This window comes from Diadema antillarum, unplaced genomic scaffold, assembly GCF_040938485.1.
Source record: "Diadema antillarum isolate AM-2024a unplaced genomic scaffold, OU_Dant_1.0 seq00001017_RagTag, whole genome shotgun sequence".
Taxonomy (NCBI): Eukaryota; Metazoa; Echinodermata; class Echinoidea; order Diadematoida; family Diadematidae; genus Diadema; species Diadema antillarum.
This window is the reverse complement of record NW_027271852.1, coordinates 1-144,179: the sequence shown is the minus strand read 5'-3', so window position 1 is coordinate 144,179 and position 144,179 is coordinate 1. Positions and strand designations below refer to the sequence as shown.

The 144,179-nt window shown below is 38.5% G+C and overlaps 4 protein-coding genes across 4 annotated transcripts; all 4 read right to left on the bottom strand.

The window, feature by feature from the left end:
* Positions 1–13,716: 13,716 nt before the first annotated feature.
* Positions 13,717–14,451, bottom strand: LOC139742725 (uncharacterized). The gene has a single exon (XM_071653249.1). The coding sequence runs from the start codon at positions 14,449–14,451 to the stop codon at positions 13,717–13,719; it is 735 nt and encodes a 244-aa protein (XP_071509350.1).
* A 12,932-nt stretch (positions 14,452–27,383) lies between these two features.
* LOC139742724 (uncharacterized) lies at positions 27,384–29,243 on the bottom strand. Its single transcript, XM_071653248.1, has one exon. It carries the CDS (start codon positions 29,241–29,243, stop codon positions 27,384–27,386), a length of 1,860 nt encoding a protein of 619 aa, XP_071509349.1.
* A 17,867-nt stretch (positions 29,244–47,110) lies between these two features.
* Positions 47,111–48,955, bottom strand: LOC139742723 (uncharacterized). The gene is made up of 2 exons (XM_071653247.1): positions 48,688–48,955; positions 47,111–48,564 (listed from the first exon to the last, which is right to left on the bottom strand). Exons 1-2 carry the CDS (start codon positions 48,953–48,955, stop codon positions 47,111–47,113), a joined length of 1,722 nt encoding a protein of 573 aa, XP_071509348.1.
* A 29,517-nt stretch (positions 48,956–78,472) lies between these two features.
* LOC139742722 (RIMS-binding protein 2-like) lies at positions 78,473–127,147 on the bottom strand. The gene is made up of 21 exons (XM_071653245.1): positions 126,716–127,147; positions 121,288–121,475; positions 120,513–120,691; positions 118,202–118,266; positions 117,347–117,583; positions 116,283–116,358; positions 111,191–111,238; positions 108,716–108,856; positions 106,156–106,233; positions 105,117–105,281; positions 103,608–103,877; positions 101,750–101,911; positions 94,744–94,922; positions 91,549–91,785; positions 89,428–89,658; positions 88,156–88,345; positions 86,929–87,539; positions 85,847–86,057; positions 84,765–84,955; positions 83,432–83,581; positions 78,473–78,678 (listed from the first exon to the last, which is right to left on the bottom strand). Exons 1-21 carry the CDS (start codon positions 126,815–126,817, stop codon positions 78,478–78,480), a joined length of 3,912 nt encoding a protein of 1,303 aa, XP_071509346.1. The 5' UTR covers positions 126,818–127,147; the 3' UTR covers positions 78,473–78,477.
* Between the last annotated feature and the right edge of the window lie 17,032 nt (positions 127,148–144,179).

Genomic DNA, 144,179 nt, shown 5'->3' with positions numbered 1-144,179 from the left:
AAACTAAAATACAGCTAACTGAGACGCAACTTGGTATAAATATATTAAAATTAACCTAGGGATAAATACCAGTTGAACACCTCATAAAAGGTGAGCACCCTCTGAAAGGGTGAAACTTTGCAGCCCCATGTGCAAAAGATTGAACTGAGCAGCTTTGGATAGTAAGGCAACGACCAGCCAACCATAAATGAATAACAATGATGTGTTTTACGTAAGACTTCGTTGCCAAAAGATATACCGTATGAAATATGTTGGGCACGTTAACTCTCACTTTTCGAATAGATTTGTAAATGGCGAGAGTCATTGATTTGAGCTTTTCTATCGAATCCAGGATGTTACGTATATAATGCCCCAAACGAAAACTGGCCTGTTACACGTGATATGACAAAGATGATAAAATGTTTCGTGTCGACCACCGTGTGTTTGGAGTAGCAAAAGAACAATATAATATAACAGCTAAACCAGGGAGCTGGCCAAACAACCTGTTAGCTATCAAACAACAATGCTTTGTTACGTAATATTACGATGACACGTGTCCCCATTTTAGCACACAATAGTAATGTTACAATAAACGAAATTCACGTTTGAATCGCAAACGTTTCGCTCTTGGAGCCGGGGTAGCAAAACTCAAAAGATTGTTACGTAAAAGACTCTTCGTGGTGTTCAAGCCAGTTTTTACACGTTTCAGAACGAATAAACAGCATTGAAATTAACGAGGGAAGTGGAGCAATAACCCGTAAACTCTAAATTATTGAGTCTATTTTTACGTAAATTACAGTGAGCGTCTTTATAATGTTTGTGGAAGAATAGCCAACAGCTTTTACAGCTTAGAGGCTATTATTTGTGAGTGGCGGGAAATGAAAATAAAAGGATCAGATGAAAAAAAAAAACCCAAAACAAAACAAACCAACGACTTCAAGGAACGTGACTGTCGGAAGAAGCAATACAGTCTATGGAGGACGGTTGGGGCGAAGACCATTAACTTCTATAATAGCTATGCTATATATCGTGATTCATTGGCAAGTTTTAGAATAACCCACATAGAATTACTTAATAAAATGGCTGAAATAAAATGATTTTGAGTGGCTAATAAAAAATAATTGTTTCTTTTATAAAACAAACATTCAATTGTTTAACAGGAGTAACATTGGAAAAAAACTGTTCTACTGTAAAATTTCCTTATCATAATTCATTTCGCTACGTATATAAAAAAATTAGAATTCATTCACAAAATCAAAGACTTTATACTATGAGTAATAGTAGCTATATGGCAACGATCAACCTGACTGTGAGCGACGATGGTGTCTTACGTAAGACTTTATTGCCAAAAGATACTATGAGGTATTGTTGTACACATTGACTCTTTACTTTCCAAATAAATTTATAAATAACGAGAGTCCTTGATTTAAACTTTTCTATCGAGGCCAAGATATTGTGCGTACATTAAGCTGCGTTCACATAGAAGTATTCGGTATTCGGTATTCGGTATTCGGTATTCGGCATTCCGTATTCGAGCACCGAATACACCATCACCCGCACCGTCAACTCACCATCTCATGTAGTGAGGATTTCTTCCTCCTACATCGCAGCAAATCTTATTAACAATTTCTAAACTGCATCAGAATGTCAGTCTACATGCTTTTATTTGCTAACGGGCAAAGCCAGACCAATATTGTCATTATTTCATAAACGAGAGACGGTATACGCTGCAAGAAAATCGAGCAAGCTCGATTCCCACTTTGCTATACTTTTCGCAGGTATTCGGTACTTTCGAATAGTGCCCTCTTATGTGAACCGGTGTGAGGAAATCCTATCGTTCGAATTCAAGCTATTCGCGTGCCCTCGAAAAACGAGCCCGAATACCCGAATAGTATACTTCTATGTGAACGCAGCCTAATGCCCCAAAAGAAAACAGACCTGTAGCACGTGACATGACAAGATGATATAGAATGTTTCGTATCAACGACCAATAGTGTAACAGCAGAAGCCAGGGAGCAGGCAAAAGAACCTGTTAGCTATCAAACAACAATAATGCGTTACATAATATTACGATGACGCGTGTCCCCATTTCAACACACAACAGTAATGTTCCAAAGAACAAAATTCACCTTTGAATTACAAACTTTTCACTCTTGGAGCCGGGGTAGCAAAACTCAAAAGATTGTGACGTAAGGGATTCTTCATAGTGCTCACGCCAGTTGTTACTTCAGGTTTCAGAACAAATAAACAGCAATGAAATTAACGAGGGGAGTAGAGCAATGACCCGCGAGCTCTAAATCATTGAGTCTATTTTTACGTAAATTACGATGATCGTCTTTATAATGTTTCATTTTTCATTTTTTCATTTTATTTTCATACTTCTCATTTATGAACATTACAACAGAAACCAGACAAGTTCTTTTACCTTGTGAACAATGTGCAGAAAACAAACAATATACATGGTGATAATACAGTAATTACATGTAATGATAACTGGTCAAAATCGAAATCGAAATGGGGTTGATCAAAGAGAAGTATGACGGGACCTACATGAAAGCTAGCTTGTTTGGCTGTAAGCCCCGAGTAATCAGTGTTTGTGAAAAAGAAACGGAGAACGGATAGAAGATAAGACCAGAATGATAATGTAAGGTTGCCAAATTTTATGTGATAAAAAAGAAGAAGAAAAAGAAGAAGAAGAAAAACAAACAAACTATACATTAATATGAACTTACTGTGACCGAGCCATCATTATTATACAGCCTACTTTGGTATATATACTATAAACTATTGTGGCATTAAAACTTTCACCAGGATATGATCAGTAAGACACAAAAAGTAACATGTACAACTATTAAGCCATTTGGTGCCTGCCGTCAAGCTCTGCATAGAAGGTTAGAGAGGGGTAGAGGGAAAGAGGAAGAGAGGGAAACGAAGTAGAATGTGGAATTGCTAATGATGAATTCAGAGAGCCCGATGGCAAGACCCTAAATGGAATCTGCAACGTGTTGACAAAATGTTTGATTGGACAATAACATACCACAGTATTACATAAGACATTACGACTGTTCAGTGTCTGCAAAATATGCACTCAATAAAAACTCTTTTAATTTACGTTTAAAGGAATATAAAGACGAGCAGCTTGTTATTTCGGGGGAGAGGTCATTCCAGTATCTAGGGCCCGTATACATTATCGTTTTTTTAGCGAAAATTGTTCGAGTACGTGGAAGGTGAAATGCGTCACTTTGGCGGGTAGGATAATTATGAATCAAATAGTTTTTTCTGAACATGCTAGTAAAAACATCCGCTAACTCGTTGGCAGAAAATTTGTACATAAACATGCCGACGTTGTAACTGAACAGATCTGATATTTTCAGTATTTTATTTTTCAAACATAAATCATTCGTGTGGGACAAATATCCGACATGGTTGATATTTCTGATGGCACGTTTTTGAATACGGAACAGTATATCAAGAAGATTTCTAGTTGCATTCCCCCACACAAGAATACCATAATTAAGGTACAGAGTAATCAAAGTAGAATAAAGATTAAGCAGAATTTGACTTGGAAAAACACTCTTAAGTTTATTAAGAACACCCGTATTTTTAGAAAGAATATTACTTAAATAACTAACGTGGGATTTCCAAGATAAATCACTATCAATAAAAAGCCCTAAAAATTTTATACTACTGACTTGATTTAATTCAGTTTCATTAAACTTAATATGAAAAGGAAGGGTTTTAAGACTATTGCTAAAAAGCATACAATGAGTTTTATCAATATTAAGTGACAATTTGTTGGCGTATATCCAAGATTGCACAGATTTAAGTTCTTTATTCACTGTGTTAACAAGAGTATAAGGATCTCTGTGTGTAAAAAATAGATTGGAGTCGTCAGCAAAACATATAAAGGAAAGAATTGGCGAGGAACTAGGAAGATCGTTAATGTACAAAATGAACAATAGTGGGCCTAGTAAGGAGCCCTGTGGAACACCACATGAAATTAACTTTAACTGAGAATCACGGCCATTTATACTCACAAATTGTTTTCTGTTTGATAAATAATCTCGAAACCAGTCCAAAGCCTTCCCACGTATACCATAATGTCGTAGCTTGTAAATCAAAATATCGTGGTCAATTGTGTCGAAGGCCTTCGAAAAATCAAGAAAAACTTCAATAGTGTGGGAGACATCATCTATAGCATGAGCAACTTTATGGATAAAAGTGAGTAAGGCATGGGTCGTACTGTGGTTTTTCCTAAAACCAAACTGGGAGTTACAAAAGACTTCACACTTTTCGAGAAATTTGTGTGTGCGCGTATATACCAACCTTTCAAGAAGTTTTGAAAATGAAGTTAACAAAGATATAGGGCGATAATTTGTCACAAATTCTTTTTGTCCTTTTTTAAAAATTGGTACTACTTTAGCTATTTTCATTTTTTGTGGAACTATGCCAGTAGATAACGACAAATTAAAAATGTGAGTTAATGGTATAACTATTTCATTAATGATGTTTTTAAGGAGAAAATTGGTGATTCCATCACATCCAGAGCTTTTCTTAGTGTTCAAGTTTTGCACGATATCTTTGATTTCTTCTTCAATGACAGGTTCGAAAAAAAGAGACTGCTGATTCTGGTCTTTTAGAAAGTAATAAAAATCAGTATTTGAATGCGGAATACTGCTGGCAAGATTAGGTCCTATGCTTACAAAGTATTCATTGAATACTTCTGCCACATCAGCTTCATCTTCAATGTACTTATCATTATTAATTACATGCCTAGGTGGTTCGATGTTATTTTTAGTGTTCAGCGCTTCATTTATCACCTTCCTTGATGTCATTTTTATGCTTGATAAATTGCTTTGAAAAATACATTCGTTTGGATAAACGTATGGATGATGTAAGAACATTGCGATAATGCACATACCGAGACCGAGTTCGACTGTTAGGATCACTTCGGTATTTGTAGAAAAGAGCATTTTTACGGTTAATAGACCTCAGGAGAGATTTCGTAATCCATGGTTTCTTTGGAACCTTTTTACGGTTTGAACGAGTAAATGGCTTGACGGGTATAATGGAATTGAATGCGGATGATAATATTTGTGAAAAGTGTTCAAAAGCTAAATTTGCATCGCTTTGGTTATTAACAATTGACCAATTAACGGATCCAAGTCTCTCCCTAAGTCTATTAAGATTAGTTTCTGACATTTCTCGAAAACCAGAATTGGGCGAATAAAAAGAGGCATTACTTATGTTAACATTGGGCAGACCAGCGAAAATCGGAAAATGATCGGATACAGCAGACACTATTACACCAAACGTGATATTGGAAAGAGAACTATTAACAAAGATGTTGTCAATTAGAGTTGCTGTGACATCTGAAATTCGAGTGGGCTTCTTTATAAAAGGTGAAAAGGACTCGGATAACATCACATTGTGGAAATCTTGGCATGCGGAGTTGGTATGACAGTCTAAAAGGTTGTCATACCAATGTATGACAAGGTTGTCATACCAAAATGTGTGTCAAAATGTGTGTCATAAAAGGTTGTCATACCAAAATGTGTGTGGATGTGTAGCCAACAGTTTAAACGGCTTGGAGGCTATCGTTTGTGGGTGGCGGGAAAAGAAAAGAAAAGAAAATAAAGCAATTGAATGTACAAACAACAACAAAAAAAGAACTTCAGGGAATGTGACCGCCGGAAGATGCTATACAGTGTATGGAGGACGGTTGGGGCGAAAACCATTGACTTCTATTATAGCTAACGTAATTCACTGCCAAGTTTTAAAGTAGCCCTAAAACCCGCTTTTAATAACAATTGTTTAACAACAGTAACATAATTGTTCTATTGTTACATAGGATTTCCTTATCATGAGTCATGTCACTGTGTATGCAAACACAAGCACATTGGACCTACATCTTCAAAAATTAATATACCAAAATTTATGACTTGCAAGGCATTCAGTGTTCATGTGCAAAGTCGAGGACTTCATACTGTAAATAATATGTTAAAGGCATAATTTACCATTTGCAGATGAAACAAAAACCCAGCATTAGTGCTTCAAAATAGTTCTAAAATGTGAGTTAGGGATAGAAACAACCACTGTAAAATTTTGAATCCGTATAATCGATGTTAAGTGTTGTTAAATACACAAAATGTGAACAATAGTTATAATAAAAATGTTTCCGGATTAAACCGTCTACAGTTATGGTTTATTGAGAAGAACACTGATATCTCCCCATATTTTAGGCTTTATTGCAAAATTTTTATATGGTAGGATGTTTTGTGATACAACAAACCTACACATATGCATCAAATGTGATATCTTGAACATTTTTGAAATCACTACTCCCAAAGGTAAACTGGACCTTTAACAGTCTAATGATGCAGCTGGGGCAACGACCAGCCGACTGTGAATGACGATGGAGTGTTATACGTAAGGCTTCGTCGCCAAATGATACCGTATGAAACATTTAATACACGTTGACTCTCACTTTTCAAATTGACTTGTGAATGGCTGATAATCTTTCTCACTAAGGCCAGGATGGTACATACATTACGCCTCAAACGAAAGTGGCCTATAACACCTGACATGATAAAGGTGACAAATTGTTTCGTTTCAACGACATGTGTTTCAGAGTAGCAAATGAAAAAATAGAACAGCAAAAGACAAGGGGCAGGCCAAACAACCTGACTTGCAAGGCATCGAGAGTTCATGTGCAAAATCCAGGCTTTATACAATAATATGTAAAAGTTTAATCAGGCAGCTAGGGCAACGACCAACCGACTATATGGACGACGATGTTGCGTTACGCAAGACTTCGTTGCCAATAGATGTAAAAAGTACAAAAAACCCAAACAAACAAACAAATAGACAAGATGTTTGCTATCAACAACCATGTGTGTTTTAGACCAGACGGCGGACCAAAGACCCGTCATCTCTAAGAATAATATGCGTTATGTGGGACTTCATTTACCAGTTGTCGCCATATCTATAGAATATACAAATTAATTAAACCTGGTAACGGTTCATAACTGACAGGCTAACTGAAATTCAGGCTTGAATTCCAAAATTACATATCACTTTACAATCTTAAGAATTAAACAATTCCTTTCGTCTAAATATTTTCTCCGAAAGAAGAAGATTGCGTTCGATTCCCTTGTAACGATCGAGGGGGAAATTTCTCACATTTCTAATACAGACGTTGGAAAGGTAGAATACATATTCTCCATATGAACAAGGAGCACGTTCTCAGACAATATAACCTAGTTTTTGTACATTTCTTAAAGAAAAAAAAACAATGGTGAATTACCATAAAGCTTATATCCTCATACCCTCTGTTTTATCAACATTATTTTCATCAGTCGCGTAAAGTGTCATTAACACTTCTTCTGGTTTTTGTCTTATGAGGAACCTGAGTTCATATTCCAATTTAGAAACATTATTTATCATGCACTGTAGTGTTGTCAGTGTTGAAGTCAAAATGACGTAATTGCGTTCAGTGGATTGGGAAACTATGTGAGAGACTAGATAAAGTTTACGTATCAAAGGCCACGAGTTACAGAGCAGAATGAGGCAGTTAAAAAGAAATGAGCAGCAGTTGAGCCTGGCGGCATTACCCGTCGTACTAGGCGGCGAGCAAAAAACAAAACAAAACAAAACAAAACAAAACAACTATAATTATATAATACAATTTGTGTTGTAGGGCAAACAGCTTGTCTCACACTTCTCCTAACTGGAATATGATACTGTATAATCACAAGGTACCTTCTTTCAGGCTTTTCTATTTTCGACATTTTACTCTAACACTGTACAATCATAAAGTGCCTTCTCTATTGGCTGTTATACTTTCAATTTATATCACTCATATAATGGATTCATTATGAGAGAAAAAAAAAAAACACATTTCGGATGAACATCAGCTAATTCTTTACCGTAAAGAACGGAAATGTGCATTTTCCTTACTTTGAAATGAAGTTTAGCTTTCTTCAGCCCTTCCATGCCGTCCAGGCTGCTTGTGAAGAGAGATTTGTGTCGTTCTTTCTCGTCTGCAATGACACGGGTGCCCCTTACAATGATTCGCGTGGCTAGCTTGTCCTTGGTTCTCAGGCCGTACGCTATGTTGGCAAGTCGTCCACGCTCTCGCTTCATCGAAGCTGGAAGATCGGTCCGTACGGTGATTCTGCGGTAGGTAGTGCTGGCTGCGTCGGTGGTTGTTGCTGGTTGAAGGGATGCGCGTTGTCGAGTACGTGTAGATGCCTGCAGAATCTGGTCTCGGTCGCTCATGCGGCCGAATCGAACGATGATCGGGTCTGGGGCGACGGTGTGGCTGGTTGGTGAAGACGCGGCTGCGTCTACCTGTTGTGCCGGTAGTATGCGAGGAAGTCGATGGGCGTTCATGAGTGGAATTCTGGCCGATTCCTCAGGGGAAATGTTGAGGATCTCTGCGAATGTGTCGGTGCAAAGTTTTACTACATCTTCATTGGAAACCTTTGGGATATCGTATATCAATAAGTTCTGTTTACGTTCATGGATTTCGAAGAGCATTAGTTTTTCGTCCAGTTCAGATTTTGCTTTCTCTATTTTGTCGAGCAGGTCCGGTAGTTTGGTGGATTCGATATCATCAAGACGGCAAGACATGTCGGTTGCACTGGTTTCCAATGCTGTGACAGTTTGTTTTGTTGTTGTTAACTCCTGTCTCAGTGACGTTACGTCGGTGATGAGCCCGTCGATTTTACCGTTTAGCTGGCGGTTATTTGCCTCGGTTGGTTTTTAAAGGGTGTGTACAGTTCTGGTCGAGGTGAAGATTTAGCTTTTAACGTTTTGTGAGATTTTCAGAAACCACTCTATGAGCTGTCAAAGATTATGCAGCTCTAAGGGGTATCAAAAGTTTATTCGATGAAAATCGGTTTTGAAATGGCTGAGATATCCATAAACAAGGTGAAACAAAGAGATACTAATAAAGTTGGGGCATGTCGCCTTTTATTATTAGCACTTTTTTGGATATCTCAGCCATTTGAAAACCAATTTTCATCAAATAAACGTTGAATCCTTCTTAGAATTACATGCTCTTTCATATTTCATAAGAGGCTTTTCATTATCTCACTTAGGAATGTTCAAAACATGAATCCCTACCTCAACCAGTACTGTGCAGTCCCTTTAAGGTCCGATATCATGGATGCTATATCATTGATGGTCGACAGCGGGTCACGGCCCGGCGCTTGCTGGAGCGGTGCGGACTCCTGCGGTGCGGGACTGGCGTTAGAAGATGTGGAGCGGTCGTGGTCCGAGTCTGCGTTCGTTTCACTGACACTTTTTTGCGTTAAATTTGCAGTTCTTCGTGTAGCCATGCCACCAGTCCCTGTTGTTTTCGATGTCACTGTTTTTGACTTCGTACTCATGGTGAAGAAATGATATCAAACAATGGAGTTATTTCCTGCCAATATGTTGTGGAATGAGAGCTGATGCGTAGAGTTTGGGAGCTCTGCAGCAGACGCGTCCGTTCAGTACCGCATGTTCAGCATGTATATGTATATATATATATATATATATATATATATATATATATATATATTACCTACGTGTTACAATAGGATACTAGTACTACCTCTTGTATTTTACCTATCAGTCATCAATATCAAGGAAGGATGGACTAATGCATGAGGAGCATTACGATCTAAATAACCTCACCTGGTTTATTTTTCCTTTATACCGGGTATTTACAGAGAAACAGAATGAAAAAAATAATATACATATACATCCCGGGCCCTGTTTTATGAAGTTATAATTATTGATTATATGGTTGAATTCTATCATAAGTCTAGAGCAGCCTGTTTGGCAAGGGGATTTTCAATCGATTTCATCTTTTTATAAAACGGGCCCCTTGGGATACTAGTAAATGTCGGACCACCAAATGAATAATAATAATAATGATAAAAACTCTATACACGAAAGATTCTATAGCAACAGCATATGATGTCAAAAATATTTTTCAAAAAGGCGATACTTACTAATAACTTTCTCATTTAATTCAAGAAATCATTGAATTGACATTTGGATGTTTAAAAAGAATTTGCGATCCAATTATTAAAGATAAAAGCAAAATAAAAATGGCCATAGAAGCAAAAACAACACGCACTAAAACCCAAAACAGCAACAGCGCAACATAGAATAATAAAGAAGAATAGAGTAAAAAAAAAGATATCAAAAGAATGTGAACTTGATTGGATTCAATTTCATTTCTGCATTTATTTTCAGCAAACAAATGCACATGCTCTGGAACACGGGGCCCTGGTACATAAGTAAATGTGGAACCACCAAATTAAAAAAAAAACACTCTATACATGAAAGATTTATATCAACAGCATAAATGATGTCAAAACTATTTTTACTAAGGCGATACTGACAAATAAATTTCTCATTTAATTCAAGAAATCATTGCATTAACATTTCAATGTTAAAAAAGAATTTGTGATCCAGTAATCAAAAATTAATGGAAAATAAGAATTGCCTTAAGGACGAAAACAACAAGCACACCCTCCCCCAGAAAAAGTACAACAACGACAAAACATGCAAGAATAAAGAAGAATAGAATAAAGAAGATATCAAAAGAATGTTTACTAAATTGGTTACATTGATTACAACATACTGATAATCTAAAAATAAAAAAGAAATGAAGGATATCTTCTCGTTAATATGCTATAACACTTTCAGCTCTATTGAAATGATTTGAAGAATAATCCTTCGCAGAAATATTGCTCAATCATTCGTTTGAGGAAGACACTGTCACACTATTATAAAGACGCTATATATCACACAAATACAACGCTCTATGATATAGAAAAAGCAGGGTTTTTTTTGTACATAACGGAATAGAAGTTTGTATGTTAGCCAATATGTTACTTTTTATGAGCACTGTCCACTGATTGCCTCACAGAAAAGTAAAAACTTGACTAAAAGGAAGAATAAGAAGGAAGTTTTTTTCTTTTTCTGGTTACAATATGCTAGTATGCATGTGTTTGTGTTTGCTTCATAAGCCCCTATAGAATAGGTCAGATGAAAATGATAATATTCTACTATTTAATGCTGAAATTACACTATTTCTTCATTCATTTCTGTTTATTCGTTTGTTTGTTTCATTTCCATCTGAGAAGATGGCTGGATAGCCCATATTCAGCTGCACTACAAGAGCTGCCCTGGGGTCCAGTTGGGTGTGAGGCGGGAAAATTTCACCGGGTTTATAATTGTGCACCCTGCTATTTGATAATGTGATGAATAATAAAACGGGAACTTTTATATGCATAGATGATTTGTGACTCTCAAACAAGGAACTGAGTGTTTTGTCTCTTACTAGAAGGGACGGAATGATTACACATATACTGCTCAGTTACACTCCGGGAAGCGAACCCGGTTCATATGGATCTGGAGGCAGACACACTACCGTCCTTGCAGATTACTCAATGCATACATTTGATTAAACTATGAATACATGCATTGCTGCACAATGATTTTATAGGGAAAGATATGTGCCATGGGGTCAGGTCAATTGAAAATGTTGAATTGTCACAATATTTCCCAACATATATCTTTAAAATGGCTCAACGTTTTACATACACTTGATTATACTGTAAATACATGCATTGCTGCACAATGGTTCTACAAGGAAAGATTTGGACCAATGGGTCAGGTCAACTGAAAATGTTGAATTGTCACTATAATGCCCAAAATATATCTTTAAAATGGCCCAACGTATTGGCGTGACAAGTAGGTATTACCAGTTATTGACTATTATACTGTGGACCATGGGGTCATAGGGCGGAGGGTGGGAGGTCAAGTGAAAATGCCCAAATTCCCGAGTACAGTCCGACCTCTTTCATCTGGCCTCCGTTTATCCGGATCTCTCTATTATGTGGAAGCGATCTCGCGTCTAATAATTACGGGAAGAGGGGGGATTTCCATCTCAAACAAAATTTCTACTCAAACTAACATGGATTACATAATACCTCAACATAAGTAAAATAAATTCAATTCAAATTTTCATCTAAATAACATGCATTAAGACATTCACTACCCCAAAAATCACCGCAAGAATATGGACAGAAAACTTTTCATTAACTCAGGGCACGGTACAGGCGATTGTTCATCGAACAAATTATTAGAGAATTCTAAAAACAGACCAGCTGACGAGGATGTGACGTGTTCACGCAAAATTTAAACATGTCAGCCCTACTGTACATGATGAAGCTATCATTATTGGTCGACAGCTGCGTGTCTCGAACATTGAGGCTTCCATATCCGGCCTAAGCCCTTATCCGGATGAGCGCCGGTCGCGACAAGTTCGGATAGGAGAGGTCTGAATGTAATAATAACAAACCGTATTTGTATAGCGCATATCACGCACACACACACACACACACACACACACACACACACAAATAGATTGATGTCTCTATGCGCATGGAAAAGAAGGGAAAAAGATATAGAGGTAAAATGAACATGAGAGAGAAAGAGAGAGAGAAAAAAAGAGGGAGAGAGAAGTGGAGATTTAACGAGATGAAGAAGAGTGACAAAACAGCGACATACAGCGTAAAACCTATTCCATGCATTGACAAGTTAAAGAGATGTGTTTTCAAAAGAATCTTAAAATCATATCTTTAAATTGTATTGGCCTTCTTGAGATGCGTGGGTAGTTTTGCATCATAAAAATGTGTTGATATTGTGGGGGGTGTAGGCCTTAAAAATGAACTGAGATTGAAGATTGCTTGCTGGACGATACTAAGTTATTATTTGTCGTAGATTAGTAGGACCTAGTTCCTGCACACACAGAAATCGATGGTTAATTTCTTTAAGTCAATCCGTTTCTTTACTGGCAGCCAATGCGGCTGTCTTAAAAGTAGACTTACATGCTCATTAACTCAAGCACGAGTAACCAATCCAGCCGTAAAGTCTTGTATTTGTTTGCAACTTTTAAGATTTCATTGTTGGTATACCCATGGACTTTTGTTGTAGGTCCATGGTATACCATACAACATACCATTACAAATATCAAGACGAGATATTATGTGACATGTACAAGTCTCTCTGTTGACTTTTTAGAAAGGAATGGGGGAATCAAATTCAGTCTTGTGCAAGGCAAATGAGGCCGTTTTGCAAATTTGATTCACATGAGTTGACATTGTCTAATGCCTATCCAGTCTCACATCAAGGTTCCTAGTAGAGTCAACAGTCTGTATCAGATTGTTACCAAATGAGATGCTATCAATCCTACCACACTACCTAGAATTACTTGTAAAGAACCTCAGTCTTATCATAAAAGATCATTATGAACTGACCAAATTTTTATGTCTGCCATACAAGCCTGGGATTGCAATTTCGTCAGACTGATTACCCTTATGATATTATTAACTCTCTACCAAATGTAAACTTTTGTGTCGTCAGCATACATCATGCCATTCGACTCGTACTTGCTCTTGGCTGTAGTAAGTTAACCATCCAAATGAAAGCTGGTTCAAGGAATGTAAACACTCAACACATTTGTGGTTGTGCCAAACTTTCAAACATGTCATTTCATTTTTTTTTGGCCAATCATGTGAAACTGTCGTTTAACATTGGCAAGATGAAATAAATTATAGACCTAATGAGATAACCGTGCTATATGGCGGAGGCATACCAGTCGCCAGAGCGACATTCTAGTTGAACATACATGCTACTGCATGACAAAATCTAGGCCTATCACAATCTACGTTATATCACATCAAATATGTAGAGTCTATCTGGAGTGCAGAAAGCTATCTCACCACTCTCAAACTGTTGTAGATAGTACCAATGTCTGTTCGCTGGTTTTTGTATTTTGAACTCAGTGACGATAGTGTCCATGTGCTCCAAATCTCTCGTGTATCGATCGATACTGACGAGACCCTCCTCATCCTTCACCCAGGCTACAATGACCGAATCATCTCGACAAACAGCCGGCCAGGAAGACATACCCTCCTTCTTCAATACATTCTCCTTCTTCCCCTCACCATCAAGGCACACGACACCTGATGCATCTCTCATTATCAGCTTCCCCGTGGACTGAAAGGAGAATATTTGCTCAGGTATGATATTATATCCATGCCACATTACTTCCCTTACTGCCTTTCCACCCTGTGGGGTAAATACCTGGATCTTCTTGAGCTTCCTATAACCCACGTAGATATTATCATCTTTATCCAGAGTGAGACCACCATACCCTCCTTCATCAACACTCATCGTCTCGAACGTGACGTCGAACTTCTCCCACTGTGGAGTGCATAATGACATCGTGTTGTTTGTACCACGTACGACACTTCGACCATCAGACAGGAATCCTATTCTCCGGACACTGACATCCTTCAGCACAGTCTGCTGTAACTCGCCATCAGGGGAGTAGAGATGGATTCCGCCTTGACCCGATCCCACCGCCATCTTACCGTCTGGTGCACGAGTGATACAGTTCATGCTGATTTTGCGAGGGAGCTCTACGTCTGCTTTGACAGTCCACGTGAAACCTTCCAACTCTCCGAGAAAAAGTTCATTGACCTTCACGTATCTACGGAATGAAATCTTCTTAGCCCGTTCTGTCACACTTCTCGGTGATTGGTCGTCAGGATCATCTCGTCCCAGAAGGCTCTTCAAGTTCTCGCACAGCGTGTCGTGTGCAAACAAGGCGTCTTTCTCTAGCGGCACCTTCATACCGTTAGTTACCAGCTCTTCCATAGCGTTCATGTGACTGACTTTTTGGCGACTCTCTTCCTTCATAGTTTGTAATTCCTTCTCGAATTTTTCAGACAATCGTTGCACTTGACATTTCAGCGCCTCTCTTCTGTCTGTTAATAGTTGTATGTATTCCTCGTACGTCTTGTCGATGTCATCATTGAGCTTTCTCAGCATAGTTGTTATTTCATTGCGTTGTGTCTCTATGAAATCGATATGATTTTCAATGGTTGTTTTCTTTAATTTTGCCCATTCTTGTAACTCCTTGATATTTTTCTTTACATTATCCTCATGGACAGCTGCCTTTTCAAGCTGATGGCCTGCTTGCATGTGCTCTATCATCTCACCCGTACTGCAAATATTCTCCCGACAATGGGTACAGAAACAGTCTTCATCAACACTGGGATGTTTGTTATATTTCCGTCGCCTCCTAAGCGGAACTTTTCCCGAGAGCACCTCGCTCACGGGCACCACTTCGTGGTTGGAGAACGGTAGCCAGGCAAAGTGGACTCTCTCACATGATTTACACATATTTTTCGCACAGTCCTGGCAGTAGGACACAGCGGGCGGCTTTTCGTCCGTCTGACAAACTGTACATGTTGGATTCTTGGTTTTCACTTCGTCAACGAGAGAACTCAGTGGTACGTTTGTTTGTAACTTACTCACATCTCCACTGGGTACGAGAGTTCCTTTCCTGCATACAGGGCATGTTATTCTTTGTTGGCTTAGCTGAGTTTGGTAGACTCGTTCCAGGCATCCTTTGCAGAAAGTGTGTGAACATGTCAGTGATTTAGGTTCGTTGAACAGTGTCAGACAGATAGGACACTCCAGATTCAGGCTGCTGATTTGATGAAACGTTGCCATGGTATCTGTCTGTCTGAGTAGCAAAAGAAACACATAGCGGTAAACACACAGACAAGTATCGGCAGAAATATGTAATTAGCATTTACCAAATATTAGAAATGGGGAAGTTCATACGAAGCATGACGTTAGAATTGGCATTTTAAAACCGAACAAAGAGAGGCACAATTTAAGAGATGTGTGTTGATTAGTAATGTGTACCATGTTTTACTAAGTATGCTCAGTAAAACTGATTTATGGTGGTTCGTAGTTGTCTGTTGAGCCTGTTATAGGATTTTGCTAGTTGCTATAAAGAATATAATCAGATTTTACTTGTTAAGACTCCTAAAGGAGTACTAGTAAAATAAAGAGTTCCATTGCGATGCATTCACTAAAATACGATGGGGTGATTCGAGCAGATAATGGATAAATGACTCTTCTAATCGTGACCTTTAGTATCGGGAGAATATCCTCAAGCGATATCATATATAAACAGAAATTATGTGAAAAGAAAATATCAATGAAAATCTAAGCGAAATGTGAGAAACTATAGTATTTAGAAACACAATTATTAATGTGGCTGGTTGCATGTGAGTAATGTAACAGGATGTTCTTGAATTCATATCTACATTCTTGAGAGACAGTTTTGATGTGCGTGAAGATATTGGTTTCATTTGTCTTGGAAGTTATGTGAAAACTTTATTCATTTATCTCATATTACGTTAAGAGCAGAGTTAGGCACAAAGAATATATTTCTTTCTGGCATTAAATTATGTTACGGAAACTTCATGGACAAACATAACCGATAGGAGTATTTTTTAGGAATGTAAAAGGAATATCTGTTGATAATGTTGCAAGGAAGTTCTGTTAAAAAAGTATAGTAAAGGAATAAAAAAGAAGAATCATTCATTCCTTTTTTGATCGATGGCAGTCAGTGTTGTGGTGGATTATATTCCAAACTATGGGAAAGTTTTGACTACCATGATTTCGCTGATGTCTTTCTTTATACCAGCAATATTAACCAAAGTTTCGTTTTGTGACAACTGAATAGGAATGCTCACGTCCTGGGTACCATCCTTGCATTGTTGATTAGAATACTTATCCTGATTTTGGTGACACTCCCCCATCCCGAAAAAAAGAACAATACAAAAACAAGAAAAAGAATATAGTGGCAGAACATCTAGCTGTTCGGCTCCTTCTTCAAACGTCCCTCATTGCTCCTCTTTCTTGAGTGAAGGCCAATTCTGGATTTTTCGTTTTTAGGTCATTAATTCTCCACAATTAATACATTGAGGAATAAAATAATAACATCCTTGATACAAGGAGGACAGTAACGCGTGTCCCAAAAAGAAAGAGAACAAAGAAGATGGAATGGACATCGTCATAAAATTTGACGGATGTAAACATCCTGAGATGTTGTAACTCGATCAACATTTTGCCAGCTGCAAGCGTAAAGTGTATACGTTATCTTACTGTGGCTATCCTGACTATTCATTGCCAGCTTTGCTGATTACTATTTGTTTTTGTTCCCGAAACTTTGTTCTCATGTCAACAACTTTAGAGGGACTAAAATGCGTCGAAATACATTTGAGGCAAATGAACATGTCTAACAGAATTATCATTACTATTACAATGGACCAATGAGCTCCACAATAGAGCAAACACTCTTTGAGTAACTTTGTAACATGCAGACACACTGATCAAATTCCAGAAGTTCTATAAAAGAGAACTGATACCGTTCTCTTGTAGTAAGTTAGAGGAATAAACAAGGAATAATTATATCTAGTGATCATTCATTATTCGTACAACTACGTGTCAGGCACAACATAGAGGAACACACGAGTGTGGATATAGTTTCGTATGCTTACCAAATATACTGTACTTCCGGGTTCAATATTGCTGATGTATATTGGGCTCCAAAGTATATTTTAGGCATGAGATCACAACCTATTGTCTGTTTAGCCTGTAGGAGGGTACGACCATAAATTAGATTGACTGTGGTCTTACTGTTAAGACCCTATTCAAATATTAAGAGATAGTTTCACTAAGGACAAAGAGATGTATTACGTAGCACTCAGAACATGTTCCGTTGATTCAAGCCGCTTTCACTTGTTTCAGTGGAATGTTTGCATTTTTCATGACCTTTTCATTCTGACCCCTGATACACTTGTATTTATAGAAGCGGGTTTTCCCACACCTAATACTGTCTACATCCGAAAATCACACCGCATTATGAAATTTCGCCTTGTGTACACTGAGCTGTTCATGGGACATTAATTTTATCAGCGAGATTTTCTGATTTCTTTAGTTAATGACACTTATCAAATCGTAACAAAGAGCAAAGATTGTGTGCTGTGTTGAGATGTAATTTGGTTTCATCGTAAGCTTTCTCGTCGTCTTCCTCGTCTGAATTGAATCACAATTAGGCCTATATTCTTATTCCTATTATGTGATTTGGGATATTTCCAAGAATGAATTTTCGAAACAAAATTACAGCAAAAATGTGCTGAGTCGATCGCCAGCACAGTAACTTGTATGAAGTTATGAGATAGGCCTAGTATATAGTCCTAAAGGAAATATTTAGAGGAGATGACCTGAGCTCATCACATCGGTATATTCTCTAAAGTCTCCCTACAATCAGACATATAACATAAAGAGACTTACTTCCACCCAATCAGACTGCTGGCTTGAGTTAAATAATCAGTTTTATATATTGTATGTGGTCAAAGACAAAGGATGACAAAAAGGTTCACTTTTACCCAATCATTGTATTAAAAACAGTCATTCACACACACACACACACACACACACACACGAACGCATAAGGTCTACAATATGTGTATGTACAATATAGGAATGTGTATACGAATATATATATATATATATATATATATTTATATATATATAGGCCTATATATATATATATATATATATATATATATATATTACCTACGTGTTACAATAGGCTATACTAGTACGTTTTGTATTTTAACTTTCAGTCATTAACATCGACGAAGGATGGACTAATGCATGAGGGGCATTACGTTCTGACAAACTCGCCTGGTTCAGTTTTCCTTTATACGGAGTATTTACAAAGAAACAGAATGGAGATATATATATATATATATATATATATATATATATATACATCCCGGACCCTGTTTTACGAAGAGTTATAATTGATTATATAGTTGATTTCAATCATAAGTTTATGGCAGCCTGTGCGGTAAGGAAATTTACAATCGATTTCATCTCTTGATAAAACGGGGCCCCGGCACACTAGTAAATGTCGGGCCACCAAATAAAAACAAAAAAAAATCTATACATGAAAGATTTTAGGGCAAAAGCATATGATATCAAAACTATTTTTCAACAAGGCGATACTTACGAATAACTTTCTCATTTAATTGAAGAAATAATGGCATTGACATTTCAATGTTTCTGATCCAATAGTCAAAGATATATAAAAATAAGAATTGCCATAAGAGCAAAAACAAAACTTACAAAAACCCCCAAAACAAAACCAACAACAAAACATAGAATAATAAAGAAGAATAGAATAAAAAAGATATCAAAAGAATGTTAACTTGATTGGATTCAATTTTATTTCTGCATTTATTTTCAAACAAACAAATACATATGCTTTGGAATGATACAACGTGTATTCACACATAAAGTTGTAAGAACTAGATCACAAATGAATAACTTTGTAAAGCACATATACTTATGAGGAGCTTTATGCCATTTCATAATCTAGGAAAATTGTGGATTTATTATTACAACATTACTGATAACATTTAAAAAAAGAAATGAAGGATATCTCCCTATTAATATGCCATATAACACTTTCAGCTTTAATGAAATGCTTTGAAGAATAATCCTTCGCAGAAATATTGCTCAATCATTGATTTGTTTGAGAAATACACTGTTACACTTTTATAAAGACTCTACCTCAATCAAATGCAACGCGCCACAGCAGAGAAATAGCCGATTTTTTTTTTTTTTTGTATATAGCGGAATAGAAGTTCGCATGTTGGCCAACATGTTACTTTTTAAATGAAAGAAAGAAAGATATTATTCAGAGGGGTGAAGGTTCAGGTGCAGGTTTCTTCACTTTGTCTCCCTCTACATAATAAATTTGTTAAGATCGCAACTGCTGATCTGTAAATTAACAAACATGTCGGAAAAACAGAAACCAGTGGGACTCGAACCTGTCATCTACTGCTTTCCGAAAGAAATATGATCTTTCTTTCTTTCTTTCATTTAATATGCCTTGTCCGCCTTGGACTACTTAACATAACAATGTTGGAATTTCGGAGCTTGGGTATTTGTTCCATGTTCATCGTGTCACGACCGGCAACCAGGGACAGCCTGGTGGTAGTGTCGCTGCCCGGAAAGCAGTTATAGATGACAGGTTCGAGTCGCACTGGTTCCTTTTTTCAGACATGTTTGTTAATTTACAGATCAGCAGATGCGATCTTAACAAATTTAATATGTAGAGGGAGACAAAGTGAAAAAAAACTGCACATGTTACTTTTTATGAGCACTTTCCGATGATTGCCTCACAGAAAAGTAAAAACTTGACTGAAAGGAAGAATGAGAAGGAAGTCTTTTCTTTCTGGTTACAATATGCCAGTATGCATGTGTTTGTGTTTGCTTCATAAGCCCCTACAGAACAGGTCAGATGAAAATGATAATATTCTACTATTTAATGCTGAAATTACACAATTTCTTCATAAATTTCTGTTTATTCGTTTGTTTGTTTCATTTCCATCTGAGAAGATGGCTAGATAGCCCATATTCAGCTGCACTACAGAGCTGCACTGGGGTCCAGTTGGGTGTGAGGCGGGAAAACTTCAGTGGGTTTATAATTATGCACCCTGCTATTTGATAATGTGATGAAAAATGAAACGGAACTTTTATATGCATATATGAGTTGTGACTCTCACACTCAGAACTGAGTGTTTTACCTCTTGCTAGAAGGGACGGAATGATTACACACATAATTGCTCCGTTAGACTCAGGAATCGAATCCAGTTCCTTTGGATCTGGAGGCAGACGCACTACCGACGGAGCCAAAGCACCGTCCTTGCAGATTACTCAATGCATACACTTGATTAAACTATAAATACATGTATTGCTGCACAATGGTCCTATAGGGAAAGATTTGGACCAATGGGTCAGGTCAACTGAATCTGTTGAAATGTCCCAATATTTCCCCAAATATATCTTTAAAATGGCTCAAAATATTGGCTTGACAATTAGATATAACCAGTTAATGACTATTACAGATACTGTGGACCATGGGGTCAAAGGGCAGAGGGTCGAAGGTCAAGTTAGTGAAAATGCCCAAATTCCCGAGTACAGTCCGACCTCTCCTATCTGGCCTCCCTTTATCCGAATCTCTCTATTATCCGGACGCGATCTCGCGTCAAATAATTTCGGGAAAGAGGGGGATTTTGATCTCAGACAAAATTTCTGCTCAAACTAACATGAATTACATGTTATTCCCAACATAAGGAAAACACATTCAATTCAAATTTTCTTCAAAATAACAAGCATTCAGACAACCACTATCCCCAATTACCATATGAATGTGGACAGAAAACTTTTTATTCACATCAGATTTTCTTCTAGTTAACATCCATTCAGACATTCACTACCCTCCCCCCCCCCATTACCACATGAATATGGACAGAAAACTTTTCCGTCACATCAAATTTTCATCTAAATAACATGCAATCAGACATTAATTGTATCCCAAATCGCCGCAAGAATATGGACAAAAAATCTTTTCATTAACTCAGAGCACGGTACAGGCGATTGTTCATCGAACAAAATATCAGAGAATTCTAAGCACAGACCAGCTGACGAGAACGTGACTTGTTCACGCAAAATTGATACATGTGTATTATGTGGCTACCTTTGGTAGGGAGCTGCGTGTATTTAACATTGAGTTTCCTATATCCGGCCGAATCCCTTATCCGGATGAGCACTGGTCCCGATATGTGCGGACAGGAAAGGTCGGACTGTAATACATGTATTTGTATAGCGCGGAAATGAACATGAGAGAGAGAGAGAGAAAAAAAAAAAGGAGGGAGAGAGAAGAGGAGATTTCACGAGATGAAGAGTGACAAAACTGCAACACACAGCGAAAAGCCTGGTCCATTGACAAGTTTAACAGAAGTGTTTTAAAAAGACTCTTAAAATTATTTACCGTATTGGCCTCCTTGAGATACGTGGGTAATTTGTTCCATAGCTGCCAGATGGAAGGATTTTGCACCATAAACATGATACAAATTTGGTGATATCGTAAGGGTGTACAAAAGAAATTATTTTGAACTGAGAGCGAAGATCTCTTTACCGGACGATACTTTGTTATTGATTGCCGTAGATAAGTAGGACCTAGTTCTTGCACACACATAAATACCATAATTATTATTTTGAAGTCAATTTGTTGCTTTACTGGCATCCGATGCAGCTGTCTTAAAATTAGACTTACATGCTCATTAAGTAAAACACGAGTAACCAACCAGTCGCAGAGTTTTGTACTCTGTGCAACTTTTAGATTCCAGTGTTCGGTATAGACAATTTAAAATAACATTAAAGATAAAGACGAGACATCATGTGAGCACGTACAAGTCTCTCGGTTGACTTTGTAGAAAGGAATGGACGGATCAAAATCAGTCTTGTGAAAGGCAAATGAGGCCGTTTTGCAAATTTGATTCACATGAGCTGACATTGTCAAATGCCTATCCAGTCTCACACCAAAGTTCCTGGTAGAGCCAACAGTCTATATCAGTGTTACTTCTAATTAAATGCTATCTATACTACCACACTGCCTATAGAACTACCTGTGAGGTGCACAATCTCAATCTTATCAAATTTAAGACCATTATGAACTGACCATTTTTTATGTCGGCCATAAAATGCTGGGGTTGTAATTGTCGTGAAGTGGGTCGACTTCTCGGGGTATATGGAATGTTGAGGTCCACGGGGTTCACACCAATGAGGATGTCGGAACACTTCGGTTAAAGGAACTTGGGCCTTTAATGTTTCTGAATGACTCAAGAAACCAAAACAAAACAAAAAACCCTGCAAAGCAGAGAAACGAAAATAACAAAAGCGATTATCAACACATATACTGAACCACGCAGTGTAGCTACTAGCACTGTTATTATACACAATACTAATACGACAACAACAACGATATAAATCAAACTATAAACACATTTCTTCACTTTGAAAACTTAAAAGTAAATGACCAAAATTTAAATGTGGATTAGCTTTTGTCCTAAATAAAATTCTCTCGTTTCCTCTATTGTCAGAAATACGTAAACCAAACAAAATCTGCAATTATAACCCTTTGCATGTGTCTGCTCATCACGATGCAACAAACTGTTTTCATGATTAACATATCGATGTAATCTTTCAACTAATTTCTTTTGTCTAAACATGCGTCAAAAAGCAATTAAATCAATACCATAATTCTTTAACTGTTACGTCAATATCCCATATCATCTATCATTGTTGCATAAACTATTTAAAGCGCACGACTATGCAAATGAATCTTTTATACGACACAGGCTATTTACACATGTATCTCATATACCGATAACCACCTAACTCAATGTACGCTTCTCAACTGGCGATCCCAAATCCTATACGAGTATGATTTGCAAGCGGATTAATATCTATACTACACACAAGCACTGTAATACAGCATATATATACAGGGGGTGATCATACGATCAAATCAACCATCGACGGCGATGCTACCGTTTAACTATTGCCGAATTCCCCCCCCCCTTGGTTTCTTGTCACCTTAGTAACCATAAATCACCTAAATCAACTATTCTTTTTAAAAATCTGAACAACAATCATGCACAATGCATCGTTCTTCCGTCGTGCGAATTACCCAATCTGTAATTGATGATATACATTGTACTATTTAAACCAATCCAAAAACCCATGCATGACTCGTCAAAATGATGCAAAGGAAGAATCACATCTCCCACCCTTCAATTGCGTAAACAACTTATTTGATTTACTCTAATTTATAGTTTTCGTAATACAAAACATCTACAGTGTTACTCATACCTGAATCCGACACAGGAACCTCTGTTGTGTTACGAATTCCCGCTTTTCGGAATACGTCGTACAAACCCGCTGCAATATACAACGATAACACAAATCAATCATCTTTATACAGTACGATGCATCAAAATTATAACTTCTACATTAAATATAAATGTGAACAAGCCGTCAAAGCAGCGAAACAAACGTGCCCCTCACTGTACGTAGAGTGTCCTTTGTTTCTCTTTGTTCCTGTAAAACTCCTCAACTACGGCTCGCCGAGGCATCTTTATCGGCAAAGCGAACGAGGTACGATTTGTTGACTAAATACCAACCAAAATCTGTACTTTTGCTGTCTAAGGTCGCTCGCTTGAGCGAGGCAACTCCCTTGTGAGTAACTGGACATAAAACATGAATCAACTCTTGTGACCGTTGCCACGCGACCTAACTTTTTCGTGTCACACCATAACGCGGGCTTGTGGCGAGGAGGTAGTTTCCAGCACGTAGAAGATTTTCAGCGGGCGAACAAGAATGTTTGCAATTTTCATTCATGCCTTGTCATACCGTAAGGGGGAACTTCTGCGGCTTGACTTGCGGGGAAACAAATTTACTCCAAGGAGCTCTCCGCAGTTGGTCCGCACCTGGCAGTATCTAGCGCGTAGTTGCCCGGAGGTGCTCACGCAAGTCCGATTTAACCGCAGCCAAGTTTTGAGCATGACCAAAACTTTTTCCGGGTGAGTCGCGGGAATGCCCGAAGAGGTCCACGCAGAACGCCAGTAGGAGACCCTTAGCGGCAGTACTTCCCAGGCAATTTCCACGCAGGTACTTCGCAGTCCCGTATGCAGCCAAGATAATGAAATTCTGTGAGATTTCAGCCATTCCATTAAAGGAATTCCTTCACTAAGTTGTCAGCCCCCACGCAACTGGTGCAAAGGTCACACAGTATACTCGCAAGTATAACGCGTCCAGCAAGTAAGACACATGCGCTGACTCGCACAAATCCTTTTCCGCCCTCAGGAATGTCCGGTATGCTAGAAAATCCCTACACGTAACAAGCCCGAGTAGCTTGCCCGGAAAGGTGTGACAGAGCCTAAACACGGTTGCGGGTAAAAAAAGATATGCGTGCGCACCTCCGGGCGACTACTTTTGAGATACATGCTAGGTACTGTCATGTGCGGATATCTACGGGGACCTCCGGGTAGTCAAAATTGTTCTTTGCAAGTCGCACGCAAGACTGGTGTGACACGGCCTTTACTTCGACATACCACCTCCGATAAGGCTGATGCAAACTTCTCTTTCCCTTTCTCCCTCCATCTCTCTTCTCCTCTCGCTCGCTCCCTCCTTCTCTTCTTTCTTCCTCTCCCATTGACCGAAAGCGACTCGATTAAGTACACAGAGCACGAGTCGTAACCAAGATGGTAGTCGCTCACTCCTAGCGCCCATCATCGTTAACGGATACTTCTTAACACCGTTATTACCTCGTGATGCAAAATTACAAACACAATATCAACGCATACGGTCGACAACTTAAAACGACTTCATTCTAATTCATTTCTGTCTTCCCTACAGTATGTGGAATTCACACAAAGAAGGAAAGCGGTATTATATATGAGAGTAATGTACAGCGAAAATGCAACTACTGTAGCCCCTTTTACACTTTCACGGATCGCATCATGGATGAACACGGATCGTCGATCCGGGTTCATCCGTACTGTTTCCGGTATGACCTTGTTGACACCTTGAAGTCATCCGGCATTATCCTTGATCATTCGTAATGTCCGCGGAAAAAATTAAGCTTGCTTTATTTTTCATCCCGGACATCACGGATAAAAATCAAGACGAACTCTTCCTTGCTGGCGCCGTCTACTCCGTGTTGCTTCCGTATTCCTTCCTTGTAGGCACCGGCTATTCCGTGTTGCCTCCGTACTCATTCCGGGACAATCCGTGAAGACATCGGGACGTCCGTATTAGCATCGGCTCCATCCGGGATGAAAAATACGTGTATTTTGCCAATACAAGCTCATAAAGCCCATGAAATTTGCTCACATCTTACCCCATCAGTGCAGACAGCAACCTCTCATACTGTTTGTATAATGGTCGTCTGAGAAGCTTCAGTGGCCCACACACATTTCTTTTATGTTGTTTTGTTTTGTTGTGTTTTTTTTTGGGGGGGGGGGGTGTTTTGATTTATTCTGTTTTGTTTTGTTTTGTTTTGCTTTGTTTATGTCATGATGTGAATGAGACTTTGCAACAAGAGATTTGCCTGATGTCGACAAGCCGACGCGTATAGGCTGCTGTAGATGTTCTGGTGTGCTTGTTATTAGCTCTAGAGGCATTTTGCCCGAGAATGATAAAGTATCAAAAGCAAAAGTAAATGTCATCTGTCAACATTTTGGAGATATCCGTGTAGAGACCGAGAATGGACCCAGTTGCATGCGTGCTCTTCCGTAATATCCGTGTTAGCTCCGTATCGTTTCTGCTGTGGTCCGCGTTCGTTCCTTGTCTGTCCGTGTAGGCACCGTACATGTCCGTGTAGCCTCCGTACTTCTCCGTGTAGACACCCAGTTAGGATCGTATTCACACCGGCGTAGAGAGGAAAATCGATATTTTGCATGCCGGAACACCAGTGACCACGGATGACGATCCGTGGTCATCCGTGAAGCAATCCGTGAAAGTTTAAAAGGGGCTTATCAGTATTTCACGGAGGACCTCTATCACCTAAAAACGTCATAATTTTCCCTTATGAAAACTCTCTAAAACAACGTGCGAAGACACAATTCATTACTGGACGTTGCACTATCCATTCATAAATTGAAATGCTGAATTTACTTACAATTTTCTCCAAAGTCGGGATGATTGTCCAAAACTTTGACTTTTCCTCCGAAGCAAAAAGTGTCCTCTTCCTCTGGCCGTTCTTAGAGCGAATGAAACTAACGCGGTCTCTCCGAGCTGACCAGAGGAAGATTTCTGAACCGATCACTCTTTTCTTTCAAATTATTATTCTTACTCTAAAGTAATCTTGGTTTTCCCACAAATAAACATGATTATACCTTTCGGGAATCACAATACCAGAAACTACTTATGAATGTCTGAAAATATCATAGCCGATGTTTTTATTCTATAATTTTCTCCAGAATTACTTGTTTGCTCGCGGATGACCACATGATGTCATCGCAAGTCAAGCGGTTTTCTACGAAATACACCCCGATTAAAGCTATTCTCCGGCTTTTTTTAGGCAAAACAGCAATACGAATGAATTAAACTGTATTCAAATCCCTTTTTAATCCCATTTATACGCTGCAGGGAAGTATTCTATTCCATGCATCTTAATCAGCCATAACAACTACATTATTATCGAATTTATTTGCACGAACTAAAAAAAAATAATCTCGTCAATTTTCCATTTTCCGACACAATATTGCTTCAGACTGATTACCCTTCTCTACCAAATTTAAACTTGTGTATTGTCAGCATACATCACGCCATTCAACTCGTACTTGCTTTCGGCTGTAACAAGTTAACCATCAAAATGAAATGAAGGAATGTAAACACTAAACACGTTTGTCGTTGTGCTAAACTTTCAAACAGGTCATTTCAATTTTTTGCCGATCATTTGTAATTGTCATCTCACATTGTCAAGATAAAATATCGACCTAATAAGAGAATTATGCTGTATTTGAATGGCGGAGGCATGTCAGTCGCCATGTAACGACATTTCTTGTTCAACATACATTCTGCTGCATGACAAAAATCATCTAGGCCTAACACATTTCACATTTTATCGCATCAAACACGTAGAGTCTATCTGGAGTGCAGAAAGTCATCTCACCGCTATCAAATTCTTGTAGATAGTACCAATTTCTTTTCTCTGGTTTTTGTATTTGGAAATCAGTGAGGAGATTGCACACGTGCTCCAAATCTCTCGTGTATCGATCGATACTGACGAGACCCTCCTTGTGCTTTACGCAGGCTACAATGACCGATTCATCTCGACAAACAGCTGGGAAGGGATACATACCCTCCTTCTTCAAGACATTCTCAGTTTTCCCCTTACCATCAAGGCACACGACATCTGATTTACTTCCCATCATCAGCTTCCCCGTGGTCTGAAATGAGAATATTTGCTCGGGTACATATCCATCGCACATTATTTCCCTGATTGCCTTACCTCCCTGTGGTGTAAATACCTGGATCTTCTTTGGTTTTCTATAAGCCACATAGATATTATCATCTCTATCCACAGTGAGACCACCCGACCCTCCTTCATCAACACTCATCGTCTCGAACGTGACGTCGAGCTTTTCCCGTTGTGGAGTGTATAGCGACATCGTGTTCTTTGTATCATATACAACACTTGTTCCATCATACAAGAATCCGATTTTTCTGACATTGACATTCTTCAGCACGGTTTGCTGTAACTCGCCATCAGGGGAGTAGAGATGGATTCCACCTTGACCCGATCCCACCGCCATCTTCCCGTCTGGTGCACGAGTCATACAGTTCATTTTCTTGTCAGGGAGCTCTATGTCTGCTTTGATATTCCACGTGTAACCTTCCAACTCTCCAAGAAAAAGTTCATTGACCTCCACAGTTTTACGAAATAAAATCTTCTGAGCTCGTTTTGTCACAGCTCTTGGTGATTGGTCGGCAGGATCATCGCGTCCAAGAAAACTCTTCAAGTTCTCGCATAGCGTGTCGTGTGCACACAAGGCATCTTTCTCAAGCGGTACCTTCATACCGTTAGTTACCAGCTCTTCCATAGCGTTCATGTGACTGACTGTTTGGCGACTCTCTTCCTTCATAGTTTGTAATTCCTTCTCGAAGTTTTCAGACAATCGTTGCACTTGACATTTCAGCGCCTCTCTTCTGTCTGTTAATAGTTGTATGTATTCCTCGTACGTCTTGTCGATGTCATCATTGAGTCTTTTCATCATGTTTGCGATTTCACTGCGCTGTGTCTCTATGCAATCGATATGATTTTCAATGGTTGTTTTCTTTAATTTTGCCCATTCTTGTATCTCCTTGATATTTTTCATTACTCTCTCCTCATGGACAGCTGCCTTTTCAAGCTGATGGCCAGCTTGCATGTGCTCTACCATCCCACACGTACTGCAGATATTCTCCCGGCAATGTGTACAGAAACGGTCTTCATCAACACTGGAGTGTGTCCTACATTTCCGTCGCCTCCTCACCGGAACTTTTCCCGAGAGCACCTCGCTCACGGGTACCACTTCGTGGTTGGAGAATGGTTTCCAGAAAGAGTGGCCGATCTCACACGATTTACAAATATTTTTCGCACAGTCCTGACAGTAGGACACAGCTGGTGGCTTTTCGTCCGTATCACAAACTGTACATGTTGGATTCTTGGTTTTCACTTCGTTCACGAGAAAACTCAGGGGTACGTTTGTTTGTAACTTACTCACATCTCCACTGGGTACGGGAGTTCCTTTCCTGCATACAGGACATGTTATTGTTTGTTGGTTTGGCTGAGTTTGGGAGACTCGTTCCAGGCATCCTTTGCAGAAAGTGTGTGAACATGTCAGTGATTTAGGTTGGTTGAACAGTGTCAGACAGATAGGACACTCAAGATTCTGGCTGCTGATTTGATGAAACGTTGCCATGGTATCATTCCGTCTGAGTAGCAAAAGAAACACATAGCGGTATACACAGTGACAAGTATCAGCAGAAATATGAAATTAGCTTTTACCAAATATTACAAATGGGGAAGTTCATGCAGAGGATGACGTTAGAATTGGCATTTTTAAAACCGAACAAAGAAATGATGCACGATTCGACAGATATGTGTTGATTAGTATACAAATGATGCACAGGATAGAGTGCGTTAGTGGAGATGTAGCACACTCGAGGGTATTTACATTGTAAATACCCGAGAGTGTCATCATTTGTTCTATAAAATGGGTCGAAAACTAACAGCATTTTCACGTACCTTTGTGGGTCAATACCAGTCAGCTACATGTAGCACTCGCTCAAGAGTCCATGTCCGAAGATGTTCGTCTCAAACATTTACACACGTCGCACTCGGAAATCCCGCACATTTAAGTACTGTACGTATAAGAGTATACGTACGCCACACATGTTATGCACACAAGAAAGGCCGGCCGGCAGCCCGAACTAGAAGTTGTTTACAGGATTGACAGCGCGTATAGTAGCGCGCGACGCACTTGTAACAACTGATTGAGTGCGCACTGCTAGTGTAAACATTGTGACGTCAGGCCGTGCATGTTAGTGAGAAATTAATACACGCACACGTGACTCATTTCAGCGCTTCCAATTGGCTACATTCTTGAACCCATTTTATAATAGGACCTAATGTGTATCGTGTTTTACTATTAAGTATGCTTAATAAAACTGATTTATAGGGACTCATTTTGAGTGGAGGAATTCTAACGAGTTGTGTGGTGAGTCTGTAATGATGTTGCTAGTTGCTGTAATAAAATCGGATGTTTAAACTTGTAAATACTCTAAAGGGGTATTAGAAAAAACAAATAGTTACACATTATGCATTCAGGAAAATACGATGGGGTGATCCAAGCAGCTAATGGAGGGACAATTCTTTTAATCGTGACCCTGTATAATCAATAATAAGGCGAGAATATCCTCCAAAGATAGCGTAAACACAGAAATTGTGTAAAAAGAAAATGTCAGTGCAAATCTGAGGGAAATGTAAGAAACTATCATTTAATGTAAGTTTTTTTTCTTGTTTGTAAATAATGTAACAGGGTGTCCTTCCATTCATACTGATTATAATGTTCTTGATAGACAGTTTTAAAAACTTTATTAATTTAGCTCATATTATTACGTGAAGAGAATAATTAAGTACAGTACTCTCCGCATAATCGGGTAAGCTCGAGCAGAGCGTTTCTTGCCCGATTAAGCGGAGTACCCGATTAACAGAAGAACATGTCTCATTCACAATTGACACACACAATGTGTTTGTATATTGTACACTGCACCAAACACCTACACTGTATGCTTAACACGCGGGCTTGCTTGGCACATTATATATACATACAGTATACTTGCTCAGTCACGAGCAATAATTTACACTCTTTTAATGGACAAGTATGTCTTAGAAAACTTTGTCGTTTGACTATGGACTCCTCGCTAACACGCAGACGTTTTCCGAAATGAATACATACTGGTAGGCCTACATGTGTTTTCATGTTTAATCACTCCCCAAATGATCGGTCTTCTTTGCAAATTAAGCAGAGGATACACTAGCAGTGGAAATTGTTGACATTCATGATTTCTTAAAAGTGTTATATCTGCGATAAAATGTGGGTAGAAATTAGATTAGAAGAAAATTGTTTACCCATTTATGCGGAGAGGCAACCCGATTATCAGGTAATTTTAATGTGCATCGGAACTGATTTTGACATTACTACCCAATTAAACGGAGTACCCGTTTAAGCGATACCCGATTACGCGGAGAGTACTGTACAAAGAATATATTTCTTCCCGGCACTAAATCATGTTATGGAAACTTCATGCACACACATAACCGGTAGGAGTAATTAGGAATGTTAAAGAACTTTCTGTTAACAATGTTGCAAGGAAGTACTGAATAAAATGAATGAGGAAAAAATAGAATGACCATTCAGCCCTTGTCTGCCTGATGGCAGGCAGTCAGTTCTGATATGCAGTCACTGTAGATTCGATGTCTTTTAAGATCTATATACATGCCATGAATCTAGCCAGTGCTGAACCTAGCACTCAAAGAAATTATCTTCCAGACTTTGGGAAATTTTTGATTGCTATGATTGGATTCCTTTGACTTTTTCCAGCCATACTAACCCAATTTTTATATCGTGTGAGAACTAAAAAAGGAATGCTTATGTTTTGGGTATAGCATCCTTGCAATATTGATTCAAATACTTATCTTGATTTTGGTGACAGCCCCCCCCCCCCCCCCTTCCACCCATCCCGAAAGAAAGAACAACACACAAACAAAACAAAACAAAAATAAAGTGGTAGAACAGTTAGCTGTTCGACTCTTTCTTCCAACGTCCCTCCTTGCTCCCCTTTCTAAAGTGAAGGCCATTTTTTTCTTTTTGAGGTCATTAATTCTCTACAATTAATTCTTAGAGAAGTAAATTCTCTACAATTAATTCTTAGAGAAGTAAATTCTCTACAATTAATTCTTAGAGAAGTAAATTCTCTACAATTAATTCTTAGAGGAGGAAAAACAATCACACCCTTTGATATAAGGAGTAAAATGAGAGGAGACGGATATTGTCATAAAATTTTACGGATGTAAACATCCTGAGTTAAAACTCGATCAACAGTTTGCAAACTGCAAACATTTTAAAATATGCTATGACTATAGTGCCAGCTTTGCTGATGTTCCTGAAATTTTGTTGTCATGTTTAATAACTTTCGAAGGACTGAAATGCGGCGAAATACAAATGCGGCGAAATATGAGGGAAAGGAACATGTCCATCAGCATTATTATTGAATCAACCAATGAGCTCCACAATACAACAAGCCCTCTTTAAGCAATTTTGTCGTTTATTTGCAGACCCCGCGATCACGTTCCAAAAATCTATAAGCATGAATCGACACCTATCTCTTTCAGAAGAGACCACTGTTAATACAGTAAAAAGGCCAGTCCGAAAGAGATTTGACCTTTAATAAGTTTTACACATATTTCATGAGAACCTAACTATCTATCTACACCAAATCATGCTTAAGCCCTTGAGAAGTTGATTTACAATTGCTGTATTTTCAACGGAAACAATGATAAGTATCTTTACTGTAACAGCTTACGCTATTTTGTTTTTCTATTAACTATGTAAATTACAAGTATTAACATAGCTTGTGGGGTTAAAGATGTCCGGTAAAACAAAACCAGCAAGATTATAAAAGAAATGTTGAACGAACAAGGAATAATCACAGTGATCATTTATTATTTGTACAACTACGTGTTAGGTACAACATTTAGGAACACACGAATGTGAACATCGCTTCGTATGCTTACCAAGTGTGCTGTACTTCCGGATTCAATATTGCTGATTTCTATCGGGCTCCAAAGTACTTTTTTTTTTGGCAAGAGATCACATGCAACCTGTTGTCTGTCTAACTTGTAGGAAGGTACGAACACAAATTAGATCGACTGTGGTCTTACTGTTAAGACCATATCAAAGTATTAAGAGATATTTTGAGGACAGAGAGATGTATTGCGTAGCACTCAGAACATTGTCGGTCGATTTTAGTTGCTTTCAGAGGAACGTCTGCTATTTACATGACCTTTTCATTCTGACCCCTGAAACACTTGTATTCATACAGGGCGTATCAGAAAAAAACGTTACACTTTAAAAAAAATTCTAAATTACATTTCAAAATATGTGGAAGATCTTTTTCATATTTGATATTTTCATATGGATGCCCAATAGTCTCATCTATCAAGTGCAATCAACAAAACAATTTTTTTTCACGCTTGATGGCTGAATACTGACGCTCTTAGTCCAGAGTGTGAAAATTGACTTGCGCCAAATTGAAAGAAGATGGAAAATTCAGCCCGCAGTCCAAATAAGTGCTCCCATTCAAACAAGTTGCTCTTTTGCTTAAAGCTTTGATTATGTTATGATAGTCTGAGATTTTTTTGTCAGCTTTATCATAATTTTAATGATTTCATTTCTAAATCAATTGGTGAGAATCAGAGTGTGTAACTACTTCAAGATCTTTAAAGCACAGATTTCACAATACACGGACACATCAACACCATATGCCAGATATTCATTAATGCGGTAGTGGTACCAAATTAATCAAAATTCAAATCATTCATCCCATTAATCAATCCATTGATCGACCAATCAATCAATCAATCAACCCATCAATACATCAACCGATATATCAGTTAGTCAGTCATTGAGTCGTTCAATCAATCAGTGAATCAACCCAGTAATCAATTAATCACTTTTCAGTCATTGAAATAATCAATCGGCTGATTGAACGAATAAAGTAACAAACAAATCAGTTCTCAATCATTGATCAGCTTTTAAGCCGGGGGGGGGGGGGGTGATATTCCCTATGTAGATGTCGATCTGCCACTTTTCATAAAACATGCATACAATTGTGACTGATTGATTGATTGATTGATTAATTGATTGATTGAATGAATGATTGCTTGCTTGCTTACTTGCTTGATTGATTGAATGAATGATTGATTGAATGAATGATTGATTGATTGATTGATTAATTGGATCTTTTTTCCATCTTCTTTCAATTTGGCGCAAGCCATTTTCCAAACTCTGGACAAAGAGCCTCAGTGTTCAGCCAAGCGTGAACAAAAATTTGTTTTGTTGATTACGCCTGATAGATGAGACTATTGGCTATCCATAGATATGGCAAATTCTACCAAATATTTTGAAATGTAATTAAGACTTTTTTTTCAAAAGTGTAGCTTTTTTTTATACGCCCTGTAGAAGCGGGATTTCCCCCGCGGTTTTCCCCACACTCTCACACAGACACTCCCACTTTCATTGTACATAAGAGAGACATGCACAACCTTGTCACTTCCATTGGCACATGACATGATATGCCTCCCGGTCTAGCTTCCTTGGAGCTGCGAATGGGATTACAGCAACAAGAAACAAGTAACAAGTAACAAGTAACTTCGCACACTGTCTATATCAAAATAACACAGCTCGTTATGAATGTTTACGTTGTATACATTGAGCTGTTCATAAAGCATCAATTGAGGTCAGACGATAATTTTGTCAACGAGAATCTGAAGAATTTATATTATAAGAAAATAATTACTTTCAAAATTATGTAATTTATCCTTGTGTTGTAGATTTTTTTTTATTTCTTAGATTAATAAGACTCATCAAATCATAAGAAAGAGAAAAGATTGTGTGCTGTGTTGAGACGTTCTCCGCTTCATTGTGTGCTTTGTTCTGGTCTTCCTCGGCTGAAATTATTCGTAATTATAATCTTCATTTCTATTCTATGATTTGGGACATTTCCCAGAGTGAATTTTCGAAACAAAATGACAGTAAACATGTGCCGAGTTGATCGTCTGCGTAGTAACAATGTTGTAATATACTTTGTTCTATAAAATGAAATATTCAGAGGAAATGACCTGACCTCATCACATCATTTCAGTGCATTCTCTTCTCAAAACAATTCAAAACAAATAACATAAAGCCAATCGTGCTACTGGTTTGGGATACATAACCAACTTGATGTATTGTCCGTGGTCGAAGAGAGAGGGTGACAAAGGTTCACTTTTACCCAATCACTGTTAAGGAAAACATTCAATCAATCACACACACACACACACACACACACACATACACACACACACACATACAATTGTGGCAGAACATCTAGCTGTTCGGCTCTTTCTGTCAATGTCCCTCCTTGGTCCTCTTTCTGAAGGGACGACCAATTTTTCGTTTTGAGGTCATTAGTTCTCCACAATTAATTCTTTGAGGAGTAAAACAATCACACCCTTGATATCAGGAGTAAAGTAGCACATGTACCTCCCCCCTCCCAAAAAAAAAGGAGAGAAAGAGAGAGAGAGAGAGAGAGAGAGAGAGAACAAGGAAGACGGAACGGACATCGTCATAAAAATTTACGGATGTTAACATCCTTTTTCCAACTACAAGCATATTAAAATACGCTATCTTGCCTTGGCTATAAGTTGTGTATATTGCCAGCTTTGCTAATTGCTCCTGAATATGCTGTCATGCTTAATAATTTTCGAGGAACTGAAATGCGTCGAGATACATTTGAGGGAAGAGAACATGTCCACCAGAATTATCATTCTGAACCAATGAGTTCCACAATACAACAAGCACTCTTTGAGTAAGTTTGTCCTTTATTTGCATACACCGAGATCATGTTCCGAAGATTCTATAAGTATGAATCGACACCTCTCTCTTGTGTTAAGGTAGGTAAAGTATAAAAGTGACAGAACAGACCACTGTTTATACAATAATATAAAAAAGGTCAGTCGGAAAGAGGCTTGACCTATAATAAGTTGAACACATATTTCATGATCCCCTATCTCTCTGCACCAAATTATGCTTGATTTACAATTACTGTATTTCCAACGGAAACAATGATTAGTATCTTTATTCAAACAGCATTACTGTATTTTTTTCTTTTCTGTTCGGCATATGAGGGTCCCATATCGTACAAGCTTTGCTTCTTAGTAGGACCCTCCATTTTCGGTTCGGTGTAATAATGTCAGAGGTCAGAGGTAAAAATGTCAGAGGTAAAAATTACAGAGGTAAAAATGGCAGAGGTAAAAATGTCAGTGTTAGAAATGTCAGAGGTAAAGTTGTCTTTGGTCGAAATGTCAGTAGTCAAAATGCAAGAGATAAAAATGTAATTGATAAACATTTACTCGTAGAAATGCAAGAGGACGAGGTAAAAGTGACAGAGATTTTTTTCTTCATATTTCTGACACCTTTCTCGCAATACGTGCTTTTCGTGCCTTCTCCTGAAATAAAGCACGGGGGAGACCGGGGAGAAATATGGGACACTCATGTAACTTGAAAAATGCTCGGCCAGTCAACAATCGAATTATATCAGTAACTAGAAATGTCGCTATGGCGACTGGTATGCCTCCGCCATAATGCATGATTTTCCTAATAGGTCTAGATAGTACATGTGGACAATGTGTGATTACATTTTCACAAAACTGGCAAAATATTGAAATGACAAGTTTGTCACAAATGTGTTGAATGTTCACCTCCCTTGACCTTGGTTTAATTGGATGAATAGGAGAGCATGTATTTGGGGATTTAAGGACTTTAACTTGACTTTGACCCATTCATACATTTATGCATTGAGTAATTTTCATGGTACCGGTATGGAGAAAGAGTGCAATTTCTGTACTGAATAGTAAATTGTTACCACGTTCATCTGGCCTTTGACCCTAAAATTCATAAGATACTAGTAATCACTTTCAGGTAGAACATGCATAAATATGCAGTAAATTGAGCCACTTCTGAGATATGGAGGAAAAGTTAGTTCAGCACTTTCACTTGATCTTTGACCTTTTGACCTTTGAGGCAAAAAAAAAGAAAAAGAAGAAAAAAACTCTCCAGAGAATTTCTATTAGGTTACACATGCATACACCAAGTGTTAAAAAAAAATAATAATCCTGCTGGCATTGCATGAACATGAGGGAAATAGTAAAATTTTGAAGTGTTGCACTTGACCTTTGACCCCTGACCTTTGACCCCATGAACCCTACATTCTCTAGATAATCACTGCCAGTCAGTACATGTATATACTATGTTCCATGAAGATACCTTGAACAATTTTCCAATTTACAGAGAAAAAAAAGAAGTTTTAATACTTTTACTCGACCTTTTGACCTTTGACCTTTGACCTCATGACCCAAACTTTCACCAGAGAATCTAAATTGGGTAATACATGTATACACTAAGTTTCAAGAAAATATCTTTTGGCATTGCATAGATATGGTGGAAATAGTGAAATTTTATGTATTTGACCTTGACCTTTTGACCTTTGACCTTGAGCACGTGCACCCAAAAGTTAATAGGCACAACTTCACCCCCTAATACACATACATGCCAAGTTTCATTAGGATACCTCAACAGGTTTTGATAGTTACCTTGTCCACAAAATTCATTACGGACGGACGGAAAGACGGACGGACGGACGGAAGGACGGACGGACGGACGGACGGACGGACGGACAACCCGAAAACATAATGCCTCCGGCACCACTTCGTGGCGGAGGCATAAAAAGATGAGCCTCGGTACACCTGAGAATGGACATATTAACCACTATACAGCTCTACGGGTATCTTGTCAGTAAAATATCAAACTTACTATAGATCTGGTAGGTCCTATACTATGTTAATAGGTATTTCAATAAGTGTGCAAAGTTCTGAAAATAAAATTGCCATATAACAGACATGCAGGTATGAAAAATTGGCAGGGATCTTTTACTGTTTCTGTTACCACTTGGAGAAATTTAATAGGGCAGTGTTACATTTCTCCCCGCGGCACATGTAAATCCTACTTTGGTCATGATGGTTATCCAATTTCTCTCCAGGTTGTCTCATTTCTCCCCGCTTGATGTCCCATTTCCCCCAAAATTAGGGGTTAAACAAATCATCAATTACACGAAAATGTTATATATATATATATATATATATATATATATATATATATATAGGAGTATCACTGAAATTCTACTATAAACTTCAGAACCTATACTACATAATTATGATTATGACCTAGTTTGACAAAATATTTTAAGATGTTACAAGGAATCTTTCATGATGATGCTAAAATGTCCCATTTCTTCCCGGTCTCCCCTACATTTTCCTGCATTTTTCGCCTCTGCGTTTTAATGGCAAGGACCAAACCTCCCACCCAGCCCCCAACGTCTCTAAAAAATTGCAAATGGAGCATGTGCAAAAATTGTCCAGAATGAAAACTGTAGTCCTTCACGACCAGTAGTGCCTACGTACATGTACAAAATATTTCCCTCGTTTTCCTCACTTACAGGTAGAATGCATATCGCCTCACTTGGCCTCTTTCTGGTTTATCTGAAACATTTTCATCGGGTTATGAGATTATGAGTGCACAATCCGTGACGTAAATGATATACATGTATAGGTTATTATAAACATTACAACGAAAAAAAAAAGTATACATGCGCGAGAAAACACGCATGAAGGTTTTATTGCACGTGTCATGTAAAGGGTGGCAAAATTGCAGAAGTCACCCCTGTTCTCAAAAAGGTACCCTCATGAAATCGACATATTTATATCTTGCCTAGCATTTCAAAATACTGTACAAATAATTTGCAATAGACCCTATCACTTTTTGCAAACCCCTAAAATACTTTTTACTAAAGCGGTTCCAGAAAAAAAATAGAGAAGCACTCTGAGAACGCAGACCTCCGTCAAGCATGCAGCTCATTTCCTCCGCTGATCTTGTTCTTCCATATAGAGATATCAGTGATTTCCACCAAGATACGTACTTATAGCATTGTGTGCTAGTAAAATAAAGAGTTCTCCACCAAATTGATTCTGATGTTATTTCAATGAAGAATGGATGCTTCACCCAACAAGCTAAAATACTATCGCATTTTGTCCCAGCAAAGTCCTAAAAACCTGCTGTTCCATTTTTTGGGCCACCCTGTATAGTGTAAGCTCACTGTAATATTGTCGTTTATCTATTTGCATCTAATCATCAAGGTGTCACAGTTTTCGTAGCATTGTGGTCTTTCGAAGCAAGTGTAAATGGCCCTATAGTACAAACTCTGCCAAATTCAGTGACTTCCCATGAAAACGAGTATATAGCATTAGTTCTCACCTTGAGACTGACATGGTGCAATCTGTATAGTCACGTGGATTATCAAAATTTGTTAACAGTTTTTTGAATGCATACATTATAAATCAAAATCTGGAAGTCAATCACGAGCCCCAAATGTTCCTACACTCCTGTGCTACATACAACTTAACTACCCCCCCCCCCTTCCCGGAAAAAAAAAAATGTTTTTGAATCTCATGAAATGTTTTTAACGATCAAAACACTAAAATCTTGGTTTGACACCTGGGTATATGCATATTTTTGCGAACAAATATCAACGAATTTTGAGCCTGTATATTTTTGTTACTCCCCTTTTGTAGTTTCAACTGAAAGATTCGTATTACTTTTTAGTGAAGTTTTCTTACTGTTGTTGTATAACGAGGGAACAACTTCACTTTCGGAGGCTGAATCTACCAATTTTTAGCAACACACCATGTTGATAAATTTACTATGTTAAACATAATGGAATCTGACTTTGGAGCAACAGCTAAGTTTGAAAGGCATCAAACGTTCACATTTTTTTTTTCGCCTGCGGATTCGTTCAACAATAACTGAAAGAAATCCGATGGCAAACTATCTGTTTTTACTCTCACTAGAACAGTCTATTGCTAAAGTTCGTCTTCAGTTTAAACAGGCATAAGTTTGTAAAGTGACCACAAAGTGGTCATTAAACTTCTAGATATTTGTTTTTGTGCCATGTGATACTTGAACAATGTAATAAAATATTTTGCAAGAGCTTACTTATGTCTGCCGATTCATCTTCTGTAGTTTGTTTTTTTTTGCGTTTTGTATTTTTACTTCTACATTATGTCGTGATCAGGCCTTGTGAGATAAATAGGCTCCTATACGAAACCTGAATGTGAGAAAATAACATAGAACAGGTGAAAATCAGCGGTTTGCTTCGACTATATCTCCTTCACTTCTTTACACTAAACAGTTCAAAAAGTGAAAAATAATGACAATATACTAGCCTGGACGTGAGCGGTAATTCGTTTGTGTAAGAGTGTGTATGTGAGAGTATGTATATCTGCGTATAGATATGTTTACACCAAAAGTGGGTTCGTGCGTGTGTGTGTGTGTGTGTGTGTGTGTGTGTGTGTGTGTGTGTGATTACTTCATTGGGCGAAACAACATAGGATTATACTGTTTAAGGGGTTTGCAGCATTATTGGAACCCTCTTACAATGATAAATAATAGTAATAACAATATTGATAATAATAATAATAATAATAATAATAATAATAATAATAATAATAATAATAATAATAATAATAATTTCCCATAGGCCTACTAGGCTCTTAGCTGGTTTAATATTCCTCTGAACAGACAGATTACGCCACTGCACTTGAATCAAACTCAGAATAATGAGAGTGCTCTATTTTTTTAAAACATAATTCCATAAATATTCCTCAAATCTGCAGTTTGGATTTGATGATTCGATACATACAGTTTGCTCTGGCTAGGTTATTATTCAAAACCTCTTCATACTTTACCTCTGACAAAATCGCTCTCATTACTTCTGACATTTTTACCTCTGACATTACCTCTGGCATTTTTACCTCTGACATTATTATACCTCTGACATTTTTACCTCTGACATTATTACCTCTGACATCTTTACCTCTGCCATTTTTACATCTGCCATTTTTACCTCTGACATTTTTACCTCTGCCATTTTTACCTCTGCCATTTTTACCTCTGCCTTTTTTACCTCTGCCATTTTTACCTGATGTCATCACATCATTTTGGTGAATTCTCTTTGCCCTACAATTCAAGACAAATAGGCCTAACATAAAGGCTATCGGGCTGCTGGCTTGGGTTACATAACCAGTTTGATGTATTGTGTGTGGTCGAAGACAGAGGGTGAAGAATAAGGTCACTTTTACCCAATCACTGTAAAGGAAAACAGTGAATCAATCACACACACACACACACACACACACACACACACACACAAGTGCCAGAACATCCAGCTGATCGGCTCTTTCTTCCAACGTCCCTCCTTGCTCCTTTTTCTGAAGTGAAGGCCAATTTTTCGTTTTCAGGTCATTAATTCGCCACAATTAATTCTTTGAGGAGTAAAACAATCATACCCTTGATATCAGGACGAAAGTAGCACATATCCCCCCCCCCAAAAAAAAAAAAAAAAGACGACGAAGAAAAGAGAACAAGGAAGAGGGGACGGACATCGTCATAAAATTTTACGGATGTAAACACCCTGAGTTTAAATTCTATCAACATTTTTCCAATCTTGCTGTGGCTATATGTTGTGTACAATATTTATTGCCGCTGTGCTACTTGTTTCTGACATTTTGTTGTCATGTTAACAACTTTGGAGGGACTGAAATGCGTCGAAATACATTTGAGACAAGGGAATATGTCTAACCGAATTATAATTTAATGGACAAATGAGCTCCACAGTACAACAAGCACTCTTTGAGTAAGTCTGTCCTTTATCTGTAATGCAGACACCGCAATCATGTTCCAAAAATTCTATAAGCACCAGTCGACACTGAACAGGCCACTGTTAATACAGTAAAAAGGCGAGTCCGAAAGAGGTTTGACCTACCTATCTATCTGCACCAAATTAGGCTTAAGTCCTTGAGAAGTTGATTTCTACAACTACTGTATTTCCAACCGAAACAATGATTAGTATTTTTACTCAAACACGCAGCATTTTAAGCTATTTTTTTCTGTTCGGCATACTGTTAGCTAAATTACAAATATTAACGTAGCTTGTGGGGTTAAAGATGTGCGGTAAAACAAAACCAGCAAGATTATAATTGCAATGTTAAACGAACGAGGGATAATCATAGTGATCATTCATTATTTGTACAAGTACGAGTCAGGTAAAACATTTAGGAACACACGAACGTGAACATCGCTTCGTATGTTTACCATATATGATGTACTTCCGGATTCATTGTTCCTGATTTCTATCGGGCTCCAAAGTATGTTTTAGGCATGAGATCACAACCTGTTGTCTGTTTAGCCTGTAGGAGGGTATGAACAAAGATTAGATTGACTGTGGTCTTACTGTTAAGACCCTATTCAAAATATCAAGAGTTTAAGGACATAGAGACGTATTACGTAGCACTCAGAACATGTTCGGTTGATTCAAGCAGCTTTCACTTGTTACAGTGGAATGTCTGCGTTTTTCATGACCTTTTCATTCTAAACCCTTATGCACTTAATGTTTATAGAGCGGGTTTTCCCCATACCTAAAACACTGTCTGTATCCAATAATCACATCAGTGCATTATGAAATTTCGTCTTGTATACAGTAAGCTGTTCATGGGACATTAACCGAGCTCATAAATAATTTTGTGAGCGAGATTTTCTGATTTCTTTACTTAATGAGACTTGTCAAATCATAACAAAGAGCAAAGATTATGTGCTGTGTTAAGATGTAACTAGGTTTCAGCGTAAGTTTTCTCCTCATCTTCTCGTCTTAATGGAATCACAATTAAGTCTATGTGTTTATTCCTATCATTTGGGATATTTCCCGGAGTGAATTTTCGAAACAAAATTATAGCAAACATGTGCTGAGTAGATCGCCAGTAACTTGTAAGTTATGATATAGGCCTACATGCAGAATAGTCCTAAAGGAAATATTTAGAGGAAATGACCTGAGCTCATCACATCGGTATATTCTCTTCTCCCTACAATCAGACATATAACATATATAGAGAGACCTACTTCTACCCAATCGGGCTGCTGGTTTGAGTTAAATAATCAGTTTTATACAGTATATTGTATGTGGTCAAAGACAAAGGTTGACAAAAAGGTTCACTTTTACCCAATCATTGTATTGAAAACAGTCATTCATACACATACACGTGCACACGAAGGCATTAAAATAGGATACTAGTACCTCTTGTATTTTACCTATCAGTCATTAACATCGACGAAGAATGGACTAATGCATGAGGGGCATTACGTTCTAAACAAACTCACCTGGTTTATTTTTCCTATACCGAGTATTTACAAAGAGACAGAATGGATATAATCATATACAGCTGTACAGTGAAAACTTTGAGCAAAGAAAATGGGTTTTCATTGGGATGAAAACCCATTTTCTGTGCTCAAGATTTTCATTATTTATCATTTGCTTTTGGTCATTTTTCCCTTTCTTTATTTATATATAATATCCCGGACCCTGTTTCACGAAGAGTTACAATTGATTATATAGTTGATTTCAAACATAAATCTATGGCAGCCTGTGCAGTAAGATAATTTACAATCGATTTCATGTCTTGATAAAACGGGGCCCCGGCATACTAGTAAATGTCGGGCCACCAAATAAAAAAAGAAGAAAAAAAAAACTCCATATATGAAAGAATTTAGAGCAACAGCATATGATATCAAAACTATTTTTCAGCAAGGTGATACTCACAAATAACTTTCTCATTAATTCAAGAAATCATGGCATGGACATTCAATGGTTGTGATCCAATAATCAAAGACTAAAGCAAAATAAGAGTTACCATAAGAGCAAAAACAACACGGACAAACCCCCAAAACAACACCAACAACAAAACGTAGAATAATAAACAAGAACATTATAAAAGAGATATCAATTAATGTTAACTTGATTGGATTCAATTTTATTTCTGCATTCATTTTCAAACAAGCAAAGACACATGCTCTGGAATGATACAGCGTGTATTCGCACATAAAGTTGTAAGAGTTCGAGCACAGATGAATAACTTTTTATAGCACGGAGGAGCTTTATACCATTTCATAATCTAGGAAAAGTGTGGATTTATAGATGATTACAACATCACTGATAACAAGAAAAAAATAAGGATATCTTCTTATTAATATGCTATAACACTTTCAGCTCTATTGAAATAATTTGAAGAATAATCCTTCACAGAAATATTGCTCAATCATTCGTTTGAGGAAGACACTGCCACACTTTTATGAGGACTCTACCACAAGCAAATGCAACGCACCATAACATAGAAACAGCTGTTTTTTGCACATAACGGAATAGAAGTTCGCACAAAATGTAACTTTTTATGAGCACTTTCCGCTGATTGCCTCAAAGAAGAGTAAAATTTTGATTAAAACATGTAAAAGGAAGAATAAGAAGGAAGTCTTTTTTTTTTCTGGCTACAATATTCATGTGTTTATGTTTACTTCAGAGGCCGCTATAGAATAGGTCAGATAAAAGTGATAATGTGTATTCTACTATTTAATGCTGAAGTTACACCATTTCTCCAAACATTAATTTTCTGTTTGTTTGTTTGTATGTTTGTTTTATTTCCATCTGAGAAGATGGCTGGATAGCCCATATTCAGCTGCAGTGGAGGTGCACTGGGGTCCAGTTGCGTGTGAGGCGGGACCACTTCACCGGGTTTGATTAGATATGCACCCTGTTATTTGTGATGAATGATGAAACGGGATCTTTTATATGCATGAGTTGTCACTTTCTCACATACGGAACTGAATTTGCCTCTTACTAGAAGGGACGGAGTGATTACGCACATTACTCCGTTAGACTCAGGAATCGAACCCGGTTCCTTTTGATCTGGAGGCAGACGCACTACCGACTGAGCCAAAGCACAGCCCTTAATTGCCTATAACTCAATGCATACACTTTATCAAACTATAAATAGGGCCTACATGCAAGCGCGTCGGAACACTTCTGTTTGTGTGTGTGTGTGTGTGTGTGTGTGTGTGTGTGTGTGTTTTGGGGGGGGGGGCAAAATGTCGACGGGGGCACATTATTTTATGTGACGATGTGAGATCCTCGGCGAGGGATCGAAGCGACCGAAGCGGGGGAGGGTGTGGAAGGGGGCATACCCCCCCCCCCCTCCTTTTTGTAAAACAGTACAAAAGTCGCGTTAAGAGAGCATTTAAAAGTAAATTTCTAAGGAATTAAACATAGTGAAAAAAAATCAGTGCGAAGGACTATGATTATTTCATACGGGGGTACATTAATGTGACGGTGTGAGATCCTCGGCGAGGGAGCGAAGCGTCCAAGCGGGGGGAGATTGTGGGAGGTTGTGGGAGGGGGGATACACCCTCCTCCCACTGTAGGGACTTTTGTAAGAACAGAGCACAAAAGTCGCGTTTATTTAGCATTTAAAAACAAATATCTAGGGAATTCACACATTGGAAAACAAAAATCAATTGGAAGACTATATATAATTATGATCATAACATACGGGCGTACATTATGTGACGGTGTGAGATCCCAACGATGGAGCGAAGCGACCTAGCGGGGAGGATGTGGGAGGGGGATACCCCCCCCCCCCCTCCCACGGTAGGGACTTTTTGTAAAAACAGAGTATAAAAGTCGCGTTTATGGAACATTTTAAATTAAATTTCTATTGAATTAAACGTAGCAAAAAGAAATCACTACGAAGGACTATGATCATTACTTATGAAACCTATTCATTTTACTGTAAGTACTGGCAGAGCGAGCGAGCCACTTTCACTTTGCCATTCGTCTGAAATGTATTCATTAAAAGATTAAACGTGATGGCATTGTTCGAGCAATAAAATTATTCTTATACTGCTAGAAAGAAGAGAAGAAAAGGAAAAATTGGCGTATTGGCGTGACAATTAGGTATTACCAGTTAGTGACTGTTAGTTACTGTGGACCATGGGGTAAAAGGGCACAGGGTCGAAGGTCAAGTGAAAATGCCCAAGTATGTAATAATAACAAACCGTATTTGTATAGCGCATATCTCCCACGCACACATACACATACATACACACACACACACAAATAGATTGATGTCTCTATGCACATGGAAAGAGGGGAAAAAGATATAGAGGAAAATGAACATGAGAGAGAGAAAAAAAAGAAAGCGGCAGCTAAGAGGAGAATTAACGTGATGAACGAGACAAAACAGCGACATACAGCGTAAAACCTATATAAATTTAGTTAATGCATTGACAAGTTGACAAGTTAAAGAGATGTGTTTTTAAAAGACTCTTACATTTAATTTCTGTATCGGCCTCCTTTAGATGTGTGGGTAGTTTGTTCAATAGTTGCCAGATGGTAGATTCTTGCACCTTAATTTTTATTTATTTATCTATTTATTTTTATTAGTTTTTGTATTGTGGGGGGGGGGGGTGGGCTCATTTGGTTAAATTGTATCGGCCTCCTTGAGATGCGTGGGTAGTTTGTTCCATAACTGCCATTTGGAAAGATCTTGCATCATAAAAATGTGTTGCTATTGTGGGGGTGTACTAAAGAAATTATTTTGAACTGAGAGCGAAGATTTCTTGCCAGGACAAATTTTGTTATTAATTGTTGTAAATGAATTTAACGTAGTTCTTACACACACATAAATACCATGATTATATCTTGAAGTCAATCCGTTGCTTTACTGGCAGCCAATGCAGCTGTCTTAAAATTAGACTTACATGCTAAATTAAGTCAAGCACGAGTATCCAATAGAACCGCAGAGTTTTGCATTCTTTGCAGCCTTTACATGTCATTGTTGGGTAGACAATACAAAATACTATTTACAAAAATCAAGACGAGACATTATGTGAGCATGTACAAGTCTCTCGGTTGACTTTTCAGAAAGGAATGGAAGAATCAAATTCAGTCTTGTGCAAGGCAAATGAGGCTGGTTTGCAAATTTGATTCACTGAGTTGACATCGTCAAATGCCTATCCAGTCTTACACCAAGGTTCCTGGCTGAGTCAACAGTCTGTATCAGATTGTTACCTTTAATTAGATGCTATCAATCCTACTCCGCTGCCTAGAATTACTTTTGAAGAACCTCAGTCTTATCATTAAATTTGAGATCATTATGAACTGACCAACAGGTTCTTTATGTCGGTCACACAAGCCTGGGGTTGCAAATTGCTTCAGACTGTTGATTCTCTACCAAATGTTGTTGTTGTTATTGTTGATTCTCTACCAATAATGTAAACTTGTGTTGGTATCGTCAGCATTCATTATGCAACTCAACTCTTACTTGCTCTCGGTTCAAGAAGCTGGTTCAAGGAATGCAAACACTCAACACATTTGTGATTGTGCCAAACTTTCAAACAGGTCATTTCAATTTTGTTTGCCAGTCATGTTAAACTGTCGTCTCACATTGCCAAGATTGTATAGACCATAGCGACATTTCTAGTTCAACATACATGCTAGTGTATGACAAAATCTAGGTCTATCACAATTCACGTTATATCGCATCAAATATGTAGAGTATATCTGAGGTGCAGACAGCTATCTCACCACTCTCGAACTCTTGTAGATAGTACCAACCTCTTTCCGAATGTTGTATTTTGAAATCAGTGACGATATTGTGCACGTGCTCCAAATCTCTCGTGTATCGATCGATACTAACGAGACCCTCCTCATGCTTTACCCAGGCGACAATGACCGAATCATCTCGACAAACAGCCGGCCAGTCAGACACACCCTCCTTCTCCAAGACATTCTCCTTCTTCCCCTTACCATCAAGGCACACGACACCTGATACATCTCTCATTATCAGCTTCTCGTTGGACTGAAAGGAGAATATTTGCTGAGGTTCATATCCATCACACATTACTTCCCTGACTGCCTTACCACCCTGTGGGGTAAATACCTGGATCTTCTTCGATTTTCTATAACTCACGTAGATATTATTATCTCTATCCACAGTGAGACCACCCGACCCTCCTTCATCAGCACTCATTGTCTCGAACGTGACGTCGAGCTTCTCCCACTGTGGAGTGTAGAGTGACATCTTGTTTTTCTCATCACGTACAACACTTTGACCATCAGACAGGAATCCGATTCTAAGGACACCGACATCCTTCAGCACAGTCTGCTGTAACTCACCATCAGGGGAGAAGAGATAGATTCCGCCTTTCCACGATCCCACCGCCATCATACCGTCTGGTGCACGAGTCATACAGTTCATGCTGTCTCTGCGAGGGAGCTCTATGTCTGCTTTAACATTCCACATGAAACCTTCCAGCTCTCCGAGACAAAGTTCATTGACTTTCCCGTATCTACGGAATGAAATCATCTTAGCCCGTTCTGTCACAGTTCTTGGCGATTGGTCGTAAGGATCATCTCGTTTCAGAAAGCTCTTCAAGTTCTCGCACAGCGTGTCGTGTGCAAACAAGGCGTCTCTCTCTAGCGGTACCTTCACACCGTTAGTTACCAGCTCTTCCATAGCGTTCACGTGACTGACTGTTTGGCGACTCTCTTCCTTCATAGTTTGTAATTCCTTCTCGAATTTTTCAGACAATCGTTGCACTTGACATTTCATGGCCTCTCTTCTGTCTGTTAATAGTTGTATGTATTCCTCGTACGTCTTGTCGATGTCATCATCGAGCTTTCTCATCATGTTTGTTATTTCATTGTGTTGTGTCTCTATGCAATCGATATGATTTTCAATTGTTGTTTTCTTTAATTTTGCCCATTCTTGTAACTCCTTAATATTTTTCATTACTTTCTCCTCATGAACGGCTGCCTTTTCAAGCTGATGGCCTGCTTGCAAATGCTCTAGCATCCCACACGTACTGCAAATATTCTCCCGGCAATGTATACAGTAACAGTCTTCATCAACGCTGGGGTGTGTCTTACATTTCCGTCGCCTCCTAAGCGGAACTTTTCCCGAGAGCACCTCGCTCACGGGCACCACTTCGTGGTTGGAGAGCGGTTGCCAGGCAGAATGGACTTTCTCACACGATTTACACATATTTTTCGCACAGTCCTGACAGTAGGACACAGCTGGCGGCTTTTCGTCCATCTGACAAACTGTACATGTTGGATTCTTGGTTTTCACTTCGTCCACGAGAGAATTCAGGGGTACGTTTGTTTGTAACTTACTCACATCTCCACTGGGTACGGGAGTTCCTTTCCTGCATACAGGACATGTTATTGTTTGTTGGTTTGGCTGAGTTTGGGAGACTCGTTCCAGGCATCCTTTGCAGAAAGTGTGTGAACATGTCAGTGATTTAGGTTGGTTGAACAGTGTCAGACAGATAGGGCACTCTAGATTCTGGCTGCTGATTTGATGAAACGTTGCCATGGTGTCTGTCTATAGAAGCAAAAGAAACACATAGCGGTAAACACATAGACAATTATCAGCAGAAATATGAAATTAGCATTTACCAAATATTAACCCTAATCTGGCCGGGCTTTTTTGGGTGTTCTGTGGCCGGGGAGGGGTTGATTCACCCCCCCCCCCCCCGATATCTCGGCCATCGATCGCGCAATCGCCATGAAATTTGGCACGTGCATTGCCTGTGGCGTATTCTACCACGCTATACAAAAAGAAATGGAAATTTTCGTCATAATGATTAATTATGCTAATATATGCATAAAATCATACATTTTGCTCTAAATCAGAAATTAAAGCTCCTAGAATTTTTATTTTTGGTGAAAACATTCTTTGTAGCATTCCTAACAATGTACTTTTTGGTATTGAAATAAATTTATGTATTTCATTTTTTTATGAATTTCTTATGTATTTCTTTGTTTTTTCGACCTTTTGTTTCATCTTTTTTCCCCGCAAAATTTATGACAGAACCTATTTCAAGCATAATTATGCTAAAAATTAATTAGTTTCAGCCTATAAAAGTAAAAATAATCATATCTTTATGAATAAGAAGAGAAAACTCCATTTGCATAGACTTTATACACAAAATCACGTTTTTGAGCCATTTTTGGCCTGACAGGCATGTATAAAACGTCATGCAGCATCGAAACGGTATGCGCGATTTTCGCGAAAATAGTGTCAAAAGATGCGCGAGACTTGAAAGTAAAAAGTCAGCGAACGGCGCGGTCAAACAATTTCGCGCGGCCGAGTAGTCGCGAAAAATGTCGAGGGGGGGGGGGTTGATTCAACCCCCCCCCCCCGGCCTTTTTAGGGTTAAAAATGGGGAAGTTCCTGCAAAGGATGACGTTAGAACTGGCATATCTTAAACCGAACAATGAAATGAGGCACGATTCAATAAATGTGTGTTGATTAGTAATGTGTACCATGTTCCACTTAGTATGCTCAATACAACAAATTCATGGTGGCTCATTTTGAGTGGAGGTGATCTAGCTACTTGTCTGGTGAGTATGTAATGATTTTGCTAATTGCTGGAATAAAATCAGATGTTACTTTTAAATGTTAATACTCAAAAGGAGTATAATAAAAACAAACAGTTATACATTATGCATTCACCAAAATACGATTGGGTGATTCGAGAAGCTAATTGAGGGACGATTCCTTTAATCGTGACCCTGTATTATCAATAATAAAGCGAGAATATCCTCCAACGATATCGTAAACACAGAAGTTGTCATGTAAACAGAAAATGTCCGTGCAAACCTGAGCGAAATGTAAGAAACTATCATTTAACGTATTTTTTCTTGTTGTTGTTATTTGTAAATAATGTAACAGAGTGTCCGTCCATTCATACATCTATATTCTTGATAGACAGTCTTAAAAACTCTCGGCTCTTTCTTCTAACGTCCCTCCTTGCTCCTCTTTCTGGTATGAAGGTATAAGGCCATTTTTTTTTCTTTTTCAGGTCATTAATTTATTCTCAACAATACAATTCTTTGAGGAGTAAAACAGTCACACCCTTAGATATTTATAAGGAGTAAAGTAACGTGTGCCCCTAAAACAAAGAGAACAATGGAGAGGAGATCACCGACATCGTCATAAAAATTTTACGGACGTAAACATCCTGAGTAAAAACTTGTTCAACATTTTGCGAACTACAAACATTTCAAAATATGCTGTGACTATAATGTTGTGTACAATTCAATACCAGCTTTGCTGATGTTCCTGGAACTTTGTTGTCATGTTTAATAACTTTCGAAGGACTGAAATGCGTCGAAACACATTTGAAGGAAGGGAACATATGTGTCCACCAGAATGATCATTTAATCAACCAATGAGTTCCACAATAAAACAAACCCTCTTTGAGTAAGTTTGTCTATTATTTGCAGACCCCGCGATCATGTTCCAAAAATTATATCAGCATGAATCGACACCTCTCTCTTGTGTTTAGTTAGGTAAAGTAAGTGAGAGAACAGGCCACTGTTAATACAGTAAAAAGGTGAGTCCGAAAGAGATTTGACCTATAATAAGTTTAACACATACATGTATTTCATGATAACCTAACTATCTCTCTGCACCAAATTATGCTTAAGTCCTTGTGAAGTTGATTTACAATTAGGCCCTACTGTATTTCCAACGAGAACAATGATTAGTACCGTTGCTGTAACAGCTTACGCCATTTTTTTTTTTTTTTTTTTTTGGGGGGGGGGGGGTTCGGCATACTATTAGCTAAATTACAAATATTAACATAGCTTGTGGGTTAAAGATGTGCGGTAAAACAAAACCAGCAAGATTATAATAGAAATGTTAAACAAACATGGAATAATCATACTGATCATTCATTATTTGTACAACTACGTGTTAGGTACAACATTTAGGAACACACGTGTATGAATATAGATATAGTTTCGTATGCTTACCAAGTGTGTTGTACTTCCGGGTTCAATATTGCTGAGTTCTATCGGGCTCCGATGTATATTTTAGGCATGAGATCACAACCTGTTCTCTGTTTAGCCTGTAGGAAGGTACGAACATAAATTAGATTGACTGTGTCTTATTGTTAAGACAATATGAAAGTATTGAGAGATAGTTTAAGGACAGAGAGATGTATTGCGTAGCACTCAGAACATGGTCGGTCGATAGCAGGTTTCAGAGGAACGTCTGCTTTTTACATGACCTTTTCATTCTGACCCCTGAAACACTTGTATTTATAGAAGCGGGTTTTCCCCCTGCGGTTTTCCCCGCACCTCTAACACAGTCTCTATCCGAAAATGACAGTGAATTCTGAAATTTTGCCCTGTACATATGAGCTCTCCATAAGACATTAATTGAGGTGAGACGATAATGCCGTCGACGAGAATCTGAAGAATCTATATTATAAGAAAAATATCATGGAAATCATGTATTTTATCCTTGGGTTGTACAATTTTTTTGATTTCTTTAATTAATGAGACTTATCAAAGCATGACAAAGAGCAAAGATTGTGTGCTGTGTCGAGATGTACGCAGCTTCATGGTAAGCTTTCTCCTCGTCTTCCTCGTCTGAAGGGATTCGTAATTATAATCTTCATTCCAATCATACAATCAGAAAAAAAAAAAGAAAAGAAAGTAAACACTTTCTCAAGATTATATTTGTCATATAACATTTGGCTAAAAGTTAATGTATTATATACCATATTAAAGATAATTTCATTGGCTATATATCAACCCGGTTGTTCAACAAAAAGGAAAACTTTATGCATGAGTGAACACCTTTGTTTTTCAGTTGTCGGGGCACAAAGTAAAAGTTGCACAACTGAGCAAGTTGTCATTCATGCGTAGGCGCTCTTCCATATAACAACAACAACAAACAACAAATTTCACACAAAAAGAAACATGAATTAAGTTGCAAAAATAATTCTATGATCTCTATGATATCTTTAAAGCCCCAAAGATCAATGAAGGCTAAAAATAATGGAGGAAAATGAAGAATCTTCTGTCAAATCTTAATTCCAATGAAATAATAGAAGAAGCAATAATGAACAAAAATGGTAGAAATTTTAGTTGTTTTTTTTTTTCAAATAAGAAATTGTCAATAATGCTTGGTAAGTTAATTTATCTTATGAATTCTTAAAAAAATAAGAGAATGGAATGGACAAATTCTGTTCATTTAATCAAGTTTATGCATATTACTCCCTACGTCATTTGAAGTTTGAATTGATGGAAAATTCTCATTTTCCACCTTTAGTTTCCCATTTTGTTTTGTTGAAGGTTATAAAGAGATAAAGGGAACGAAACTTGTTTTTGCTATTTTATTCATGCCTCTCATTTTGTTAAACTGGTCTTTTGTTGTCATTGTTATCGTGAAGGGCATTTGCAAATGAAAGACAACTTGTAAATTTTTGCAATTTTTTCTTTTGTGCTTTGGAGGACGAAAACGAGTGTGCTTACTCATGCGTAAAATTTCCTCTTGCATTAACCTACTAGCTTGATAGCCAATTTAATTACCTTTCATATGGTATGTAATACATTAAATCTTCTATGGAAAATATGAACTCGAAAAAGTGTTTACTTTCTTTTTTTCTTTTTTCTTTTTTGCTGAGTGTATGATTTGGGGCATTTCTCAGAGTACATTTTCGAAACAAAATTACCAGTAAAAATAAAAAATTAATGTGCCGAGTCAATCGTCAGTAACTTCTCAGTTATGATACATATAGTTCTAAAGGAAATATTTGTAGGAAATAATCTGATCAGGTTCATCACATCATTATAATTATTCTCTTCACCCTCAAATCAAAAAATAACATAACAGTTTATAAATTAAGAGACCCAATTCCATCCAATCCGGCTGCTGGTTTGGGTTACGTAAACAATTTTATGTATTGTCTGTGGTCGAAGACAAGAAGGTGACAAAAAGGTTCACATTGTAAGGAAAGCAGTAAATCACACACACACACACACACACACACACACACACACACACACACACACACACACAAGCACACACGCAAGAACGCATACAAAAAACAACAAATAGTACCCACGTGTTTACAATAGAATACTTCCTCTCGTTTTTTGACCGAGAATGGACGAATTATGAGGGGCATTAGGTGTCTAAACAAGCGCACATAGTTTATTTTCCTTCATCCCGAGTATTTACAGAGAAACAGATAAATGAAAAAATAACAACTACAGTACATGTATATACACATATACATCCTGGTATAAATGGTCTATGTTTTCATCTATTACACAATGTACTTATGTATATATATATATATATATATATATATATATATATATATATATTTATATATACATAAGTAACAAAACTGCAACAAAGTTCATGCTGTATTCACCAACGATTTATTTCTTCACACAAATTTTCGAGCGTCTCGCCGCCCTTTCTCAAGTGTCGAGTATCAACACTGTCTTGAGAAAGGGCGGCGAGACGCTCGAAAATTTGTGTGAAGAAATGAATCGTTGGTGAATACAGCATGAACTTTGTTGCAGTTTTGTTACTTATCTTTTTATCTTGCCAACACGTGGACTACCTTATCAACATATCTTATATATAAATATATATATATATATATATATATATATATATATATATATATATATATAACAGCAATTAGTTTCTGCTCGGAGTCCTAACAAAGTATAGATTCACAACAATAGGTCAATATAAAAACTCCGTTAGAGACGTAAATTTGACGAATTTTCGCCCATAGGGCTTTGTCAAGTCAATACATTTGACATTCTTTCAAAAAATGTCAAATGTATTGACTTGACAAAGCCCTATGGGCGAAAATTCGTCAAATTTACGTCTCTAACGGAGTTTTTATATTGACCTATATATATACTGTTGTGAATATATGTGTATATATATATATACACACATGTATATATATGTATATTCATATATTTTGAAACAAGGAAGGAAAAACTGACCAGAAGCAATTGTAATAATAAATAGCGAAAACTTTGAGCAAAGAAAATGGGTTTTCATCGGGATTCGAACCCGAGACCTCCGGATTACTAGACCGGTGCTCTACCGACTGAGCTATTGAAAGCCCTAGATCGGTGTTCGTCCCACACCCTTGATTCTCTTTGCTCGTGTGGTCAGAAGCTATAGTGTGTGTATGTGTGCCACACACACACACACACACACACACACACATTAACCTGACATAAACCCAAATGATGTAAATCAACTTTGGAATAAATGTGAGGGATCGCCGAAGCGATGCAGCTTTTTGTAATAATATTTTGAAACAAGGAAGGAAAAACTGACCAGAAACAATTGTAATAATAAATAGCGAAAACTTTGAGCAAAGAAAATGGGTTCCCGATGAAAACCCATTTTCTTTGCTCAAAGTTTTCGCTATGTATATTTATATATATATACATTTTATCATTTCGTTTAGTTACGAATTAAAATGACAGATGATACATTCACGTTTGTAGGTCATCTGGCCTATGAAAATGGGTTCCCGATGAAAACCCATTTTCTTTGCTCAAAGTTTTCGCTATTTATTATTACAATTGTTTCTGGTCAGTTTTTCCTTCCTTGTTTCAAAATATATTACAAAAAGCTGCATCGCTTCGGCGATCCCTCACATTAATTCCAAAGTTGATTTACATCATTTGGGTTTATGTCAGGTTAATGTGTGTGTGTGTGTGGCACACATACACACACTATAGCTTCTGACCACACGAGCAAAGAGAATCAAGGGTTTGGGACGAACACCGATCTAGGGCTTTCAATAGCTCAGTCGGTAGAGCACCGGTCTAGTAATCCGGAGGTCTCGGGTTCGAATCTAGTCCAGATTCTGGACGTTTTCTTATCATTACGCATCCACGCGCGCTCCACAGCTTATCGCGCTATCCCCTGTAACCGCTCGATATCGATGAGGGCGCCAACAAACCTGTCCGAAAAAACGTCCAGAATGGTTTGACAGTGCGTAGGGTCAAAAGTTCATAATAGGTATGCTGACGTAATGCCCTATCTCTTGCAAGCTCATGCGTATGCATGAAAACTAAGGGATCGATCACAGAAAAGAGTTCTGTGGGATCGATTGATCTGCAGCCAGCTGTGTGCATTGCACCGTGAATACAGTGCGATCTGCAACAATTACTAATTATGTGCACAGAGATGCCTGCATTTTTGCGCAACACACGTTATCACAATCGAAGAGCCAACTCTTAAAAGGGCTTTTTACACTTGTAAATTTTTGCTTAGCCCCGGACCAACGGTGGGGCTAAGGGGGGGCCTTAGCCCCACCGTTGGTACGGGACTATCCTTAGCCCACTTTCTGTTTACACTCGTTTTTGCCAAAGTGGGCTAGCCCCACCGATAGTACGGTATTATCTGGCCCTGCAAAATAGCTGGGGTTAGCACCGCAATTGCGGTGCTAGCACCGCAATTGCGGTGCCAAGCAAGTGAGTGTAAACAGAACGAAAAAATAATCCTGGGCTAAGCGACGGAGACGAAGTCCGACCCTCACTGACCAATCAGAAACGAGGTAATCAAGTGCTGCCGGTGCGTGCGTGTACGTGTACAGTACACAGCGTAATTATGAATATTCATGTGGTTTGGAAAGTCCGGGGCTAAGAAATACGAGTGTAAAAAGGTCAGTTTTCTCCTTAGCCCCGGACAAGAGATAGTACGGGACTAATTGGCGAGTGTAAAAAGCTGAAAAAATTGGTACGGGACTAACGATAGTCCTGGGTCAGAGAAAGTCCGGGGTTAAGAAACACAAGTGTAAAAAGCCCTTTTGATCACAATGCAATGCGATACTCAGTGCTTCAGTGATCCGTACCATGCATTGTTGCAAGCTGATTCGTGCGTTTTTGACTGGCTGAAAGTTATGGTTGCAGTCATCTAGGACCTACTTTCACGTGGTGTTTTGGACTTTGTTGTGCCCCGATTCGATGATGACTTGAATATTATTCTTGAGATTGGAAATGGCGAGCAACAAATCGCCAGCTCGCCGATGTATGATTTGTGATGTGCCACTTCTAACGTCCAAACACTACATAAAACTGCAAAAAACTCTGTGAAGGTCGTGAGATGTGGACCTCAAGAAAAGTTGGAAGATTTGTTTGGCGATGTTATTGTTGGTAAAGGGGATCATATGTTTTTTTGTTTTTTTTTTTTTTGGGGGGGGGATTGTGCCAATCATATTCATTAAAGGAAATAATTTTGTCATCAAATATTCTTCATTAATAATATTGTATGATGAAATATTCAGAAATTAAAGAAATTCTTTAATTGACAAAGGTACTTGTATACACCTGTTTTCACTATTATCTGGCCCACTAAATAACAATGTACTTTTGTAATGTAAGCTCAGGGCTGTGAGATGTGGGTTCTATGAACCGGTACTTAGCTATGGTATACAATATATCTTAGCATATTCAGGGGTGGTGGAGGTGAAGGGGATACATTACACAATTTGTAGTGCAAAGTTTTGAAGTACATGTAAGGAACCAGAAAGTGCCTTTTTTGTTTGTTCTTTTCCCCAAATGTTAGTAGAGAGCAGTCTAAGAAGTCTAAAGAATTGCGCTAAGTTTGTAAAACTTTTATCATTTTATTACCACTTCATGTAGGGCCTACTGGGCAGTTAAACCGAAACTATTCGCTTTGATAATTATTTCTATAACAGAGACAATCAGACCAATATCCCTGTTGTAAGAATACTCAGTCTTTGTTTGTTAGTCTTCATGATAATAAAGCTAAATTTAGCAAACCAAGATGAAGACGCTTAAGAGCATTTTTGCTACAGAGATATTGGTCCATTTGTCTCTGGCATTACAGAAGTGAACAGTTTTGGTTGAACTGCCCTTCTGCATATGCATATATATATATATATATATATATATATATATGATATCCAATCATATCTTCCTTTTTTTGTTGTTGCAAACCATACCTGCATTTGCTCAAAATAGTAGCTCCATGTAAATAAGTAGGCCTATTCATATCAAAAGACAGTCTGACAGAGCAACTTGTTTGTTTCTAATTCACAAACATTTAAGGGGTAATCAGCGTGAAATTATGCTTGGGAAATGTGTGGGCCATGCACACAACACACACAAATGCATACACGCATGTGCACACACACACACACAGAAACAAACACACACAAACACATGCACACACACACACACACACTCACATGTTAGCAATTTTATTAAACGACCTATTACAAATCACATCCAAATTAAAACATTGTACATATACTTTGTACATACAGCTGTACAGTGTAGTAGACTTTACTTTTTTCCACGTTTATGGCAGCTGATTATTGGTAAATAAGTTTAGATTTTTTTTTCAGTGTTGAGGTGTGGTCAGGAAATACATCAATTTACCACTATCGTACTTTGAAATGTACAATGTATACGGTGTGCATGTACACTGTACACCTGTACATGTGCAATATATGTACTGTTGAATACACTGTGTAGTGTACAGTAAGAGCAGACAGCAAAGTGAAAACAAATGGACTACGAGTAGTGTAATTTGAACATATGTATAATTTGCACATTTTTAATCACATTAGGCCTACTTCTTAAGCATTTATTATAAAAATTTGGCCATGATGGTAAAACTGTTAATGTTGTACCAACTACCAAGGAAGTTTCAAAGCTAGCATCCCACTCCCAACTGTCAATAATGAGTTCAAAAAGTTGTCACTCTGGGAAGAACGTTTAAAATAATTCCTCAGGTGTATAAGTGTCTTTAAAGTTGTATATTCTGTGCCACCATGTACTCATAAGCAACTGAAATTAAATGTTCTATAGTTGATAAAATATTAGGCATATTTCAGTTGTTTCTCCATGCTCTTGAAATTCCTTCATTATACACTTTAATTTGTACATGTACATGTACAAGTACTGTAATATACAATACATTTACTGTATATAATTCATGATAGTTCATGATCATTGTTCAACAACAGTGCATTATTTCAAACAAAATACATTGTAAACTGTTTGACTCTGAATTTTGATGTCAGAGAAATAATTTGATATGTCACATTTCAGTCTGATTACCATGTGCAGTAGACTCTCATTACACATCAAAAACACAGGATTAACACAAACTGGTTAAAAGTTATGACAAAGAAATCTTCCTGGTCCCACTGTAGATTTTGTTTTTTTCATTTGTTGTGTTTTACAACAATTCTTGGTAAAAAAAAATTACTTGAAAGGTTAAAAAAAGAAAATAAATTCATTGCTACACAGTTCAAACTACAGGTACAAATGTTCATGTGCATTAACAGAACTAGTTTTATTTTTATCAAAATGGGCCAAAGAACATACTGTACTTCTCATGAGTGATTTTGTATGTAAAGAAAGTATATGTAAACAAGTTCTTGGTAGCTGTACAACTCAAAAACATACTCTACACATGTGTACACTTTCCTGTACATGCATGCATAGATGAACATGCGATGTACAATTACATGTGCAGACAAACGGCATAACAGTTCAATTTTCAAACACCCACCCAAACACCCAAAACACACAGCCCATCCCCACTTGGCATGGTCTGTATGTACATGTACATGTAATCCACTACATCACAAAAACACAACCTTGAACTAAAATATTTCAACTTTTCCATGATTTTATCACTTGTAATTATGATATGTACCCATCAACATGTCCAATGAAATGAAAATATTCACGCCTAAAAAAAAAAGTACCGGTACAGTATGAAAAGTAGGAGTGTACAAATGTACATTGTATTTGCATAGTGAATAAGAGCAAGGTACAGTAATTGCAGTGATAAAAGGAAAATTATTGTACATGTAGCATGGAACTGCAAAAATTTAGGTACACCAGAAACCAATGTACCAACCACTCACCATTACAAACCTTAAGGAGGAAAAACACCCACAGTGGATTCATATGAATTCTCTAAAAACAATTTTAAAAGCCCAAAGGTACAACTTACAAGCTACATGTACACATGTGTATGTAACATTTTTCAGTAAAAAAAAAAAAAAAAAATCTGAGCTACCATGTACAGCTGTACATGATTCTTCATGTTACCAGTATATCTGATAAGGCCTGAAAATTGAGTGCTTTTAAAAAGTGGATATAATCGTCTAGATCACTTGGGCATTCACACAAAACCGTACTGTGTACGCTGCTTACGTCAACACCCAGGCCAGACGCAATGGTAGCAATCAGAACTCTGATTTCACCATCTGTTGCCAACATGCAGATGCTGTCAACAATTTCCTTTTGGATATCAGTTTCCGTGTTCCGGTGGTACATATAAACTTATTAATATACCTGTGGCAACCTTCTGGAAGCAGTGCCATAAAGGTTATCTTATCATCCTTTCACAACATGCACCATGGATCTTCAAGTCATCTGCCAGCCACTTGAACATTGTATCTAAATCTCTTGCAGCAGACTTGACAACATGTTTTATATTTTGCTTGTCCGGCAACTGATTTACCCACACACAATTGCGAAGACCAAAGTTTTCGATGATACCGCTAAGCACATCTCTGGTTGCAGTGGCTGTCAGGACAACAGCAGGACTGACGACTTGAGTTTCGATCGTAATTCACCCAATTTTCCATACGCTGCTCGAAATGCTTTGGTGTCTCCAGATGCGGTCCCCCTATTTGAAAAATAAGAAAAAAAAAAACATTTTCTACATTGCACATAAATGATTTTAATAATGCCTGCAGTCTCTACAATGCATATCGCAGAGCCATAAGACTGCATAATTGTAATCTATAGATGAACAAGTATGAGTACATTTGCATACTGAAGCATGTTCCTATTTGAGTTTTTTCTCAATGTTCATGCACATGAAGAATTAGTCTGAGGGTCACAGCGTGTGTCTCGATTGTTCCTCAGAGTAGAGGAGCAAAGCTGACGAGACAAAGGCTGTGGCTCACAGACTAAAGCTATGAAAAGGCAGTAGGCCTATTTGTTGCATTTGTATGCAAGAAAGTTACAGTAGTTACTGTACTGTACAAAACAATAAAACCAGTGCAGTTACGGTGTTAACAATTTATCACAATAATTACACAGGATTTAACTCGGTACACCTAGGAACACTCACAAGAGTAGTACCGGTACTGTAGTAGAAGCCTGACATGTGTTTACCCTACCCGGCCCAGAGGCCAGACATTACTACATTTAGTTTTACAATCATTTTTTGTCGTTCAACTAGGGGCCTACAGTTACAGTGTGTAATTCAAGACAAGAGACACGTAATGAAAGTTGCCTTGACGAATCATTTTTAGAAACTGGATAGATCTTTATGATTAGCTTACCGCTACTCTAGGTAGGCCGCTTGAGTCTTTGACTTTGTCAAGCAGGCCAAGCAAGATCCATAGCCCTGCTCATCTGGTCCGAAATTAAAGACTCCAAAGGCATGAAAACAAGAGCCACAGCTTTCGGAGAGTCTGGTCCATCATGTAGATCTAGTTTGCGAAGAATATCAACACATAACGGTGCAGCTTGGAAGTTGGAACACCACACTATTGCCGAAAACCAGTCGGCAGGGAGATAAACAAATCATGACCATGCACGGAGAGACGAGTATGTGTACGTGTAGAGACTTCGAATCTAAGTTCTGGTTCTGCTGCTGCTCCCCGAAACCGTCAACGAATCCAAGCTTCTCAGTAGCACATTGCATTGTATGCTCTTCTCATTATCACTGTCAGAAAAGCGACGCGGAGACGCTGATGTTGACATCCATTGATCATATAAACAAGATTTGGAGGAAATACTTGAAATGCTGCACAGATTTTGGTCGGAAAACGCAAGACTCGGAATCAATACGAAAAGCACATTGCACATGCTGTATGCGGTACACGCATCCGGGGGATCCCCGATCGAGCTAAGCCACCTCCTCGGCCTCGAAATTGACATGTACGATAGGTCACGATGCTTTAAATGGGCGAATACTTTTTCTGTACGTGTTTATCAATTTTTCGTTTGTAATTTCTAAATCATTATTTTTTGTCGAAAAATGGATTTAAAATGTTGATAATTGTGATATTTATAATTTAATTTATAACAAATATGGGAACGGTAGAAGTTAGTCTTAATCTTACGCACGGTTTATGTACGTGCTAATTTCATTCTCCTCTTATAGTGGAGCGGCATAGCCGAACAATTGTGCATTTTGTGATAAAAGCATCAAATTTCGTACACAGGTTGACAATCACGTTCAGATTAAATTTAGATATTGGGCCATCGTACATAGCGCCCTCAACGTCCATGGCAGCCATTTTTCAAAATGGCTGCCATAAATGCCATGTTTTTGTAAAATTTGCTAAGTTTAGGAGAGAATTATCAATAAGATTTTGGTTACAAATGGGAAATTACATTCAAAATAAATCCAGATATCGGGCCATCGGAAAGAGCGCCCTCAACGGCCATGGCAGCCATTTTTCAAAATGGCCGCCATAAATATCATTTTTAAAAAATATTTGTTAACTTCAGAAGGGAAAGCCAGTAAGATTTTGCAAATAAGTGGGAAATTACATTAAAAATGAATTTAAATAGTTGGCCATTGTTAATGGCGCCCTCAACGTCCAAGACAGACATTTTTCAAAATGGCTCACTTATGTGCCACTTTTTCGATGATTTTGCAAATTTCAGATGAGAAAAGTTAATAAGATCTTGCTCATCAATGTCAATTACATTCAAAATAAATATAGATATTGGGCCATCGGAAAGTGCGCCCTCAACGGCCATGGTAGCCATTTTTTTCAAAATGGCCGCCATAAATGCCTTTTTATGTTAAAGAATGCAAATTTCAGAAGGGAAAAGACATTTTTTTTTCTGCTTTGCAAACAAGCGGGAAATTACATCCAATTTAAATCCAGATATTGGGCAATTGACGGGTGGGCAATTGAAAATTGCACTCTCAGTGGCTATGGCAGCCATTTTTTTTTTTTAATGGGCACCGTAAGTGCCACTTTTTCATTTTAAAAAAATGCTAATTTCAAAAGGAAAAGTCAATGAAATTTTGGTTATAAATGGGAAATGACATTTAAAATAAATCTCGATATTGGGCCATTGGAAATTGCGCCCTCAACGGTCATGACAGCCATTTTTTTCAAAATGGCCGCCATAAATGCTATATTTTCGAAAAGATTTACTAAAATCAGAAGGAAATGCAAACGAGTTTTTGCAAAAAGGTGGGAGTTACATTCAAAAGTAAACTTATAGGGCCATTCTAAATTTCCCCCTCAATGGCCATTCCAGCCATTTTTCAAAATGGCCACCCTGAATGTCTTTTTTCGTAAAGTGTTGCAGACGTCAATCAGAATTTCCACAAAGATGAAAAATTACATTCAAACTGAATTTGATAATAGGCCATCCAAAGGTACACCCTCAACAGCCATAACAGCCAAGTTTCAAAACAGCTGCCATGGATGCCCCCCCTTTTTTTTGGCAAAAATTTGCTGATGTCAGGAGGAAAAGTAAATAAGACTTTGCAAACAAGTTGAAAATAATAGGTATTATGCTCGCAAATAAATTTAAGTATAAGGCCTTCTTAGAAGGCGCCTTAAAGGGTGGTGCTGACCGCCATGGATGTCTGCTTCTTTTTTTTTTTTTTTTTGAAAGATTTGCTAGTTTCAGAGAGAAAATCAATGAAATTTGTACATATGTTAAAAATCATATTCAAAAGAAAATAATTTATGAGGTCATTACAAATAGCTCCATCAACGACCATGGCAGCCATTTTCCAAATGGCCATTATAGATGTTATATGATAATGCCAGAAGAAGACAATACAATTTCTTGTGCAAATTGACAAAAGATATTCAAATAAATTCAAGCTTGAATTTGAATTTGAAATGAAGATATTGAGCCACCATTTAAACATCGTCGCCAACGGCTATGGCAGCTCTTTGTCAAAATGGCTTCCACACACTCCTTGCTTTTTCCAGAAGGAGAAAGCAATAGCGTACTGCTGAACAGCCATTTTATCCTATGTAATCTGGTATGGAAAGAAATCAAAATTTTTTTAAAGGGTCTCATTGGTGGGTTAGTTCTAAATGCATGTTTTCAGTTTAGTTCTAATTGCAGAATTTCTATGTGACGGCTAACAGTATGGATATCAAAGGTATGTGTTTTTACGGAAGCACAGCAAGTAAATTAATTTTTTTCGTAAAATGAAAGGCCATTTTTTTCGTATCTGCCTTAAGAATATTTAGGAAGTTACATTTTAGAATAGATACACGTCATATTTCAGATTCTTTAATGTCTCTGTGAGTATTCTTCTGTCTTCTCCTTCTGAAGTTAAGCAAATTGTCAAGACAAAAAAGAAGAAGAGTGTATTGTAACCAATTTGACAAATAGCTGAAATAACCATTGAGAACACAGCTTATGATGGCTCAATGTCTAAACTTCTTTGTATGTAATTGTCAACTTGTGCCAAAAAAAAAAAAAAAAATGTTTATTTTCTTCTTCCGGCATTAGGACATTTTCATAAAAGAAAAATGGCATCTATGACAGCCATTTTGGAAAATGGCTGCAATTACCGTTATTAGCAATATTTTTCTTCTTGAAAATTTGCGAAGGAACAATTTGTAGAGTTAATGCAATCTAGGTACATTGTTTGATTTCAAACATGATTGTCCAATTTATGTACACATTTGTTGACTTTTCTTTCTGAAATTACCATTTTTTCAAAAACAAAATGATTATGACAATGGCAGCCATTTTGGAATATGGCTGCCATGGCCGTTGAGGGCAGTATTATAATAATCTAATACAATTATTTATTTCAAACATAATTTTCATATTGTGTGCAAAATCTTATTGAATTTGACATTTGTGAAATCAGGAAATAAAAAATAATGGAATCCATGGTGGCCATTTTGAAAAATGGCTGCAATGGCCATTGAGGGCGCTATTTACAATAATGTAATAATAGGCGCAAGATATATTTCTAACGACATTTTTTAATTGAGTGTAAGATCTTATTGACTTTTCCTTCTGGAATAAGTAGGGCCTAAATTCAGAGAAAAAGGTGGTATTTATGGCAGCCAATTTCAAACATGGTCACCATTGGCGTTGAGGGCGCAATTTACGATGGCTAAACATCTAAATTTATTTTAAATGTTATATCCCACTCGTTTGCAAAAATCTTATTGATTTTCCCTTCCGAAATTTGTAAAATTTTACGAAAACTGGCATTTATGGCGGCCATTTTGAAAAAAATGGCTACCATGGCCGTTGAGGGCGCAATTTGTGGTGGCCCAATATCTGAATTTATTTTGAATACTATTTCCGATACGTTTGCAAAATCTTATTGATTTTTCCCCTATGAAATTTGTAAATTTTTACGAAAAATGGCATTTATGGCGGCCATTTTGAAAAAATGGCTGCTATGGCCGTTGAGGGCGCTATTCACGATGGCCCAATATCTGAATTCATTTGGAATATTTTTTCCCACTTGTTTGCAAAATCTTATTAATTTTCCCTTCTGAATTTTTTAATTTTTTGTGAAAAATGGCATTTATGGCGGCCATTTCGAAAAATGGCTGCCATGGCCGTTGAGGGCACAATTTGCGGTGGCCCAATATCTCAATTTATTTTGAATGTTATTTCCCACTCGTTTGCAAAATCTTATCGATTTTCCCTTCTGAAATTTGTAAATTTTTACGAAAAATGGCTGCCATGGCCGCTGAGGGCGCTATTTACGATGGCCCAATATCTGAATTTATTTCAAATGTCATAGTCAACATGTGTGCGAAATTTGGTGCTTTTTAATTCCTCTAATTTTTCAAGCTATGCCGCTCCACTATTATGATCTCTAAGATATATTATTTGAGCAAGTTTTGATAAAAAGAAAAATAATTTTGACATTCCATTAATAAATGTTGAGAATGATACAAATATCGGCGTAAAATACGTATCTTATATTGCTAAATGCAATATACCTGTTTGCAATAAGACTACAAGATTAAAGATCGATCGACTTTTTTCGATCCCGCAAATTGCCTGCTGGACGCGATTTCATCGGCCAATCAGGATGCTCGAAATGAATGAGGGAGTGGGTGTGGGGCCATTTTTTCCGAAATATTTCGGGGAGACTCAGAGACTCCAACTCTCCCGTTTTCGACGGGAGATCTCCCGCCGAATGCCCATTTTTGCACAATCTCCCGTTCTCCCGTTTGAGATTTGATTTCTCCCGCCCTGACTGTGTGTCTCCCGGTGGAAAGGATTTCTTACTTATTTCTATCGTATGTTGAAAAAATAAGCCTTAGACAGCACCAGATAACACCTAGAATCCTAGGAACTTCGCGCTTCGCACACATCAACTTGGAGTCTCCCGTTTGCTAGTAGTCCAGTCAAAATAGGGTTTCACCCACCACTAATTGCAACAGTATGAATTCCACTGCAGTGCAACTTGTTATGGGCTCCTAAACACCATACTAAAAGTCCCAAGAAATCCAATGGGGTAAAGTGGCTAAATTTGCATAATATGCAAATTAGCTCCATAATGATAAAAATACAGTGTTTCCATGAAAACTATGCTTCTAGGTTTCAGATTGGAAAACCGAAAGTATTTTAACATATGTTTACAATGTCAGCTAGTGCGATGCAAACATTTCCATGGACATGATCTGGGCCTCATTTGCATAATATGCAAATTAGCTCCCATAATGATAAAAATACAGTGTTTCCATGAAAACTATGCTTCTAGGTTTCAGATTGAAACACCGAAAGTGTTGAAACTTATGTTTTCAATGTCAGTTAGTGCGATGCAAACATGTCTATGTACATATTCTGGGCCTCATTTGCATAATATGCAAATTAGCTCCAATAATGATAAAAATACAGTGTTTCCATGAAAACTATGCTTCTAGGTTTCAGATTGGAACACCCAAAGTGTTGAAACATATGTTTGCAATGTAAGTTAGTGCGATGCAAACATTTCCATGTACATATTCTGGGCCTTATTTGCATAATATGCAAATTAGCTCCAATAATGATTAAAATACAGTGTTTCCATGAAAACTATGCCTCTAGGTTTCAGATTGGAACACCGAAAGTGTTGAAACATATGTTTGCAATGTCACTTAGTGCGATGCAAACAATTCCATGTACATAATCTGGGCCTCATTTGCATAATATGCAAAGGGTACCGAGCCAACGGAATATTCAAATGCACCAAAGTGCCCGATATGAGCATATCAAGAGTGTTCAAATGTGACATTTCAGTTTCTCTTCACCAAAACAAACTTTTCAGCATTAGAAACCTAGCATGAATAATTTTAAGCGAATAATAGTTTGTTATCAGAAAGATAATGATAGCTTATCCATTAATTACGTAGAATCAAATAATATAAACAACTGTCAACATCTATAACTTGTCCAATTTTGTAATTAATGAACTCTATTTGGAGAGGTGCTTATTCGAATCTGGATGATTCAGCTCTTGCACCCTTGAGGGTTTTGAGATATTGAAGATAGCACAGTCAAAGGAAACTCTGTGGGTAGTGACCAAAGTTACCCCTATCGATCATATCCCCACGGCCATTTGCAAAACATGCATCAACCAACGCGATTTCCGTTGTTCTAAGCGTACAAGATTGTTTTTTTTAAAGTCGTTTGGCCGTCTAGCAAAGACTATTTCTATGAAAGTATATCTTTAAAAAGTGGTGCACATGAGTCAAAGCGACTCGGAGGGAGGTACCCGAATTTATCCCTATACCCTCACAGCCCGGTACAAAACACAGTATATACACGTGAATACACCCTCTATAACCCTCTATAACGTCCTTTTCGTTTCATTTCCATTAAATTTCAGTGGAAGTTGTAGAAGAATTATTGTTCTACAATATCTATAAGATAAAAAGGTGAAATCCTAAAGGCAATGAAAAACATGCAGTATATACAACAGCGAAAAAAATGTTCCATGGGTACATGCCTCTGAAAAGTTCTTCCGCCTGTCTAGCACATACTCTTTTATTTTCGTAAAATGCAATTCAGGTAATACAGGAGACGTTGCTTTACAATATCTATATTGTCAAAAAGTTGGACATTCAAACGCAAGCCCTTGGGAAGTGCCCAAATCACCCATACCTTGACCTTCGTGGTCCCAAAACAGGTTAACAAAACATGCATTATATGCCAAAGCAAATTCAGTTGTACATGCACGTAGAAAGTCGTTTTGCCGGGTTGTAAATTAAAACACTTTACTTTTCATGATTTTTAAATGGTAGAGACACTGCTTTACAATATTCATATAGTCAAAGGGGTGCACACTCAAAGGCCACCGAGTGGGATGTGTTCAAATCATCCAACCCCCAGGGCAATATAGGAAACATGCACTATCATTTAGCACGAATATGTTCCAATTTTCCAACGGTTGTACAGCAAGTGCCCTATTGTTTTCAAGAAATGCAATATAATTAAAAGAAGAAAAAATTGCTCTACCTTAACTTTATTGTCAAAAGGGTGAACATTTCAAAGCAATCCCTTGGGAAGTGTCCAAAATTACACCTCCTCTCAAGCCCCGTAATTACAACACACGGATACTATGAACGCAAATACTGACGTTCTTTGGTACATGGTTTTAGAAGTAGTTCCGGCAATACAGCTACACACTTTTATATCGATGAATGTCGTGGAAATGATAGAAGAAGCATTGCTTCACAATATCTATTCAGTGAGAGGATGCACATTAAATTCCAATCCTGTGGGATGTGCCCCAAAGTACCCCACCCTCACGGCAATATAGAAAACATTGAATATCATTAACGCGAATATACTATATGTTCCAAACGTACATGTTTCAAACTTCGATCATGCCATGCAGCATGGGCACTTTTGTTTTCAAAAATACATTGTAGTTAATAGAGGAGACATCCCTTAACGATATCCATATTCTCTAAAGGGTGAACATTAAAGGACAATCCCTTGGGAATGGTCCAAAATTACACCTACGCTCACGCACCCTTAAGACAAAACACAGATATTAGCAACGCAAACACCGTTGTTCTAGCGTGGATGGTTTTAAAAGTAGTCCCGGCAATACAGCGAATACACTATTTATCAATGAAAAGTTATGGAAATGATAGAAGAGGCTTAACCTTACCAGATCTATACAGTGAAGAGGATGCACATTAAATGGTAACCCTGTGGGATGTGCCAAAAATATTCAACCCTCACGGCAACTTAGAAAACATATAATATCATACAACGCGAATATTTATATGTTCCAAACGTACATGTTTTCAAAATTCCATCGTGCTGAATAGCAAAGGCACCTTTGTTTCCAAGAAATGCAACTAATTAATAGAGGAGACATTGCTCTACAATAACTATATTGTCAAAAGGGTGAACATTCAAAAGTAATCCCTTGGGAAGTGTCCAAATTCACATCTACGCTCACGCCCCCTTATTACAAAACACAGATATTAGCAACGCAAATACCGTTGTTCTAGCATGAATGGTTGTAAAAGTAGTTCCGGCAATACATCAAATACAATTTTCATCGATGACAAGTTATGAAAATGATAGAAGAAACTTAACTTTACAAGATCTATACACTTAAGAGGGTGCGCATCAAACGGCAACCCTGTGGGATGTGCCAAAAATACTCCACCCTCACGGCAATAATAGAAAACATATAATATCATATAACGCGAATATATATATGTTCCAAACGTACATGTTTTCGAAATTCCATCGTGCCGTATAGCAAAGGCACTTTTGTTTCCCCAAAAAATGCAACTAATTAGTAGAGGAAACATTGCTCTACAATAACTACATTGTCAAAAAGGTGGACATCCAAAGGTAATCCCTGGGGAGGTGTCTGAATTTACACCTACGCTCACGCCCTTTATGACAAGATACGGATATTAGCAACGCAAATGCAGTTGTTCTAGTGTGAATGGTTTTAAATGTAGGTCCAGCAATACAGCAAATACACTCTTATATCAATGAAAAGTCATGAATATGATAGAAGAAGATTTGCTTTACAAGATCTACACAATAAAAAGGGTGCTTATTGAAGGGCGACCCTGTGGCGTGTGCCCCCGAAATGCCCTTTATCCTCTTGGCAATATAGAAAACATATAATATCATATAACGCGAATATATATGTTCCAAAAGTACATACTGTCAAAATTCGATCGTGCCTTACAGCAAGGGTATTTTTGTTTTCAAGAAATGCAATGTAATCAATACAGGAGACATTGCTTTACAATACTTACATAGTTAAAAGTGATGCACATTTAAAGCGGCCCCTTGGGAGGCGCCCAAAGTTACCCCCTCAACCCCGCGTCCCCATATGCAAAACGTGCATTGTGCCAACGTGAGTACTGTTGTTATGAATGTACTCTTACAGTTACCGCTAATTTGCATTTTATGTAAATTATTTTTGTACGACCAATTCGAAAAGGCATCTATCGTGTTCATTGACCTACAAAATATAAGTTTATACATTTAAATCTTTAAAATTGGATAACGGGAAGCTGAGATCTGTCAATTTCCTCTCATTTCAGGTGCTAATTTGCATATTATGCAAATTTTACTAAATTGCCCCGCTGGATTTTTTGGGACTTTTAGTATGGTGTTCAGGAGGCCTCAACGACTTGCTCTGCAGTAAAATTCCTACTGTTGCAATTAGTGGTGGGTTACCCCCTAAAAATCGCTAGATTGACTGGACTATAGGGGTTTCGGCGGGAGAATCTCCAGATCAGAAGGTGCTTGGGGTTGGAGTCTCTGGAGACTTGGCAAACCAGACTGGACTGTTTTGGAGGTCGAGATGCGTGCGTGCGCTGCAAATTAATACAAGAGCGTGCGGTGGGGCATACGCGTGCTGTAGCGGTGTGTGCGCACGGTAAATGATCACACAAAACAGTCCAGGCAGTGGATTAGTTCGAATCCCGATGAAAACCCATTTTCTTTGCTCAAAGTTTTCGCTATGTATATTTATATATATATATACATTTTGTCATTTCGTTTAGTTACGAATTAAAATGACAGATGATACATTCACGTTTGTAGGTCATCTGGCCTATGACGTTTTGGTCTCGACTGATAAAAAGGGGGGGGGGGGGAGGGGGTGGAGGGACTTGACTTTGCCAATGACTTTTTCTTTTCTGTTAATCGTGGCTTCGTATAATATATATAATGTATATATATATATATATATATATATATATGAGTGTGTGTGTGTCTGTGCGTAAGTGTGTGTGTGTGTGTGTTTTGTGTGTGTCATAACACTGTTAGCAAGTGTGTAGGCCCTACTGTTCATCATGCAATAAATCTTGTGAGTGTGATACTCCGATATTCTATTTGAGAGGAAATCTTCATATTATTCTAATTGGCAAATATTCCGAAGTTCAAAGCAGTTATGTGCACATCAGCATGCATAAAGTAGAGGAATATTGTGAAACTTTCTTCTTTTTTTTTTGTATTCAATGTAAGGTACATGTTTCGCAATGCGGCAGCCACGTCGAAGCTGTGTTATTCTACCTTTTTTATAATATATCATCAGTCTAATCTAATCCTTTATTCTTAGTGTTTATTTTGCAATTTCACCTTGGGATAAGAACATAACACACACACGCACGCACACACAATCACTCACGCACATACACACACGCACGCATACACACACACACACACATCAATAAGAATAGTGATTTAAAGTTAATCTCAAATGCTAGCTTTTAAAGGTGTATGCTAAAGTAAAAGCTTCACACAAAAATCAATTACAAACCCTACCGTAGCACCCTACCGTCGCAGCCCTGTATCACTCAAGACGAGAACGATCGACCCTCACAAAGCGAGGCATATTTGATTGAAATTTTGGTATTGTTTTATGATATAAAAGTGTTAGGCAGGGCAAAACAGACAAATCGGTTATAATTTTCATTACCATTGTATGACACGAACATGGCTAAGCTAGAAATGAAACTACACACACAGAGACATGAATGCATTACAATCACAAAACCAAGGTACACACATACAACAGCTTTGAATTTTCCCAGTGGCGGATCCAGGCGGGGGCGCATCAGGTGTGCGCCACCCTGTATTTATAGTTGAAACAAAAGAAATGAAAAGAAAAAAATGGTGGGCGTGCACCCCCCCCCCTTCAATTTTGAGAAGATGCCCCCCTGGCTTTTCCCCACCCCTTCCCCCTTTACTCCGGAGAGTCTGACGTTGACGCCATCTAGGATATTTTTGTGTAGTTTATTAAAAATGGCAAAGGATGAAATATCTTTCCTTTTACGAACCCTCTCCCGCCACAGGCAGTGCCAGTCTAGACCGAATGAGGGTCCCAATCTGAGCAAACATTACAGTTACAAATGATACACCATGTATTTATTTCCTTCCTGATAAAGTTCAACGTCCAATCTTTTGATCGTCAGACAATCATGCCACCGTCTGGTGACGCCGTTGAAAGAAGGTTTTTCAAAACTCAACTTGTGCAAAGAAAGAAAGAAAAAAAAATAAAGGAGAGAGAGAGAGAGAGACCAAGTAGGTCTAGCGCTCACCTGAGCATCGCACGTTCACTTGCCATGCATTCTTGTTTGCTGACTATTGACTCAGGAGAATGAAGCAAACTTTATTGGGGGCTTTGGGAACCTCCATGGGTCATGGAGTCTATTTTGTAAATTATTCTATCTTCCTCGGCGATGATACCCGTTAAGTTAATAGTAGAAAGTTTAATTTGACTGTACATTATCAAAAAGAAGATCAAAATGTGAAAACTATTAGAGTACTCAATTTGGTCCCAGTCCCATGGGAGCCATCCCTTTATGTACTTTGGCTCAGGTGAGCTAAGAACCCGCAAAGCAAACAGACAACACTAAAATGATGCTTGCCGTGAAGTGCATGTGTTTTACACGTGAGACCAAATGCTATACTACTGTATGTCATTTTTCATCACCTGAGAGTTGGCTGTAGATGAAAGTGTATTCTTCCTTGACATGTTCACACATAAAATGTACATCCCACACATGTGCACACACGCACACAAACAAACCCCCACACAAATGGACAGCACAAACTTAGGAAAGTCCATCTTATGATAAATAATTGAATATGATATGAATAATCATACAAAATTCTATCAAATGATATAACTTGATAATACAAGCACAGCAGCACTACAGACAATAGGACACATAACTCTTTATAATTGTGAATTATGCAATCTTATGTTTTATTCGTCATTTATTGAATAAGTTAGATCAGTTGCATAATTTGAACGGACATTCATGAAGATTTCACACAGACATAAAAATACAAATAGCGTTCGTCCGACACGTTGTCTTTCATAACGGGACACACTTTAGCACAAGTCCAAACATGAAGATGGTACACATGCATTTCTTAAAAATATCTGCGAATTTGACAGATTTGTTCATTTCTGCATTTCACCATCTTGAATTCACTGGTGCCATTTCTGTGAATCCCACGAATATAAGACTGTTTTGTTACATCTAGATGATACAATGTTTAAAATCAAGTGGATATTTTCAATTGTGACTTAAGTTTGACATGATTCCTAGGCAGTTTAACTCACATTATTGTCTTCAACATTGGGCGAACGAAACTGGGGCACAGCCCTCAGGGAAATGCCACAGCAAAAAATTATATGAATATAATAAGGCTAAGACTGCACACAACAAGCATTTGTTTAAACATGAACAAAACAAAACAGAACAAGCACACAAGAAACATGTACATACCGGTAATCCACAGATGGAAAAAACAAATCCCTTTAGAACACACCTAGCACCATGCATGTATTTGAAGAGAGGATTCATAAATATTGAGGGGAAAAACAAAAAACAGACAAACCCGGACAACTTTAATGTTCTCTTTCTTTGCTGTCATGTTGAAGTTCAGCAGAAATCTATAATATATCCCCAGCTTTTAATCACTGACCTACATGTATCCACATATTTGAGCCAAGTTGCTGAATGACATCTCAACTTTGCAAAAAAGGGGACATTTTCGGCTTGACAGCTATTGATACAACAAATGACCAGACATGGAAAATGAACTTGATTGTTGTTCATTAGTAGCAGATTAATTTCTTCCACTCTGTTGAACAGCATGGGGAAGTGGAAATAGAATGCCAAAATACTGGATAGGTTAAACTGAAATACTTAATGTAATTGTTCAAATGGAATGATTTTCATTAATACCTGTGATCCAGTCTTCATCCTGTCGGACCAACTTGTCGCAAGTTTTGCTGTTAACAGGGTAACATCCTCTGTGATAGAAGGGTACACTAAGAGTTGATTTATGTTTGGAAAACTGGCCATTTTCTTTCACTCCATCATGTATGATGAAGGATACCATGCGGTCAATAGCAGATTGACTATAATTATCAAAATTATCTTGGCATAACTTTAGAGTTGAATGGAACTATGAAAGTTTGCATGCATTTAACTTGACTTACAGCACAGACCTGCTTTTGTTGTGTGACGACTGTCTATAAAATAAATACATTCCCCTGGGAAGGCAAAAAAAAATAAGGAAGAAAGAATTATAACCTGACACTGTCACATGTCATAGGACATGACAGAAAAGGCTTTCAAAAATGAGATTTTCTGTTTTTCGCAAACCATATAACATATAATCCGATACATTTAAATCAAGTTTTAACCCTGTGCATTGCAGGTGGTAGGAAAATTCATTCATGTCTTTCTCTCACCAGGCCTATCACTGCTTTAACCCGTTAACGACAAGCTGATTTTGCTATAACACAGATATCCCATAGACACATGCCTGAGTATACTCAGGACTAGTCTGCAATGGGTGAATTAATAATGTCTCCCATGAATTTCTCCTGCATGCTCCTCTCCTTCACCCCACCCCTCTGGAGCAGGGAAGGGGTCACTTCCCCACCTGGTAAAAGGGTAAAAGCTCCACACATCTTTTTGGAACCATTTTACGTAACTCCTCTCAATGATATTTTTGTTAACTGTGTCAGCGTTGAAAACATATATGATGACAATAATAAGGTGGGACTGTACTTTGGCAACACACACTGAAAGCCTTGATCATTGATGTACTAACAGAAACATAAAAAAAAAGGAACAAGGTTACTTGTAAGTGGCAGTTTTACTCTGCGGAAAAAAAGAAGAAGAGAGAAACGCATTGAAAAATGCTAATAGGTATGTTGTAAAACAAGGCATTTTTTTTTCAAAACAAAATAAAAAGACAGTAGTATCTTTACAGCATGTGGATATGTACATGTCATTTAAATTATATTTACATATGTATACTTAAATATATATTCATATCTATATATTGTATGTCCAATGCACACATCACACGAAATAGATATCACTTTGTCTATATTTCAACTAAATCTGTGCCAAATAATTGATTTCTATGTATCACCAAAAGGTTGAAAAAAAAACACACATCTCACAAAATCATAGCTGAGGAAGACCATATCACACGCGTATTTAAAAGAATAACATTTCTTTTTTAGTTTTGATATATGCCATGATTGCTTAAAATCATAATTAAATGATCTTTTCATTCACACGATCTATCTCTTCTCTTACACTTTGTTCTCTTTCTCTGCTACTGGAATCAATGCATAAATTCAATACTTGATCCATGACAATGAAACAGCAGAAACATGATTCAGATTGTTTCATGACAATCATGATAGTACATAGACTGATGCAGCAAATAAGTACATTTAGTCCTTTACAATAGCTCAATGTGTTTCCCCTTGTGCTTTGAACACCAAACCTAAAACAAGACAGGGTACAACATGTACTGTACAGTTCAGAAGCTGGATTTGGTGCACCAACACATTGTACTGCCCCACATTGTGTATGAAGAACTGGCATGCTGATCAATGACTCGGATGAATTTTGTAACACTCAAACATTATCCATAACTACAACAGCGGACATATTACATTCACTGTTTCTGATGAAAAGAAGAAGAAGTAGTAGTAGCAGAAGAAGAAGAAGAAGAAATATACAAGTATATAATTTGGTACACACACTCTTTCGCTCTCTCTCTAACAATCATTGGCAGTTGATTTATATTTGGAATGCACAAGTATGACACATCCATGAAACAGAAGGGGAATGTTTAAATGGATAGCATCACCCACCAGATTATCAGTAATCGCATTCACAGATTTCAGTGAAAAAGCTTTATAATACAAGATCAACATAAGGTTATCGTCATGGGAGGCAAGATTTGTTTCTTTTACACGATAAATTATACACATGTACGCATTTTGTGGCATGATGAACAACAACAAATCATCAATGGTTATCGTACCTCGCATCTACACATTTCTATTAACCCGAATCGACAATCTTTGAGTTGCAGGCGTCATTGTTACCAACCTATCAAACCAATATTAAACGAGTGAAGCATGATACAATGTGGTCGGTCTCCATGTCTACTGCTAACTATATCACACTCACTATTCAAACAAAATTGGAATAAGATCAGCTCAGCAAAACTTGTACCATTCCATGTACCATTCCATGTTACGGAAAGAGCTATCTCGCAAAAAGAGAATAAAGAAACAACAGAAAAACAATAATTAAATAGGACCCATAATCCTTGCCCATGGAAAAAAAAAATGTGTTCCATCCATTTGAGTTGACTCACACTGAGAACAAATGATGTCATTCAATGGTTACTACTGGTCAGTCCTGCGTGATTATTAACAGCCATCTACGTGCATCATTAGGTACTTGGAAAGCTACACACATTAAACTAATGCTAGGATGATCACAATAATATATTGTGAACATGAGCAGAGTGGAGTGTAGTCATGAACAAGGAAACATAGTAACAGAACAAAAAACAAACAAAAACACAAAACTTGCTGTGACAATAATCACGCATCAAAATGACTCCACTGGTGACAAACTTGTTTGGAAATGTATCATCATCTGGTGTATGTTCACGTCCAGAGAGCACCAATATTGTACAAAATAATGACATGTACATCAGTTAGGTGTAAAATATCCTGAACATCCATCAATTATCATATCAAACATTCAAGAGCCAAACTCCATGTCAAGTCTAGGTCTCTTCTGTAAAAACAGACTGGGAGTTTGAGTCAAACAAACTTTATAAAGAAAAAAAAAGTCTTGATTGTTATTTTGCAAGGCTTCATGATGTATTACAGAAGACATGAATCAGTGCCTTGTTGTGGCTTGCCACTTGAATTCCATGAGTTACGTTGCATTTGACGTAATCAGTGTCTGCGTATTTGTTTGTTTGTTTCTTCATGATTGGTTAATAAGGATCAAGGAGGATCCTACTGATAGCCCTGTTTGGGCAAAATATTATGGGACACTTTCAAACCCCATACCGGCACAGACAGTGTGGAAAAAAACAATTTGTTGTTGCTGTTTCTCCATTACCTTTAGCTATACTGCAGCTGGGTCCAATTTGAAGTATAATCATTATTTTAGTACGAATTACCACAACATCTTACAGTTTGCACGATGTCATAAAACTTTCCGCCTGCAAAGGAGACAAATTACATGCTGATGGCATGACACAGATATTCCTAAATGTATTGGCCATGAATGGCACTACAAAACATTTTCAAAACGTTCTTTTTATCTCATTTTTCATGAGAATGAAAGACCTATTTGAGCTTTGTTTTGTTTCAAGTCTGTCAAGAGTAGACAAATCATCACTTCCTGTTTGAACAGTTCCAGTTCAATTAATTTGTAATTGTAAGATGAGTTCTTGACAGTTTTTCACAGTTGTTCCCCTCACATACAATTGTGTATTCAAGGGTGTTGATATCACTGCTTGGGTTACAAGGAGAGACACCGTCTGTCCCACAGCGTAACTAATGCCCAGGGTCACAAGTTGTGCGATTCTGACATACCATACTTCACAGAGTGTGTAATATGCTTGTAGCTTTTCCAACATCATGCTTTGAAGTTTGTATGTCTCCTTAATGAAAGAAAGTAAATGTACAGACACACACACACTGACACTGTGTGAGGAGCCTTTTCTTCGTAGCATTCTGGTAATGGACCTTAAATCAATTAAAAGAAAACCCCAGAAGTGATTAATGTAAATTAAAAGCATTGAGGTAAAAAGGAGACTGGAAAAAAAGTTTTCAGCAGGGCTTCGCCTTTCATTGCTCAAGAGAGAAGAAAAAAAAAAAGGAAATGAAAATAAGGAGGTTGGACTGGATCATGTGATTGTATCAAACACAGTCCTTCCCTTAGCACATCTGAGCATGCACATTTTGGTTCAAATGTCACGGAATGGAAGTGTCAATTATTTGGCCACAGATCCCTGTAATGTAGAGTGACGGAGCGAAATACAGAATTGAAGACTTTCAACAAAACCTCTGGAGGTAAGGCTACATGTGTGTGTTTGTTCTGTGGATCCCACACCATGTGAGGAATGTATTTGCCCAATAACGTATCGGCCACACAAATAGGTTACATTACTGTTACCGTCACAGATAAGCTGTGTATAATTTGAAGGGGAATGATAACAGGTCTATCTCCTTCTCCTTTGGAAGCACAGCGAACAAAAACTTGCAAAGACCTCTAATTCTTATTAGAGAACGAACCTGTTCAGCCCTCCAAACAAAGCACTATTGATATAAAGTAAAATGTAAAAGAACCGAAACTTCACCGACACGTCTTTGTATGTTCAAAAATCTTCTCTGTGACTCACTGCTGGCATAAACAATGAACATCAAACATATACTGCGTAATGCTCTCCAATGATAGGATGACTTTAGAAATTTCAGATCATTGTCTGTTTGTTTTTTTCATCCACAGGTTCGATCCATGGACATCTGTGGCTTACAGCTATCTTTTAATCTGTGACAGGGAGTAGCCATGATGTATTTACTGTCTCTACAGCTCACATCCTCCCGGCCACAATAGTACTGCCATCTCATACTTCCACACCTCCCTGTCTCCATACATCTGCCCACGACGTTCGATTGCAACTTTAAGTCGATCTCCACTTCTCCTGTGGTGCTCCACCACCCCCACTCTACTTGTGCTTCTGCTTGTTGTCCGAGCTGCCGAGCTTCTTGAAGAGCGCCTTGCCCTTCGACAGCAGGCCCTTCTTCTTCTTCGTGTGCTCCGGCGTCGACGTCAGCGAATTCTGCTCGGCGCTGTCCGAGATGACGGGCATCACTTCGCTCCCGTGGTACTGTGCTTCACCGTTCTCCTGCTGCGCTGGGAGGGCGTACTGGACAGGACATGGAGACAAAAAAAGTTGAAGTCAGTCATCAAAGTTCACTCGGCCCCAAAATCAAGGAGTATGTCTTGCGTGATAACTTACATGGTGTGTGTATCTGATTAGACAATCAAATTGTTGCTTATCTGAACCCCTGGTGCATACAGGCAATCTTTGTAAAAAAAAAAAAATCTTTCAAAATAGTTATCCAATCTTGCTCAAACAATCAACGCTTGTTCCACTGTTTCAAACTATAAGAGATGATAAAAGTGCATCTTTAGGAGGAATAACAACAACCAACGTACAGCTCTTGTTTATGCTCGCGTCTGGGATATGTGTGTGTGGGTGTGTCTGTCTCTCTGTCTGTCTGTCTGTGTCTGTGTCTGTGTCTGTACAATGTATGTGTTCCATTTTCATATTCTCTTTGTCATAGTGTTCTCTTTAACATATATCTGATCAGTCTCACTTGGGGATTAACACATAAATCAACAGTTAGACATGTGAGACTTCACCGATGAAGAAGCCACTAGACAGTATAACACAAGTCACCAAAGTTAGAAGTGAACACAGGGCAAACTGCATAAACTGGGCACACCGCCAATCAAACAGAAATATACATATACGCATGAGGCGACTTAATTGAGTTGAACTCTGTCTCATAACTCGATGGAACACAAATTTTATGTTAACAATGTACCCTATGAATTCACTGTAACAGAACAATTTGGCAGTCCTCACGTTAAAGACTACTATAGAAATGTTTCAAATAGTTAGACACACACCTCTTTTGAAAGTACAAGCACACGAAAACTTCCAGGTTAGTTCAACACACAAATTTCAATGAGCAAATCACAACCTCAAAGCTGATATGATAGGATATGTCTTGTAACAGGTCAGGTACATACATTTACACTGACTATCTGCACATGAAAAGTTATGCCCTCGTGTCATTTAAAACAAGGGCATAATTTGCAAGTGCAAACTCCTACACAGGTTGAGTCCTATTTTGAACTTTGACCTTTACATACTGTTGCATGGTTTTTGAGCAGATCAACATTTGGACACACTTCAAGCCATAATTTCAAACGTGGACATACAGTGTTTATTTTGTGATTCATCCTGAAGTTAAGACATTACCCGATTATCACATACATGTATCAAATATGAATAACCGTAATTAACATAAAACGTGTACAAGCATCTCTAATTACAACAAATAGGTATATGGTAATGATAATGGTAATGGTTTATTTAAAAATTCAAAGGTATGTCTTAACAGATTCCTCTAACTTGAAAGTAAATCAATTTTGTAAAGATATCTAAGTAGTGATTTCTTTTTTCCCATAAAGGGTATTTTACTTCACCAAAGCACATCCAAAATTTCTGGAAATTCCAATAGGTTTCCTCTACCTTATAAATGATTGATTTGCAACCACAACATGAGCTGATATCTTTGGCTCCAAGAAGACATCTCAATTACCTTAAAATCAAGTCGTACCAGCACAAATCAAAATAATGATGACGAAAAATAATCACAACAATAATCATTTTCATCATCGGTAAAGAATAAACAAATAAACTTAGTTCTCACTTGAGAATTAGCTGGTATACACAAATCATAAAGAAATCAACAACATTAAAAACTATGTTAGGTTTAAAAACTAAATGCATTCTTCTGGTCCACTGCAGGCCCAGAGGCAGCATATTTGTAGACAAGGTTCTATGGTGAAATTCAAATTTTAATCCACTTTGGAAAGTCTTGTTACGACATGCACTGACTTGCAAGCAATACAAGATTCACTTGATTAACATTTCATTAGTATTCAAGAAATTTCTATGGTATAAATTATTTGCATCCACATAGTTATCACTTGGTCAACTTCACCAACACTGCACTTTGCATTTTCAAGAAAAGCTTTAGAGAGAAAAAATTTAACACAGCAATTTCAGACAGTCATTTAAGTTTGTTTTTGGTCTTAAACCCCCCCCCCCCAAAAAAAAAAAAAAAAAAAAAAAACCAACAACGAAAAGGGGGTGGGGTTGAAATCGGTGCAAAGTAACCTTGAACTCACAAAGCAATAAAGACAGCAATGGGCAGTTGAAAGAAATCAAAAGCACACAAACACACACACACACACACACACACACACACAGCTTACCAGTGACTCGAGGAATGCTTTTGGTAGGGAACGAATGGCAAACAAATGAAATGCAAGCAAAGGAGTGAACAAATCTACATGGATTTGACATGCATGTAAATCAAGCAGATATGATGTGATCATATACAAATCGACAAGACTCTGGCCAGAAATCTTCATTTGCTCGGAAAATTTGTCCTCTTTATGCTCTTTCCAACACTGAATATACAGCTTTCCATGACATTAAGCAATATTGTTCAGGGCTAAAAAATTGTTATGGGAGTGCCACGTGCTACACCGCATGAGACGGAAAGAGAGAGAGATTTTGAAACATATCGTACAATTAAAGGAGAGTGTAGGAATTGGAATGATAAATCAAGATAAAAATGCATGCATGTTATACACCAGCAGGATTAGCACTATGAAGAGCGTGTAAATAATGGCTGTCTATTATAGCTTGTCTAAATACAGGTAGAAATCTGGGGGAGTATTTTCAATGCTGAAAGGGCATGGTGAGTTTTCCAGACTCTGTAACAATCATTTCATGCATGAAAGCATATAATTCAGAGCCTCCATAAACTTCTGCACAGAAAGAATAATTATAACTTGCTTGATAGAATTTGATAAAGTCAGTGTTTTGGATCAAATTTGGACTTTACGTGTTGAAAAGTTGGCATGATTGAAGAAAAGAACAAACCTCTTAACAGGTTACTTATTTTCATTCTGTACATGCAGTGAATCACAGTCAACAAATCAGCAAAAATTTCAGTAAAACGTGACAAACATTCAAAAATTCTTGAATTACAGTACTGTTCGCACAACTATCCCCTTTATCATTATATCTTTTTTTTTCTTTTGTCTGAAATGCCTCTAATCGGACATATCATAATTTCCTACAAATTTTATGTTGAATCAAAAATATTAGGTTATCACACATTTCTCAAGACGGGGCAAGGCTGACTATTTCAAATTTGTTAAAAATCATCTCTTGCTAGTTTTGATTTCATACGACACTTCACAATTCCGTAACTTCCCTAATCTTTATCTGATTTTGATCAAATTTTCACTGTTGAGCTAATAAAGCTTCACTCATTCTTTTCAGACCAGCTGATAACTAGTCTGGAGTTCCCCTTTAAGTAACAACTGACATTCACATTGCTACAAACTATTATGATACTCTGTGAATTTTGTTGATACTTCTCCCTGATCTGTTGACTTGATTCCATTTATAATTTCCTTCAACACAACTTTTGCTCGGGTAAAATACCTCCCAGGTGCTTTCAGAAGTACATGGTGGTATTTCTAGGGGGTCACATCGTAAATATGACAACTGCGTCTGCCAAAACCTGCAAGTGTATACACTTACAATGTAACAAGAGATCAAAAACATGCTTAATAAATGGGATAAAAAGTTGATCCTCTCAGAAGGAGGTGAAGCAAATATCGAACAAAGAAAGCTGATAATTGCTTTTTCTTTTGGAGGGGCAATGGTACAGAAGAGTAATTCAGTAAATGAACGCCAGCTTACTGCCATTATTAGCTTTCCTGGTTGTGAGAGGAGAATTACTCAAGTCTTTCTAAAGCCCTATCCCCACCCAATTCGATCCAGGAAGCAACAAATGTGAGCAAAAGTAAACAAGAAAAGAAAGAGGAAAGCGTGAGAATTGTGCATCTTATCAGTCTGCCTTACTGGTGATGACAAGAAAAAAAAAATGATATTCAGACTTCCTCTATATATCTGGTACAGAAATTACAAAGGAATAAAGGATGGTACAGCAAATTGTGCACTTTACAAAATTTGTCTCACTGTGCATGAAATATCAATCAAAAGAATTTTGCTACTGAACTCTGCAAATTTCGGTACTACACTGACAAGAAATATTTGTGCCAAATAGCATCTCTGTACTCCGAGAATAAATCAATTTTGACAATATTCTTCGTAAGATTGCATCAATTTTCAAATCAAGGTAAAACTAGTGGTCCTGGGGGTGTTTCATCAACGTTTGTCAGCGCTGACAAGTTGTCAGCGCTGACAATCACCATTATAGTAACAGTCAGTGACCAGAGCATCTCATCCAATCAAAACCAAAGATTTTGCTGATAGAAATTATCAGCACTGACAACTTGTCAGCGCTGACAAACGTCGATGAAACACTCCCCTGTTCACATCTGAATTAAAAGCAGCATGCATCAATGATTGCAAACACTGACTCAGACATGCATTCACATGTGGAACACTGGAAACACAAATGTAAAGCGTGACAATCCAGCCATCAAAAACAAACATGGACTAATAAATCTACACTGCACAATCAGTCAGTAAACTGCATGAGTATTGACACACTGCTGTATCTTAAAAGCTTTTCCATCTGGGAACAAAAAAAAAATGAAATATCATCTTTGTACAGAGTCTATGTCAATCACATACTCCCTTTACAAGTCTGCCTCATTCTTCAAAAACATGAAGAAATAAAATCATGAAGCTCCAGTGCTACCCTTGTAAACAGAAATTGCATGCATCCATGGTTCTAAACTAAAAGCGATATGTGACCTATGTTGACATCAAATTTGAAATTGTCTCTAACGGTCATCATGACAACTGGTGATGAAAAGCAAAGTATGCATACCTTGTCTTTGGTGGCCTGCTGGTTGTGTTTGTTCTCCCTGTTCCTCGTCATGGAGGGGCTGTAGGATCGGGAAGTAGTACTGGACTCGACCTCCGAGATTTCCTCCAGGAAGTTGGATGGGACAAGACCCCTCTGTCCCTTCAGCTCACCCTGCATTGCGCAGGAGAGCAAAGAAGCCTGTGTTAGATTGTGGGCTGCTGTCAAACATGTCTCTATGTGTGCTTATGGCTACCTATCAATCTACCTATCTATCTATCTATCTATCTGTCAATAAATCCATCCATTCATCCATTCATCTTTCTATCTATCTGTTTTGCTCCTTTCCACATATCTATCATTCATCTCTGTGTACCATCTAGTATCTTTCTACCTATCTTCAGTGTCTGCCTACTTACAAGTCTTCTATCTATCTATCTATCTAGGGGTATGTATGTATGTATGTATCTATCTATCTATCTATCTATCTATCTATCTATCTACATGTATCTATTTATCTATCTATCTACAATCTATCTATCTACTTGTATCTATCTATCTATTCTTATTTTTCTATCTATCTATCCATCCATCTATCAAGATACATTTAGCTTCATTGATATCCATACATGTACCCATCTATATACCCTTGTACATAGCAGTACACATGCAAGACACTCCATATTGAAAAATATGAGGATTGCATAATAGGATCGCCTATTCATATAATATCTGCACATGTCATTCAACATTGTTTTAATTTTGTACTGCCAACTAAGGCAGAAATGTTCCACATACAATGTAAGCAGGTATGCAATTTAGATCAAATAACTAAGGGTACCTGCTCATTTTAAACCCAAGCATTTCATCTGTCAGTTACAATACATTCACAGCAGTTTAAAGGGATGGTATAGTTTTGGTTAAGACCTGGCTTCAGGTCTCTAACTTTTTCTTGGTGAGATATTGAGAAACCTCATCTGAAATATGAAAGAGCATGAAATTCCAAGAGAAATTCAATGTTTTTATTTAATAAAAATTAGTTTTGAAATAACTGAGATAGTCCAAAACTAAGCGATACTAAAGGTGGGACCCATCTTTTATTAAGATGGCTTTCTTTTAAATTGTTTTTGAATATCTCTGCCATTTAAAAACCGATTTTCATAAAATAAACTTTGGATTCCTCTATAGAATTGTATGCTCTGTAACATCTCACAAGTGGTTTCTTAGTACAGTGTCTTGCAAAAAGTTAAAAGCCCAATCTTCATCTCCACCAACTTACACTATACCATCCTATTGACATCCTCCAAAAGACTGAAAAGAAACAAGTGTGTGAGGAGCCTTTGGTAATCCTTCTCACCACAAAGAAGCCGTCCTCGTCCATCTCGCCGTAGACGATCAGGATGTCGCCCTGGTTGAAGCTCAGCTCCACGTCCAGGTCGGGATTCGGCGACAGCTCCTGCGGGTTGTAGTCAAACAGCGCCCTCATCCGGTGCGGCAGAGACTCCTTGGGTATAACCAGCGGACTGACTGGACTGTCGTAAAAATTGACTGCAAAATAGACGGTAAGAATTGACAAAAGATGCTCACACCTCATCATTTCTTAATTTGAGCATCCATCCTAAAACGTATCTTTATATTTTGAGGGCACTTCTGTTGGGCAGGTGACAATTCGTACGACCTTTGCAAATTTTTTGTGCATATCATACATGTAACTGCATCATGTGAGGCATGACTACAATCATTATGAAAAACTGATTGTACAACTGAGAGCACCTGCTCAACTTCCCAAGAAATGAGAGCTGAATGCAATATTTTGTCAGCAGAGACACAAGTTACACTCAGACAGTGATCCTTAACCTCTGGGATAAGCTAACCTATAGACCTTATCCTCAAAGTTAAGGATCACCGTCTGAATGGAACTTCTAAAAACACAGAGTGAATAGCTCCAAAATGCATTCATGCACATTCTCAGTCAGTGCATACTAATTAGCACCTGAAATTACTGCTATTGAATCTAAAAACAAGTCTTGTTGAACATGTTATGACCAAGCAATTTATTCAGGGTTCAACAGTCACAGTGGCCTGGTGGCTCAGGGTCACTAAAAATTGATGCCACGCCACCAACCTGTGAAAAAGCAAATCTTTTGATGGCCCAATTGGGCAACTAATATCATAAATTGCTAAATTTCCTTCTATTTAGTACTACTACACTTTTTTTTGTGTGCGCCACTTACACACCGGATTTCATGATTTTAGTGGCCTCAAGGGCCACCACACAAAAGAACATTAGTGTCCAGCCCTGATTTATTATTTGCTCTATCGCTGATCCCAAAGTGTTCTCATTTCAACTACAGTGGGTTTCATCGGTGGATAAGAAAGGGCATTTCAAACTAGACTCCTTCACCAGGCTTCCACATCAGATTATCTGCTCTTACATACCTTGACTGCTACCCGTTGTGTTCAGACTTTCACTAAACCTCTGCCGGTCTTGACTGTGCGTGTCGCCCAATCCGCTGGCTCGCTTCGCCGGACTGACGGCCGGCGTCTGCTCGGGGCTCTCGATCTCCTCTACCATGTTGTAGGGCACGTAACCACGGCGACCGTTTAATTCACCCACGAAGAAGCCGTCTGCATCTCTGTCGCCAATTATCTGAAGACGACAAGATGAAGCACAATTTGTGAGTGAAACGATCAACCATTCCAAATTTTCGCACACACAATAAACCATTAAGCCCACTTTTTAGTTGTCTAAAGGGATAAAATATGTTGTTTGGCTGGGAAGAAAAGAGACAAAAATGTTGAATACTCTTGTTGATAGAAAGATTTATATTTGACACAAAAGGACATGTCCACCTTTCAGAATGATACTTTTATTTCTCTAATGCGCCTTTATGAATTTCTGCCTCATGGTGAACTTTGCAAGATGCTAAAATGCCAATACATGTAATTTCACATCTAATAAAGACATTATTACAACAACAACAACAGTAAAAAAACAACAACAAAAACCAACACAACAAAACAAAGCACACTGTAAGCAACACATTTTCCGGATAGAAGAGGGACATTCAGGGTTTATCATCTTCAATTGGCTCCAATGCAGCTACAGTATGGTCATCTCATAACCAGTACACATTACATACTTTGCAGTTTGTCTGTAGACAGAACTTTATTGTCAAAGTATCATCACCTTACAGGTCTGTCAGACTAATGCTGAGAGAAAGATAATAATTCAAGACATAATTCATATCCCTAAACCAGCCTAATGTACAGGTCAGTCGGACTAGTGCTAAGAGAAAGACAGTAATTCAAGACATAATTCATATCCCTAAACCAGCCTAATATATGCGAATGTGCATGACAAACTAACAAAGGTGGCAGAAATTTAAATCATTTTAATAGACCCTCTTCTTCAAAGCTAAGAATCTACTCTTTTAGAATCTGCCCATCACGTTTTGGTGGTTTTGTGATACAAAGTAATATACTGTTAGGCCTTCATGATATCAAACAGAATGACCGACCTTTATGACATCCCCTTCTTTGAATTGAAGTTCTTCTTCTGCCCCGTCAACGTTCGGTGACATGATGGCCGGATTGTAATCAAACATGGCGATGAAGAATCGTATCGTCCCATCGTCGTAGAGCTCTTCGGCTTCGCTCCCGGAGAATGCCTCGTCGTCCTCCTCCCCGAACGTCTCCTCGGAGCGCGACCCCCGCGACGACTTCTGCTGGCTGAGGCTGCTCTCTGGCGTGCGGAGGTTGTCGCTATGGCGACTGCGCTGCTGTATGTCGCTGTGGCTGCTGCCTTCACTCCTTCTGTGCCTGCCCGCCTCGCTTGGAGGCCGCCCGTCGACGGTGTGATGCCTGTCATTGTTTGACTTTGCATCATAGTCCTTTCCATAGTTACTGGCGTTACTACTCGCCGTGGGAGAAGCGCTCCACTGTGAACTTGACCTCTGACCTTGAGTCCTTGACTGACCCTTGGGGTCAGCTCGCGCCTGTGCCTTTGGAAGCGAGTTGTGTGCACTCGACGCCGAACTCGTGTGGGACTGGTCCGCTATCCTCTCCGGCGAGAACGACGGCGATTTGCGTGCAGCTGCGTACTGTTCATGATGTGCATCTTTGGTTATTTCTGAGGAAAGATTTGTCAAAAATAGAACTTTTACAAAACTTGAAAGAAAAACATGTTTAAAGGGATCGTATTTGGTTGAGACCTAATTTCAGGTCTCTAACATTTTTTGGTGAGATGATGAGAAACCTCTTATGAAATATGAAAGAGCATGTAATTCCATGAGGAATTCAATGTTTATTTGATGAAAATTGGTTTTGAAATGGCTGAGATATCCGAAACAGAGCGATTACACAATAAAGTGTGGGACCTACATTTTATTACAATCGCTTTGTTTTACTTTGTTTTTGAATGTTTCAGTCATACCAAACCCGATTTTCATCAAATAAACTTTGAATTCCTCTTAAAATGGTATGCTATGTACTCTTTCATGAGTGTTTTCTTGGTATCTTGCAAAAAGTTAAAAGCCCAATTTTCATCTCCACCAATACTGTACCATCCCTTTAAAACTCTGTGTTCTGCAGGACATTACAGTGCACAGTGCCTCAATAGTTGAATACAAATCATTGTAACTACAGACTACATTAATTGTTAGCTAGAAAATATAATATCTAAATAAAACCTGAAAATATTAGCAAGCCAGACTATTCCCTTTGAGGGCACTGGGAACCCATCTCACCTATCTGTGGCACTGATTTGGCTGGTTTCCATGGGACGGGCTCAAGGACCGGATTGTGGGGGGACTGCTCCGTCTCTCTCTCGTAGTCCCGCTGGGAACGAATGATGGGGATTGGCACCACCTTGTCGGGTTTGTTCAGCGACTCCACTTCCGGGTCCGTGTCAAACTCCAGCGCTGGCTTGGTGTTAATCTACAGTCAGGTGTAAAACACAAAGTGTAATAGATCAAATCATTTGTGCTGTAACACTGAAATCAAGACAACAGAAAAGACAGCACTGTGTAATCACTCCGTCTTGATTTCAAAGAAGGAGCCTCTTTCATCACTCTCATTTCTTCTTCTTCAATAAGGTCACATGTACCAACTTTACTATTGCTTGTAGTGTATACAATACACAAAAGCACAGCTACTGTACATCTCCCTCTTAACGTACATGAATGCATATTGCACTAAATCTTCTGTTTTTCAAAACCACACATTATAATGCTACAAGTGGGACAAATCGTATCTGCTCAAAGAAAGAAGCATCTATATAACCCCCTACATGTATGTTTGAGATGCAAAGAACTGACTATTTAATAAAAGACATTAGCCAGAACCTCTGACATGAATGTGAAGGTTGTGAGCACGTCAGAATGCACAGCTGTTGGATGTAAAATAATTCCTTCTTGAAAAGACAAAATAATAGTTAGATTCATATGGAGTTGCCCTGACTAAATTTCAATGTTAACTTGTATTTCGTTAGCTACAGCATTAGCTTTGATGATGGCAATGTCCCAAAAGCCTCTCGCTATAAACTTTCTGACTTCACAAATATACAGTTGGTACACATCCTTGAGGAATTCCTACAGATGAACAAATATATACCTTCACTGGGTCAGAAAACACAGCTCTGTGTTAACGGTATTATTTTCCATTTGCAGATGAGTTAAACAAAAACCCAGCTTTAGTGCTTCAAAATAGTTCTAAAATGCCAGTTAGGGATAGAAACAACCAGTGTAATCAATGTTACATATTGTTAAATATTCAAAATGTGAACAATTGATATAATAAAACTGTTTCTAGAATAAACCGTTAACAGTTATGATATATCAAGAAAAATAGTGATACATATTGTATCTCCTTTATATTTTAGGGTTTATTACAAAATCTTTATATGGTAGGGTGTTTTGTGATACAACTGACCTACACATTTGCATCAAATGTGATAATATGGACATACACGTGTATGTTAAATCCCAATGGTAAACAGTAAGTTTAATGAAGAAACCCACCTGTAATGTCTCCAGGACTTTCTTCTTCTCATCATCCGCTCCCCTGCTCTTGAACCCTCTACTGGGTTTGGCGCCCTCGCTTGCATCGCTCAGTCCAGGCAGGCTGGCGTTGCCGAACTCGGAAAGCTCCTCCTCAACCTCCTCTTGGATGTCGGAAAGCTCAGACCGATCGCTGTCGGAGAGGTACTCAGATTCCCTCACCATTAACGGCTTCTCCGTTTTAACGATCGACTGTGGGGGGGGGGGGGGGGAGGGAAACACCAAAAACGTCTACATGATACAACCTTATGAAACACTAGTCCTAACGCTGAAAAAAAAAAAAAAACATCCACTCTCACATATTTTGAATTACATCACACTCTGGCATGCCATAGGACATACACTGATTGTGTCATACCCGAACAGTTAAAACAAAAGAGGTCATATTAATCTACACTATAATGGGTCATTTGAACAGGATACGCAAACTTGTCATACATTGTACATAGTGTGTACTCAGCGTTTCCCAACAATCACCCCATTAATGAAATGGATGTCAGTGTGTACATGTGGTAAGATCTGCTTTACTTTTAATCTGTGTGATGATTACTCTTAAGAAACACACAAAAAAAAACCAGCCATGTTGAAATGTACAACTGTATTAAAAATTCACATAACAATTTTGATTATTATCCATACAGAGGATTTTTAGAGCCCAAATACAAGTGTTATTTTGTCGACGCACCTCATAACCTCCAACCCACTTAAAAAGTTTGTTGAACTCGACCAATATTTTTTGCCGAGGCGACCAATATTTAAAATATTGGACGGCAAGAGGGGGATTCCCCAAAGTTTTTATAAACTGCACCGTGATTGGTTGAGATATATACGAGATGACCTGAAATAAGAAGTAAAAACGTCTGTGATTGGTCAATCACGAATTAACTAGAATATCGTTTCTTCTAAAATTCTGTGTTTATACAAACAAATTTCATATATCAATTAGTTGAAATTGTTTATCACACAATTTTTCAAAATATCACTTTCATATAAACAGGAAGTTAAATTTAGGTTTGATGAAAACAAGTTGCATTTTTTTGTGCATGCAGGCGCAAGGCGACGATTGATCTGCAGCTCTGCATGCTCAGCGCTATACTGCTAGATAGCCTGCGCGCGATATAATGTAGCCGGCCGCCGCCGCTGCGCTTGCATTTGCATGCGCGATATGCATATTACAGTTACTGTACATGTACGTATGTGTGTACAAGTACGTTATATACAGCACAGTAGGACTAGTTGTGGTAGTAGTAGCCTAATTCGATCTTTCACGATCTACGGTAGATGTGACGTGAATTGTTTCTCAGATCTCGGATACAAATACATCTAATTCTGGTCTAAATTAGCTAGATCTCGGTCTACCAGTAACATGACGGCTACCTTGGATACATAGATCACTGTTTTATCAGAGACTGAAGTAGATTAACTTGCACTGAAGAGTGTACATGTACCATACCCTATGTTAGGATCACTACACAGTAGGAACAGCACTCGGAGTCGGAGACAGAAAGGGTAGGCCAAAGTGAAAACATTCTTTGCTAAAATCCTCTGTAGGATAATAATGATGATATTGAATGTCCTATTTTCGATTAATACAAGGAAATATTGGACTCGCTAAGCAAAATATTGGACTCGTCTTCGACTCGTCCAATATTTGTGCATAGCTCGTCCAATATTTCCTTGTATTAATCTCAAGGCCATCCAATATTATATAAATATCAGCCAGTCACTGCTCATTGCAGGAAAACTTCTACCAAAATGTGCACACATTCCTACCATTGAATATCATACACAACATTGAAAAAAAAGGTAGGCAGTGCAACACAATATACCCTATGCATCTAAATCTCAACATAAACGCTACTACAAATGAATAAAGGTACAAAATTAAATCAGTTCATCTGCACTTACTGTTTTAATTCCGAGAACAGTTTCACGTCCGATCCTGGACGCTTCATCAGCTCGTCCAGGTGAACTGATTTAATTTTGTACCTTTATTGAACGTTACCTGGATGAATCAGAACTTACACCATTTGGTTACTACAGATGTTAAGAGTTTACCGAAAGTCGAATAGAAACCCTTACCTTGGGCTGTCCACCATCCTCGCGGGGTGAGGCGTCTTTCCGCGGCACGGCGGCGACCTTCTTGTTGAATTTCGTGAGGCTGTCCTCGTCCGACTGGGAGCCGGCCGCCGCCCCTGGGCCCCCAGTGCCTAGGCCGCCACCGACCCCCTGGCTGTGACTTAGACTGCTGGTAGAGCTCTCGTCATCTTCTGCATTGCTGTACATGCCGGACTTGGCCTGCGAAGAGAAATCATCTTGCAGTGAGTGACATTAAAACAAAAATATGACATGTATGATATTAAAGTGTGCCACAGGTTGCTTTGAGAGCATAGTTTGACAAAGAATGTGAAACTTGTAGATGCCTTTCAGCTGTCACTGCAATCCAACGAGTCTGCTCACAGACACATTTCATACATCTGTACGTCATACATCTGTACGTGACGGCAGAATGCAGGTCATCATAATTACAACATTTAGGAAAGCCTTTGATAAGCTTTGCCATAGTATACTGTATACGCTATAATTTTCGCGTACATAAATTTTTGCGAATTGCCGATGTCACACATTTTCGCGAGTGGTTAAATTCGCGATTGGGGGACCAGAGAAAATATGAAGTGGCAAAGAAAGTGTGAATTTTCAACTCTGATACTAGCATATAAGAATGATAAATTTTACTAGTTATACGCTGCATGAAAAAGACTTGCCAAACTCTGCGAACTAGTAAGTTAGAATTCAACATTTTTGAAGTGGTTAAGTCCATCGCGCTAGATTTCTGACGAGTGGTCCCCTTGCGATAATGGATTGGCTCTCTACAGTATTCGTAAGTAGACGCGGACGTGCGTAAACAAGCTTAGCCAGTATGGTCTGTTCGGTAAGCCGTGACATGGTATTCTAGTACTGAAGTGTTCGTATCAAGGCAAGGGATTCATTTTGGAAGGTACTAGTAATATTTTTGCGTGTTGTTAATATCGCGAATAGCTCCCGACTCGCGAAAGTCGCGAAAATAAAACCCCCGCGAAATATATAGCGTATACAGTAAATGACAGCAAATCCTCCACAAGTTTTTCTTCATTATTTTTTTTTTTTGGAAAAAATAAAAGACAACATGACACCTACATATTTTAACTTTATAGTCACAGATTTTTTTTTCCTTTTCTCTCTTTTGGATACAACACTGAGCAACTCTCAAGTATTTGTATTTTCATTGTCTCACTTTCACCAAGAAAGAATGTTTGTATATTACATGATTTCAGATTCTCAATCACTACAAAGAATAACAATACCTAAGGTGCCATATACACATCTCAAACTTACATGTACCTTACAACTACAAACTTGCATGATACTGCTTTATAATTTAAAGAAAATAATCATTACAAAATGAATCTAATCTTTGGTGACATGACAGTCTGTTCTTTAATGACCCTTCCAAAATCTGTGCATAATATCAAAGTTCAACATCACCTTGACTTGAGTTGGTTTCAAATCAATATGAATGATAGCAAAGTGTTTGAGTACATCAGTCTGTTCTTTAATGACCCTCTCTATAGTCTGTGCATAGTGAGTCAAATACCACCTTGACTCAAACACTGTGTGCTAATCAAGTACACTTTGTACATTGTGTCCTTGAGATTATCATGAAAAATGCACCCTAAGCACTTGCTGAGGCCGAGCTCGAAATCACATTTGGCTTGTACGTAATCAATGCTTGGTTTTTTTACACGCTACCAACAGAACTTCAGAGTGGTCTGTGTTGCACAACTTATGGGATTAAAATAACATAAGAATGACCACGACAAATGTTTTACCCCAGATTACACACGTTTACATTTTCTAATGTTCCACCCTAACATTCCTGTCATGAATACTTCATGATAAAAGAAGAAATTATTCTTCAACAAAAAATTGTTAGTGTCATGTTATTCAAAGAATTCTCAGTGTCTTCTGTGGGGATTAGTGGCTGAGTTAGGTGTTGATCTTACCTACAAAATTATTATCTTTTGTGTGTGTGTTGTGAAATACATGTACTTCATTCACATAAACTGTGCATTCTAATATCCTTTGTTTATTGGTGTGCTATTTACAAAACTCAACAGGGTGTCAAAGTATTTTGAAGGAAACAAGTCACTTCTGAGAGTGCTAAGGTTAAACAGAGAGAATAAATTAGAGGAAATATTTAGGAGGACATATCATTCAATTCAGTCTGTTAATCCAGTGAATGTTATGACAATCTCCTCTGATAAAGGAAAAAAAAAAGAAGGAAAAAATGAACACTCCAGTGCGACATCACAGCAAGCTCCTAGTAATAACACTTACAGAGGGTTCATCATCGGAATTGTACATGTACACACGACAGTTTTCTTCCGATTGGAACGTGACTCGCTTTTGCCGCTGCTCCCATGACATCACAGATGCAAATAATACGGGAATCGGAAAGAGCGGATCGTGATTTTACAGTCATTTAATGGTGAACTATATGATGTTTGTGTATTTGCAAATGAATTTGTAATTTTGGTATCTAAAATATTGCAGAAAATTTGAAAAAAAAAGTGGAAAACAAAAGGTTAAAGATGACGACAGTGGACCTGTACATGTTCATTTTTATAACCAAGTTGAATATGTGTAACAATTCCTTTATTGGTAATATCAATTGTGATCATGTAAAAATCAGTCATTTTCATGAAAAAAAAAAACCCAAACATATATATATAACCCAACATAATCTAGAAATAATCATATGCTTGCTTTCAATGTATGTCTTGGATGTGGTCTTGTTTGTTATTGCAATGAACATTCACAAGCATGAAGATGAAACATACAATACAATCATCTCTCACGACAGAAGAACTACATGTACAACAAATCTTTTTAACATTTTGGAGTTGATTAACCTTGATTCCCTGTTTCTTTCTACGAAAGAATTGCATGGGGTTGAAATTTTATGAGAACATAATGTTCCTGAAGCAAATTATTCCAAAACTTACTTTTTTCTACATGTCAACATACAATTGTAATCACCAATGAAACAAGTGAAAAAGAAAACTGCTGTGACAATTCCACATACCAGTATGCAGTTGTACAATAAAAAAAAAAGAAAAAAAAAAGCAAGTCATGAGAACCAGCTCCTCTTAAATTGTTAGCTTGGAGTCATTCTCAACAATAATAAAATAAAATTTGGATGGATTTTGTATTCTTTTTTTTTTCTCCTCTTCTCACCTTGCTACCATCCGGCACCTTTCCTGACGTCTTGTCTTTCCGCCTCTCCTCTAAGAGCTCCACAGGCACTTTGACGGGCAGGGAATCGCTGGAGCAGCCATTGGGGGACAGCGTTCGGACCACCAGCTCGGTCGCTGAGACCATGCGCAACCGCGACTTGCTCACACTGACACGGTCAGCTGGGGTGAGGGAAGAACGTGGAAATGGGGTTTATCACAAACTTTAAAAACACCAAAGGTCCATTTATTTTAATGTTTCTCCATAAACATTTGATGTCAAAGGAGAATTTGCTTTTCAGAAGAGTTCAATATGCATCTACAGATTAAAACTCCCATTTTCTTTTTTTGTGGGGGGGGGGGGCAAAAATATCTTTTTATACAGAAAGGATGTAGGCAAACCAAGGATTTGCAAAATACAGCAATGTCTTTGCATTTTTCTTGCTTTTACTTTGTATTTATTGGTAGTGACGATACTATGTAGATTCATACACACGCACATCAGTCAAAAGATCGAAATGCATACAGTAAACAAGTGCTTCTTTTTTTTGAAAATTGAAAATGTAATCGTCACTGACATTGATTGTAAAATTGATTTCAATATGCAATTTAAAGGAAATCTCAGGCAGAGCAAATGTATGGCAAATCAACATCAGAGATCATCATGATATATTTCTCAAAGAATAAAAATGGTGATTTTTTTTTTCTTCCCATTGGTTCCTGTCTTCCATCACGACAATCAAATTTCATTAAAAAAACAAACAAACTGCGAACGTCACTCACCGGTGGGTGAAGTCGTCTCGGCCACTTTGCTGTTGTTTGCATACGCGGCGTAACCCATGACAACAGCCCCGTTTGACAGGCCGGACGTCGTGATGGTCACTGGAAGCCACTCGACGGTCAGCATACTGCTGTTGCTCCCCTGTCTGACCTGGACATCGAGGGGGGCATCGGGCAAGCCTGCAAATTAGAAATTGTGGCATGAAAGACTGTAATCACTTTAACCTCTCGATGCACGCAACACATGTGTTGTCGTACTTACAATCACTAGCAAAATCACTCGATTCACAGATTATTTGTGATGCGTTCTTATTAACTTTCTATACATAGCTTAAAAAAAAAAAGATTCTCAATGACAACACATAGCTCACAGAGGGCTGACTGGACATACTGTACGTGTAGGAATAATTAACCCATGCAATGTGCAATACAAAATCTGAAGGTTATGGACAAACAAACAAACAAACAAACAAACAAATAAACAAACAAACTGCTGGAACTGTTTGGTCAAAGATGACCTATGACTGCTACAGTTGTTTAATGATGAAGCAGCCGTGTTAGAGGATTCAATATGTTTTGTGAATCCTGTGTGATGTGATACACTAAAAAGGCTTAAACAGATCAGTTCAAACATGCATTCACATTTCGGGGATATTTCATTCTGACAATGCTAGTTATATACAAGCTGCCCATTTCTAAAAGTTGCATGCTATTTAAGTACATTATTGTACTTCTGTCTACACTAACTGCTATTCACATTGCACTACATGGACTGTACATATATGTTGCTTGTTGCTATGCTAGGCAAATATTCAATGAGCTTTGGGACACACAAGGCTTCATTTTCAGGCAAGTTGGAATGTTATCTACAATTTTGATTCACTGTTAGGTGAAATCAGTCTCTTTAGCAGGTACATTGCGTATATTACTAGCAATTTTCCTCAGGGAAAATGAATGGTAGGTGATAAATACATTCCTCTTTCGTTTGATTTGTGTGGGGAGTGCTCAAATCGGAACACATCCTCTGAGACACTGCTCAATCAAAATATACTGAAAGTCACAAGTATACAACCACTGTCTAAAGACAGAAAGTTGTCATATTGTCCCATAGGGAAGGCAACATAACAAATCCGTTAAGGTTTTGGTTTTATCCTATCCCAATATACAGCGTACAAATGTACAATGTACAATTGCCGTATCTATATATAATAGCTGTATCGTGTCAAATGAATACTCATGCCTTTTTGGAATGCCATTCACAAAACAGATTTTGTCATAGAAATTTTGTGAACTTAGATACAGCCAACCTTGCCTACGTTGACCTCGCATAAGTCGAATAATTGCCTAAGTCAGAGGATTTAAGTCCCTTCTCTTTATATTTTACTGATTTAAATCCCTCATAAGTCAAATTTTCTCTATTAAAGTCGGAGCTATTTCTTCAGTTCGAATAGATTCGATTTAGGCAAGGTTGACTGTACATTAAACTGAAGTGAACAACACAAATGATCCTTGATGTCTGTGTAATGCTCATCACGCATACAGGATGAGGGAAATGACGGGGGATTCATGGCTACACATTATACGTCTGCCTCTACAACATTTAAGAGCTCCTCAGCACAGGTTACATGGATACTGCAGAGACACATGTAAACATGCATGCTGATACATTCAGACAAAGTACTTGAATGCTACACTTCAGTGTGTGTTGCAAATTATTTTCTGCATGGTTATTGCAACGAGAAGCCCTTTCAATGTATCCATCCTATGTTGGAAGGAGTTATCTTCCAGAGTTTGGACACAAAAAATCATTAACCAATCATCTTTGATGCACTTTATGTTATATTCACTTGATATCAGCATTAAAGGGGATGGCTAGTAACTGATTAGCGGGAATTAGTGGGAATCAGTGGGAATGCTGAGGGATGATCGTTCCAATCCTTGTGGGATTCATTCAACCCGTTGAGGATGAGTCCAGAGTATACTTGGGCAAGTGTCTATGGGAAATGCGCGTTGTAGCAAAATCAAACCGTCTTCAACGGGTTGAGAGTACATTATATATCTACTGTTGTGTGAATACTATTTGCTTCAGAACGGTCTCATATTCAAGAAATGTGCAGATTAATGCCCCGTCACTGACCAGGCATGCTAACCAGGAACCATTCAACTGCATATTACTTGAATATGAGACCATTCTGAAGCAAATAATTTTCACACAACAATAGATATATAATGTACTCTTAAATGAATCCCACAAGGATTGGAGCAATCATCCTCCAGCATTCCCACTGATTCCAAGTGATTAGGTACTAGCCATCCCCTTTTAATCACAAATTATTATTATTAATTTTTTTTTTGGTGGCACATCTCAAGAATAGAAACAATATTAGAATGAAAAAAAAAATGCAACTGAATGTGTGAAATTCAGCAAAATAAACATGAATAATTAGTGACAGAATAAGATACATAATTGCAAAATTGAAAGGACATTTACAGAAAGAGAGAGAGAGAAAAAAAAATACATAGTCCAACACTGATACACCTAGCTCATTGTAAAAATGAGGACAATAATAATCATGATAATCTCAACATTTGTGGGATAATCTAGAAACCAGTTACTATTAAACAAGCAACTGCATGGAAGATGAATAAAGACTACCATAAAATCCTAATAGGATGAAAATATAACATTCTACAACTTGTACACATTTTTATGAATGTACAAAATTATGAATAATGGGTAGGATATTTCTGAAAGGGGGGGGGGGGGAACAAAATCTTGAAAATATTTTCCAACATTAACCAAAAAGGAGTCTGGAAAGGAAACTATTTTCTCCAACATCAACCAAAAAAGGAATCTGAAAAGGAAACATCAACAACAAATTTATACAAAAAGGAGAGATAGATTTGATGACACAACTTCTAAACGGATATGCATTGTAGGAAACACAAACGACAAAAGGACAGGCTTTAAACATAGAACACGTGTGCGACAACTACAGGCGATTGGGCGACACCAATACAGACCACTACAAACCTTGTGCAGAGTCTGAGTAAAGTTAACGAGGAAGACACGATAAAAGTGTGCCAGTAGGGAAAGAAAGAGAGAGAGAGAGCAAAGAGAAAGGGAGATATTGAGGAGAGATAAACTTTGAGTTGGATAGAACGATTATCATGTCGCAGGAAAAGGGGGTTAGACCGTCAGGGGGTTTGCATTTAATAAAAAGACATGAACGAGACGCAAGGATTAGAGAGTCATCAGCTACTGAAGTATGTACATGTATTGCATTAGTGACTACAGTGTAGCTCATACAGCGAGTACCTTCACATGAAAGTGCAAAGCTCAAAGGACACACATTCACGCTGTACATGTATGTAAGAGATAGAACTTGACTCAGGGAAAATGAGCAACTACAATTGTAAGAACAGCATTGTATCTTGCTCACATTAAAAATGTTAATGTTTCAAAACTCTTTATCTTGAAACATCAGCTGGTAAAGCTTCTTAAAGTGTTCTTTTGGTAGATGGAACATTTATGGGAAGTCAATAATAATTGAATTATGAGCAATAAAACGATAACAAAAAAGTAAGTGCACTCCAAATCTTCACCCACACAGGGGTTACAAATAATGATCAGTATTTTACCTCAACTTGCAAGTAAAACTGTTGAACTTCAATTAAAAAAAAAAAATTATCAGACAAATTCAAAGAGTATGAGAAACAAGCAAAAAGGTCTTGAATGACATTAAAAAAATCAAAAAAAGGATATTAGAGTCTGATTGCATCTAACTTTACTTTCAAATATCATGAGCAATAACATAGAAACTGACAGACAGACATGAACAATAAATCAGCAGAAAAAAAAATGTTTTGTTAATTGCCAGAAGGGAGCAGACGTTTTTCTTCACCAACCTCCCGGTAATGTCTTGAACTCGATCTCCACTGAATTCTTGCTGGCCGGGGAGCTGCCATCCATGGCGGACTGTTTACGACTCTTGGCTCTCACATTGACCCTGTACACTGACAGAGGCTGTAGACCTACACAGGTGGAGTAATCACAATGGCAATCGTCTTGTTACATTCATAATGACACTGCTTTAAAAGACATCGCTGTTTCAAATTCAGCAGTTGTTGACCTTAGCTGACTCAGCTGATAATGATCAATTAATTTCAAAAGACCCCAAATAAAACAACAAATGGGCTGTTTCCCAGAAAACTAAATTGCTATGAGCTATTAACTCACAAAACAAATGAAATATTTTCCTGCATCACCCATCAGGCTGTTGGGAACTGCGTGCACAGTAGCGTTACAATTTCCATTCCAGAAAAATTCAATGCATATACACTTGTACAGTTCTTATATAACAGTCATATAACACAGTCAGTCCGCAGCGCGTGCGATAATGAGGCACGAACGACAATTTTATTCAGAATCACGTTAACGCAGTTTGTGCCCTTGAGACTGACGAGATTTCGCGATACTTTGCGAGAGTTTTTGCAGAGGTCGCAACAACAGCTTTCATAGCTTTCGCAGTGCATTGTTTGACCCAGGATGGTTAGTTAAGTTATAGAGCTGATTATGCTCATTAATTTGATACCTAATTTCCCTATGTTTGATGTCAATATAGTAGTCCATTTTAGCATCAAAGTAAACGATTATTTTGCCAATGTTCAAGAAGCTTTTAGATCATAGTTTGATGTTTTGCTAGTTCCTGACTGGTATTGAAAATAGATCTCCGTAATTTCTTCGATTTCACACTTGTGAAACTTGAGCGAGTATGATCAATTAAAAAACGAAGAGGGGCACCATTTTTAAGGTTGTGAATTTTCCTGTTGAAAACAAGGCAAATTATGTTTTCTTACTGGAAGTGGGGTAGTGAATGAACACGCGTGGAATGTGTTGTTGATACCCAGACAATGGTCGTGGACAATGGCCAGGATTGGAATGTTTCATGAGGAATTCCACTATCGTAGCTAGTCTTTGTTCATTCTGAAATGTGGTGTGTGCAAGCACATGGAAACATGTGCTTACTTCTTTCATGTGCATGCATTTCACCCTGTGTCAAGAATTCAGACTAGCAGTGCTCGGGGCAATCCACATGAATAATTGATTAAGCATTCATGTGCCTTGCAGCAGAGCTCGGGACAGGTGCCCGGTGGCAGCCAGGTCCATTGTTCAGGGTCATTGTAAGTGCACACTCACATACACATCAGTGGTTCCTGTGTAAAGTTCGAGTTTTGTATAGAGAGTGAAAATTCGATCACAATCTGGAACCTAACATTTAAAACTCACAGCATTGAGTCAGCAGCCAATGGATACTACGCAATGCGACATGCCGCGTCTTGCGACAGATTTCGACCAATCACAGACCCGGAATTCCGGTGCGAATGCGAGGATAATCTTTTTAAACTCGACGCTAGACATGTCTCTGAATTTTGCTAGTTCCTGACCCGTATTGAAATGAAGATGGGAAAACGTGTCCTTATTGTGATACTATATACTTTAGCAGACATAGTCTTCACCATATTTTAGAGGGGCATGAAAGATTTCAGGTTAGTTTTTTGGCGTCAAACGTGAAGGAATATTTTTGAATACAATACCGAACTTCGAGAGGGATTTTGATATTCTATATTCTTCTTTTCTGTTTATTTTGATCATGAGCATATTTGCTTATGTTTTCTCTTTCAGTCGAAACTAAAAGTGTCGAAAACTGACGAGAAATACTCGTTCTACACGGATTTATTCATGACCATGTATCTGCTCATTACGTATGCAAGCACCGCTCAGCCGTGAATACGACTTGAATAAATACTTGCGTTTTCGCTCGCGCTGCGGACTGACTGAACAGGGATATCTTTATGCTCTATGCACATTTACGGGCCACAGGCTGCATAATTGTCATACAGCCATTTAATACTTCCCCTGTGAATGTATCAATGTGGTAAGTACGTGAAACTCTCTCTCTCTCTCTGGTGGAAACAGGCCACAATCCTATCCTGTGATATGACACAGATTCCCAATACTAGGGATAAGACATAATTCTTTGTAAATTGACAGTTGTCTTTATGACATCTGTGCCCACTGGAGACGAAAATCACGTCAGCAGACATGCCAAACAGCGAACAAAGCAATGTTGGGGCTAATCTTGCAGCCTGGGTGTCAAGGTTTACTACTGCTGACATGAAGGCAACGGTCACTACTGGGATAGGGTAGGGCGGTCATCCTACTGTACCTGACAGCATGTGCTTGTAGATGCTGGGCTTGACCGTTCGCACCTCCTCGCCGTTGACGGAGATGACGTGTGGAAGATTGCTGTTGCCTGGAAGCCAGCTGATGTTGGCCGAACTCGGGCCGACGTTGGAAGCCTTCAGATTGGTGGGAGCCACTGAGGCGTCTGGGGAGGGGCGGGGCAGAAAAAAAGAAGAGTGGAGGCGATGATAAAGGGTAATGAAATCTTGCATGTAGGAGAGAGACCCAGTGGTACAACAATGGTACATGTATGTGTGGTAAAAACAATCCATTTAACCTGTTCTTTCCGCAATTATCTGATTGCCTTTAATGCCCCCAAACGAGATTCTTTTTACCCCTTAAATAACAGAGAACAGACAGGTTGGTAATCCACCTGTGGGAGAGCAGTCAAGCAGTGCATGTTTCCCCTTTCCACAGTCAACTACATGTACATTGTACATGTGCTATCGAACAATGAAAATATCGATCAGGTGCGAGGCATGAATAAAGCGTCGCTGATGGGCTCACAGACTCGCTTGTTCTACACAAAACCAGGAACCTACATGTAGATGGGATGACTGGGGTCAGCGAACACAGAAATCTACTGAGCTCAGCTTTGATGGCTATGTACGTGGTCATACAGGTTTTATAGCAGAACAAGCGCAAACTAAATCAGAAAAAAAGGCAAATAATACCGTGATATATGCATTTTCCAACAAAAAGAGAACAAATGCTGATAGAACAAACTCTGACCTTTTTTATCAAACCCATTTTTCTGGGCATTATAACACAAAGAAACTTGAATTTAGGCCATGAAAGCAGGCACTCTTGTCTTCATCTTGGGAACCTGGTATACAAGGTTCCCATACACACGTGTATATCAGTTGCTCCCACCAGGTTCCCGTAAGGAACGGGTTAAATTGGGAAACACACATACACACTAGGCCTATGCCTCCCTTATACTGTATTTCAAGCCTCAAAGATATCTGAGGGAGGGGAGGGGCAGTTTTACATGGCACCTGTTGCTAACAGCATCCCCATTTCTAAATACACACATTAGCCAGTTATAAACTAACTGTAAACTTAAAATCTGCAATTAAAAAAAAGAAGAGACACAAATGAGCAGTACTGGGAAAGAGAAGGAATCTTCTTTTGTTTATATTCATTCCTTCTATCTTTCCTCAGCATCCTTACTTCCTACACAGTTTTTTCTTCCTCTTCTTCCTCTCCTCTCTCCTCTTTTGTTGGTCTTTCTATCCGCCTTCTCCACCTCCTCTTCTTTCAGAAAGAAGGAAAAATATTACCCTTACTATACATCAGTAGCAAGTTGAAGAAAAGTGTACTTTTTGTAAATAAAAGATATGACATTTTAAAAAATTTTCTACATATTTTCTTTATATCGCTATCCATAGGTGATGTCACAATGAGCTGTAGTCTTTTCAGCCAGTGATTGCTGCACCAAAACTTTAAAAATTCATAACTTAAGACTGGATTGTCCGATTTTCCTCAAACTTTCATTGATGTGTTCCATTAATTTGCTACATTCCCTCAATCCACATATAATATTTGGGTTTCATTCCCCTTTAATGGACAGACAAGCAGGATAGGCAGACAAGCCAGCATAGCCTCTGAAGTGCTGCCAACATTCACCCATCAAAATCAGGGAGATTCCAAAGAGGAATTGGGGAGAAACTTGCAGGTCACATATACCTCAGTGGGAAAAAAAAAAAAATAATAAGCCCCAAGTCAGGGAGATTTTTATATTTTCTCATCTGGACATGAAGAGAGAGTTAAATTTTTCAGGAACCCGCCTGGCAGAATCAGCGAGACTTGGCAAGCTCTAAATTGGCAACACTCCTCACCCCTGCCTATGACCAGCATGCAGGCGGCGTCCTCTGACATCCCCCGGGCCGTGACGGTGCGGACGGAGATCCGGTGCGTCGTGCTCGGTTCCACGTTCTCCACGAGGGCGCGCGTCTTGGCCCCCTGCTTGGTGGCCGTGCGGTACTGGCCGTCCACGTAGACGCGGAACTCCAGCACGTCCGGCGGCGCGATGGTGTCCGGTGCAACCCAGGACATAATGACGCTGTGCTTCAGCTGCCGGTCTAGGGACAGCTTCCGTGGGCAGGGGACTGAATTTGCCATGACATGGGGGATACCCAGAATATTGAATGCATTTAATAGGAGTTTAACGTCGAACAGAAAATCAATACGAAACCACAATAAATTTCTACAAAGCACATTGCATCTACAAACTTAACCCTAACTAGGCCGGGGGGGGGGCCTACGAGGCCCCCCCCCCCTCGACGTTTCGCGCGATGTATCGCTAACGCGAAAAGCTATCACCGCGACGTTTCGTGACTTTTTTCTTTCGAGTCTCCCGCATCTTTTGACATCAAATTTGCGACGCCCGGGTGCGCGGTTCCGAAGTTGCGCATAAATACAAATTGTATGTACGTGCATGTCAGACCAAAAATTGCTAAAAAACGTGAATTCGTGTACAATTTCAATGCAAACTGTGCTTACAGGCAAATTTCATAAAAGTATGATTATTTTTGGGTTTTATTGATTAAAATCAATTAATAACATATTTTCTTGTTCGTAACAATGTCGCGGACAAGTTTCATCGAAAAAACAATGAAAAACATAAAGTAAAAAAACAAAGAAATAAATAAAAATTCAAAAATTATAAAATACTTCAGAAATTTTTTCTGATGGCACAATTTTTTTCTCTTATATTTGCTCAGGACACTAAAAAGAATATTTACAAAAAAGATATGTCCATCTTGAGCTTTATTTAGTGATTTATACCAAATTGTCTGATTTCATGCATCATTATGCATAAATTAGCATAATTTAGCATAAATGATATTTTTTTTTACATTTAACTTCGTAGTACTTTAGATTACATCATAGGCAATGTGTGTGCCAATTTTCGTTAAGATCGCGCGGTCAGCAGCCGAGATCTGGGGGGGGGGGGGCCCTGGGAGGCCCCCCCCCCCCCCCCCCCCCCCCCCCCCCGGCTCTATGATCTACCTAAATAGCCCGGCCTAGTTAGGGTTAAGATGCTAATGGGGGAGGGAGAAATGCAAACTGTTTGTCTTATTTTTCAATTTATATCATAATGACATGACCTGAAAAAGAAACACCAGAAACACCACTTTACAATTAAAAAACAACAATTTTTATGAATTTTGAATTCCATCAAAGAACCCGATGACAGAAAATAGACCTTAATTTCCTTTCGTCTTTTTTCTTAAACAAATTTTCACTTCTAACCAAGGTGTACCACTAAATACTCACACATGAAAGTCCTACTGGAAACACAATTAGGATGGCAGAATGTTCATATACACGTGTAATCAACTCACCGCTAAATGACGCTTCGCTGCCGAAGTCGCTTAGCGAGGCCAGGCTGCTCTCCTCGTTGCCGCGGGCGGGTTTCTGGGGGTGGTTGTCATCATCCTCGTCGACCTCAGGGATGTCTTCCAGGTCGCTGGGATGGTCGCTCTGGGCTCTCATGAATGCCAGGTCACCTTCAAAAAGGGGTGGACGACAAAAAAACAAAGAAACATAGAATTGGAGTTACAGAAGCTGGATAGTGAATCCTCAGTATCCTGACCATTCATATCCTGAAGTTCAATGACACAAGATCAATTTTGTAACTCATGTAAATTCAAAAACATTAGCAGAAGAACTTTTTCACAAAGATGATTTTATAATGCCACGCCTCTAAGACTTGCCAGAGATCTGTGTTACAGAGGAAAACGCTGGGTCATGCTTGCATCGTTGCTGCAGAAAAATTATGGTCAGTGTACAACGATTGAACATTAGTTTGATGTTACTTTAAGTGTCTGCCAAAAAAAAAAAAATACATATATATACATAGATTAGGAATTAATGCAAAATTATATGTATACAGGCAAGAAAATCATCTTATTGGACCAGTTTATCTACCTTCTTTTTCTGGGGAGAAGGTGTTCATCTGAATTTGAATTTTGAGAAAATGTGATCACAGTTGCTTTAAACTACAGTGGTGTATATTCAAGCTTAAACATATTAATTACAGTTAGTTGTGATGTTAAGGGATCAGTAGAGCAGAGTTTGAAGTAGAGTTTGAAATCAAGAAATTGTGTAGGTCCTTGGGTGACCTTACAATCAATGACCTGTGTGAGAATATGACGCTATTTCGGCTATTGTAGTTTTCTGCCAATTGTGCCATAATAGGTTGCATTCGACACAGATTTTCACTCCGTGAAAAATAAAGATTTAGAAATAATCCCCCATATTTTCCTAGCATTTTTCATTGCCTCTTTTTAAACAACAACCACTTTTTTTTTTCAGGTAATGATGTCTGAGTACTTTGAGCCCAGGAAGAGAGCAGTATGAAATAAGTCTTTCTCGGAATACCTGAAAAATGGTTGACATTTGACCTCCTCAGCTCCACGTCCTCGCTGTTGAATTCCAAGTCACTCAAGTCACTCTCACCTGTGATTGAAGCACAAACAATTCTCAAGTCAGAAACAATATGGCAACTGCAATCATGCATTGCTAATCATGGAAACGTATGCGATTTTTTTAAACAGCATGCTCAATTATACTGTAAAAGTAGAAATTTTCGCGATGTAGAAATTGTTGTGATGTGGAAAGTTTTTGTGCATTTTGCGCAACAAGAAACCAGTGCAAAAAGAAAAGCATGCAAATTTTTTGAACTTGTTATTTGTAATGCTATTTTATGTTTTGATTCCGTTGAATAAAAAAACATGCCAAATTGATCTTACTCAACTACAGTTTCTCCTGTGAAAATTTCCGCTTTTACAGCAGTTGCACAAAAGAACTAGAAATGTCGCTACAGCGACTGGTTATACCCCCGCCAAACAACATTTCATAAGCTTTGGTCAAAACAACATTTCATAAGCTTTGGTCAAAAAACTGAGGAAGTAGTTAAATCCGCAAGATCTTTCCTTGATCTTCTGCCATTAATATGCCGTTACCATGGCAACGTACTTTCGGGTACTGTCGAAAAATGCGTCTTGCACATCTACAACCAAAGGCACACATCTGTACCAAGTTTCATGGAAATTGGGCAAAAACTGAGGAAGTAGTTTGCAACACAAAATTTTCCATCATTTTGGCTCATAATATGTGAGCTGTTACCATGGCAACATACTTTTTGTCACTGTCAAGAAATGTGTCATGCTGACCTATATCCTAAGACAAACATTCAATATGAATTCCATGAGAATTGGAAGAACACTGATGAAGCAGTTTTGCCATGAAGCATTTTGCCCTATATTTTACCAATAACATGCCGTTACCATGGCAACGCACTTTTTGCCACTGCGGAAATATGTGTCTTGCACATTAACAAATTCAGATGAACATCTGTACCTAATTTCATAAAAATTGATCAAAAACTGTGGGAGGAGTTCGCGACGCAAGATTTGTACCCATTTTTGCCCATAATATGCTGTTACCATGGCAACGTACTTTTGGGTACTGTCAAAAAATACGTCTTGCACATCTACAACCCAAGGCACACATCTGTGCCAAGTTTTATGGGAATCGGTTGAAAACTGAGGAAGTAGTTCGCGACGCAAGATTTGCAACGGACCGACCGCCCGACCGCCCGACCGTCCGCTGATTCCTATACAGTATATCCCCTTCAAACTTCGTTTGGCGGGGGTATAAAAAGGACATCATAAAAGCATAGCGCTGATTACATATCTACTTCTCAAAAGAGTGGTCTTATATACAGACTTATTTGAGTAGGAGTACAAGGTAAGAGACAAGACAAGTGCCGAGAATATTTTTCAAGAAGAATCACTATTGACAGAACTGGTAGTATTCTTAACGAGTAAAATGCTCACAATTAAAAACGAAAAAAGAAAAAAGAAAAAGAAAAAATAGAGATGAGACCAACAAAGCTGCCTGCAAAGTATTAATCCTTTGTTTGCTTAAAGTCCCGATTGGCACAGAAGGTCTCTATTGCACTGTACATGCTGCCCAAAGTCCCTGAGACAGAAAGGGTTAATCGGCAGTGCATCCATGTGAAGAGAACATTCTCCACTGGCAAGAGCCAAATAGACTGCTCAAACTCTACTGTCTACTTCTGAAGTTCTATTTCAATCATAAGTCATGCACTGAAAACACTACTTTCAAGTTAATACACAGAAGAGGAAGGAGGAAAAAAAAGAGGAAAAGTTAGATTCTCAAAATAGAAGAGAAATACAATTTTAACACACACATCAAATAATGATAACATAAAGAGAGAGAGAGAGAGAAAGAGGAGAGAGAAGGGAGAGATACATGTACAATTGTACATGAACATGAAGAGAGACAAAAAGTACTTGTCACATGCTGTCCTTTGACATAAAGAAATAGAAGGCGTCTACACTTCCTTTACTTTTTTTTTTGTATGATAACACACTGTCATCAGATATTCCAATATGCAAGCATCATCTCTTCTATACTTGTGGTGCTACTTTCATTCATCAGCCACAAATAAAATGCATGGAATGAAGGAAAACGTGTCTGAATGTTTGAAGCAAGAGAATGGAGGATATCTAGATGATAGTATATAATCACTATGTGTGAATTTATGTGGATTCAATCAATGTCAGCTACAATTCTAATCAACAAATAATTCAGTGACGATGAAAAATGTGTAGGAGCCCTAGGATGTATCAAAATCTAACAAAAAAGCAATATTGCATTTGTAAAGTGAAGGCATGCTATGGTCCTGAGATGTCTATGACAAAACTTCAGGCATATATCTCTATTTTTTGTTTGTTTTGTTTTGTTTTGTTTTTTTTACCCCCAAGGCTTTGAGAGCAGTTTTTATATGCGGGAAAACTATTCAAAAAGTAAACGCAAAATCAAACTCCGCCAATGAACGTCCCCAAAGAGACGCATGATGCATGCTGTGGCTACTGTGGGACACACAATTTGAATCTTCCATTGACTGCACCTGCTGCGTGGTCCTTCCTAGTACTGGCTGCCTTGGCAGTCTCCGCCTCTGTCGCCACGGTAACAGACATGACGGGATTGGGCTTGGCCACTAGGGCTGCCGCTTTGAGGGCCATCTTATGGCTGCTACTGCTGTCTGTGTCTGGTGGGTGTATGCATGCCAATGGGAGCCATTTCCATTTGGAACCATGAAGGATTATGAGCGGGGGAAGCATTTGACAAGAGCGCAAATATTGGTATATAGACATTTTTTTTTTTTTTTTTTTTTTTTTTTTGCAGATGGGGGAGGGGAGGTGGCAGGTTTTGACCAAATCAAGCAGCAATAGCATGAGACACAAAACATGGCAGGTCCATACGTGGGAAGACGAGCGAGTCAAAAGCATCATGCCACGAATACAAAAAAAGATGATATTTGATGCATCACCGTTACACGATGCATGATTCAACATGTGAAGTGATAAACATGTGAGCAAGTTCACATAAGCCCATCAAGACACAAAAAATGGAATAAGAAGAAGAAGAAGAAGAAGAAGAAGAAGAAGAAGAAGAAGAAGAAGAAGGGAAAAAAAGTAGTAGTAGTAGTAGTAGGAAATTCCACATTTTTTCACATTTGGAGTTGTAGAAGGGCAAGGGGCAGAAGGGAAAGAATACAAGATTGTATAAGAATAGCAGTAAAAAAAGAGATACAGAGATTCCAATCACATACAAAAATATGAGAAAAAAATGTCATAAAAAGTACACAACAGATGCACAATTTTAGAGCAATGGAACAGTACAATAGGGTAAGTGGATATTTTACATAAAGATAGAGAAGACAAGAGTTCACATGGCCAAAAGGAAATAATGCCAGACAACGGAACAAACATGGACAGAAATGCCAAGGGCCAAAGATGAAAAGCAAGGCAGGTACAAATTTGATGGCAACAATCATTGATCAAGCAGCCAGGAGAATAGAGGACAAATGCAAATAGCCGTGGGAGGACACCATAAATGGTGGGCAAATCACCGGGGTTAGTACCAGAGGAGAGAGGGGAGGGGGAGGGGGAGGGAGGGTGAAGGGGTGGGAGGAAGAAACATGAAACAAAATGAGGTGAGTGAGTGTAAATATCCACTGGTGGAAGAGATTGGTCAGTCATCAGTGGTAATAAAACACATCAAACGCTAATCTCTCTCTACACCATTGCACCATGGGTCAAAGTCTTATAGTTTTATTGACCTCTCATCTTGTCTATCATGAACAACATATAAAAGGCAGCACAGATACAGCTGCATACTGTATGTATGTATGTGACATACACTTGATTTTCTTTCACTGAAAACAAAAATACTGATTCCATCGGGAGAAATGTATGAAAATGTATGAACTTCAAACTTCCAGTCTATTCAATGCAAATTGCTGCATGATGCAATCATACTAAACTGCATTTGAATCCATGAGGTGATGGACATGTGTCATAATTTAAGGCTTCAATGTAACAAATATGAAGTTTGACTATTGGATTATTGTGAAGATGGACAACATACATGTATTTGCTGAACTCTCAAAGCAAAAGCAATAAAACAGTTATAAACACAAATGAGTGTGTGTATGTGATGTGGATCTGGGTGGTGTTGGTGAAATCGGATCTTAAAATTGCTTTCATTCTAAAAGTTCATTTCTAAATGTAAAGACTGTAATGCTATTTCACTTGGTACCCAAACATCTACATTCCCTGTGAAACACCTAGTGTCATCAACTAATGCTTTATGCAGGAATCAAGAAGATACCGTTATATCAAATTTCACACATCAATGCTTTTTTTTTTTTAAGCCACTGTTATACATATATCAATCATTCTATACACATTACATTTCATACATCAATGTTGATGAAAAATCCCCAACCATATCTACTCTATCATTCTATACATCTATCTATGTATCTATACACACAGCCAACTCTATATCTCTCTAAACGACATCTATCTATCCATCCATGTATCCCTCTATCCCTCCTTCTATCTATCCATCTATCTATCTATCTATCAATCAATTTGTAATGTCCTGACAAGGTCTTTCTAATGGGATGATGTCTTCATTATCAAAAGGGATGGTATAGTTTTGGTTGAGATGGGGATTCAGGTTTTAACAATTTGTGAGATAATTAGAAACCACTTATACAAAATACTAAAGGGCATACAATTCTAAAGTTTATTTGATTAAACACAGTTTTAAAATGACAGAGATATAAAAAAAAACCAAAGCAAAACAAAGTTTTCCTAATAAAGGCGGGTCCACCACCCCTTCAAAGCATAATAACAATGACCACTGCAATGTACAGTAGCCTTTACTTGTGAAAACCCTTCGTGTGCTTTTGAGTGCTGATTGGCACAGGAAACTAATGTAGCATTATACACACTGTCTGAAGTCTCCGGCACAGAAAGGCTTAAAAGTTCTGACTGTGCCTTTTGGGACTTTCCGACCTTCTTGTACTCACCATCACACTGTGATCCATTATTGTGGATGAAATCTGGCAGATTTTCCTCTGTAAGATAAAGAAATAAAAAGAAGGGAAGAGTCCACTTATTAGACAGTTACTGTCATCATGACACACTCATATTAATACAAATTTTACATGTGTCTCCCTGTATTCTTTTGAAATACTTGGAATAATCTGTCTCAAAATCTTGAAGCTCAAGGATGTCCTCATCAGAAAAGTGTCCTCTGGAAAATCCCATTAAACAAATCAAATGATACAGCTCTTCAAACTCGTATTAAGTGAAGAATATGACCATGTGATAAGAAATATATTAAATAGCTTCAAAACAGGCATACAGACTAGCCACCAAATACATATCTATGTAGAGAGGCTAGAGACAGTGAATCATGTAAGAACACATTGCAACTGGAGACAAAGAATTCCTACACATGTCTAGAAATGAGGATGTGGGGTTGGGGGGGGGGGGAACACATCATGACACAAACATTCCCACAAAGTTGATGCTTGATGTTTTTGGGAGTGAAACATATCATTTCTTAAATTCTCTGTCAGAAAAATGTTAATGATATCATTGAATCTGACCAGGGATGAAGGGTCTGGGTGAATATAACTCCAGCAAATACATGTATCATCTTTACCCAAACAATGGCAGTAGACTTTTATGGCAGCAAAAATGTGAGTAATAAATGCAACTTGAATGTAAACTGACATTAATGATAAATTGATGTACTGCACAATCTCCCTTTTTCAAGCTTGTGACCTGCTTTGAGTAATTGTATTGGATGTTCGCGTGAATGTGTGTGAAAAATGTAAAAACTATACTAAGACTAGAAATGTCGCTATGGCGACTGATGCCTCCGCCATAATGCATGATTCTCCCAATAGGTGTATAGTACAATGTCTTCACAATGTGTGATGACAGGTTTCACATAACTGGCAAAATATTGAAATGACAGGTTTGTCAGAAATATCTCGAATGTTCACTATCCTTGAACTGGGTTTGCTATAAATGTCTAAGAGTGCAGGTACACATATATGGGGAATTGAGGATTTTTACTTGACTTCTGACCGACCCTTTGATAATTTAATGCAATGAGTAATTCTCAAGGTATGAAGAAAGAGTGTAATTACAGTACAAAATAGATTTTTTCTTTGCATTTAAACCTGGCCTTTGACCCTTAACCTTTGACCTTTGACCTTCTGGGTGGAAATTTCTCAGCGAATCTCCATTAGGTAATACATGTATATATCAAGATTTAAAACTTATAATGCAAGCATTGCATTGAGGGAAATAGTAAAATTTTGAGGAGTTGACCTTGACCTTTGACCCCCTGACTATTGACACATGACCCCTAAGTTCCCTAGATAATCCCTGCCGGTCAGTACATGCATATGTACCAAGTTCCATGAAAATACAGTGAACCATTTGCGAGAAAAGTGAAATTTTAACATTTTTACCTAACCTTTGACCTTTTCACCTTTGACCTTATGACATGAAACTCTCTCCTGGAGAATCTTTACGCAGTAGTACATATCTACACTAAGTTTCAAGAAAATACCTTCGGGCATTGCATAGATATGGGGGAAATAGCAACATTTTTAGCATTTGACCTTGACCTTTTGACCTTTGACCCCTTGCCGATGTCACTAACATCTACTCAACTGATCGCCCCATTATACGTCATCCTTGGACCAAGTTTGGTGAAAGCTGCTTCATCCAGTTTTGAGTTATCACGTAAACAGATAAATTTTAGGATTTGACCTTGATCTTTGACCTTTGACCTCTGTCCGATTTCTCTACACAAATAATCAAGTAATTGTCCCATCATACATCATCCTTGGACAAAGTTTGGTGAAATTTGCTCGATTCAGTATTGAGTTATCGCGTAAACAAATACAATTTCATGATCTGACCTTGGCCTTTGACCTTTAAACCTTTGGCCGATTTCACCCAAAATCTAATCAAGTAATTGCCCTATCATACTTTATACTTGGACCAAGTTTGGTAAAATTACAGTCAATATTACTCAAGTTATCGCGTAAACGAATGCGGACGGACGTACAGACGTACAGACATACGGACGTACGGACGGACGTACGGACGGACGTACGGACGGACGGACAACCCGAAAACATAATGCCTCCGGCACCACTTCGTGGCGGAGGCATAAAAAACAATGATGAGAAATGGTAAAGTGTGAGAATAGTGCAACAGGGCAGAACTATGGAAGAATTATACATAGAATAGTATGAAAGAGAAAATATAAGGAAAGCACAGAGAAAGAGAGAGAGAAAGATACAGAAAAGAGAAGTACATTGAGATCATTTCTGTGAAAACAAAAACAAAAACTAGCACTTGTCAAAGTAGACATACAGTCAGGCAAACATGATATGTTTGTATATTATACACACAGTTCCCAGAAGGGAGATACAAACTGTACCTGTTTGAACATTCCAAAAGTCATAGAAAAGAAAACTTGATGGACAATGAGAATATTACTAGTATAGACAGGATAGAAAGAAAGACAGATTGAGTGTGGATCGATAGGCTGAGAAATAATATACAGATATCTATGCAGAGGCCAACAGAGATTTAGGAAAGTCTCAAGTTAGGAAAAAACTATGAAAGAGGAAAGCCTGAATGAAGGCCCCTCCCCCTCCCCCTCCCCCTCCCCCCCCCCAAAAAAAAAGACACAAAAAAGACACAAGCAAATATGGAAAAAGATAGTGTGAAAAAAAAAACCCAGAACACTTGGATAAATCAAAATGATTAAAAAAATAATAACTCTAGAAGAGGAGAACAAAGCCTTAAAACACAACATGAAAAGAAAAACAAACTGATGCAAAGTAGGCTGTAAAGTGACAAAAAATTAATCAAAGTGGTGAACAAAGGCAAAAGTACCAAGGTGAAGAACCAAGGCAAAAGTGTGTGATGCAATGATCAACAAAATCACAAAACTTTTTAAAAGTCAAACATGAAAAAAAAATGATGAAGCCACTGAACAAAAGGAAATATGAATGAAAAAAACCCAAACAAACATAGCAAAACATAGAAATTCAAAATGAAGAATAGGTTGAAAAGGATGCTGATCTAATCATGGATGGACCCGACTTGGAAAGGAGCATTCAGATAGGGAATGGGGCTGTGGACTGGAATGAATGCAAGATGGGGGAGAAAAAAAAAATGTGTTGGTCTCGCATAAATATGACAATTATTGGCATTGGAATGGGATAAAAAAGACCTCGTGATGGCTGTAGGGTGAACAGGGCAACGTGTGAAATTCACTTTTACCTCTTGTTCCTATTAGAGCTTTTGCATCTTTTGAAAATCATAGAAAAGCATAGAAAAACAAAGGGGAGTGATGTTAACAGGATGAACAGGTAACAACCTCTGAAAGCATAATCCATTTGAGTTTGATATTGAGGTCCAGTACTATCTCAGTACAGCAAAGGGAAGACCATTTTCCTGTTCCTTTATTTTCTGAAAATTGCCATCTTTGTTGTCGAAATTGTTATTCTATGGATAGCTAAAATGTGGACAGGAGGAATCAGGAGCATATTCTGGTTTGTAACATTATGTGGCATTTCAACGTTTCACATAATTCAGCTTTTATTCACAGTTCAGCTACTGTATTCCCCCTCCCCCCCCCCCCCAAAAAAAAGACACAAAAATTTGTCTAATGCGTTATATACGCTTCCAGAATTATGTAACATCTTGCTTATACTTTCTCAGGTATTTCCATTTCCATATGGCAGAGTCTCACAAGCGAAACATAAATAGGTAGCAACAGAAGCATCTACCGGAGTATTTACAATTTTGTAGTTGCACAATTAATTCAAAGCAGACAATTTAATATGAAGGAATTGTGTCAAAAAAAGAGAAAATTTCAGCAGTGACTTTAACAAAAGTTTTCCTTTTTGTAGCATCTTGATCACAGTTGTAGGAAAGAGAGAGAGAGAAAGAGAGAGAGAGAGAGAAAGCAATGCAGACAGAAACTAAAAAGAGAACTTAATAGACATTGACATGTAAAACACAGAAAATAATCTAATTTCATACATTATGTACAAATGCTATAAAGTAATGTATAAAGGCAAACCAATAACTATAAATAATGACAGAGGAGTATAACCTCAGAAACATAGAAGTAGGACATTCTGTATCACCTACCAGCTAGAATGAATCCCCAGTATTTTTTTTTCATCATGCATTCCTAGCCTGTCATGGCTATGGTTGTTGATTTAGCCTACAGCTCATGAACGAAATGCTTGATTGCAGCCTCACACATCAGCATGTGGTTACAAAATGCTTTGACTCTCTACCCAATGACTGCCAACATTCCCAAATCAAAATCAGGCAGATTCTACACAGCAATTGGTAAAATTCTTGTCTATCACATGCAACTCAGTAAGCTAAAATAATACCCAAATGAGGAAAGTTTTAGTATACTATTGCCTGGACATCAGGAGAAATGTCACTTTCAGGGGAAACTTCTGCAGAATTGGGGCGACCCATCAGCTCTGCTACGCTATACACCGTAATTTGTAGACTGGCATATGCTCTGTGATTGTGATTGAGAGAATCTGTCTGTAGTCTCCAAGGGCCATTTGACACCACATTAACGTGATCTCGGAGACTAGAAGTGCGTTCACCTCTCTTCATAGATTGCATGCCTCTTCACAGCTTTGCAATAATTTTACCATCCAAGCTTTTGAAAGCGTTTGTCGCATGCCTCACTTTTAATCGACGAAAGACAAATCCAATTCTTTATGAGACCCAATCACAATCATGACATATTCAATAATCTGTTTGTCCCTTTTTTTCCTCTATCTAAATGAAGACATAATGCATGAAAAAAAAAAAAAACCAGACTGATACAAAGTCATGACAAAGCAAATTAGTACAATTTTTACATAGACTGTCCTAAGTTATTTTACCAGGGCTGGGCCATGAACATGATAGCGGGTCGAGTCTGTGAGAGAGCACAGCTGACTTTGGTAAATCCTTCGCATGCATTTGTGTTTGGTTTTCCTCACAGGAAAGGCCCGATGCTGGGCATCAAAATAGTTAGAAGGGAAGGGCCTGGCTCACCTGCTATTCTCTCGATGAAGTTGCATGGTACCAGCCCTCTGCGCCCATCCATGAGCTCCCCTTCATAGAAACCATCCTGTGCAAAAGGGTGGGGGGGGGGGGAAGGAGAGAAATCGTGAAGAAAGCCTTTGTCTACAAACATAGGTTATCTTAGTATTTCAAAATACATTGATAACTATCAACACATTACTATAAGTTATTAAGTAGTTGGCTATAATTACAATCACAGAAAAACAGATAATTACTGCACCAGAGAACATTCTCTGACTTCCCATTACTGTCTACAAGAAGTCACTCTCAACCTATACATACATATTGTCGCTGGGGTGACAAGACCTTGTTACAAATGTATCTCAATTTTGGCGAAAATTACTTTTTTGGATAAATGGTTAGAAAATCAATTAAGTGATGTCCTGATCAAATCCTAGCTGTCTTACCCCAAAAATGAAGCCACCACAGCATGTCAAAGGAAGGGCTCTCCCATTTGATATAGTGCTCTGGCTGCCATGTTTTTGTTTTTTGGTTTGTTTGTTTTTTGCTCTCCTGGACATTTGACATTTTGTAGATACGAGGTCTTGTTGCCCCAGCAAGATATGTGATTACAAAACACCTGCAGGAAACTGGTATTTGACACACAATGGGGGTGGTGCGGGGGACTCATCCAAGCAGGGGACACAATTGAAATACATCTGTATTGTAGATCTATCTTAACAGATCATGCAAGACCTTTTCTTGGTTGTGATTTTTTTTTTTCCAAATTCAGGCCAAACCGTTCAAAATTGTCTATTTTCACTGAATTGCCCATCTGCAAATGCCTTTTAAGGAAATACACAGCTGCAAATGGAAAGATTTTTGCTTTGTTTAATGCTCCATATTTTTTTTTATGTGACATGGATTTAACCACGGATGCCCTTTACTGTACCATGTATGCAATCGATACACCTCGATATTGAGAATTTCCACTGCATTTTGTCTTGTTGCAAAACATTTAGGGTTTTCTTGGCTACTATTTGGCGCTGACTGTTCATTACATTGAAACTACCGTTTCTCCCTTCCACACAAACCTCATCGGGATCGCCGTAGACGTAGATGTAGTCGCCAGCCGTGAGCGGCAGCTCCGAGGCGTAGTTGTCGTTGGGTGAGTCCTGTGAAGGGTCGTAGTTGTAGCGGGCGATGAAGACCGCCAGCTTGCTGATTGGCCCCGACGACATCGAGGCGTGGTGGAGCCGGCTGAGCAGGGCCTGGTCGATCTTGTCGCTGAGCTCGTCCAGGAAGTCTTCGGGATCGCTGACAGACTCCGCCTTGGGAGTAAATATGGGAATTTACCCAAAACAGAAAGAAACAAACAAAGAATTTATTGTCTATGCTGTGAAAAAGGCACCTTATTCTCCTATTCAATTCAATTCAATTCAATAGTTTATTTATTGATTACTAATAAGGATGGATCCGACAAATCCATCAAATAATGACACCACAATGTATTTAATGGAACTTGATAGAAACTTTGGTGCAAACTTTTACAATATCACAAACTAAGGTATTGATATTAAGTGGTTATGGACACTGGCAAAATAAATACCAGCATATAAGATTGAGCCAGCAGTTCTCTGCAACTTCTGTACAACCACAAAAAGGACGAAACTAAGGCTTGAATTACTAATTTTCTGGTCACATCACCAGCTCAAGTAAACTTTAAGAACATGAGGTAGAGCTGGCATAGATAAAGAAAAAAAAAATCTAAAACCCCCAGCAGGATTACATTATCGAACGGAGGCATAAAAATACTGCAAAACATACTACAAAATTCAAGAATAATATGAAATGTGAAAGAACGAAAAATAAACAAACAAGGAAATTGATATTGTGGTCCATAAAAAACAAAATGTGCAGTCAATTCTACATTTTGACCTGATGCCTACCTGACCATTTTGACCTCCTGACCTCTGTGATGACCTCTCTGACCCTATTGATACATCAGCTGCATCTGAAAGGACAAAGGCAAGTAAAACAAGAAATAAATGCACAAGTTTGCACACTGCTACTTTCTGACATTTAATGTCTAAATGATCCTCATCTGAGTGCAGTGCTATCATGTCACATGTCATGCCAAAGGAAGAAGTGGATAAAATCATACCCATGATGTCTCCTTTTCCTTTCTTTATTGGGCAATGCTGTCGTTAAGGTTTTTGTTTTGAAATCATGTCCTCAGGATGCCATTTTAATGATGTAAGTTTTATGGATGATTTCCCTCTTTTCAGTATTAGAACTATTTTGTCATGTTTGCACTATTCATGAAGTGAATAGATAAAATATGCATGTACTACAGATGCAACTTTAATAGTTGGTTCTGTGCATGATATAATGTACATGGTAAGTCTGGAGTTTTATAGACAGAATCTATATTTTTTTAATATTCTGAGATTTTTTATTTGGTGGATGGATAAAGACAGCAAAGTAAGAGGGTAAAACCATTGTGTTTATTATGTGCACGCAATCTTGAGAACACAGACTTAAAACGTTGAGGACAGACTGATTATGCTACAACACGCATTTCCCATAGACCCCTGCCCGAGTATACTCGGGACTCGTCCTCAACGGGTTAAAAGTCAATCGGAATCACACCTGACTGAAACAGATCTTTGGTCTGTGAAGTGCAAGGGGATGGTTAGGAACCTCACTTTCACCTTCCAAATATTGTGCACTTGGAGTCTGAACATACATGGGGTGATGATTCCCTTTAAGACAGGGATGACATCACAGCTTTGGGGTGGGGGGGGGGGAGGGGGTGGGGCAGGATTCCATTGGTAATGTGATTGTCTGGGAAGCTTGTCAGGGGATGGAATCTCTACTGGGGTGAGTGTGATGGGCTGTGACTGCCAGGGAGATTTCCTAGGCCCATTCACACACACTGAAAAAGCACAATTCAAATTGCTATTAAAATACTAGTAGCGCTCTTTTGCACTCTGGTACACATGTACACAGGAAAGAAAACAAAATGTGATCCAAATCTCATTTTGTCACAGAGAAGAATCGCAACTCAAATCGCACTGATTTTAGCAAGGCCAAACTGCACGCGCATAAAATCTCAGAGTATGACCAAGCTTTGAGTTCATCGTCCTGTACGCCTTGCATTATGGAACATACATAACCAATTTGATTTCGCACCAAAAATTATGCGACTATTCAGATAGAAAAGAGCGACTGTTTTAGAAACGTCCCACTTTTAGTGGCCCATTGATCACGATTTGAATCTAAATACCTAAGGCATCTTTATCAAAACAATGAACTACACAACTGAGAGATGGTACAAAACACAAATTGCTAGGTTTTTTTAGAGAGAAAAAATACTGATTTCTAAATTGTATGCTTTAGCTAATGCTGCTTGACTGAGAAAAGAGAAACTGAGAAATATTTTTAAAAAAGCAAGATGAACTTCCTCATCTGAGAAAATAACTACACAGCACAGCAAAGTGGAATGATGTTGATAGCTGATGCTGACAGGTTAGCCATAAATCAAACCCACTCTTATTCTGTTTGTATACAAGTGGCAGTCCATATTCATCAATCTGTAGATATTAAAAACCTGGAGTCTACAGAGGCACAACCTTTTTTTTTCTTCATATTCTGTCTGTCTATAGGTGGTTTTCCTTTCTGACATAAATCCATGGGTATTTATTTTGGGAGTCTTAAGGCACAAATCCTTCAGTAATACCATCTGTCTACAAGAGGCTTTCCATAGGATCAATCTTTGAATCTGTCTACAAGTGGCTTTCCATAGGATCAATTTATGAACATGTCTAAAGTCTGATGACTAAAGAAACAATTCTGTCTGTCTACATATAATTCTATGAAATCAATTCATGGTAATGCCTTCACAAGCAAGATATTAAAGCAAACCCGTCTCTTCTGGTTTGATAGTTCATGTAATCATCAAACTATGGAAAGATCTCTGTACAGTGTACAGGTTAGATATCAAATCTTTTCGCTTACTGTATTTTCTTTAATTTCTCATACATTTTTTTTAAAAACACTAATTCCATCATCATACGACTGGTGCTGCACATGACTGATTTCCAGAAAAAAGTTTAGGTTCAACAGGCATAAACCGTTTCCATAGATTCCAGCTGTCAACAAGCAACTTTCAATTATTCCAATCTTTTGATATCAGTCTACAGTCTACAGAAACTCATCTTCGTGCACTGAGGCTAAGAGAAGCCAAGATGTCCGTACCGTGTGACTTGGCCCTGACCAGCGTCTCGCCTCTCGGCGCTGAGGCAGACAATTCGGCCGTTGCCCGGGCAACGAGGGCCTCCTCCGCTATCCGCTTCCAGTCCTCCTTCTCCTCCTCCGTGCCCTTGATGATGGCAGCGGACCCCAGGGACTGGCCGGAGTTGTGTCCGGCCCTTGACCTGACGGGGGGAATGAAAAATCAAGAACACTTTAATATTCACGCACCACACATTCACGTTGGACACGGTGTACGACCGTGGACAACTTATACAAGGGGGTGATGACCACTTGAACAGCGACACTATTAAAAACAAAAATCAGACCAGTTAATTTTCTTAGATTTTTTATTCTCCTTTCTGACAGAATAAACAGAACAAACTCAAATGGAAGTTGACCACCTACTACATCAAATTATTCAAAATGAATTACTTTGATGAACAGTTAGAGTTCAAATTACATACCGGGTACCAAACATGTGTAATTGATTATACTCTTGGAACCAGATGTGGGTCTACATACAAAGGCAGAATTCCGGAAATACTATTTTTATATAATGATTATGACAAAAATAACAACAGCAATGACAATGATATTGCTAATAGTGGGCCCACTTATCAGCGACTAGCATCACTATAACCATAAACACTGTTATCATAGAAAACATCTGAAAAAGCTGAATTTACACACACTGTAAAGAGAAAGGAATGTTTGATTATTCAGGTTCCATGAGTCATTGTACCCCTTCTTAAGTTCTTGGTCCTGGATCTACACATACCTGGCGGTTCCAGGACTGGCCGCGAGGGTCTGGAGCTGGGTGCTGGTCTCCAGGCGCAGGGCGCTGAGCTCCTGGGATAGCCGGCCAAAGTTCTGGCACTGTTCCAGCCACTTCTTCTCCAGGTCCTGGACCTTGTGCTCTAGCCTTGAGACAGACTCCCTGTGCTGCTTCTTGGCCACCTCCTGCTCCTGTGTGGTGATAGAGGGAAGCAGCGAAATGAAGAGACACCTGTCTATACACACACACACACACATTTTACAAGATGACAAAACCTAACTCTACACAACACACTCATACACACATACAAGATGACAATGCATATTGTACATACAGTGTATACACAAAACTTCATTATTTTCATCAGCCAATTCAATGAGTGGATTGTGTGTATGAATGACTATAGTATTATACATGTACATTATAGTATCGTTGTGTGATTGTGTATGTCACTTAGAAACAGACATTCATCACTGTCATTGTGGAAACTGAAATAATGAGGGGGAAAAGTAATACATGAAGGCAGGAGAAGCAAATTTCTGGATAACACCATGCTTCTCGACATCCATTTTCTTAACCATGAATACACAAATGAGAACAATCACATTATCTTTTGAGTATTGCATTTAAATTTAAATTCAAATTTAAATCATCATATTGTGCATTTGGTTTCAAGTTAAATTCTAAGCATCATGACTCTGCCAATGACCCGCTCTTTCTGAGATATGGTAATACTTCCATAGATATGAGAATACGAATCAGGACTTAGGACCTTTTATCTGCTTTTGGTCTGCCTGCATAATTGAAACAGAACATGGAAACCCCTCTACACAAAATACATTGTATAATAAAGTGGTGATTTTGAAGGTAAGCACACACACACACAACACACACACACACACACACACACACACACACACACACAAAACACACATCCACAACACACATACACACAACTAAATCTGCTGATCTGAATTGTAAGCTTAGGAGAAAATGCATCCTCTAAAAATATTGATCTTGAAAGTCTCAAGCTCAATATTTCAAACATGGAATGTCTGAACTTTAATACTGGCCCCCCACAGAAGCCTGCATGCTCAAGGGCATCGCAGTCGTCAAGGCTGCGTGAATGTGTGTACGTGACAGGGAGGTGTGAAATCTCGACACCTCGCAAGCTCTTTTGCAATGCTTGCAGAGATGAATACCAAGAGCTCCGTGGTGGAAAGTGAGTACACAATCATTTGAATGCACCGATAAACTTCCAACGCTCATGAATAATTTTGTGCCAGGCAACTTGACAAAGATATGAATGATGTGTCAGCTGGTTGAATGAATCCTTGAAGTGTTTGATGTTTTGGAAATGGCTGATAATCAGAAGGCACAACAGAGGTGCTAGCCGGCATCTTTTTCCTTCTACGTTTTGGCTAAATATTTCATTTCGTTTGATTTGCAAGTCAGCACGGGATGAAATCACACTGCTATAATCTTGGTTCATGGTGTGTACATTACGTGTGGATTTCCATGGGTTGCCAGTGTTTGCTGAATCAGCTCCACAATTACCTATTATTGATAGTGTACATGTACAAATGTAGCTTTGGCAAGACTTTTGTATAAAAATATGCAAACACAAAAAAAAACCCTTCATTTGCGAAAATCATGGATACCTCATCAGGACAACAACTTCATGCAAGATATGAACAAAAATATTCATTATGAATCAACAGTTGTCATTAAATTTTCATGGAATATGGTTAAATTCCAAGGGCGCAGTGAAAAGATCTTTGAAGCACTTGAGTGTCTTTTTTTTTTAGTTTGACACACACACAAGGCAAGGCAAGCATATCATTGGTGTATAGTAGCAGGTACATTTCCCGATTTGGCTACTTACTGTATGTCAGTGTTTGAATTTATCTATCATATCTATCTGTTTATCTATCCATCTATCTGTCTATCTGTCTATCTTTTTATCTGCATATGTTGTATACAATATATTCATCTATGTATTTATTTATCCATTTATTTATTTATCTATCTATCTCTATATCTATCCATCTACCACTGACTATATCTATCTATTCAAACCCAGAGTTAAATAGTGTATAATACATGTATATACAAACATATATTTATATTTCCTTATTTATAATGCATAAAGGAGATGCGCATCTGTCAAGAATATTACATCATCCCTAACTGCATTACCTCAGGCAGCTTATGCTACAAGTTGATATGGGCCAATCACACACCATTTTCTGAGTGAAATTTGAGGTGTAATGCGATGGAGAGCGACCACCTTGGCTCAGAGAGAGAGTGGAAAACAATAAATCTCTTGCTCATCCAAAATCGCATCCATCAATTCCCATTTTGACGGAGCGTCGTGTCCGATAGCTGCACCGCCGCGTGCATTGAGTCTTTTTTTTTTTGAGCACCGGGGTGACCAGGGCCGCAGCGGCTTCATGGTCTTAAAAAGTGTGCCTCTGTCGGCCACCATGTGGCTCGGCTTCATGCGGCCTAAATGTGGTTTGCATATCAATCAACCTCGTTTATGCATGGAAAAGTAAAAAAAAAAAAAGAGAGAGAGAGAGAGAGTAGGGAAGAAAAAAAAGGAAGTTCTTTGATATGTGGCACATTAACCCCATTACCACTCAATTGTAATCCTTCCTGCTCTATTTAACACTCTCCTCAGGCGACATCTTAAAGTGTCATCACTCTTGAAGGAGAAAAACAAAAATGGTTTTTCTCTTTGCCGTTTTTCTTTTTGCCGTTTCTCAGTTTTACAAAGCTCAAAACTGGCTTCTGCAATTCCACTACATTCCCTGTGTAGAATACTCCCTACTTCCTTTCATACTGAAAAAGAAAAATAAGCATTTAAAATTTTGCTGCAAAAAAAAAAAGAAAGAAAAAGAAAACAGGCAACACAAACTCCAAAATCACTGATATCGAAGCATTGATAAATTGTAAACTGATAAAGTGTAAACTCTGGTCACTATGTAAACTACACTGATCACATCATAATAAGTGGAATACTGTCCCCTCTTTCTCCAAACAGAAATGATGTAGATTTGTAAATGGCAAAAAAGGTTGTTTCCCGTGCAATGTGCAAGAGCACTGTACCTTACTCAATTATTCCCTCCTTACTCCCTTCCCTGATCTTCTCTCGTGTTTGTCTACTTCGGCATGAAGTTTCTTTCAATTAAGTCAAGGACTACCTTGAGTAATCTCTGGCTGGCAAACGCTTTTCTTTCAACTTGAAACCAGATCCGGTGTGCGTGCTGTTTTCGTAATACAGGTAACTCATTCCCGATGCCTTGCGCTACACGCAGCCACGGCTACAGTAGGTATAAACCCCCCTAGAGGCAGAATGGGGAAAAAATTGGCGACAGCCGAGATACTCTACACCGGGAGACAGAAATTCTAGTCCTGATTTGTCCCCGTCTGTCCTCATCTTCACCTACAGCTGCAACCCAGATTTCATGCAAGTCTCTATCTCTATCACTCTTTCTTTATCTTTCTTTATCTTCCTTTTCCCTATACTACCCTACCAACCCCTTCCTCCCTTCCCCCCCGCCCCCACTCCTGTTCCCCCTTGCATCCTCAAAAACACCAGAGTTTCCCCAATCTTGCTTCCCGTCCTCTGAGAAATGGGACTTGGCCTACTAAAGGCAAGGGCGATGTGGGACAGATACACAGAATCCGAGCCAACGATCGAGAATCTTACAGGTGCCTCAAAGGTACGCACATCTCTTAACCCACAACTTTGAATTTTGAGGGGCTCTCACCGTCTGACAAGCCTTTATAACGCTCTGGTTACCTTTTCTCTGCCTGTTGCCATCCATGCAAAACTGATTGCGCAGTGAGTTGTTGTTGTTGTTTTTTGAGAGTTCAGAGGAGTCAGTCTGGGGATGAGTATATGCCACGATTTAAGCAATACTTGTGGAAGCATGCTACAGTACATGGTTGTACTCCCTGCCAAAGCATCAGTATGTAAAAATTCACCAAGGTTTGAATTGAGGCAAGAATTGTATGAAGTCACTGTTGCATATGTTCTAATGTCTTGAAGAAGGCTGTGCAAATTTCAGGTCGCCAATGGGTTGCTTCATGTGTATACCCATTACTCAATTAGTGATATACACGTAACAAAAAAAAAATGCAGTTCTTGTTAGTTTGTTGTTATTTTTTTGCCGTTTTAGTTGTCACTGCATTACTAAGCCAACTGCCTTTTCATCATGTCATACAAGGGTCAAACACAGCATTTTGCAAGTGTTTACAACCCCCTACAGCAAGTTTTAATCAGAGGGTAAAACTCATGTCAATTGGAGTAGCTAAAATGGATTTCCACAACAGAGGTGATGCATAGTGGCTCTAGCCACGATTAATCAATTCCCCGCCAATGTCCAGGGGGACATGGTCGCCCCTCTGCAAGAAGCCAGAGATGGTGGGGGGGGGGGGGGGGGGGGGGGGGGAGGAGGGAGAAGGGGGAATATGGTCAATCTCAGTCCTGGTCATGAAGTCATTAATATCCACCCCTCTCCGAGCACTCCGCATCTGAAAGGTGGAGACAGGGTGGCAAGGGTGTGATGCCCTCCTGCTCCCAAATTCAGATGCGGGAGAAGAGAATATCAACTCCCTGAACCCGAGCCTGCGCTTAAAGGTCACTTTCTCCTCTTGCACCACCCCGCTGAACTTTTCATCGAGATGTCGTCCGGGCCTCGTCCTCCCGACGGTGAAACCAAATTCTCGTGAAAATGGGGTGGGTTTCACCAATTTCTGTTATTGAGGCCAGTGATATCATACAGAAGAAAAACTCTTTTAACTCAAAATCTTTACTTCAAAGCCATCGGCTGCTGAACATGGAGGGAACACAAATAAAGAAGGGAGAAAAAAAATAGAGAAAAATCCCAAACCCCAACCCATACCAATACCCATGGTGGTTTCTACATGAACACATATTTCACTAATAGGTATATGCACGTGATATAGTAATAACAGGACTCAACATTGGAAGTGTCATGCTGGCCTGGGGCAACCAAAATTGATGTTCTGCCACCAAATTTTCAAAAGTTTATCTTCTGGTGGCCAAACAGATGGTAACTACAACATTGTAAGTTTCCAAAGAGATTGCTATGTTTCCTTTTATTCAGCACCACAACATTTCTTTTTGGGGGGCCAACTTTTCAAATTTGATGATATTTGTGGCCTGAGTGGGCCACCTGAGGAAAAAATAACTGGTGAGCCCTGAATAATACAAATGCAAAAATAGAAGATTCATTAAGTTGTAATTAAAGCCTAAAGTATTCCTTTTTTTGGCATGCATCTGTAGTAGGTAGTAGTAGCAATGTATCTGTCGCTTTACGATTTTTGAGTGAGGTCCAGTGGATTGGGTCCTTTGGTCGCCCTACACTAGCATGTCTAGGATTCAAGGCCCCCTTCTCACCTGCTGCAGCCGCCTGATCTCATCCTGCCTCTCTTGCAGGTCTTGCAGGGCCTGCTCATGCTCGCGTTCCAGTTCAAGCCGCTTCTCCTCCGCTGCCTGCATCAGCTGGGGTGGGTAGAATGGAGAAAAAACGTGATAGTGAAAGATTTGAAGCAAGGTGAGGCAGTAAAATATGACTCCTGTCAACAGTGTATACAGAATATATGTAGCCTAGTATGTAACACGTGGCATTCACAATGAATCACAGGAATACATTTAGCTCTTTATCAATACCATAGGATCAATAACATGAATCATAATCTGAATGTGCAACACATCTTTTGTTTTGTTGTACAAAGAATGCATGTCATTTACTACCACTGGAGTGTTTTTCATATGTAGCTGCAACCAACAGGTGGCTGCAACAAGTGGCTGCAACAAGTGGCTGCAATAAGTAAGTATATCTAACCATCTAGATAATATATGTCTGCTGCTGGAACACACAACAGAAATCTACCACAAGTCTTTGTCACACACTACTGTGAATGTGGTAAAAACCGAAAATGACATTAAAACGGTCCATCCTGCCAGGGAAGCACATGTTTTAAGAAACAAAGGACCAAACAGTGGCCCGTTGCATAAAACTTACCATTAAATTTCAATGGTAACTACTGTCAAAATTAGGCGTCACAGCCCATCAGCATCAAGGATTATAAAATTTACCGCTAATTTGAAGACTTACTGCTAGAAAGGAGCGATAAGTCCAGCGGTAAGGGTTTTATGCAACAGGGCCCAGGTTTGATAGTAATTGCAATCTCCATCGGCAATCAGGATGCGATATATGATATTAAACTTTAAGATCCGTTTCCGAAGCAGACACACAAGGTTAAATGTCTGCTCCTGACCACAGGTCTAGGTAACATGGAACTGTATTATAGACACATAATCATTGTACATCCAGCAGAAATAAGGAATATTGTTTACATCCTCCTCTTCAGTGTTCTGACTGACAGCCTCTTTCACTGAGCAGTATAAAGGTGCTGGCATCATTTCCGATTAAACGCTCCCTTTTGAGACTGAGTTTACCGGGTTTTTTTTTTTTCTTTTGTACACTATAAGTTGATTGCAACACTTGAGACTGACCACAAACGTGTATATCCCCTGGTGGGAGTTGAGTGGCGGGGATGTGGCATAATATCCTGTCTGTTAGCTGCTATTGCAAATTTCAGCCGAACATAGCAACTCTGTGCAGACCTGCATATATTGTGTTGCTATGAAATGTGGGCAACATTGAATAGAGAGAGAATGCGACAGAAGAAAGCGCCTGTAAAATAGGAATGCAAATTTCCCCATAGTTTCTTCTTTTTTTTTTTAGTGTGTGTGCAATGCTCTTTCTGAATAGTATGAATCCATCAAATGCATTTACAGGGACCAATATTCTTTCTCCTATAATGAGTACCTCAAATAAGAATTCTTCCCTCTGCACTAACAAATTTGATTGAGATATCACATTTTAGTTCTGCCTTTACTATAACCACAGATTCTACAGCAAACAGCAGGTATGATGGGTTACAGCTTTAACTTGTTTTGGGTTTCTATTTTTTATTGAGGAAGGCTTTTTTTTATCTTAAAGCCCTATTAATCCCCTCAGCATCAGCTGGCTAAAATGGCATTTGGCATTCATGTACAAACAGGTTGCCGGTGGGTAAAGATAGAGTTAAACCACCACCAGCAGATTGTATGACAGCAGACAAACAAGAGTGACAACGTGGGTATTGAGTCAAACTCATGCTTGGCAAGTTTTATTACCTGGCCGACTTCGGCTGTTAAAACATTTCATCATTGAACGTGACAATCCCGCGCGGGCTGCACATGAAGAAAGGAACGTCACATGTATGTACACCCACACCCACACCCACACCCACACAGAAGGAAAAGAAACTAGAAAAAAAAAAGAGAAAGTGAGATAGAGTAGAGACAAAAGCGTGTATCCCTTTTTTTTTGCCGTGTTTGCTCTTCAAGGGAGCGCAAACAGAGCGGCAGCGGATGAAACGAAAAGAATACCTAGTCAGTTTTAGATGCTGGCGAGGAATAAATTTGCGCCTGATTTGCTCGTTGGAAAATGGCGAGGTGTCTGATTGAGTTTCATGGAGCTCTAATGCATGTTTTTGTCTCTTTTTTCTCTTCTTTTTTGTTAGCTACAAGAGAAATTTCACTTTTTGCTCACACTTTCTGTCTATTACAAAGCTCCTGAAACCGAAATTCTGTCCGAAAATGAACTTGTTGACTGTCTCGTCAGCGAGACCTAAATGCGCCGTCTGTATGAAGACGACGAGCATGTCGCCCTCAGGAGATGCTTGTAACTTGTGTCTCACTGCCTCTGATGTGTCAGGTATCTCTTCCTCAATTTTGATGTGCCTCCCTTGTCGTACGTAGTCACATCAATTCACAGTCAAACTGAAAGATACAATTGTCTGTCTCCCACCTACTGGGGTAGGGAAGAGACCCATTTTGATATCTACGAACTGGAAATTTGTAAAAAAAAAAGAAAAAAGGTTAAGAATCTGCCGACTGGCATTTTACGATAACAATCATAATGTCCAACTTTCAATGAAGTGAAAATGTTATTTCTTCACTGGATCAGATACAAATTGCACATATTTACCTCAAAGTCTTGTCCCATTCTGCTATCAACTGGTAAAATATTACATTTTCTATACAATGTAGGCCTGTGTTGCTGTTTCTTTGTTTCTTCTTTTGATTGTAATAGTGTGTTCATAAATCAGTGTTAAATTTGCAGTTTTGAGAAGCAGACGAGAAGCTGTTCACATTTGGACTCCTACATAGAGATTTGACACTGAGCTACCCCTACGTGCATTATCACTTCCATGTCTCTCTTGCTGTGAGGTAATGTATATGCATGTACCCCCTCCTCCCCCCCCCCCCAATACTTTTTATTCTCAGTTCACCTCGCCTTCAACAGGCCTTTGCTCTGTGACCGAACATTGAGGTCTACAATGTACATATCAAATAAATGTAACATGATGCTCACCATTTAAGTCATAACATTTTCTTTGTCCCCCCCCCCCCACCATTCCTTTTCAGTTTGTTTCTTCTTCTTTTGTATACATGAGTGAAATAGCTGCCTGCTCTTGCACCTGTGTTTGTGGGTTGATTTTCAAATCTGCGGCTCTTGAAACATCCGATTGAGTGTCGTACGGGGGAAACCCAAGAAGCCAAGAGCACATGCTTTCCAAGTTCAATGCAGCTGTTGAGATATCGGTGATTATTGTTCAAACCAGTGAATGTGTGTGTGTGTGTGTGTGTGTGTGTGTGTGTGTGTGTGTGTGTGTATCCCTTTCTCTCTTTTTCTCACTCTCTCTCTCTGCCTTTCAGGTTGTTCAACCCACTCGTGGGGGGAAGCTGCTTCCACATTAAAACCACTGTGATGACTGTCTGCATACACATAACAAGTGCCAGAAATAAGGTTGAGTTCACATGCGGGACATTCTTAGATTTCTACATAGCATGCTTTACCCGACACGTGTGAAAGGCAAACCCCAGGGTACTGTTCCACTGACTAAAATGTGTTTAAAAAGCACTCTATTTGATGAAAATTTAAAAAGAGAAAATATGCACAAACTCTCTTGGGGAAAATCAATTCGAACAGGAGTTTCTCATAATGAAGAAGTGAAGGGAATTAGAGAGTTTATTATTGTATACAGGTGACTCTTCTTATAATAAAGTCCTCGGGACCTGCAGTTCTCTTTTGTTAAAACAAAATTTTGTTCTAGCCAAAAAGTAAAGGATATAAAGATATGTAGATGATAATTTTGAGATTTGGAGTTTTACTTTCTTTTAACAAGAATTTCGTTACTATGGGAGTGCACTATAGTACATTTCTCTGGGATATATCTCGGTGCCAATGAGTTATACCAGAGCCTTTTTTCAAAGCACTGTAAAACCAGAGATTTTTGCATGCATTCTAATTTTGCAAATTTTGTGCGAGCCAAGATTTGTGAAATTAAAATGAATGCAAAAGTTCTTGCCTACACTACATTGTATGCATTGGTCGGAATGCCAGTGGCAATTTGTGAAAATTTCATGCCGTGCAAATGTCTTGCTTTTAAAGTATGCATCAAACTCACCACCAATCGATGCTTACCACATGTGTCATGTCTTGTTATAAAGCCAGTGGGCTTTGAGTCCTTAGCTTAATGTCTACTACCCTTCTTTTCTCCCCTTAAACCATTAGTATAACGATGAAACAACAAAGAAAAACAAAATTTCCTTTTAGAATACAAACTTGTCTCCAGTCTGTAGATTGTTCCCTTTGCCCTCCCCCTCCCCTCCCCCCCCCCCCCCCCCCCCCCCCCCTTGGGACGGGTTGAGACACTGAAGAAATGTCAAAATCCTGGCCCAGAGGCTCCGCAGTGTGTCGGTTAACCAAACTGTTATCGCAGTTTTTAAAATTGATAACTCTCAACGCCCCGGAGAATGTGATCATGAGCGAAATAGAAGACGGCGGGAGATAATCATTAGAGACATCCTTCCTTTCTTCCTCCCCACGTCTTTTTTCCCTCCTTTTTCTCCGCCTTCTTCTTCCTCCTCCCTCTTGGGGTTGTGAAATTGAATGCTCTAAGAAAATGTTTTAATGAAAGAGGAGAGAGAGAAAAAAAAAAGAGGGGGGGGGGGCAGAGGAGAAAAAGAATTGTGCTGAAGGCACAACACATATCGTATTTGTACGGGGATTTCGGCGGGGCAGAGCTTGGGTTTCTCGCCCCAGCCCAATAGAAAGCCCGGCACCGCATCCCAAATTGAAAACCAACCTCCCCACATCACGAGGGGATAACGACCACTTACTGGCCGAATGCTGCCGGTACCGAGGGAGGGAAATCCCGCAGCACTGCAGTAACTTTTGCATATATATACTGTCCCTTTCATTTCTCTGACAGGCCATGGAAAAAGCGTTGATGATGTGACTGGAATTCCCTGAGACATACAAGAGGTTTCAAATGAACTAATCTACAGAAGCATCTAAATTCAGAATTGCTTCTGGCAGGAGTGAGAGCTACTCACTTAACTTGATATTTCTTTCTTCATCTAGTTATATCACTTATATCTTATTTTTGAACACATCTTTAGGTATTTCCAGGCCATCACTGATCTAAGAGCATTCATGAACTGCGTACTGAATACATCCATGCAAATTGATCAGTTCAAATGCTATATCCTCGTGCGAAGTACAAGTAACGACAGTATATCTACATGTATGAAAGGGACACATCCTAAAGATGTCTGCAGAAACAAACAACCCTCCTTCTCTCATTCATTCTCTCTCTCTCAAAAAAAAAGAAAAAAGCATACAATATCAAAGAAAGTCAGCAAATGAAATAACCCTACCTGAAACTCAGATACTACTGTATATGCTATATATTTAGCGAGTATAAATTTTCACGAATCGGGAGTTCCGGACGATTTCGCGAATGCTTAAATTTGCGATCATGGAGTACTGAACTGAACGGAGAAATGTGCACACCAATACATCACATTCATATCGAGATCAGAGTCAATTTTTTCGCGTGTCTTTTATTTCGCGAATAGCACCTGACTTGTGAAATTCGCGAAAATAAAAACCTCGCGAAATATTTGGCATAAACAGTATTTGTAGTATGTGGGACCACAGGATTTTGAAGCAGTCTGCAATTATGATACCACAATTTGAACTACAATGTATAGACCTTATGTATATTCCTTGAACTGCCTATGGCTCTCTCTCTCTCCCTCTCTCTTGAAATCTATGGCTGCCCTTGTTTCTGTGTTCTTCATATTTTCCCTGTATTGTGCCAACTACACAATCCAAATCTCTGCACATACGACAAAGGTAAATTTGTTTAAACCCACATGAAATTGTCTGGAATTTTACTGCTTCCTTCAGTAAAGATCAAACAGTTTGTAATTTCGAGAAAGCAGTAGGTGCTGAAGGATTTAAGATGATTATTTATACTGTCTCACTTGCATAAATCTAATATTTACAGTCTCCCTGGGTTGGTGATAACAAAATCACTGTCTTTTTTATTGACTTCAATTTTTTTTCAAAAAACATGCGTGGGCTTCACAAGTAATCCTGTAAATGGCTCAGCAATGAAAATTCATCAAGAACAAGAAGATTGCAAGAGGGAGAGAGAAAAAAAAGGATGTCTGGTTCAGTTGCACAGACAGTGAAATTTGCTGTGAGATGCAATGGAGTGATTGAACAGAAACCCTGCTGCACATTATTCTACAAATTGTGCGCCATTAAAGGCACTCAGAGCAAATGACTGTGAGTTTTATGGGATCAGATTGCGGCATCCCGGCTGCTAATAATCACCTGTTGTGCAATTTACGGCCACTCATCGGTTACCCGAGAGGACGCCGAGTTCCTGATACAAGACCACCAGGGAGATGAATACCTCCGCACGTGTCTTGTGCATGATCACCTCAGCATTTATTCTTCCGCTAGGCTGAAGTTCTACCCTCCGCAAACGCATGGCAGGATTCAGGCTTCAGCGTACACTCAAAGCGTCGTGATTTATTTCAGGCAGAAAAATACATCAAATCCAGCTCTCTTCAAGCATAACTGTGATTGGCTGAAAACCAAGACATTATTTAACTCACTGCACACTGGCGTTTGCGCAAAGTCTGAAGGAGTCTAAGAAGCATGTGGGCGTGGGGGTAAATTTCTTCCCTCACACACTATCACAATTTTCTTTTATTTTTTTTTCAGACAGGTTCCCAGTAACCTAACAAATAGAAACATTCTGTTGTACATCCTTCCAGAAAATATATACCACTGAACGTCATTCTGTCTTCAGATCACAAATTCCCCCTCAAAATATTCTAAAATATATCCAAGCTCTCACTCTGGAAGTCCAGAAAGTAATGAGAATGCAAGGGTGAAATGGGAGTGATGCTTAATGGAAAAGATGAGCAGAAATACAATGTGTAAGACCATGCTTTTACACGAACCAAAACTGCCTACTTTGAACGCTGAATCACAAACATGATTGCAATTACGATTCGAATCATCGTTACTTCACACGAACGAGGAAGGTTTCACAGATTCCGCAGTTTTGAATTGCAAGAGCGAGGAGGGGAGGTTTGACTTCTTTCCAAGTTCCAATCAATCACTCTTTAGCCGTCTTTCTGCAGGAGTGGTTGAAGATCACCGTGGTCTCCATCCCCCAAAACACAATTGGAATTCAATTACGTTTACACGGTCGTTTTGTTGCTTAATTCTGGCCAAACGTGATTGGAAAACACATCCCGAGACCGTCATATGAAATGTGATTGTAATCACGATTCAAATCACCCTCCACGATTCCAGTTTGCATTCACACGGCAATTAAGAATGCTGAATTTGAAACATGATTCTAGTGATGCGTCATCACAATCGTGCTTCAAATTGAGCACTCTCGATACGTGTGAAAGCTAGGAGTGAAAGACGGAGGATATGATGGGAGCTGATGTATTGATGTACAAACGTATACATGTACAGCATATCACTGTTCAAAAGTTTACATATGTGTAGCATATCAAGATGAAGGAAGAAAAGCAAACTACAAATCCATCAGCTGCAGTATATCTTGACAAGAAATTGATGTAGGTTTTATATTCTCTTTCAATTTTCTCTGACATTAATATACCTCACACCTGCCTCATGGCATGGAATCTTTATTACATGATGGCGAGGAACTGACAATACAATAAATGCCAATCTCCTCCCCCCCCCCCCCAATCAACAGTATCTATCTACGTGTATGTATGTATGTATGTATGTATGTATGTATGTATGTATGTATGTATGTATGTATGTTTGTACATATCTATCTATCTATCTATTTCTCTCTCCAAATCTGGGTCTAAATCTTTTACATTACAAGCATATCTAATGACATGCATTATTTCGATCCTCTTTCCTTTATTTCTTCTCCCCCCCCCCCCCTCCGAAAAAAAAAAATCTCCTGTTTGATTGCTACATTTGTCAGTCTATACTGGGCCATTGAAGTAACGATTTTCCAATCATGGTATTTTGAGCATCTGCTAAAGCACTCAATACTGTATAGAGAATTACCTGTAAGCCTTCAAATTCTTTCTTTCTTTCTTTCTTTCTTTTTTTTTTTGGGGGGGGGGGGGGAGTGGGAAAGAAGGGGGTGTGAGAAACTTGTCTGTGAAATGCATCTTCTTCTTTTTTTTACCCCCATGAATTGGATCAAGTGTGCTCGACCTCAATCCATATTTTTATCACCCCCGGATTCTTGGATTGCAGGGAAGGGGTGCAGAATGAGCCTGCCAGGATTTCGAAAAAATAAAGAGAGAGAGAGAAAAAAAAAGTAGAATTGACGTTCTCCCAGATACCGGCAAATCTCGGCGAATCTTTAGATGCACCTACATATCGCAGCATGCATCATTCATGTCCAATCCATTACATCTGCTGAAACTGGTAAAAGAAAATAAGAGATGTGCAGTTGGGGGGAAAGAAGGTAAGTAGGAGACAGAGATAAGGAGAAAGAGAATGAACAAAGGGAATACATTGAGGAGCGTGTTCTAAATACTGCGTCAGTCGACATGACTATTGATGTTGTTCTTGAAGACTTGGAACACATTCTTGTAGAGATTGGTTGTTGGTTTTTTTTTCATCCAACACTTGAGCACCTCCTTACTTTGGTTTTCCTTTGGGTTTGTTGCTGTTGTTGCTGTTTGTTGTTGTTGTTTGTTGTTGTTGGTTGTTATTGCTGTTGTTGTTATTTCTTAAGATCTCAAAGTTTTGCCAGTGTGACTGTAAACTTCCCGCAAAACTTCATACTCCAACCAGGGATATTTCTCATGTCCCTGCCAAACTTCTCAATCCAAAGATCGAGAAGTTCAGCTGCCAGTGTGACTAGACAACAAAAGATAGCGAAGACTTTGCAATCTTAAACTTCTTGATCTTTTGCCAGTCAGACCACGCCTATTGTCTCTCTTATTGAAAGTGCTGAACAAATCAATACTACAATGTACACGTATGAAGAACAATGTGGAGAATCACAGGTGATACCATTGAGGTTTGGTAATAAACAGAGCCACAAATAAATCCAGAACAATGAAAGGTATGTAAGTCTATTGTTATGCTTGGGTTGGAACCAGGTGCAAGCATGGTTATCATCAATAGTGTTCAAAGATATTTGGGTCAGGTGAGGTTGTTTAGAACCAATTTCTATAACAGCATGTACAAGTGTATGGCGATGAATGGCTCATGACATCACACTTTGGTACTCTATTGCCTGTAGAAATAAAGCTAAAATGAAAGGATAGTGTTAAGAATGAGAATAAAAAAAAAAAATAATGTCGCTTCATCACTAGTAGCATGACAGCAAAAAGAAAGCAGGCTTCTTCAGATCTTGTTTTCCAATTTAGATACTCTATCACACCTACGAATTGGGGGGCAAAGACATGAAAACCCATATTTCAATGTTCATGCCGTCGTAAATCCCTGAAAAATCCATGCTTTCCGCGCGAGATGTAGAATGAATAATTCATTACATCTTCCTAATCCACACGGGGTTTGACATGTTTTTAAAAGAAATAGGTCTCCGGATGGAGATTTATCTTTATCATATTCAGAAAAGAATATGACTAAAAATGTGCCTCATGCAAAACAGCTCTTGGTAGCTCACTTGAGAGTCACTGAAGCTTGCTAAAAGCTTGATAAAGTGTGGCAAAATTTTCAAAAGAGGTAAAGAATAAGTAAGCTTCTATCCGGTCCATTAGCAGATTTGCCTCGGGGCAAGCTTTGCATTTCATTAACTTAACAATCATGTTAAACAGCATAGTTTGGATTTTATGTACATGTACATAAAAAAAAAAAAAAAGTTTAAACCAGTGACAAATTTGAAGTGGTCATAACGACTGTATGTGAAGTATATTTGAAAGCATTTTTATGAATATTGCCAGTCGACCAACATTCCCACAAAAATTCCCTCTTATAACACATCTCTGAGGTGGGACATTGCTAAATTTTCTCTCGAAAAGGGATAATATTTCATTCTGTCAATAAGAATCCCATTTGCAAATTCCACCACTTGCGAAATTGTCTTACAAAACCCAATTCAAGAAATGTTATACTCATGAAATATATTGTAAGGTGTTTATAGAAAATCTCAAACCATACCATACCATATTTGGTCATACCCTTAAGAATAAGGACAGTGCAATAGAAGAAAGAAAAAGATGAATACAGACATATATCATTCATATAGTGTGTTTGGTTATGGAGAAAAGAAAATCAAACAGTAAGATAGGAGTGGGAAGCAGCAAAAATATTTACAAAAGAACAGATAATCAGTACCTTGGTCTAATATTCATTAGTCATTAAATTCAGATGGAAGATTAATGTGCAGGTTTGCTAGTTTGTAAAATTACTGATAAGCAGCAGTTATTTCAATATTCTGTGTGTTTATTTAAAGGGTGGGGAGAAAGGAGCATTTTTACATCATTACCTACCTCGCCTGCGATGTTATTATCGCAATTTTGATAACATCGCTCTTTTCCCCATTTTTTTTTTTTGGGGGGGGGGGTGCAGGGAGGAGTGTCCAGGTCGATAAATTTCAATCAGGGAAAGATTGTATTCACACTTCACCTTTCCAAACGGGCATGAATTGATATTTGCTTGCGACACCCAGGCTTTGTTGGCGGCACGTTCCGCATGCCGTCTGCGAGTTCATCCAATGTGTCAAGAGTGATATGATCTCTAGTCCCTATCTAGCAAGGGGGAATATATATATATATATATATATATATATTTATATCTATAATATACCGCAAGAGATGCCATCTCCAGCAGGGAGTATCAGATTACCAGGGGTGTTCTCAAATTACCTGCACAAAAAAAAAACTCCCCTTCACACTGGAATGATATGGAATTACTTATCTTTTAATCTGCTATTATAGAGCATGTGAGATCACTGTTAGCAATGGCTAAAAGCACGTAAACAGAAGGGGGGGATATGAATGATGGACCCCTACGTAAATTTCCATTGGCTCTCTTGAGCAGTTGCTTGGTCTAACGCAATGCTTGCTTGTGTCCAGTCATATCTACAATCACGGTAGTCTGATATTGACTTGGCACAGAACACATGTTTTAGTATAATTATATGTATTCACAGGTCAAACTTTGGGTGTTCTAGTCTCTTACAAGACTCTGGCAGAATTTATTGCTGCAATATATTTTGTGAGTTAAGATTTAAAAAAGAAAGAGAAAAGGCAACATGGACGGGATGAAAAGGACCCATGCCATTTCATCAAAGATACAGACGACAAAATCTGAGCCTCTTTCCTTACCTACAGTCGTAAATATCACAGTACAGTCCTACAGTGTCTTTCATATGCTTACATTCTCATACAAACATATTAATGTTTAACCTGGAATGTTATGCTAATTATTGACTAGTATGCAATGCGAGGACTACCAACATGTATCTGTGTATGTGAGTGCGTGCATTTGGGCATGTTGTCCACCTGAAAAACATTTAGTCACAATAGTCATGTCCACAATTTTTACCCATATTCCTCCTAGCACTTCATTCAAGAATACTGGTAAATTGTAGTTACTTTTCAACGTGTCTACAATCAATAGTGTCTAAGACGGTGGACATTAATGTAGATCTGAAGCATTGCTGTTCTTTATCATTTTTCAGCTTTTAACACTGCATAGCCAGTATGCAGTGCAACCTCAGTGATCATTTCAACATGAATGTAGATGATGCTCAAAACACACATCATATGGTCAATATGAAGGGACATAAAGGGTAACTTAGGAGAGAAATTATTTTCCTTGCCGGTAATTAAGAAACATATCGGCCTGTATTAATATACACTACATGTATACACGCAAACTTCATCCTCAGCCATGTCCTCACACAGGCAACATCTTTATATCACATCATAAGCCTTTTCATTTGGCTTTACAGCAATAAATAATTGTTTTGATCTCTTCAATTGTTCAATAATGCCTGAAAGAATGAATGGACCAATCAAGTGGTTATATGTGAGTTTTGTTTGTTTTTTGCTTTTGTTTTAGATTTTGTTTTGTTTATTAGTTCATATGGTTGTTGTTGTTGTTGTTTGGTTGTTTTGCAATGCCACTAACTTGGTGATTGTGATTGTACCTCACTCTTAAAACTGAGGGTACAGGTGCCCAGTGTATAGGGAGCTCTAACATGGCTCAGCTTTGGCAATTATAGATTCCCATTGATTTTCTTGTATATCCAGGGGGCATGTACTATTGCTATCTGGGAATATCGCCTGGCAAAACACCACCCCACCTCTCTCTCTCTCTCTCTCTCTCTCTCTCTCTCTCCTTTCAGCTCTTCACACACAAATTCTGTTTTGTCTCCGCGATGCAAACGCAGGAAAAGCGGAAGAGGAGAGATAACGGAGAGGAAATGCCAAGGTGAGGAAGGGCGTAAAGCTAAAAAAGACCTAAACATATGAACACAGCTGAATGCTACTCATGGACTTTGATCTAATCAGATAGAGATGGGGGCGAGTTGTACTTTTTGTGCTGTGAGGACCTTGAGGATAATATACAACCTGCACCAACACAAATAAGATCAAGTGGGACTGATAAGATTGATCTTCTTCTTTTTTTCACTTTTGAAAACATATTTAGATAATTTGACTACTGGCAAATCCAGCAATGAAAGGGATAAATTCCTGTTCCTAAGGGATAGATCTTACATTCACTCAATTAGTATGTCATCTTGTCCTACATCAAAAAACAAACAAAAAATATTTGCAATCTTCTTCTTGCCCATTTCCAAACCCTTCAAGAAATGTTCTTTGAGTATATTCAAGGGACAAAGAAAAAAAAAGAAGCAAAGATCATCTTGTTTCATTTCCCAGTGCTTATTCCGTGGGTGGCGAGAGCCATAATTTGACACTTGATCCTCGCTCCACGCCCATGGCTATCCTTCTAAAGAAATGTCATGAAAATACTGAGAGGGCCGACGGTGTGCGGTTGCTACATTTTAAATACCGACACAAGTGAGAGATTCGGTTTCAAGCTGTTCCATGACACACCTCCGCCGAAATATAAACTCGCACTCAAGTACGTGTGAGCAGCTGCAGTATGACCTATGCATGCCTACACACATCCAAAGCACCGTCCATATAGAGTTTAGGATCGGTCCTACAAATGCAAATCCTCAATAGCCGAATGCCAATTTCTTGATTTTCAGAATTTGGTAATGATGATACATCTGTGTCTAGTGTTGGATTTTCATGTGATGTCTTGAGATTAGTGCCTCTCCAGTTCATCATAATTTCATCATTCTCTATTCAAACAATACTTTTTTTTTCTTTTTCCTCCAGTCAGAGGCAGCTATTTAACATCAGGTCACCGTGACAGTAATAAATATGACTTTCAAAACTTATCTTGTACAGATGAAATGTTATATGGAGAGGTTAAATGAATTTGATCTGCATAAAATCAGAAAGAACTTTATCAAAAATTGCCAATTTGAGAGAGAATCTGGGAATTTTAAACATCCATAATGCATTGTAAAGATGAGAATAATTTATGAATACAGCGGTTAAAGAAGCTTTTAAAAATTCTACAGCCAAAATACTACTAAAATATGAGCAAAAATTGGTTCTAATGAAAACAGTTTTTATTCTATGTTATGAAATATGATACTTCTTGAAGCCTTGAGGAATTCTATGAAATGAAATTTCTTGCAGCGCCACATCACAAATCTGTGTCTGAAGGACTTAATCACCTAAGTAGATGTACACAGGCAGAAAAAATAGAGTACACAAGGAGCTCATTCAGGCTTAGAATTTTGTACAGTTTACTCTATCAGTCCATACAATACAACTCAGCTCTCCATGCTACAGAGGCTTCAAAATGCGGCAGCACGCATCATTACACTATCCAAGAAGCACACTCACATCACCCCTATTTTGAGATCACTTCATTGGTTACCAGTCAAAGATTGCATTATTCTTAAGATTTTACTTCTGACTTTTCATTGCATTCAAGGCGCTGCTCCTCAGTATAACATTGACTTACTCCATAATTACATCCCTGCTAGATCTCTACGCTCATCCAACTCCGGTTCTCTGATAATTCCAAGATTCACTACAATATGGGGCACACGTGCCTTTGGCCATGCTGCTCCCACCTTATGGAATAATTTACCTTCAGCCGTAAAAAAAAATTGTTCTTGATCAGACTCCTTTAAAAGCAGTCAAAAAACTCACTTGTTTAAAGCCTAAATTTGACTACTCATTACATGTATTTGATATTTGTATGTCCTTTATCTCCTTCACTTTCTCTTCCTTCCGCGCCTAGAGCACTCTGCAGAGTGGATTTGGCGCTATATAAATCATATCAATTATTATTATTATTATATCTTGTGGCAATACAAAGAAATGCCCATACACCATGTACACTGCACATACAACCAGGCACACATTTACACAGGGACTGTGTCTAACAGGGAGGCATACAGGGAAGGAAAAAAAAATCTCCATGATGATACTCTGATGTTATAGACATGATGCATGATTACAGTTGGCAAGCCAGCAACTGGGTAATTGTATCAGTGAAAATAGGGCAATGCAATAAAAGTCAGCCCCACTCACCAATCCAGTGAAAGCTTGGTGCAATGGACTGTTTACATCTACTTCTTTGTCAAAGGAAAAAGAAAAAGAAAATAAAAAACAATCTGAGCTTGACAAGAATTCCCTAAATTCGGCATTAGATCCCAAAGCTTGTCTCAGCGTTGAATCCTCTACTCAAACCCTCTCTTATTCCATGCAATCACATGCATTGTTATTCTCTGTTTGAGGAGCATTTAGCTGAATATTTTGACTAGTGCCAGGTTTAGACCTTTGCCAGAAACATACATTCCCAAAGCCCCTGTACCTTAGACTCCGCCTCCAGGATTTCATTTTGCAATTGCTTTAAAAAATGCTTGAAATACACCTCTCTCTAAATAGAACAGCTGATATGAGCTGCAGCAGAAACCAGTGCCTGCCTGAGAAACTGCAGGGGCTATTTAAATCTCTCGCAGCCTTGTTTTTAGGCTAATTAATTGACCCAGTTCTGCTAAAGCTAATCCTAAACTGAAGGACATAAGCGGAGAGCAGTGGCACACATACAGTGTAGCGGTGGGATGGGTCGTTCCACGTTAAACTTGTGGCCACCGACTGGGGAATGCAGTCGTATGTAAATCTGCCGCTCTCAAAGACTTCTGGTAACCCCGGGATCCGATTTGCGGGTGATTTGCCGCTGACTCCCGCATTCCCATTCTCAGCATCAAACTGAATGCTGTGTTTATTAGATGAGACGTCTCGTTTATCAGAGGTTAGATGAGCACACGGTGCTGTTCTCTAGCTATACATGACCAGTGTGAAAGAGAGAGGCTACTTTGAGATGAGCCATCTTAGGGTAAACAGATGAGGAAAGATCAAAATATTCCAATATCTTTATCATAAAGTTGTATGAAATGCAAAGTAGTTATGAGTGTGTGTGTGTGTGTGTGTGTGTGTGTGTGTGTGTGTGTGTGTGTGTGTGTATGTGTGTGAGCTTCTTCAATGCCAATCATATTCCTCAATAAGTCAACATGTTAAAAGTTCTAAAGTATTTTTGTGTGTGTGTGTATGAGTTTTTCTTTTAATCCTATCATATTCATCAGTAATTCAACATGTTGAAAGTTGTGCATGTGTGTGTGCTGTGTATTATCTCTTTCCTTGAATAGCAATTATATTCCTCAATAAGGCAATACTTTGAAACATTTTACAGTAAGCAAAGGGAAAAGAATATCTGATACCAATCTTGAATGTGCATGAGTTTGGGAAGTGAAAGCGAAGCTGAAAACAAACAATTTTGACTTAACTTTTAACCCCCCCCCCTAAATAAGACAGAGGAGAAAAAATAACATACATTTTCCTTCTACATCTACAATGTACATGCATTGATAGTCTATCAATACTAACCACATTTTGTGGTGAGATCATCATAACAGTGTAGCGGTAGCGGTAAAAAAGGAGACCCAGAATAAAGAATGCTGGTAAATGTTTGTACCATCTTAACTATGGAATGAATATTTCTTACATTTTATGGGATATATCTCCTTCATCTTTTCAAAAGCCCTACTCATATATTTCATTGATGCAGACATGTAGTAAAATCACACTGCAACAGGCTTAGTTCCCCCGTCCCATCTACTCTTGACCCAGTCAAGAATACGTTCATATCTTCTGTAGATCGCTGTCTGTGCAGCAGCAGATCTATGGGGGAGGGGTAGGGGATTTAACCACTTGGGCTCCTAATTGTTTTGTTTTCCTTTGTTTTGGAGTGTAGGGGGTTTAACATCCCCCAGCTTTTCTCTCCCCCCCCCCCTTTTTTTTTTCTTTTTTGCTTGTTAATGGAGAAATGGTAGCAAAAATGTGAGGACCTTATCTTGGGTTTTTTTTTGGCTTGTCAGCATGAAAGAGAAGTGGCACAAAAAATTGTGAAGACCTTGCTTTTTGCTTGTCATGACCCCCCCCCCCCCCCCCCCCCCCCCCCCCCCGGCAAAGAGCTACTTCCACCCCTGCTGCTGCAGCAGTCATCAATATACTTGACATGAATTTGCATTAAAAAATTTACAGATCATTTATACAGACCATTTGTACCTCTACCACAAAACACTTCAGAGAAATAATGTTGGGTGAATTAGATATGAGATATTTGGGGGCATGAATAAAAGAAGCTTGGTGTTGATTAAAACTCCATGATCAGTTCAAGTGTGCATGTGAGAATAAGATGATTCATCATGAAGCAATATACTGATAATGGGTAATGATGAGACCATGTAATGTACAATATTGTGGGCAAGTACTATAAGTAGCCATATGGGTGAATCGATTTGCAAGAATTGAGACAAAGATTGCTTGCCTCCCTTTTTTGTTTTCTCTCTCTCTCCCTCTGAGATTAACCTGTTGAAGACAAATCCTGAGAATACTTGGGCAGGTGTCTATGGGAATGTGTGTTATTGCAAAATCAGCGTCCTCAACGGGTTAAGACATACAGTGTACCATGACAAGACAAGACTGCAGATGTTAATGAGATGATCTGTTATGAAACAAAAGTAACATGCATACCAGTGTGGGACAACTATAGCAAAGAGGTAAAAAAAAGTGAAAACAATTTCTTTGTTTTATCTATTTAATCTTTTTTTTTCCTGATAAATGTGAAAGAATATGCCTGCCACACATCACAGCTGGATTGAACTTCCATACCAAGCAAGAATCCATAGTAACAAGAGAACGATAAGAGTAATCCATAGCATAAAGAAGAGGAGATGGCCATTTTGCCGTTTTTAATCTATGGGGCTAGATTCGCATGTGCACTGACCATATGCAACAGATCGGTGGCTGATTACATCTTCAGAGACCAGAGGGGTGGTTTCACCCCACT

Bases quoted from the DNA above. Each gene is read 5' to 3' on its own strand.
- LOC139742722 (XM_071653245.1), bottom strand. From the start codon at position 126,817: ATGCAGGCAGCGGAGGAGAAGCGGCTTGAACTGGAACGCGAGCATGAG. The intron at 108,857-111,190 runs GTGAGTACAAGA...TACACCCACCAG, and splicing joins TAATGGATCACAGTGTGATG to ACACAGACAGCAGTAGCAGC. The intron at 94,923-101,749 runs GTACAGTAGGAT...CCCTCACCCCAG, and splicing joins CTACAAGCACATGCTGTCAG to CTGACCGTGTCAGTGTGAGC.
- LOC139742725 (XM_071653249.1), bottom strand. From the start codon at position 14,451: ATGAACTGTATCACTCGTGCACCAGACGGTAAGATGGCGGTGGGATCG.
- LOC139742724 (XM_071653248.1), bottom strand. From the start codon at position 29,243: ATGGCAACGTTTCATCAAATCAGCAGCCAGAATCTTGAGTGTCCTATC.
- LOC139742723 (XM_071653247.1), bottom strand. From the start codon at position 48,955: ATGGCAACGTTTCATCAAATCAGCAGCCAGAATCTAGAGTGCCCTATC. The intron at 48,565-48,687 runs GTACAGTTTGTC...CCAACCACGAAG, and splicing joins GAAAACCAAGAATCCAACAT to TGGTGCCCGTGAGCGAGGTG.